Source organism: Phocoena sinus, chromosome 11 (assembly GCF_008692025.1).
Source record: "Phocoena sinus isolate mPhoSin1 chromosome 11, mPhoSin1.pri, whole genome shotgun sequence".
Classification (NCBI taxonomy): domain Eukaryota; kingdom Metazoa; phylum Chordata; class Mammalia; order Artiodactyla; family Phocoenidae; genus Phocoena; species Phocoena sinus.
The window spans coordinates 64,074,894-64,196,789 of NC_045773.1; the positions used below are offsets into that span (position 1 = coordinate 64,074,894).

At 56.0% G+C, this 121,896-nt stretch overlaps 1 protein-coding gene across 3 annotated transcripts; it reads right to left on the reverse strand.

Annotated features, from left to right (window-relative positions):
* Positions 1-22,133: 22,133 nt before the first annotated feature.
* Positions 22,134-120,089, reverse strand: GRM4 (glutamate metabotropic receptor 4). 3 transcript variants are annotated; one of them, XM_032648868.1, is made up of 10 exons: positions 119,571-120,089; positions 84,678-84,894; positions 59,425-59,560; positions 56,370-56,524; positions 53,880-54,020; positions 39,132-39,332; positions 38,853-38,989; positions 36,406-37,341; positions 29,159-29,405; positions 22,134-23,053 (listed from the first exon to the last, which is right to left on the reverse strand). In XM_032648868.1, exons 1-10 carry the CDS (start codon positions 120,087-120,089, stop codon positions 23,004-23,006), a joined length of 2,739 nt encoding a protein of 912 aa, XP_032504759.1. In that variant the 3' UTR covers positions 22,134-23,003. The 3 variants fall into 3 exon arrangements, with proteins under 3 accessions (XP_032504759.1, XP_032504762.1, XP_032504761.1); XM_032648871.1 differs by lacking the exon at positions 119,571-120,089 and adding an exon at positions 94,781-94,866 and having other exon boundaries at positions 84,678-84,913; XM_032648870.1 differs by lacking the exon at positions 53,880-54,020.
* Positions 120,090-121,896: the final 1,807 nt, after the last annotated feature.

Below are 121,896 nucleotides of genomic sequence, written 5' to 3' on the forward strand. Positions count from 1 at the left end.
AAGCCAGAGGATAGAGGCCTGGGGAGTGTGTGCTATTTTAAATGGGGTGGTCGGGGGCTCCTCTCTGAGGAGATGACATTTAAGCAGAGACTAGAAGGAGGTGAAAGGTGAACCATGTGGGTATCTGGGGAAAGAGTGGTCCAGGCAGAAGTGACAGTAAGTGCAAAGGTCCTGAGGTAGGAGTCTGCTTAGCACCTGGTGTGCATCCTGAATCCCTGAGTGTGTCCTCGGTCTCCCTCGCTCTCTCCAGCAGCTAGGGAGAAGGACAATGTTGGACGAGGTTCAAAGGGAGTGAATCAGGCAGGCTGCCCTGGGACTTCCTCCCTTTGAGTCCCCCCAACCCACAGCCCTGGACCCCCTCTGCCAGCCCTGCCTGCCATCCCTAATTAATAGGTATCCACATAAGCTGTTTTGTGCCAGGAATCCAGAGCATTGCCTTCTTTGCCTGCCAAGTCCCCTGATTTTTTACTCAAAGCCAAATGCCATAATGCCTAACTGCCTCTTATGGGACTCCCCAGCATGGATCTTGTGGGCCAGGAACCAGACTGCGGCAAGTCCTGTTCCTGAAGAGGGCCTGGAGCTTGGAGCTAAAGGCCCAGTAGAGGGTTACAGGAGGGGAAGCCCCCAAGTGCTCCACTCTGAGGCCAGCTGGCCAAGGGCAATGTTTCCAAGGAGGCCACCAGGGCTAGAGTTGAACCACAAGGCTGTGGAGCCAGGTGGCCTGGGCTTGAATCCCAGCTCTGTCCCCCGCTAGCTGCCCACCATGGGCAGGTTGATTACCCTGTGGGTGCCTCTCACCTAAAAAATGGGGGTGATAATAACAGGGTGAGTGTGAGGCCTAAATGAGATCATATCCGTAAGGTTCTTAGCCCATGACAAGTGCTATAAAAGTGTTTTTTAAGTAAAAAGGAAAGTGCTTAGTGAAGTGTATTTTAAAATCACTCTCTTCCATGTAATTGTATTGAAAATGTTAGGTAGGAAAAGGGTTCACCCCCTTTAAGAATAATCTGGAAGAAACTGCTTCTGTCAGCACAAAGTCAGTGACTAGGAAACAAAGCAAGAGTTGCCAACGGTTTAATTAGTTCCTTTTAGCACTTAAGGCCAAACCCAGAGGCCTGTAGAGGTGGGAGCAGTGACCAGCCTGGGAGGGGTCAGCACACCCTGGTTTAGGGGCACCAGCTGGCAGGAACCCCCCACCCCAGCCTCGGTGAACACGCTGAGTTGAATGGGCAGAGCCGGGGGGCTCAGCCTGTAGGCATCTGACCCTCAACAGCCAAGGAGGCCCAAGGCGAGGGGGACTGTGGGTGCCGGGGCCTGGATGGATGGACGGAACACAATGCAAGTGTATTGAGAGAATGAAAAGTCCAGTAGTAACAAGAGGAATAGAAAGTCAGCTAGCCACTTGGACCAGGCCTCCACTGTCTATTCAAACTTTCTGCCCAGATACCATCTTTCTTTTTCCATCTCTTTGATTACTAAGGCACACTCTCAGTTTGTCCTTAAAAGGGGGGAAAAAGCACGACTGGAGGGTGCTAGTCATGAGCCTGGTGCTTTCTAGTTCAATATCCACGTTGGTGGCATCGGTCTTCCCTTGAGGGCAGAAACAAACACCAATATGATTTATCAAGCACAGATAAGAAAACTGAGGATAAGAGTTCTGCGAAATTGCTGATCTCAGAGACCTCCCACAGAGTAGACTTTCCACAAGAGGGTTGTTCAGTGGTCAGGACTGAGGCTGGGGTCCCGGGTGTCCCCTTTCCTCTTAGATCTCTCCACCTGCCCCTCTCCCTCTCCCAGGACCTCGTCCCTGGTGTCTCCCTGAAGAGCTGCAACCGGACAACAAACTCCCTTCAAGCAACAGTAGTCACAGGGATGCAAGTTAATTTCCACCAAGTGCCAGAATGCGGTGGGGTTTGAAAGAGAGAGCAGGATGCCGGGAGAAATTAAGGAAGACGTTCATAAATAGAGAGCTACACCATGTTCCTGGACGAGATGACTCAATATCTATGGTGTCAATTCTCCCCAAAATGATCTGTAGATTCAGCAAAACTCCAGTCAAAGTTCCAGCAAGATTCTGGTGGAAATTGACAAGCCTATTCTAAAACATACATGAAAATGCAAAATACCTAAAATAGGCAAGAGGATCATGAAGAACAAAGATGAATGACTTAAACTACCTGATTTTAAAACTTTCTGTAAAACTACAGCCATTAAGACACTGTGATATTGGTGTAAGGGTAAATAAATAGACCAGTATAAGAGAAAAGAGAGAACCCAAAAATAGACCCACCCATGTATGGTCAATTGATTTACGACAAAGACACCACTGCAGTTCAGTGGAGAAAGGATTTTCTTTGTCCCTCCAACCAGCCTGGTCCCATCATGGGTACCAGAGGGAGGGAGGGGGCTGAGAAAGGAGATGATGGGGGAAGGAGACTCACCCAGCTTTTGGTGAGAGGAGCTGGTCCTCGTGTGTGTGTGTGTGTGTGTGTGTGTGTGTGTGTGTGTGTGTGTGTGTGTGTGTGTGTGTGTGAACAGCTTCCTGAGGCATCAAAGGCAGTTTTTTTTTCCCCAGAGGGACACGGGGCTGTTGCATTGTTGGGCTGAGCCACACAGAATCAAAGGTGCTTGCTAATGAGGAGCCGCTGCCAGTGGGGGTGTGACCTGGGCAGCCCAGGTCCCTCCAGCTCCAGAATCTGCTTCATCCAAAACCCAGGCCAGGCCAATCATTCCCCACTCCCAGCCCCACCTGTCCACTAAGGATCTCTCTCTGGAGACCAGAGCAAAGGCAAGGGGCTTCAGGGGCAGCCAGAGGGCTTGAGGGCAAAACTAAGGGAGCACAGGGGCGAGAGGATGACAGTCAGAGAGGCCAGAGACCAGAGAGGGGTGGTGAAATAGTGACGAGAGGTGACCTCTCTCCCCACACAGGTGTCCTATTTCACAAAGATTGGAACACAGATGGAAAGCACTAGAGATTTTTGCCCTCCGTGTGCTTCTGGCCAAGGACATCTGGAGAGAGAAGTTGCAGGAGGCCCACGAGCTCCTGGGCTGGGGCTGCTCTGAGAGAACAGAAGGAAAAGGAGAGACAGACCTGCACACAGGGACTTCCCCCTCCATAAAAACTGCGGCATGAGGTTTGAGTAATAAGAGCTTACACTTCTTGGAGACTCACTGTGTACCACCCCTGTTCTAAGTACTGTATACTTGAGTCATTTAATCCCCATGACAGCGCTATGAGGTCAGTACAATCACTATCTCCACTTTGCAGATGAGATAACTGAGGCACAGAGATGTAAACTAACATGCCCAAACCACACAGCAGTTAAGTGGCAGAGACAGGTTTCTGACCCAAGTAGCTAAGCTGACCGCGACTGCGGGGATGGGGAGTGGAGGAAGGCGCTGGAAGGATGCTGGGGAGCAGAGGGGCCCCCCCCCCCGCAGATCCGGGGAGTCGAGTAGGGCGCGGCGGGCTTCCGCGGTCTCCATGGCAACGCGAGGGGTTGCGGGGGAAGAGGGGAGACGCAGGGGGAGGAGAGAGGGCCTCTGCGCATTGATCTCGCTCCAGACAGATTCAATCCCGAGTGAAAATAGATTTTTTAATGCGTCTATAAGCTGCTTTGAAAACACAAATTGAGTTCAGGAGAGACAGAGGCCGCCATCAGAAAACAATTTGGCGTCTAAGACCCTGGGGGGCAGGGGGCACCCTAGAACGAGGTGCCCATTCCCCAAGCCTGAGCTTAGCCTTGGGGAGGGGGGAGGGGAGGGAGGAGGTACCCTGGAACCTTTCCCCCTCCCCAGTCCCCAGGGCAAGGGGATCTAGCCGTGGGGCAGCTCTTCCACAGAAAAGCGCAGATTACTGCCCCAGAGGGAAGCCAGTTCTCCTGAAGGGCACAATACTGGAAGTCTTCCTGGACGAGGCCGAATTCTTAGGGGCCTTTGAAAACTCACATTCAGCAAATACCGGGTTCAGGCAAAAATAATGCTCAGTAAGCTTTGGCCCAGCGCTTTACAATTTATAAAAGGCTCCCTCGCTAGCTCTCACTTGAGTCCTCCTGAGGGCTACAGAGAGCGGGTGTGTGAATTCGTTTTACAGTTAAGGAACTCAGCGCGGAGGAGGTGTATTGCCAAGATCACTCAGGCAGGGCCCAGGCTAGAATTCCCAACCTCTGTTTTGTGAGACCCACATCTCTGGGAGGGAAAGGAGCTGCAGGAGCCGGCCTGGGCCAGAGGGCTTGGTAAGCAGGGAGTCAGATTGGCCTGGCTGAGGGCAGGGAGCAGGGCTGGCCTCTCCACCAGCTTTCAAGAGAGGCTGGGGGTGGGGGGGGTGGCTGGAGGAGGCAGGAAGTAGAAGGGAGGGATGGAGGGGTTCGGGCCAGATACACAATTACTTCTCTTCATTGTCATTCGCTGTGTGTGGAGCCTTCTTTGCATATGCAGATGAATTCATCCTCCCGCAATTACACAGTAATCAGGAGGAAATTACCTTCTTGCTGTTTACTTTCAGCGTCCTTAATTAATCTGGTTATTAGATGATTAATGAAGCTTATTTGATGAGAAATTCATAGCAAAACTGGAGAAAGGGATGTGTGTGTATGAGGTGTGTGTGTGTGTGTGACGGGGGTGGGAGATGATGCACTTATCCAGAAATAGAGGCAATCCCTGGGCTTCCCCTCAGCCTTCTCAGCCTCTTTCCTGCCCTCCACAGTTTCCAGCACACACCCAGACCCACCTCTCCTTTCCCCCAACCCACTGTTCCCAGCTTCCTCTTGCAGCCCATCACCTCCTCCAGGAAGCCTTTGGGGATTGGAAAAGTGGCCCCTGGTGTCCTCCAGAGTCTCTTGAAGGCAGTGGCCACAAACAGGGCTGGAGGTCGTGGGTTAGTTTCCTGGCCGTCTCTGTTGCCCCCAGGGCCCACTCCAGGCACCCTAATTCTCACACTGCCTCATGTTCACTGCCCACCCTCCAGCTGCGTCCAGGCAGTGTTCCAAAAGTGGCCCTCTGCCCTCTACAGGCAAAAGTAACCTCCCACAGCTTGTGGACCAGAGAGGTTACCGAGTGTGCCCACCCTGCACACTCACACACACTGACTGGGCTGTGAAACCACCAGACTCAGCTTGAGAGAACACTGAGATCATATTTCTTTTAATAATTTACCAGTAATAGTCTGAGGCCCAACCTGCTCATGCTGGCAGTAGTCAGGATTTCTCCTGAGGTACACTTCCCTAGACAGTTTCTGGGCCTCCCAAGGACAAGTGTTCATGTCTCCAGTTTTATCCTGGAGTCATTTGTAATCTGACTTTTTTCTATCCAGCTGCTCTTAGGATCTCTTTGGATTTCTGCAGTTTCACTACAGTGTTTCTAGGTCTGGGTTTCTCTTTATTTATTCTGCTTCAATTCTTCATGCTTCCTTCCCAGGATTTGTCTTTTTTATCATTTCTGGAAAATTCCTAATCGATATCATTAAGTGTTGCCTCCCCCAATTCCCTCAATTATCTCCTATGGAATTCCTAGATGACATTTGTTAAATTCCTTATTCTATATCCCATGTCTTTTTTTCCTCTTGTTCATATTTTTCTCTCTGTGCTGTGTTATGGCTAATGATTTCTTCAAATCTGTTTTCCGGTTAAGTAACTATCTCTTCAACTGTATTTAATCTGGTGTTTAACCTGTGCATTGGGTTTTACATTTCAACATTATCATTTTCATTTCTGAGTCCATGTGTTCACTTTCATATTTGCCTGGTTTTCCTGGTAGCATCTTTATTTCTCTAAACACTTTTAACAAGTTTTTGTTGGTTTGTTTTTGTTTTTATAATCTTCTGGATCTGATCATTCCAGTATCTTAAGTCTTGAAGGTCTAATTTGGCCATTTGTTGTTTTTACTGACTCACTCATGAGCAGTTGCTTCCTCCTGTGCTTTGTAATTTTGTATTGCAAACTCAAGCTTGGCTGGGTTCTACACATGGGATTCCTGCACAGCAGGAGCTGAGGGTGTGTCCCTCCCAAGAGAATTTGCTTTTGCTTCAACCAGGTGCCCCAGGGGCTACCAATACACTTGGAGTTAATTTCACTACTTGAAGTTTCCTTGAACACAGGTAATGCATACCTTTACCCTAAACCCCTGTGTGGGCAGGCCTGTGGTTACAAACAAAAAGGCTTTTGTTTCTATCTAGAGCACAAGCTGAAATAGACAAATATTTTAATCATTTCTCTTTGCCACTGGAGACTTTTTTCTCTGTCCTTTCACAAAAGGTGTAGCTTTGAGAGTCCTATTTTTGTTTTTTGTTTTTTTTGTGTGTGTGTAGAGGTCTCAATTTCAGCTCCCCACCATGAGTGCCCACAACCTGTCTCCTTCTTCCTTGTGGAGCCTTTAACAAGCCTCTAGGCCTTTGTTCCTGGGCCTGGACAATCTTGTCCCCCAGAAGACATTTCTGGTTGTCACACTGGAGGAGGGAGTTGCTTTGGCGTCTAGTGGGTAGAGGCCAAAGTTGCTGCCAAACAACCTACAATGCACAGGACAGCCACCCTCAACCAAAAATAATCCGGCCCAAAATGTCAATAGTGCTACTGTTGAGAAACTCTGATCTAGGTCACGGAAATATATGTGCAAAGGACCTGAGGCCTCCCTGCAGCTTCAGGGCTCCCTAACACTCAGGCTTCCAGCACCCTCTTTATGTTTGACATCCTAAAGATATTCCTTGCATTCATTCATTCATTCATTCTACAAACACAAACATGCATTTTGAAAAATACTTGTCTATTTTATGGAGCACCTTTGGCTGTTCTGTGGTGGGAGCTGGCTCAGGATGTCCACTTGTCACTCCTGCCTGCATCCACCTCTCTAATGTTTGCTGCTTAGGTTCACCTCTCACTGTCTGGTGACCATCTTGTCTATTTCACGCCCTCTCCCTGCAGCAGTGCACAGCAGTGCACAGGAAGCCCTGAGAATGTTACTGAAGGTTTGGGAGACAATCAAAAGGGTCCTGAGAGAGTGTGATGTGCCCACGGGCAGCAGTTACTCTTCTACAACCTCCCTCCTCCCCTGAACTCCAGGTCTCTTCAACCCCCTCGCTCACAACCTCAGAGAGAATGTCCTTACCTCCCCGCAGCCCGAGGCCCCAGTAATTCCTGCAGTAAGAATATGTATCCCATCCCTCAGAGTCTGTGTCAGGCTTGTCCACTCTGGAATCCAGAGCCTGGCCCACAAGAGATGCTCAGTATTGACTTGTAGAATGAATGAATGAGGCCCTGCTTCCGGGCCCAGCAAGGCCATTATAATAAGCAAACGTACGTTTCCTGGCTTCTGGGTTATTCAACTTCAAAGTGACGCTGTGTTGGGACAGCCACGGTGCACATTTAGGCAAAACATTTCTCTAATGCCTCAAAGGCACAGCCAGCAGGGCTAGAGGAGCTCCTGATTTCCATAACTAAACAGCGCACTTAACCTCGAAAACTGCCGCATCTGTGCTCCAATTTGTGGTGACTTTACAGTTTCCTCCGAGAACAAATAGGGCGGACTCTTGCTTGTTTGTAACTACAGGGCCCAGCCTGGGATGAAGACAAAGCAAAGGGAGCCCATTCCAAAGACTTAATTCCCCACCTCCAAAAACTCAAACTGCCGCAACCCCCAACACTCTCCCTGGAAAGAGCAAAAGAAGGTCTTCGTGGTCAGAGCAGTCCCTGGAATTCCAAGGTCATTCACTCCATTCATTCAATAAATATTTGTAGAGTATCTCCGTGTGCACCGGTTCAAGCATTTGAAGGTTAGTAGAAAATAAAGTCCCCTCCCACTCAGAGCTTTTGTTCTCCTGGGAGAGACACAATCAGTATACGGTGGGATGCCAGGTGGGTGATAAGATCTATGGCTGGAGTAATGCGGGGGTGGGAATGCCGTTTGAGGGGCATCAGAAAATGCCTCTCTGTGAAGACAACTTCGTTCAGTGAAAGTAAGTGTGCCAGAATTGGTGGAGGGGAGGGACGTCCGGGAAGAGAAAGGGGAAGAAAGGAAGGAAAGGAGGCTGGGAAAACACTAGGGCCCCACCCCATTGAGCCTCATGGGCCTTGGCTAGAGATCTGAGGTTTGTTTTCACCGTGGTGGGAAACCTGGAGGGTTTAAAGCAGGGGCATGAAAGAATCCGATTTACATTTTCACAAGGTCCCCCTGGCTGCTGCATAGGACCTGTGTGAGGAAGAAAGAGCTGAAGCAGGGGGCCTAAATAACCCAGGCTAAGTGAAAGACGAGGGGAGGGGGCAGGGCACAACCCTTTAAGAATGACATAGCCACAGAGCTGTTGTGGATGTGACATAAACTGGTTAGGACTGACTAGGTCCAAGATGCTGGAAGATTCGACTTCCAGTAGACCTTGAGCCTCATTATATGCTCACTGTAATGCATTAGCTAAATGACACACCCACAGGTACCAGGACAGTTCCAAGGCCAACCATAAAAGTGGGCAGTGGCCCAATTCCTGGAAATCCCCGCCCCTTCACCAAAGTAGTTGGAATAATCTTCCCACTCATGAGCCTATGAAATTACCCAGCCCATAAAAACTAACCACCCCATATTTGGGGGCCCCTCACCTTCTGAGATGGTCCACACTCTGTGGAGTGTGTTTCTCCCAGAGCTGTTCTTGGCCTTTTGAGACAGACCACATGCTGTCTATGGAATGTGTATCTCTCTAAATACATCCACTTACCTTTCAGTTTGCCTCTCGCTGAATTTCTTCTGCACTGAGACATAAAGAACCTGAGCTTCATTAAGTCCTGAGACTAGGTACGCAATCTTAATTAAAAGACGGTGGGTTCCAGTCCCAGCCAGTGAGTTCAAGTCCCAATCTGAGTATTGGCTGAGTCCCATCAGAACTGTGCAATTTCATAAGGATAGTGGTGGTTTGCACCAGATGGGAAGGAGCAGTTAGATTTTGAGACTCCTCCTAAAGGCAAGCCACCAGGACTCGCTGACATACTGGATGAGGGGTGGGGATTAGGGGGTCAAGGTTGATCCTATAGTTTCTGACTATGAGGCTGGTGGGGCCTTTTACTGAGAGGAGAGAAGAGGGAGGAGCAGGTTGAGGGGTAGTCGAAAGTCTGGATCTGCACATGCTAAGGTGGCGGTGCCTGGTGATGGGGTTCAGAACAGGTCATCCCAAAATATGGCACCTTGGCATACTGAATATTTTAAGCTGAGTGTGTTTAAAAACGGCAGAAGCAGGAAGGTCACCCTGACCTACCTCCCACCTTTCTTCCCTGAAACAGGTCATAAAACCTTCATGTGACAGGTGCTCTCCCCCATGAAAGGAGATTCCTCACTCATCTCTGAAGACATAGTGGTGACAAGAAGGAACCTAACAAAGAGGCCCTGCTGAGTTCCCCTAAGTTTATTACACTTACCTCTTACTCTCTAACCTGTCATATTTCTTTTTGTTTTTTTTAAAGCTGAGGCTAAAGTGATTTTTAAAAATTAATTAATTTCTATTTTTGGCTGCGTTGGCTCTTCATCACTGGACATGGGCTTTCTTTAGTTGCGGTGAGCGGGGGCTACTCTTTGTTTCGGTGCGCGGGCTTCTCTTGTTGCAGAGCACGGGCTCTAGGCACACCGGCTTCAGTAGTTGTGGCTCGCGGGCTCTAGAGCGCAGGCTCAGTAGTTGTGGCGGACGGGCTTAGTTGCTCCGTGGCATGTGGGATCTTCCCGGACCAGGGCTCGAACCGGTGTCCCCTGCATTGGCAGGTGGATTCTTAACCACTGTGCCATGAGGGAAGTCCCTCTAACCTGTCATATTTCTATGCAGCTGGCTTCTCTTCATCAAATATAGCATAAAAACACTCGGTTCTGTTTCTTCGGCTCTTCTTTCCTTATGAAGGCTCCCATGTCATGTAAAGCTTACATTAAATAAATGTGTATGCTTTTCTCCTGGGAATCTGTCTTTGTCCGTTTAATTTTCAGACCCAGCCAGGGGTCCTAAGAGGCTCAAGGAAAACTTTCCCTCCCCTATGCTGGCAGAACTGGGGAATGGGGAAGGAGCCACACAAGTCAAGTTCAAGTGCAAGAACAGACAGCTGGAGATGCAAGTCTGGGAGTCAAAGCCACAGGACTAGCCCCTAGGGAGAGGGTACAGCTGGAGAAGGAAAGGAGTCTGTGGCCTGAGCCCTGGACACACAAGCATCCAGAGGTCATTAAAAGTGCATGTCACGCCCCATCCTGCTTAAAGCTTTCCAGTGGCTTTCTGGCTGCATGGTGCCGGGTCCTGGGTGATCTCCCCTTGGGGTCTTTGACTAAATGCTGCTGCGGTCCCATCTAATAAGACTTTAAAGCAAGACTTGAAAGGATTGAACCATTTCCAAGTAACCACATTCTGGACAAACCTCAAGAATATTTGTATGTACACAAAAATAACCAGCCCCCTAGGAGGTAAAATTTACAGTATCTGGAATCCAGTAAGAAATTACCAGGTATACAAAGACAGAGGAAAATGCAGGCCACAATGAGAAAAGAAATCAATCAATTGAAACCAACCCAGAAATGACACGATGACAGAATTAGTAGACAAGGATATTCAAAAAGTTATTATAACTGTATTCCATGTGTTCTGGAAGTAGAGGGAAAATTGAACATTTAACTAGAGATATGAAAAATATAAAAAAAAGACCCAATCAAGGGGACTTCCCTGGTGGTCCAGTGGTTAAGAATCCACCTTCCAATGCAGGGGACACAGGTTCGATCCCTGGTCAGGGAACTAAGATTCCCACATGCTGCAGGGCAACTAAGCCTGCATGCTGCAACTAATGAGCCAGCGCACCACAACTAGAGAGAAGCCAGTGCACTGCAACAAAGAGTCTGCACACTGCAGCGAGAGATCCTGCATGCTACAACGAAGATCCCGCGTGCTGCAACTAAGACCCGAGGCAGTCACATTAATTAATTAATTAAAGACCCAATCAAGTTTCTAGAGTAAAAGAAAGCTACAACGCTGAGATTAAAAATGTACTGGACACAAACAACAGCAGATTGGATATTGCAGAGGAAAATGTCAGTGGACTTGAAGACACAGCTATAGAAGCTATACAATGGAGAGTGTGGTCAAGACAGCAGAGTAGGAAGACCCTGACCTCACCTCCTCCCACAGGCACATCAAAATTACAACTATTTGCAGAGCAACTGTCTATGAGAACAATCTGAAGACCAGCAGAAAGGATTTTCCACAATTAACGACGGAAAGAGAGAACCACAATGAGATGGTAGGAGGGTTGGAGACATGGTATAGTCAAGATGCCCACACTTGGGTAGGTGACACATAAACAGGAGTGTAATTACAACTGCACAGGTTGTCCCCAAGGAGTGAGGGGGCAGAGCCCCACACTGGGCTCCTCAGTCTGGGGTTTCTGCATCCAGAAGACGAGCCTCCAGAATGTCTGGCTTTGAAGGCCAGCGGGGCTTGCTTACCGGAGAGGTGGAGGGCTGTAAGAAATAGAGACTCTGCTCTTAAAGGTCACACGCAAAATCTCACCTGCTCCGAGTCCCAGCACAGAGGGACTGTCAGACCCACTTGCTGACCTTGGAGAGCCTCCTGGAGAGGCAGGAGGCAACTGGGACTCTCCCTGGGGACACGGATGCTGACGGCAGCCATTTGGGAGGCTTGTCCTACCACAAGGACACTAGTGCTGGCACGTACCATTTTGGGGTCCTCCACCCCCTCTGTTAGTGCCTGGGGCTTGCCCGCCAACCAGCAGGCCAAGGACCCCCTGGACCAAGCAGGCAGCCACACCAGACCCGGCCTCGCACACCAATGGGCTGGCCCCAGCCCTAGGACCTGGCCCCACCCACCAGCAGGGGGCAGCCAACCAGGCCAGGGATTGGCCCTGCCACCAGTGCGCCCACAGTAGCCAGCCCTGCCACAACAGAGGGGCCCGTGCAGCCCACATGGGGGGCACCCTAGACTATATAGCTCTGGTGACCGGATGGGAGCATGCTGGTGGGCTCCATTGGACATCTCCTGCCTAAGGCCACTTTTCCAAGATTAGGAGATGTAACCAACCTACCTAATACCTAATACATAAAATAAACACAGAGAATTAGGCAAAATGAGGAGACAGAGGAATATGTTACAAATGAAGAAACAAGACAAAATCCTAGAGGAATTAAGCTAAGTGGAGATTAGCAATCTACCCAATAAAGAGTTCAAGGTGCTCTCACCTTCTGAGATGGCCACGTCTGTGGAGTGTGTTTCTCCCAGGGCTATTCGCACATTTTGAGATGAACCACATTCTGTCTATGGAATGTGTATCTCTAAATAAATCCACTTTTTACCTACCAAAAAAAAAAAAAAAAGAGTTCAAGGTAATGATCATGAAGACGTTTAAAGAACTCAGGAGAAGAATGGATGAATCCAGGGGGAAACTTAACAAAGACTTGAAAAATATGAAGAAGAACCAAACAGAGGTGAAGAATACAATAACGGAAATAAAAAATATATTAGAAGGAATCAACAGCAGATTAGATGATACAGAGGAATGGATCAGTGAACTGAAAGACGGAGAAGCGGAAATCACCCAAGCTGAACAAAAAAAATTTTTTTAATGAGGATAGTTTAAGAGACCTCTGGGACAATATCAAGCATACTAACATTTGAATTATAGGGGTCCCAGAGGAGAAGAGAGAGAGAAAGGGGCAGAGAATGTATTTGAAGAAATAAGAGCTGAAAACATCCAGGTCCAGGAATCACAGAGAGTCACAAACTAGATTAGCCTTCAGAAGTCCACACCAAGACACATGGTCATTAAAATGGCAAAAATTAAAGAATAAGAGAGAAAAGCAGCAAGAGAAAAGGGAACCTTCGTGCACTATTGGCGAGTATGTAAATTGGTGCAGCACTGGGAAAACAGTATGGAGGTTCCTCAAAAAATTAAAAATAGAACTACCATTCAATCTAGTAATTCCACTTCTGGGCATTTTTCCAAAGAAAACAAAAACTTTGATTCAAAAATAGAGGGGCTTCCCTGGTGGTGCAGTGGTTAAGAATCCGCCTGCCAATGCAGGGGACACCAGTTCGAGCCCTGGTCCGGGAAGATTCCACATGCGGCCAATCCACTAACCCCGTACGCCACAGCTGCTGAGCCTGCGCTCTGGAGCCCGCGAGCCACAACTACTGAAGCCCGTGCATGTAGAGCCTGTGCTCCGCAACAGGAGAAGCCACTGCAATGAGAAACCTGCACACCAGAACGAAGAGTAGACCCCACTCGCTGCAACTAGAGAAAGGCCATGCACAGCAACGAAGACCCAATGCAGCCAAAAATAATAAAATAAATAAATTTTTAAAAACCCCAAAATATATATGCACCTCTATATCACTGCAGCATTGTTTACTAAATTCAAGACATGGAAGCAACCTAAGTGCCTATCCATAGATGAATGGATAAAGAAGATGTGGTATACATATACAGTGGAATATTACTTAGTCATAAAAAGGAATGAAATCTTGCCACTTGAGACAACGTGGATGGACCTAGAGCACATTAAACTAAAATAGATAAGTCAGACAGAGAAAGACAAATACTGTATGATTTCACTTGTATGTGGAATCTAAAAAACAAAACAAACAAATGCACAGAACAAAACAGAAACACACTCATAGATACAGAGAACCAACTGGTGGTTGCCAGAGGGGAGAGGAGTTGGGGGGTGAGTGAAATAGGTGAGGAAGATTAAGAGGTACAAACGTCCAGTTGTAAAATAACTAAGCCACAGGGATATAATGTGCAGCATGGGGAGTATAGTCAATAAGATTGTAATAACTTTGTTTGGTAACAGATGGTAACTAGACATATCATGGTGGTCATTCTGTAATGTATAAAAATATCGAATCACTATGTTGTATGCCTGAAACTAATATAATATTGTAAATAAATTTTACTTAAATAAATAATTTTTAAGTTAAAAAATAGAAACTATACAAAATGAAACACAACGAGAAAAAAGATTGAAGAAAAAAAAAGAACAGAGCATCCCTGAGTTATTGGAACAAGGTCTAATATACATGTAATAGAAGTCCCCCAAGGAGAGAAGATAGAGGGAGGACAGAAACAGTTCTGAAGTAATAATGACCAAAACTTTTCCAAATATAACAAAGACTATTAACCCCTACAGATCCAAGAAGCTCAGCAAAATGCAAGTACAAGAAATGTGAAGAAAACTACACCAAGGCACGTCACAATCAAACTGCTTAAAACCAGTGATAAAGAGAAAAACGTAAAAGCAGCCAGAGGAAAGTGACATTATATACAAAGGGACAAAGATAAGGATGATGGCACATTTCTCCTTGGAAACAAACTGGAAGACAGGGAGCAACATCTTTAAAGAACCGAGATAAAGGCTAGAAGCTGGGAGAGGCACTGGGAGACCGTGCCCACCACCCAGGGGCAAGAGGTGGTGGGAGCCTGAGGTGCAGAGGTGGCAGTGGGCATGGAGGAGAGGACAGAGAAGATGGTGGGGACTTGGCCACACATGAGAGGTGGGAAGGGGAGGTCTAGAGGAAGCTTCAGGTTTCTGGTTTTCATGGCTGTTGATCACCAAAATGAGAAGCAAGGAAGCGGGCCACATTTAGGGGAAGAAAGAGTTCCACCGTCGGCCATTCACAGAGAGAGAACCCTGGAGAATTGTAGCTAGTGGGGTGCTCAGAAGGAGGTTTGGAAGCTGGAAGAGAGATAAATTTGGCATTTATTTGATGATCTATTAGCCAGGATAGGAAAAACTGTAACTTAGAAACCAATCCTGAAATCTCAGCATCCTAGCAAAAAAAGAGATTTATTTCCTGTGCATACAAAGTTCATCATGGGTTGGCAGAAGCTCTCCTCCAATCAGTGACTCAGGGAGCCAGGTGACCTCCATCTTACGTGCCACCATCTCAACACGTGACTTCCAAGGTTGCCGCAGCAAGAGAAGAAAAGCCTGGAGGAAGTACACCTGTGCACTTCTGGAAGTGATGGAGATTGTCGCTGCCCACAGCTCATTGGCCAGAACTGGTCACACGGCCTCAACCCAACTGCAAGGGAGGCTGGGACATGCAGCGGGAGGACATGGAATATTGGGAAAGTACTGAGGTGGAAGAAGAAAAGAGCAAATGGACACTGGCCTGGAGCCCCAGAGGGAGCCCTAGCATTTGAGGAGTGGTTGGAAGAAAAGAAGCCCCAAACCACAGAGGAGGGTGGGTGGGTGGGCAGAGAAGGAGAGGAGGGCACATTGTCCTGGAGGGTAAGGCAGCCAGGGCTCCAGGGTGGGCTCGTGTCCCCTCCCGACCTCCTGTGTTTTCACGATGCTTTTGTAATCATCTTCAGTAGCTATTTATCTCCATTTCGCAGATGGAGAAACTAAAGTGGGGAGAACTGTGTGACTTTGGCGCCCAAGTAACAGAGACCAAAGCCTGGGTTCTAGCCCCAGACCCGTCAGTGGCTCTGTGTCCCCTTCCCCGCCTATGCACAGCCAGGACCAGGCACAGCTGTCCACCTCCCTGGTCAGCGTGCACAGGTGGCTCCTGCCCTCCAAGCTTGGCCCCCTGCTTTCCCAAGTACAAGCTCAGAAAGGACAGTGTTTACCAGGAAGATGGTTTGCAGGGCTCCCTGAAAAGCACTCCTCCCCTAACTTCCTAGGTTGACCAGGATGGTGGTGGGGAGGGTCATTCTGGGGCCTCTCAGATCTTGACAAACCCCTTGACTCTCTGGGCTCAATTTCCTCCTTGGCTACTGTACATGTGAGGGGGTAGAGTGCACGGTCATTGGGGTCCTGCCCAGCTTAGACATCTAGTTCTATACCTACTTGGCGAGCGAGTCCATCTCCCACACTGTGGTGGAGGGCAGGGCTGGCAGGCCCACCCTAGACTGGTCCCCAGCTCCCCAACAACCCCCATCATTTCTCCATCCTCTTCCACTGCCCACAACGTTAATAAAGGCTCTTCCTCCAATCACACAGACCACCAGGGCTAGGGAAGCCAAACGAAGGGCCTGATTTGCAGGCCTTAGTGTGTGCGCAGTTGCCGTAGCAACTGACCCCAAAAGACTCTTCTTTGCAGTTGCCTCACCTTTCTGTACCACTGGAACACTGGCTGCTTACCCAGCCTCTGACGGCTCAGAGCTCAGTACCTCATTTAATGGATGAAGAAACTGGGGCCCAGAAAGGGAAAGCAAGTTGCCCAACGGCACACGTTGAGTTAGCCGCCGAGCCTTACTCAGAATCCAGGTCTCCTGATTCCAACTCCAGGCTGCCTGTCATCCTGGGGTGGGGGCGAGGGGGCAGATGGGGGCCAGTTCCCTATCCAGCGACCAGAGTGGTACAACCATGCTCCCCTCAGGCCTCTGGGGAAAACCTGGGGAAGCTACAAGGAAGAAATGAACCATTGGACTTTGGGCAGGAACTCAGTGATAGAGCTGAGTGCTGGGGGATGGGGGTGGGGGCAGTGGAGGTGGGGATACAGCTGAATAGGTTCCTCTGGGTCTCCAGTCCCACCCCGTCCCCCCAATCCATTCATTCAACAATATTCATTATATGCCTGCTGTGTGCCAGGGACTGTTCTAGATTCAGCTGTGATCAAATTGACATTTGTGATTTATGATCAAACTGACAAAAAGTCCCTGCCCTGGCGGGGCTGACCTTCTGGTGGGAGGATGAAGATAAGAAACAAACCACATGAACGTAAGATGATGTCTGGGGTGAAGTGGTATCCAGAAAGTGGTGGAGGGAAAGCTTGCTACTTGAGTTAAGGTGATCTGGGAAGTTCTTTCAAAATCAAGTCTTTCCTAGTGGGAAGCAGCTGCATAGCACAGGGAGATCAGCTCGGTGCTTTGTGACCGCCTGGAGGGGTGGGATAGGGAAGGTGGGAGGGAGGGAGACGCAAGAGGGAAGAGATATCAGAACATATGTATAACTGATTCACTTTGTTATAGAGCAGAAACTAACACACCATTGTAGGGCAATTGTACTCCAATAAAGATGTAAAAAAATATATATATATGCTAAAATAGTAGCAAATGAAAAAAAAAAAAACTTACCTGTCGTCCCCACCACCACCACCCCGTTCCACGCCTTCAGAGCAGCTGGTGTCTTGAAACCTATATGCCTATATGGTTGCCAACCATTGCCGTATTTTAGGAGAACATGCCTCGACCCAGAAGCCTAAGGCTTTAGCGGTAGAATTTGAGGTGGCAGAGATGGCAGGTGGGAAGATGTTTGGGGGCAGTGGCCTCCCTGAAACGACATGGGTAGCTGCCCTGTTTGTTCCCAGCATGGCCTACAGGCTCCAAGAGGATCGCCCACCACCAGTCACCGGCACCAAAATAATGACTGAAATGCAGTTCCTGGTGCGTAAAGAGCTCAGAGTTAGAGAGAACACCAAGTCACAAGTGCTCCTGAGAGCAGATGCCAGGCGCCAGCCTTGGTTAGCAGACCCCTTCCCGGTGAAGGGATTTTATTTATTTATTAAGGAAAATTTCAAACCTCTGTAGCAGGAGAGTAGTATCAAGAATTCGCAGATCCCCAAGCGCAGCTCAAGAATCATCAACTCAGGGCTACTCTGGTTTCAACTCCACACCCTTTCTGACCACTGGAATCCTCTGTTTTTCTGGAATACCGGAATACTGGGGCTGGTTTTATAAGGAAAGAACTGGAAGAACAGGAAGCTCGTCTCCCCCAAACCTAACCTGGAAGAGGAAGACTCCAGAAGTGCAAGCAAGGGCAGCCAACAAGGGGGGAGTCTTGGGCAGGAAGTCCCTGGGGCAGCCCCTGAGGTTAGGGAGGTCCCAGGAGTACATGCTCCCAGAATGGGGCTCCTGGTCCTGCCGATGGAGCAGAGGATCCTGGCTGGGGTAGCCAAGCCCCATTTCCTGCCCCAACTCAATCTCTCTTTGTTTTCTTTCCCTCCTCTTCTTGGCGTTTTTCCCTCTAATTATGGGCTTTATAAAAAAAAAAAAAAAAAGGCAAATTACGGTGACATGCTTTAATTATCTGCCGAGCAATGGCGGGCTGAATTACACAGGCAGGGCCTTGGAGGTTACCTAAAAATAAAGCAAGAAGCCTCATTAGATGCTAATTGATGCTTTTGCCAACTGAAGTGAGATTTTGGCACCATGTACCGCTTGGTGCTGGGGTGTCTGCAGGGAAGTCGAAGCCCTGGGAAGCTCAGAGTGCCAGGGCCAAGGCCTGTGGGGCAGTGGGGCAGGGCAGGGCAGGCACAGGGGTAGAGAGGGGCTCTCGTGCCAGGGAGAGCCCCTCAGTCTCCCCTCAGTGTTCAGGGACTGGATGGAAACCCCAGGCTTGGGGGGAGGGAGCAGCATCAAAAAAAAGTGAGAGCATCCAAAAAAAAGGGTCCATGGTCTGACCTCTGGCCAGGGAGGGTCACAGCCTCCTAAAAGCGCAGCCTCCTCTTGCGGACTCCCAAGGACCCCTCCCTGGGCCTGGAGGCTGAAGTGGTGCAGGGGACCTGGCGTGGTGCTAACAGGCCACTCCCTGGCCACCTTGCCTCTGCCTCTAGGGCCCAAGAAGACAGGATGGGAGAAACTGACCATAGGACACTGGAACTCAGAACCAGCCCATCTGAGCTGGAAGGTATCCAAGCTTGGATACTGCTTCCGAAGCTGAGTCCCCAGGATCCTGGGAGTTCCACAGAGGTGTCCCGTGTGCCCAGCCAGCAGCCTGGGAGCTCAGTGGGCTCCTGCTCAGGGCAGGTAGCAGCCTGGTCTTGGTTTTGAGCCTCAAAAAGCTCTCGAGTGGCATTCTTCTCTACTGGCTGCAGAAACCCCAAGGTCTGGTACCACACCTGGCTCATTCACCACTGCACACCCGGGGCCTGGCTCATAGTAGGTACTTGATATCTGTTGAATGAATAAGGAAAGGGGTCTTATCAGATTTGTCTAGATTTTTCCAGGACTCTCTTGGTTTTAGCACTGAAAGTCCTGCATCCCAGGAACTCCCCAGGCCCCAGGAACCCTAGGCCTGAACTCCACCCTCCCCCTGCCCTGCCACATATTTCAATCTCACACATTGGCCTTTTAACACAGTTAGTCTTAGGCAGTGGTTCTCAAGCTTGGTTTTGCACAGAAGTGACCTGCAGGGCCTATAAAATGGATTTAAGGACCCACCCCCAGAGCTTCCAGTTCGGCCCACCTGGGGTGGGGGGTGGGGAGGAAGCCCATAATTTAATTTTCCAACAAGTTCCCAGGGATGCAGATGCTGATTTAAGGTTCTGTTGTTGGGATGTTCATTCACCTGGCCCACTAGACTGCCCCCGTTCTCCTGGGGAGCTTGTAAAGCACACTTGTGCCAAGCCATCCACAGGGCCTCAGATCCAGTCCTTCTGGGGAGGGCCCAGCATCTGCATAGTCTAAAAGTTCTGGTGGGGGTAAAATCTCCACTAGCCTAATCCTTTCATCCTGCCCTGAGGAGAGCAGCCATGCGGTCTGCCCCTGATCTCACCCCTGGGCCTCTCACTTGGAGAATGAGGCCCCAGGGGAGGGGTAAGAGCAGAGCCTGTGGAGACCCCATCACCCCTCTTGCAGAGCAAAGTTTTCTGGGGGCCGCCGGCTTGGTCCAGGGAGCCAGGGACACTGCAAACCCCCCATCTCAGTGAAATAGAAAATCCTGAAGATACAAATATCTGTCCACCTTTCTCAGGTGTCCCATGAGCCTGGTGAATTAAGAATATGGGATGGGGCTTCCCTGGTGGCGCAGTGGTTGAGAGTCCGCCTGCCGATGCAGGGGACACGGGTTCGTGCCCCAGTCCGGGAAGATCCCACAGGCCGCGGAGCGGCTGGGCCCGTGAGCCATGGCCGCTGAGCCTGCGCGTCCGGAGCCTGTGCTCCGCAACGGGAGAGGCCACAACAGCGAGAGGCCTGCGTGCCACAACAGCGAGAGGCCTGCGTACCACAAAAAAAAAAAAAAAAAAAAAAAAAAAGAATATGGGATGGAGAACAAAGATGGGCAGCCAACTAGCCCGGGAAGGTCTTCCCCACCATGTGCATCAGGGCAGGCCCCACCTGGGCCCACCTGTGGAATCCCAGCCCTGGCCTCACGGGCCTGGATGTCTTCCGTCCCACACTGCTGCTGCAGGCCTGACTTCCACAAGTCCTGCTGGGGACTGGTCCCTCCTCTCCAGCTCTGGACCACGGAGCCTGCACACCTCCCCTCTGTGCCAGACCCAGCCTTCCCCACTTAACCCACTCATTCCCATAATTATGTTTCTTTGGGACCATCAGCATTTCTGGGCTGTTTGGCTCCCTGAGGGCTGTCTCCCCCATCCAACTGGTGGCCTCCGGAGGGCAGGGCCCAGATGCGCCCCCTCCCACCTGCCCCTTCTCAGAGCCCCAGGCAGGCTGGACTAGGCCAAGCCTCAGGGATGCCCGATGGGCCTAAGCCCCACCGAGAGCCCACCCTGGCCTGACCCTCGGCCTCCTCCTCCCCCTAGGAGGCCTTGAAGGGAGGGGAGCAGAGGGGGCAGCACTGCCTTGGAAGGAAGGTGATTCTCCCTGGAACCTAGAAGGGGGCTCCACAGATGTGGAGGACATGGGGAAAGTCCTGGGCTGAGCGTCAAACCCTTGAGTTCCATGCCAGACCCTCAGTCTAGGCCAGACCCTCAGTCTAGACTTGGGCCCCAGCACGGCGATCACTGTAGAGGGACATGGACCAGAGAGGGAACAAGGTGCCCAGGCCTGGGGTGCTATCAGAGGCCCCACTCCACTTCTACATCCAGCTTCTCCCCACCCCACCCCCACATATACTGCCCTGGAAGCTTCTGGAGGACGCTATTGGACTGACACCCTAGTTTTGCCTGATTACCCTGGGGCACTGGGTAGAATCTATGCCGGGTGGCAGTCTCAGGGACCATTCTTCGAAAGCAAGATGATCAGTGTGGGACCTCCTTCCCCGCCCCTTCCCTTACACACACGTTTACTGAGCATACAATAGGCGCTGCACACGCACACAGTGTGTGTCACACAGACCCTCGGGAAGAACGGACCCCCAAGTGCAGCCCCCCCCCAGGAGTAGATGGGCTGACAGAGGGGCACTAACACGTGGCATGATTGAATGCCCCAGCCTCACCTCTCACACACGCCCACACCTAGTCCCCTCCTGCCCCCACCGGGTCCCTCCAAGCCCCGCCCCCCTGTCAGTTAGCGGAGGAGGTGGAAGGGGGTACAGGCCTGGGGGTGCGGCAGGAAGGAACAGCACAGGCAGCCCGGGCTCTAGCTGCTGCCTGTAGTCTCGTGTTACTGGCTCTGTAATTCACCCCTGGCAGGGCCCAGCCCCTGAGCGGCTCTCGCTCCCTATCTCCCAATCTGCCACGGAAGCCAGCTGCTGTGAATGCACTCACACTTGCCCAGGACAGGCATCCTCACGACATGGGTGTGATGTGGACTCACATCCACGTGCGCCTAAACAGACAGTCCCACAAGACAAACAAGCTTGAATATGGAGGTGCAGGAGCACACACACACACACACACACACACAGAACAGACACGCAAAGGGCTGGGGGAATGGGGGAAGACACACACACACACACACACACCTGTGCAGTGCACCTGGCCCACCTGGCCACGCACCACACACTCATCACCGAGACAGTCACACATCATCCCAGCACCTGTGACCTGAAGACAGGACAGGCAGGAGGGGAGGGCTGTGGATGCTGGGAGCCCCGGAAGGCGATTTCTCAAGAGGTGAGTTTCCTGGCTGGAAGGGGAGGAGCGGCTCAGGTTATGGGATGGGGGGGTGGGGCTCAGGCATGAGGGATGTGAGCCAGAGGAGAGGCAGGGCAGAAATGGTACCCTCCTTAGGGGCTGCAGGACAGAGGACAGGGACAGAACATCCCCCTTACTTAGGGGAGTACCGGGGCTGATTTCTGGAACCTCCCACAGTGTCCTGGCCCCTCCCTGCCCAAGGACTCTCCAAGATCCCACCCGATGCCAGCCCAGGGAGCAGCCTCCACTGCCCCCAAGCCCTATGTCCCTATCAGCCATTTCCTCCTTCCCGCTAACTCCAGGCTCTCCAGCTTTAGGCTGAGCTGGGGGTCCCACCGCAGGACCCTCAGTGGATGTGGAGCCAGGGTGCAAAACCATGTGTTGACTTTTATTAGAAATGTTCTTGGTATAAAAAAATCATGCGCTACACATTGTCATCAATAACCATCAACAAACACCCAGGCACTGAACTCCGTGTCATCGGCAGGAGGGGCAGGCGGGTAGGACACATGGCAGACGGGCGGGGGTAGGTGGGCAAGCTGCGGGCCATGGGGACACACACAGAGGCCACCAGGAGGACGCAGCACTTTGCAAGACACTCGAGATTTGTTTTAGTTTTGGCTTTTTTGTGTTTTGATTTTTTTTTTTTCTTTTTTCTCTTTTGTGACATGTGAGATTTGGTGAATTAGGAAAAGATGGCAGGGAGAGAGAACAAAGGTTGGATGTAAATGAAGGTGAGGAGGGGGCTGAGGACAGGAAACAAAAATGCACAAGAGGAGAGACCCGGGTGGAGCACAAGAGAAAAGACAGGAGAAAGCTGGAGACGGCAGAGAAAAGGCAGAGACAGAAAGAAAGAAGATACAGAAAAAGCAGACAGACACAGAGATACAGGTGATACAAAAGAGAGAAGAGAAAATAAAGACAGGGATGGAGACAGACTGAGAAGGTCACCAATAGGATGGAGAGAGACGAGGGAGAGAGAAAACCAGCGCGGGAGGCCTCCTGTGGTTTGGGGCTGGGAGGGGCTTTGGTCCAGGACACAGGGTCTTGGGGTGGCCTGAAGCTTCCCCGGCCCCTCATCCTCCTCCTGTCACCAGCCCGGCTTGCCCAGGCAACCCAGCAGTGACCGCTGGGGGCTGTGCTATCTTCAGCACCAAGCCACGTCCGTGGGTGCCCACGGGCAGTTAGGACATCAGCTGGGCCCCCCTGCAGCGGTGGGGGGGCCCTGACCCGATGCACCATCCACAAGGGTCTGTTCTACTCCTCCTGTGCGGCTCCGGTGGCCTAGCTAGATTGCATGGTTGGTGTAGGCGACGTAGGTCTGTTTGGTGGCCAGCGCTGGAAGGAGAGAGACGGGGGGAGAAGGAGTCAGGAACTGTCTTCTTCCAACACCCCTTCCACAGGGGTGTGGCCCTGCCCACGCATCAAGTTCGGACCCCTGAACTGTGTGTGTCCCCATGGCCTGCAGCTTGCCCACCTACCCATCGCCAGACCGGAGCAGGGTCCCGCCCCGCCCCTCGCATCGCTTCCCCCAGACTCATCCCACCCACACCCACACCTGGGCTGCTGACCGGGAGGGCCCTTCCCTCTTCACTTTGTCCCTCTAGGAGCACTGCCTCCCGACCCCAACCCTCTGTGAGTGTCACACCCCACGGAGTCCCTGCCACCTCCTGACTCCACCACACTTTAAGAGAATCGTTTTTATTTGTGATATACGGTCTTCAAGTATAATCAAGGGGGAGTTTTTCAGAAGTTCAACACACACTCTGGAAGAGCACGTGTGAAGAATATACGTAGATGGCAGCCTAGCGGAAGTGAGTGGAAAATAGGGACAGAGGAGATAAATAATGGAACCAGAGAGGGGTCTTGCGAGGCTAGAAACTGAGGCGTATGACTGATTCGGCCCTCTCCCCATGCCCAAGGGAAACGGAAGTCCTCCTGGGCCCCTCAGGCCTCCATGCAGCCATGTTTCCCATTGCTGGGTGTCCTGACTCGCCTCAGTCTTGAGCCTCTCTTATCTGCACCCAACACCCTGGCCCCTGCTCGTCCCCACTGGGACCAGGGTTGCCTCTCTGGGTGTCTCCCTTCCCCACCACAGCCAGGTGACAACGTCAGCTCCCCTGGGCAGCACGAGTGCCCCCACCTCCACCCCGCCGGGGTTCGCGCCTCACGGCAGCCTCGCAAGAAGGCCAGATAAGCAGCACCCCCATTTAACAATTGAGGAGCTGAGGCCAGAGGGGTGAGGAGTCCAGCCAGGTCCTGGTTTTTGTCCTGTCCTGCCAGGGTTCAGGGTCTCCCTCTGTGGCCTGGGGACAGCTCAGTGAGAGTAATTGAGGCTGGTCTGCTGGTGCTGGGAGAGAAGACTAGACGGGGGAAAGCCCTGGTGCCCTTGGCCATAAAACTGCCTTGACTCCATCAGGATCCTGACGGCTCAGAAAAGAGGGTACATCTGCCAGGTGCAGCCAGGGGTGTCTGCCTGGAGAAGGTGACATGGAGGGGAGCAGTGTGGTGGGCTGCGTGCTGACCACCCCCAACCCTCTTTCCCCATTTTTCACTGCCAAGTTAAGGACCGCATTTCCCAGACTCCCTTGCAGCCCCACGTGCCCCTGTGTGACTACATTCCTGTTAATGACAAGTGTCAAGGGCTGTGTGCAGCTTCCATGTCATCTGATTAAAATAGACTGTTTCCCCTGTCCTTCCTCTCTTTTCCCTTCCAGGGCCAGAACAGACATATGAGGTCAACCAGCCTTGGCCATGATGATGAGGACAACCCTCTCGGAGCTGATGAAATGACAAAATGGAAGGAACCCGGGTCCCTCCCTGCACCTGCCCATCCCCCATGCACTACGATATCAGAAAGAAACAAACATCTGTCTGATTTGAGCCACTCTGTCCTGGGGCCTCTCTGTCACACCAGCGTAACTAGAAGCCCATTCATACAGGTAGGACTGCTGTGTCACCCTCTCAGAGGGTCCCCCGATTGTGGGAAGAAGCAAAGTTGCCGGGGTGGGGTGAGCAGAGCGGACACCACGGGACCAGTGCGGAGGCATGAGGGTCAGAGTGCAGCTCAGCTAAAGGAAGAACTCTCTCCTGGCCTGAGCTGAGAGTGGAGTGGGTCGCTTCGTGCGGTAGGTGAGCTGAAATGTTCCCTGTCAGCAGAAATATTCAAGCGGAAGAGGAACAATCACTGGGCAGGGAAGTCTCACGCTTTAGGTGCCATCTGGACAGGTGCTACTGGAAGAAAATGGTGCCCATGACACACAAGACAGCATTAAGAACACAGCACAGCGCCTTACAGTTTGTGAAGAATGCCCATCTTCATTTCTAAAATGGCCCAGGTCCCTCCAGGATGCTGGAGGACCAAGAGGGGAGAAGGAGCACAGACCGGGCACCGTTAAGGAGGGGCCTGGGCTGGGGGGCACCAGGGGAAGAGAGCTGAGCAACAGGAGGCTGGGACCTGGGGGTGGCAGAAGGTGCTGAAAAGGAGGCGGAAGGTGGGAGGCCAGCGCAGATCAGCCTCTGGAGACCAGGGCCTCAGCCTCCCTCTGTGACTTCAAGCAGCTCCTCCCCTGCCCTGCGAGGCTGTGGTCTCCCTGCCAGTAGCAGGAGGGGAGTAGCCCTTTGTGCCTAGACTTCTTTTCCTGTGGGGCTTTGGCCACCCCCACCTCTCCACCCCACTCTCTCCCGCACCACCAGAAAAAGAGCCGGCAGCTGGCTCTGTGAATCAGGAGCCCGCAGGCCAGGCTGGTGAGAATCAATTCCCCAGGGCTCCATCACCCCTTGGGTGAACTGATAATTATTGAGTTTCTAAACCTGTAAACCTGTCAGCAGCTCCCGGCTCAGAGGTGAAGGAAAACCTCAGCAACAACAGCGGCAAAATCTCCACTGACTGCAGGGAAACGGGAGCCTGAGGGTGGCCATAGCGGCACCGAGAACGGTAGGGACGAGAGAAAGTGGCGGGGAGGTGAGGGACAGCTGGGCCCCTCTTCTCCCTGAAACACCAGAGGTGCCTCCTCTAGAAAACCCAATCTGTAGGTTTCAGAACCTAGAAGCACACTGGGCCCTCAGCTATAAGCTAGGAGCCCGAGTCCTTCAGCAGAGCCTCAGTCTGACCGTCCGGAAAATGGGAGCAATGATTCTGCCCGGGGCCCCCAGGAGCCGGGAGGCTCAAAAGGAAGAGTTCTGGCCAAGAGTCAGGACACTTGAGGTCCAGCCCTGCCCTCACCGGTGTAGGGGATCTCAGCACCTGCCACGCAGCCTTTCTAACAAATTGAACCTCTCGGAGCCTCAACTCGCTCATGTAAGATGGGGTGATCATAAACCCTTAGCTGCTCTCAGCCACGGCATGGATAGAAATACTCTCTAAACCCTGCAAAATGGTAGGCGAAGGGGCAGGGCTGAATAACCATAGTGATGAGGACAGGATGGGGACAGCGACACTCCAGGGGCAGCCTCAGCATGGGGGGAGGGGGGAGGGTGTGGGCAGAGGGCCCCAATCCATCCCTCACCGATGACAGGCCCTGGCTGCTGGCTTTCAGTCCCCACCGCCTCAGATTACAATTAGCTGGGCAGCGGCAGGCACGAGCTGTCAGCCCCCATTTGTCGGCCCCATGTTTCCTTGCCTAATCTGCCTGCAATCGCGTCCCTGAATTATTTATTCTGTTGTTTGTTTAAAGATACGTGGCCTGCCAGGGACAGAGTGAAAAATGTCCCTGCTCCACGGGAGTGACACCTCCCCGCACCTCCCGCTCACACCCCCTCCATCTGGCTGTTCCCAGAGTTAATCACCCAGCTCCTGCCCAGCGCCTCCACGGCCCCTGTTGTCACCGAGCTGAGACGGTGGGGGCAAGGGGCACTGGCCTCTGGTCCTCAGTGCAGGGGGCCATGGGGAGGGGCAGCTCTCACCCTTCCCTCACAGGAAGCAGGGGCTGGGAAGGCTGGGTCTCCCCTCGCCATGCCTGCACACCCCTCCTTGTCCCCTGTCCCCAGGTGACCAGTCTGAGCAGAGGCAGAGGCAACAGTGTCAGTGAGGCGACATCAGCGCTCTCTGTGACAGCCCTGTCCCTGTGGTACCCTCTGGCCTGTCACAGCACCATGAGGGCCACCCTCTGGGGTCAGGGTGCTATCTCCTGTTAGATACCCATGGTCTCCAGAGGGCTGATGTCCCACTCAGTCTCATGAGCCCTGGAGCAGAGTAGGGCCTGGAGGGATGGGACCCAGCAAGGGCGAGTCTCCGTGGGAAGGAGGAAATCTAAGTCAGGAGCTTGGGGCAGGGAGTGGCGAGGGGTCCGTGCCTAGGATAGAAGGGCCTGGTCAGGGGCGGCAGTGGGGGTTTCTGCACATCTGCGTGGACGAGAAAGGCCAGAGATGGGGAGGCCCACAAAGACACTGCCCCTTCCCGTCGCAAGTAGAGGGCCCACCTGGCATCTGAAGGGAGCCCCAGGCTGTAGGTACAGGGAAGCTGGTGCTCTGGGAGGAAGAGCAGGACTGGAGAGAACCAGATGTCATCTGGTGGAGGGTGTGGCCAACAGAGTCATCAGGGGTGTCCATCAAAGGGGGGGTGGTGGTGCTGGAAGCCAGGTGCACTGCTCAGCACAGAGAGAGAGGGAGGCCATATGAAGTCAGGGTCAAGGGAAAGACACTGGGTGGGGCCAGCCAGTCACCACCTTGCTATGTGACTTCAGGAGAGTCACTCACCCTCTCTGGGCCTCAGCTGGGGATCCAGCCCAATCCGGGCCTCACAGGACTGCTGTGAAGATCACTCACAGGGGGAGAGAGCTCTGGGAAGTGAAAAATCCTGTTTGGATGTGGGAAGCTACTTTCCTCCTTTCCACGGCTGATATTCCTTCTACTCGTGGGAATGATGTTGAGAATGGAAGATGCTTCACCCAGAGCCCCAGCGCGGGGAGCCTGTAAGAGGGGCTGTCCCAGTCCAAACACACCTGCGAGGGGAGGTCTCCTGTTTCTCCCGATCTCTTGGTGGGTGACAAAGGGGCTCCTCTCTGGAGCCTATGTTCACCAATGTCCCTCCTGCTGCCACCAACAATGTCCACTTCTGGCCTTTCCCCCAGTACTAGAGGGAGAAAGCAGAGTGCTAACCCCAGGTGCCACCAGGATCTGAAACTCTCCTGGGGAGAGGGGCTCTTCTCCTCCTCCCCCACCAACGGAAGCCCCCCAAGACTATCAGAGAGCAGGGAGGCAGCAGGAGCTGCCATGTTAACCATTTGGACACTTACAGGGTGTCCAGGGAGGGAGTCAGGTGTGCAGTGGGGCAGGGTGACCATAGCAACCCCTCAACCCTGTCTACCTGGGAGCAACCAGAGGCCAGGCCCATGGAGGCCCAGCCCACAGTCTGGAGGCCTCGGTCTCTGCTCAGAGGCAGCGGGGATACCACCTGCTGCTGTGTGGCCTGGGTGAGTCCCTCACCTTTCTGAGCCTCCCTTTCCTCACCTGTAGCAGCAAATAATTAAAAATCACTGCTTTCAAGGTTGCTGTGAAAATGAAAACTGGTTCCCGGCAGGTGTGGCCCACAGTTGGGGTTCAAGAAATGGTCACCACTGTTACTGGTCCCCCAAGGCCTAACCTGCCCCTCACATGCCCTGCCCCTCTCTCCTCTCTGTCCCTTCTCGTCACACTGTGGGCTGGCTCCAGGGGGCACAGGAAAGTGAGCAAAGATGGTGGCCCTGCTCCCTCCTGTACACATCCCTCAACCACTGAGGGACCAAGTCCTGCACAGGCTTTGGGTCTGCCCCTCAGATGCTAAGAGTCCCACATCCTCCCCCAACCCTGTCAAAGCACAGCCCTCTACAGCTGAGGTCTCCTTGGACACCCCCCTGAGAACCACAGCTCTGCGGGCCCTCCTCCCGGCCCCAGCCCTTACTTACCCATCCCAGGGCCCGTATCCCGAGTCCCTATCTCTCAGGGCCCTGCCAGGGGGCGGCTGGGCAAAGCCAAGCCGAGGGGTTTCAACTGCTCTGGCACCAGGGCCACAGCTCCCAGGTTACCAAAGGGCCCCAGAGCAGTGGCCCTCCAGTCAATCCCTTCCCCAGGGAGACTGAAAGGGCACAGGCCCAGATGTGGACTCCAGGGCAGAGAAATCCCGACGTCTCAGGTCACTCTGCCTGAACCGAGGCCCCCCCAACACCCCCCCACCCCCCGCCTCTCCCTAGGTAGACAGGGATCCCTGGAAAGGAGAGGCTAGAGTGGAGCAGGGGGTGTGTGGAGCGGGACCTGGAGAGACCCCATTACCCGGACAGAGTGGGGCAGAGGGGGCTAAGCTAGAGCCTCAAGCCTCTCCTCTGGGTGGGGACGGCTCACCTGCGGCCTCAGGGCTCTCCCAGTGCCCTCATTGGTCCAGACTTGGTGGGGGGGCGCTGACCTTCTCCAGGAAGGGGACGGGGCCTGGGCGGGCCCAGGGGGAGAGGGGCGGAGCCAGGCACTCACCTGGAGCTTCCAGGTTCTCGCAGAGCTCGGACTTGGCCTCGCCGTTGGGCCGGAAGCTGCCCTTCTGCGTGAACTTGTTGGACATGGTGGCGGCGGTGACGACGGCTTTGAGGCTGCGCTTGCGCTTGGGCACGTTCTGCTCCGGGTGGAAGAGGATGATGTAGACCTTGGGCATGTAGAGCATCCCCAGGGACACCGAGGCGCTCAGACTCACCGAGACCGTCAGCGTCGTCGTCTGGATGTACAGCTGGGGGCGGGCCGGGGGCGGTGTCAGGGCGGGCTCCGCCCCGGCCTCTCGGGGGCCCTGTCTGAAGCCCACGCCCTAGACAGACACAGTGGGGTACAAACCCGGGGACCGCCCTGTGTCCCGCTGGCCTCGGGCAGAAGGGAGTTGTGGTATAGAGCTGGGACTTTAGACCAGAATCCCTGGATTCAGCCGGGCTCACCACTGTCACTGTGTGGTCTGGGACAAGTCACATCCTTGGGCCTCAGTTTCCTCGGGTATAATATGGGCGTGATAATTCTAGCCCTTTCCTCATAGGGCTGTTGTGAGTTTGAAATGACTTGATAAATGGCAAAAACATGTAAAATAATATTTGGCACATGGTCAGTGCACAGACGTGTTCACCACTGTTATGTGCTATTGGGTAGAGGCCCCTGGGGAGGGGCCCTCAGGGGACAGCTGACCCTCCTTGGGGGCAGCGCCCCCTGCACAGGGCTGGGAGTGAGATGAACATCTGTCGGTGCCTTGTAGTAATTCCCAGTGGCCATGGCACAGCCCCTCGACCAGGCCCCCCATTCAGTGACTGCCCCCCCACATGCCACCCTGTGCAGAGCAGGCCGCTGGCACAGGAGCTGTGGCCTGATGGTGATCCACCGACGGCAGCCCAGTCAAAGCTCATTTCACGCTCACTCACCAGCACTAACGTTGACAGATGTTTAGCAAAATGAAAGTCCATTAATCTGGGTGTCGGGTAATCCATTCTTCAATAGTGGGGCCTTCCAGGCAGGGCCCGACAATTCCCACCACCCTCGCCTGGGATGCCCTCCCCACCTCCTCCCTCCCTCCGGGTCCTCCAGGCCTCAGCTGCCCCTCTGGCCCCCTCAGCCAGGGTGGGGCCAGGGGAAGCCCAGGCTGTGGCCCCCAGGTCTGGGTATGGGAAAGCAGGAAATGCTCTGCCCCCAGATTTGCCGTTTCCGGGCCTGGGCCCCTCCCCTGGGGCCTGGCTAATGTACCACCTCCTCCAGGAAGCTCTCTCTGACTCTCAGCTCTAGCCAATCCCCCATGATAGCCTTCACTCCTTGCACCCAGCCCAGAAGTGGGGGACCGAGGTCTGGACTTGCCTCCTGAGGTCACAGGAGCCCTGAGCTCATCTGGAAGTCTCCCGAAAGGAGGGGCCGGGTCCTCCCATTCTCACATTCCTCCCCATCTCTCGCTCCTCTCATAAATACCTCATGACCTGGATCTGAAGGCCTTCATCCCAGCCACCCTTCCCCGGGTCTCCTTCGGGAGAGGGGCTGGAGAAGCTCTAGGGTCTGAGAGGAGAGAGGTGTGTGACACTGAGGAAGTCTCATCCCCTCTCTGGCCCTCAGTTTTCTCAACAGCACAATGGGATAATAGCACCTACCTCACCCAAACCATGAGGCTACCCAAGTGCAGACTGTGAGGCCACATGAAACTTACAGGGCACCAGAGCGGGGTGTGGGGGGAAGGAGGCTGGGAGTGTAGAGAGGCCGTTTCATTTGCCACCATTCAGAAAATGTCACAGGCCTGGGGAAATGAGAGCTTGTTTCCTAGTGAGCACACACCCCTCTGTCCTCACACGCAACCCATACTCTCACCAACAGGCACAGTGCTGCCGCCTGGCATGTGGACCGGGAGAGGTCATGACAAGCCAGTAGGAGGGTGCTGGCCACCTCTCCCACCCCCTGGATGGCACTGGGGGCCAGGGCGGAAGGAGTGAAGGGGGACAGTCTCCAGAATATCATAACAGACCCTTGGAGAAGACAGTGGAAATCTGGGCTAAGCAAGAATGGGCTTGTTATCTGGGTCTTCACTATTGACTGGGGGTCCCGTGGGGACAAATGTGTCTCCCTCATTAGACTGGGGGTTTCCTGAGGGCAGGGGTGTCTCTCCTTTTGCACTGGGGGTTCTTGAGTATAAGGGTGTATTTCCAGGGCAGATATCCATGTTAGGTCTTTTGCCCCCAACTTGTTGATGGGAAGGAGGTATGGTTGGGCCAATATGGGGATGGTGGGACAGGGGTCAAGTACCCTCTCTGGGCAGAGTGAGGCCTGCAGTGGACACAGCCCTATATGGGGGTCAGGGGGCTGGGTTCCAGATTTCACTCTGCCCTGACTCACTGAGGGATGCTGAGCCCCCTCCACTAACATAGGCAGAGTTCGCTCCACGGGCACGCACACTCGGTTTAACACCTTGCGGCCGCCAGCTTGAATACTGAATAATTTTTGAACAAGGGGCCTTCGTTTTCATTTGGCTCCTGTCCCTGAAAACTATGGAGCCAGCCCCGAGCACAGGCCTCGGTGTTCTGTTCTAATCTGCTTTTCAGCCTAGGAGCCTTTCTGCACACAAAATACAAGGAGGGGTGTAAAGAGATCAAACTTGGACAAAGCTGCCCCCGCCCCCCCGCTGGGGCCCCTCCCCGCCAGCATGGGCCCTGGGGGCTCCTCTAGCCATGCCCAGGCTGGGGGCGGCTGGCCCTGTGCACAGAAGTGGGGCTGCGCACCCCCAGCCCCTCTCCTTGCCCCAGGGTCTGGAGTTCTCACCCCACGACTGGCTCCAGCATTGTTCTGGGGCCACCCGGGGTGAAGGTGCATGTCATCACCAGGAGGTGGTAGTGTATTAACCCTGTCAGAGAAGCAGCGGTCCTCTGGAACCTCTAGCCTACAGGAATGGGGCCCAGCCGCGGATGCAGGTCTCGCACGGATGCAGAGTAAGAGGCGGCTTCCAGGATGTGATTTTACCTTCTCTCTTCTTCCAGGATGTGATTTCACCTTCTCTCCCATCCACCCATCCTCCAGCCTGAACTGCCACCCTTCCTGCTCCCCTCTTTGACTTTGGTCAGGCCCTTGCTACACTCCGTCCTCTGCAAGGAATCCTGCCTTAGCCTCATGAGTCACCGCTCCCCAGAGCGAAGCAGGTTGTCAGAGCTGGGTTTGATGGAAGAGGACAGAGGTCACCTGGGGTGGGGCAAAAGGCAAAGAAAGGAGCTGCTGTGGAGGTGGACAATGAAGTTCCTGTTTTGTGCTCGGTCTGGTGGGGGGCACGGAGGAGTCCGCCTGCTTCGTGTTTCTGCCCAGGCTGACCCTGGTGGGTCCTGAGATCCTCAGTCTAACAAACCAGACACATGACCTTCCCCACAACCTGGCCGGCCTCTGAGGCCACGGCCCGCCCCAGCCTGGCTGAGCAGTTACCCCAACCAGTGGAGAGACGATGCCCCAGTCAGCTCAGGGTAATGGCACGCGGCTACGCAGGGGAGCCCTGGAAACCCAGGCCCACGTGGGAGATCCGGCCACCTGCTCACCAGAGCAACATGGACAGCTTCACTCGGCGCTACCTGCAGCCTGAGGGACAGGCGGGGTTGCAAGTACGCGTGCGCACACACCAGGGCATGCATAGATGCTCACAAATCCACACTTACGTACCCATGCGACTCTGCATTCACACACACACCCCTGAACTCACAGCCGCACACTCCTACCTGACTCAGATACACCTGGGCTCTCACACACACACACCCCTTCATGTACCTGGGTACACACACGTGTGCACACACACACATGCACTCAACACACCTGCACACATACCTGAACACACACATACACCTGTGCACGCACACACCTACACTCAAACATCTGCACATACACTGCTGAGCACGCCCACTTAATCTGCACACCCAAATACATCCTAGCAGCCATGAGCCCTCAGTGCACACCTGTCCATCCCCACTCAATCTGCACACACACACACACACACACACACACACACACTGCCCATCCACTGCTCAGTGTGCACAGAAAGGCACACACACATTCTGTACGCACACACTTCTGTACCCATAACACAACTCCCCATAGTAGCCCCACTCCACTCCGTCCACACACACACACACACACACGCACACACACACTAGCACCCAGGACCCGGCAGTCACTGGGGCTGTTTGTAGCTCAGACATGACACAGCACAGATAGAGCCCCAGGGTTGCCTGAGCCTCTAAGAAGCCTGGTGGTCTGAACTGGAGGGACTTCAGAGCTCCCCTCCCCACCCTCGCCTCATTCAGAAGCCCAGAGAAGGAGGGGGCGTATCCCATGTTGACGCCATCAGGGGCAGAGCTGGGTCTCAGGACCATACGCTGGTGTGGGCCAGCCTGCTTTGCGACCCTGGGCAGGTCCCTCGCCCTCTCTGGGCCTCAGAGGAGATCATCTCAGAGGCTCCTTTTCATAACCTGTACTGAGAGGAGCCTCCAAAAAGGGAGAAATCAGAGGCAGGTGGGGTGGCCTGGAGAGATGGGGGGAGGGTGCCGAGATGGGGGCTGGGCCCCAGCACCTGGAGGTGGGAGGGTCTGGTACCAGGATGACAGGGACCGTACTGGGAGCAGCGTGCTGGCAGACAGCCAGGGGAAGTTATGGGAAGGCAGAGCAAGGGCCTGAACCACCATGCTGTCGGCCACCTGGCTGTGCACCTTTACACCCTGAGGAGGCGAGGGAAGGGGCCTCCTCGGATTGTTGAGGGTAATGTCTCAAGCTGCCAGCTTCCTGGGGCGTGGGCGGCCTCCCCTGATGGCTCCATGGGCCCCCTGGGCGCAGTGGGGCGTGCGGGCCTCTGCCTGCACCTGCCCTCAGTGGGGAAGGCCTCTCGCTGGCCTGCTGGGGGTGGAGACCCAGCCCACCGTGCGAGCTGTTCCTCAGTGGCGGTGGCTTTGGCTCAAGTGTGCAGGGTGGCCTGGAGCCAGGTATGGTCTCAGACCTCGGGGCGCTCACTGCCAGCCTCAAGGTCTGCTTCTCAGAACCCCCAGTCTGCTGGGTCACCACTGGAAGACAGGCCACAGGCCTCTCTGGACCAGACCCAAAGGATTTGGGGTGGAGGGCGGCAGCTCCTGCACTTGAGGAGCTGCTGGAGAAGGGGTGGGCACCTACCAAGGAAGGCCCAGCGGGAGAGGTGCCCCAGAGCTGCAGGGAGTGGTGTGGGCTTGGGAGGGGCTCCTGAGTCACACAGAGTAGGTTCAAGTGGTCCAGCCATGCCTCCTACTGGCTGTGTGACCTTAGACAAGTCACTTCACCTCTCTGTGCCTCCACGTGCTCATCTGTAAACAGGGATGGTGAATCGACCCTAGCCCACTGTTGTGGTGTCTGCTGACCGCCAGGTGAAGTGCCTAACACAGGACAAGCAGCCCTCCGTGGTTGCTATGACTGCTGCCTCACTGAGGCCAAGCATCTCTACTGGAGCTCACACCCAGGTTCACTCTTTAAGTGCTGCCCACAGGATGGCGACTCCCCCAGGTACAGATCTAACCCAGCCCTCGGCACTGAACCCCAGACTCACACAGTCAACCACTGACTCAACAGCTGCACCTGGACGTCTCACAGGCGTCCCAAACTCAGCACCTCCAGAGGACTTCCGGATCTCCGCCCCCTATAGGCTCTGCTGCCATCTCTACCCCGGCCCCGCTCCCCACCCCCACCCCAGTGCAGACACTCTTCCCTTCCCATCGCTCACACCAACGACTGTGGAGTCATCCTGACTCCCCCCTGCGCCTCTCATCCCACACGCACTCCATCAGAAACCCAGCCAGCCCCACCCCCTGACACAGCAGGAATCCCCCGCACCTCACCACTCCTGCTGCCAGCAGCTCCCTTCGGGATCATTACAACCACCTCCAGCAGGGCTCCACCCAGCAGCCAGAGGGATCCTTTTAAACCTATGTCCCAACGCATCACTCCCTGCTCAGAACCCCTCCGTGGCTCACTTCTCACTCCCGGTAAAAGCCCACATCCTTCCCACAGCCTCTGGGTCCTACACCATCTGCTCTGTCTGCCCCTTGACCTCGTCCCCTCCACCCTCCTTCCCAGCCCCAGCCTCCTTACGGTGGGTAAACGGCTTTTACACCCCTCATGTTGTGTGACTGTTACAACACCTGTAAGGACTGCAGAGGAAGGGTCATGGCCCCAATCTGTTGATGAAGAGACTGAAGCAGGGAGGCCAGCTGGCTTGCCCAGGATCCCACAGTTAGACACAGAGCTGGGGTCCTCAGTCCCTCTGATTCTCCCTATCTCTGGCCTCTGACTTCAGTGACTCCCAATCCTTCAAGATAAAACCCCCCAGCACCCAGGCAGCACGGGGGCAGTGATGTGGGCAGAGTCCACGGGGCCCTTGGGGTGTATCTAGACCCTCAGGCCAGGCTGGCAGGATAGCCTGACAGAGCCCCCAAGAGGCAGCTCATCGGCAGCTCCAGCCAGTGGAGGGTGGACCCTCAGCTGATGCTGCCACGTATCCCCACCTGGCCTTCGGGGTGGCTTGGGGCCAGGGAGAGAGGGAGCGAGTGCCCAATACATCACCCACCTCGGGGACCCATGGGGATCCTGCAAGGGCAGAGAAGAGGGTGGAGAGAGGAGGAAGAAAAGAGGAGTGGACAGAAAGGAAGATGGGCTGAGTAGGGAGAGAGGTAAGGGAGAGTATAGAGAAGAATGGGGAATTCCCTGGCGGTCCAGTGGTTAGGACTCCACGCTCTCACTGCCGAGGGCCCGGGGTTTGATCCCTGGTCAGGGAACTAAGATACCGCAAGCCACGTGGCGCAGCTAAAAACAAGAATGAAAGCGGGGGCAGCATCCCAGGCTGGCAGAGAGGAGAGAGGAAGGTGGGAAGGAGATGGGGAGGGGAAAAAGGTGGGGCGGGAGAGGCAGGGATGGAGAGATAGGGAAAGAGAGAGGAGAGGGAGAGAGGAGAGGCAGAGGGTAGAGAGAGGGTGGGAAGCAGCAGGAAGGAGAGAGATGAGGCAGCGGAAGGTGGTGGGGGGCGGAGAGAAACGCGAGAGGAGGCAGGAGAAGAGAAAGGGAGAGAGAGAGGAGAGAAACCCAGAACCTGGAGAGAAAACTGAGACAGAGAGAAGACAGAATGAGGCAGGAATGAAGGCACTTCCAGAGCAAGGTGAGAGGCCAGCTAGCCCCAGGAGGCTGCCCCCTGCTTGCCTCCCTCACCCACCCCACCCCCAGCCCCTGCCACTCACCTTGTCAGCCGACTGCGAGGTACCAAAGAAGATGGGGATAAAGGCGAGCCAGACGATGCAGGTGGTGTACATGGTGAAGCCGATGGGCTTGGCCTCATTGAAGGTCTCAGGCACTCCGCGCGTCTTGATGGCGTACACGGTGCACGTGACCATGAGCAGCATGCTGTAGCCCAGCAGGCAGATGAGCGACAGGTCCGAGATGTCACACTTGAGCACGCCCCTGGCGAAGCGGGGGTCGAGCGTCCGCTGGTCCTGGAAGTCCACCACCGAATGAGAGGGGTCCACTACAAACCACACGCAGATGCCCAGCAGCTGCAGGGAGATGAGGCTGAAGGTTATGGCCAGCTGCGAGGCGGGGCTGATGAAGCGCGGGGCGCTGACCGACCGCTTGCCCTGCTCGAAGATGCGATAGATGCGGTTGGTCTTGGTGAGCAGGGCCGCATAGCTGATGCTCATGCCGAGCCCCAGGAAGATCCGGCGCAGAGAGCAGGTACCCAGGTCAGGCTCGGCGATCATGAGGAAGGTGGTGGCGTAGCACAGGAAGATGCCCGCCAGCAGCACGTAGCTCAGCTCGCGGCCCGAGGCCTTGACGATGGGCGTGTCGTTGTAGCGCACGAAGGTGACCACCACGAAGAGCGTGGCAGCGATGCCCACCACAGCCAGGAAGAGGGGCAGCACGGCCCAGGGTGAGTCCCACTCAAGCTTGATGATGGGGATGGGCTGGCAGCCCGTGCGGTTCTCTGTGGGCCGCATGTCGTAGGGACATGTCTTGCAGGTGTAGCGGTCCACCTGGTACTGGTACCCCGTGCAGGGCTCGCAGTGCCAGCAGCAGGGCATGCCCTTCACCGTCTTCTTCCGCTCACCTGGCTGACAGGGCAGGCTGCAGATGGAGCGGGGCAGCTGCTGCCCGCTCCCTGGCCAGTGCATCCGCTCTATCTGGCAACAACAGTGCAGAGGAGAGGGCCTCAGGACATGCCGCCAAGTGCCCTGGACCGCCCCACTGGTGGCACCAATCTGAATCACTTAGTTAGTGATTTTAGTTAGATGGGTAAAATTCAGCTGCCCTAGGCCCTGCCAGGATCAGCTGAATCCAACAGCTGCATTTAAATAAGCTCCCTGGGGCAGGATCCAGACCCAGCTGACCACGGGGGATCCTGCTCGAATACAAAACTCCCAAGGGTCGTATGGAGAAACGCCCAGAGACCGGCAGTGACAACCTAGGGTCACATGGCAGAGTGGAGAGGACCCAGCAGTACCGACTCCCAGCCCCATGAGGCCTTGCTATGCAAAGTGGTCCCCAGACCGGCCACATCAGCATCACCCAGGAGCTTGTTGGAAATGGAAATTTTTGGTCCACCCCAGACCCACTGACACAGAATCTGAGTTTCAACAAGACCCCGCAGGTGACTCCTGTGCACCCTCAAGAAGAAACGTGCTACGGCTCAGCCCACCGGGCCTCCTCCAGGCGGCACAGGGACTTGGGTTCAGAAGAGAACAACGAATAAAGATTCGATCACAGGACCACTAATGTGTGCCCACAGGTTAGCGTTCCTTTGCATCTTGCTCTAAATGAGTGCTAGTCAGTTACATGTCTCTGAAGACACAACTGCTGCAAGCTAAGAGGCGATAGAAGCTGGCACGCCCTACTGAATGTGTCACAAAGTTCTGGAAAGTAAGCGAGAGCCCCATAGAGCTCCAGGCACGGGGCAAAGGGAACCTGACTACACTTGGGAGCCGTATTCAAAGCATCAGTTCTAAATAAGTGGCTCTGGGCTCCCCTGGTGGCGCAGTGGCTGGGGGTCCACCCGCCGATGCAGGGGACACGGGTTTGTGCCCCGGTCCGGGAGGATCCCACATGCCGCGGAGCGGCTAGACCCGTGAGCCATGGCCGCTGAGCCTGCGCGTCCGGAGCCCGTGCTCCACAGCAGGAGAGGCCACAATAGTGAGAGGCCCGCGTAACGCAAAAAAAAAAAAAAACGTGGCTCTTAGGAGAGTTCATGCTTAGAGAACAGCAGGCCGTGCTCTTTGCCTTAAGACGTCGTCCTCCTCTGTCCAGACACAGCCCTCCCCTTCCTCACCTCTCTCCCCCCCGAACCCCCGCAAAACTTTGAGCCCCTGAACTCCAGCGTGACTTCATCTATCCAGAGTTCTTGCCCTGCCTTGCCTTGCAGCAGGCAAGAAGACCCCAGGCCAAGGGAAAGGGCAGGGGCAGGAATGGCAGCAGAAGCCCAGCCACCCTGTTCTTCTGTTTCAGGGTTGGGGAGCTCAGGGCCCTCTGAGGTCTAGGGTGGGGCATGGAAGGAAGCCCCAACTTGGCAGCAGCAAACCCGGGGGGCAGGGCTAGTCGGCGGCTGCCTCCCCTTGGCCTCCCCTCCCTGGGTTGGGGTGGCCTCTCTCTGCCGCCTAGCCTCCCGGGACCCCTTGCTGCCCTCCCGCCAGGTGCTTACTCTGAGGTGCAGGTGGTCAGTCCAGGAGCCGATGACCTTGTACTCGGCAGAGCCGTTGCGCAACTGGTACTGGTAGATGTCATAGCGCCCAGGTGCGTCTCCGTTCTCATTGAAGGTCACAGGGTTCCCCGCGATGCCTGCGGGGGCCCGTGGGGGTCACACGCTCAGGGCAGAGACACCTCTGTATGGAACCCCTTGGAAGCATCTGAAGAGACCCCCACGCACTCCCACCCCATGGAGCCCCAGGACCCTTTCCCCAGGGTTGGGTGGTGCCCCCACCTGAGAAATTGACGCTGCGGATGTACTTGAGCAACTGGGTGCCGTCCACAGGGTCCATGCGCGGGCAGAGCCCCACGCGGCCCGGACACAGGTCTCGGTGCATGGCGTGCAGCGCGTGGCCCATGGCGTACACGGCGTCGATCACAAACTGCACCTTCCCCTCCTGCTCGTACGCCGAGTCCTGCCCAATGCGCTCACGGCCTGCAACGAAATATTCAAAGTGGGGGCGCCCATGAGGCCCACCATCCTCACAGGTGTATGGTGGGAACCACAGCATACCTAGGTGTGCCCTGGGGCCCAGAGAGCCCACCTGGGCACACCTAGGTCTCCGGGTCCCTGGCCCAGTGCTCGCTCCATCACCCCAGGAGATGGTCTTGTGGAGGGCCCGGGGAATGGTCCTGAGGTCTGCTGCCCTCACTACTGTACCGCTGGACCCTGTGCCCTGAGGCCCCAGAACAGCCAGGGCAGGCTCCCTTGTCCCCATCGCCCTTGGAGGGCAGTGAGCCTGCGGGTCTCCCTGTGGCCGTGGTGCTTGCCTGCCCTCCCCCAGCCTGGCTTGGACCAAACACGGGAGCAGCTGGCCCTCACACAGGCAGGAGCTGTGACTGTCCATGAGGGCAGTGGTGCCCTACAGCAGCTCACCCATGGGTAGCCCCAGCACAGGGTATGGGTGGGGAAACTGAGGCCCAGAGAGGGTGAGAGATCTGCCACAGGTCCCTCAAGATTCAGGACACCAGATGCCCTCAATGACTTCCAGATGCCCCAGACACCAGAAGGCACCATCATCCCCATCCACTCCTCCCCCATGTCAGGGGCATCCCCCCATTAGCCACGGTGAGTGAGCTTTGCAAAATGGGGAACCCACCCCACTCACCCCCTTCTCACTGCAAACAGCAGTGGCTCCCTAGGGCACTGTGACCTCCCATCCTCACCCCCTGGGCTCTGGCCACACCCAACCCCTCTGCTCTGGGCCCTGGGCAAACTCTTTGGCTGCCGGAGGAGGTCTCGATGTCCTCTGGGTAAAAAGATCATCCTCCTGCCTCACAGAAGTGCTGTGAGGCTTAAATGAGATGAGATAACAGAAAACACGCGGCACAGAGTAGCTGACTAAGCCACACTGTTATTATGTTTAAGTGGTCAGAATAGAGGGTTTCTAAGGTGGGCTACAGAGGTCCCGGGGTCAGAGCAGGCCAGGAAGGCTTTCTGGAGGAGGAGGAGCTCCTGGCCTGGGCCCTGGGTAATAATGATGATGAAGAATAAGGACTGCTAACTTCTTCTTTTTTCTTTTTTGTAACTTGCTCCTGTTTACTTTTTTTTAATTTAAAATTTATTTTTGGCTGCATTGGGTCTTCGTGGCTACACATGGGCTTTCTCTAGTTGTGGCAAGCAGGGGCTACTCTTCGTTGCGGTGCACAGGCTTCTCACTGTGGTGGCTTCGCTTGCTGCAGAGCACGGGCTCTAGGCACGTGGGCTTTGGTAGTTGCAGCACGTGGGCTCAGTAGTTGCAGCATGCGGGCTAGAGCGCGTGGGCTTCAATAGTTGCAGCATGTGGGCTCAGCAGTTGTGGCGCATGGGCTCTAGGGTACATGGGCTTCAGTAGTTGTGGTACGCGGGCTCAGTAGTTGTGGCTCACAGGCTTAGTAGTTGTGGCACACGGGCTTAGTTGCTCCACAGCATGTGGGATCTTCCCAGACCAGGGATCAAACACATGTCCCCTGCATTGGCAGGTGGATTCTTTTTTTTTTTTTTTTTGCGGTACGCGGGCCTCTCACTATTGTGGCCTCTCCCGTTGCAGAGCACAGGCTCCGGACGCGCAGGCTCAGCGGTCATGGCTCACGGGCCCAGCCGCTCCGCGGCATGTGGGATCTTCCCGGACTGGCGCACGAACCCGTGTACCCTGCATCGGCAGGCAGACTCTCGACCACTGCGCCACCAGGGAAGCCCCAAGGCAGATGGATTCTTAACCACTGCACCACCAGGGAAGTCCCAAGGCAGATGGATTCTTAACCACTGCGCCACCAGGGAAGTCCCAAGGCAGATGGATTCTTAACCACTGCGCCACCAGGGAAGTCCCAAGGACTGCTAACTTCTATGGAGCATCCACTCTGTGTCGGGCACTCTTCTAAGCTCTTTATGTATATATTAAGTCATTGAATACTCAGAACAGTGCTACGAGGTGAGTAATTATTCCCATTATAGAGATGGAAAAACTGAGGCACAGAAAAGCTCACTGGCATTCCAGGACCACAAAGAGCTGGGTTTGACCAGGTGCTCCAGCTCCCAGCCTGTGTACCACACTACACCTGAGAGATTGTAAGAGCCTGACTGCAGGGGGACGGCAGGAAAGTGGGGGGCGGGATGGGGCAGGGGCTCTGAGGTGAGGAAACAGGGGCCAGAGGATGGCAGAGGAGAGGAAGGGAGAGTGCTAGGGAACCCCAGCTTCCCCTCCCACAGCCCCTGCATACAGCATGGCCTGCAGCCTCCTCCCTCAAGGCCAGGACAATGAAATTTACCCTCACACATACACACACACACACATACACACACACACACACCCATGCCTCCCTGCTAGAGGGCCAGTGCTGCACCTTACAGAAGTAATTCCCCAGCGGCCAGCGGGGTGAATGGCTGCACCTGTGTCCCACCCCATGGGCCATAGGCCTGGGTGTCCCATGTCTGTCATGTGGGGGGTCAGGTTGAGGCCCCAGGGATCCACAGATCACCCCCTAGATTCCTTTATTTTCAGCCAATGTATGGTCACTGTGCCCTGCTGCCCAGGGCTCCCACGGAGCTGATGGCACATCTCATATCCTTGTCTTGGCCACCAAGACTCTGTGACCAAGGTCAGAAACTGACTCCAGTACCCCAACCTCAGGGTCAGAGATCAAAGGTCCCCAGTACACAGACTGGACAGTTTAGGGGCAGATGCCCAGTTGGCTCTGGGGGCACTGCTGGGTCCAGAGAGAGCCCCCAGCTTTTACGGCGTGGCCTTGGGGCTGGAGACAGGGTAGTCTTCAAGGCGGCTCACCTGGCTCTCCCAGGGGTCAGCTAAGCCCCTGGCTACCCACTACACTTCATTCACACAAGACTGTCTGGGCTGAAACCCCAGCTCTATCCTGTACTCTAGCTGTGACCTTGGACCTGCCACCTCATCTATCGGGCTTCAGTTTCCTCATCTGCAAAATGAGGATAATGATGGTACTTACCTCATAGGTCGGGACAGGGTCCCTATGAGGATAAATGGGTTTATATTCACAGCGGGTCATAAAGAGGGGCCTGGTGCTTGCCAGGTGCTACAGAAGTTTGTTAAACACAAGGGTACAAAGAGTTCTAAGCCCTGCCTGCCTCGGAGCTCCTGGGACAGCAGAGCTTTGCTAACAGGCAAAGCTCTCTCTAGGCCACGGCACAAACAGAGATGGATGGACAGGAGAGGCAAGTTCTCCAGCCTCAGCAGCCTGCCCCCTTACTCAAGGCTACTGATCCCAGCTTCTGAGAGCCAGGAGAGAAGCGCAAGGGACGATCCTGTCCCCGAAGGGTGACAGAGGGGCCTGGGGCAGGGTTACATGCAAGGCCCCAGCCCCAGACCCCACCATCACCCCCGGCTCCCAGGTCCTGCCCTCTGTATCCCGCTGCTCCATGCTCCCAAAGCTCCCATCACACCCTCATTTCATATGGATGAGAGACTGAATTATTAACCAGGACAGATGGGGAGGCTGCAGCCACTGCAGAGAAGCAGCAGCTCTATCCCAAGGCCAAGGACACACCAGGCCAAGGGACCCTGGCTGAGCTGCCCTCAGCCCCCTCCTCTCCCTATCTTCCCAGGGGTGCCTCCTCAGTGGTCCAGCTGAAGCATCCATCCCTGGGCCACTCAGGTCCAGGACCACGTGCTCTCACTGGGGTCACGAAGCCACCTGCACTGGCACTGGGATACAGATGGCCCCACAGGAGGTCCTCACCAGGGGAGCCCACCTCTGCCTGGGGAGGCTCCCACGGGAAGGGCTTTGGGGTCCTGTGGGCTGTGGGCTGTCAGCGGCCCTTGAGCATTGCCCCTTTGGGATCTCCACCCCAGAGTTGTCATGGTGCCAGCCATGGACTTCTAGAGATTTCCCAACACACTTTCACGTCCTTGACTTTTGTCTCAAGTCTGCCCCCAATTACAAATGAGATAACAGGCCAGTGAGGTGCCTTGCAAAGGGCCTTAATTTGAAAGGGAGCGGCGGGCCTTGAGTGTGACCTCCTACACACACACACACACACGCCCCTCAAACTCCAAGGGCACTTCCCCTGAGCCCCACAGGAAGCAACAGTGACAAAGCCTAAGTGTGCTCCCTTTGGGGGAGGGGGAAGGGATCACAAACACAAGTCAAACAAGGTCAAGACATGCTGTGCTGAACGTCGGAAGCTGTGCCCATAACCAGTGCAGCTCTCCCACACCCTTGACTCTTCAGCAAATAACCCTGCAGCATGGCTGGTGCTTCCTCTTCCCCGAGCCTCTGGGACGTAGGCCAGACTGGCCCCCGTCACAGAGGAGGTAACTGAGATTTGCAGGTGGTCGAGTAAGGTACCCAGAGTCTTGAGGGAATCCTGGGCCCCAGCTGGTGTTCCTACCCACCTGGGGATTGGCCTGGCTGGTGAGTGGCTGGGATTTGAACCTGGATCTCTCTGGGTCCCAAAGAATTTCCGCCACCCTGAACTGTCTGCCTCCTTCTTCTCCCGCCATCCAGCCCCGACCTGCCTTCCCCCTTCTCTGGGGCTCAGGCCTTGCCCCAATTGTCTGGCCAGGCCTAACCAGGAGCTAAGGATCCCTGTCTCCAGGGCTGGAGGAGGCAGATGGCCATGGAGGGAAGCGGGGGTTCAGAGAATCCCCTTTCATGGGTGGTTGGGACCCCCAGGCCCAGACAGGGGAACCACAGTTCTGGCAGGAAACAAGACACACATTTCCGAGAGCTCCTAGAGGAGATAAATTCCAGACACATGGCAACAATGACAGCAGCAACAGTTTGAAGATGTCCTAATTGTGTCCCAAGGCACAGTGAGCCGGAGATGTGTTTGGCTCGGCCACGGATGACAGCCAGCCCCGGAACCATCCGGGAGAGGACTTTCTCCATCAATCCCCCGCCCCGCCCCCCCCCCCCGTGGTTACTACGGCGACTGCAGCCTTTGTCTGCAGGTTGTAAATTGTAATTGAAATGAGTTTTCAAAGTTGAAATAATCAGAGTTCCTCCCTGTCTCCCTGCTCACCTCTCCACAACTACTCACCCCACCCAGCCACAATCCTCCTGCGTTCTAGGCTCATGTGTACACACACACACACTCCCTCACATAAAGGTACACAAAATCAGCCACATATACACTCCCATATTTTCACATCTACACATATAAAGTAGCAACACACAAACCTGCATGCATTTATATACATCCCTATACACGCATCTACGTTCAAACATCTAGAAACATAAGTGTCCATATAAACACATACTCTACATATTGGGTTGACCAAAAGTTCGTTTGGGCTTTTCTTAAAAGATTTTTTTGACGTGGACCATTTTTAAAGTCTTTATCGAATTTGTTACAATATTGCTTCTGTTTTTATGTTTTGGTTTTTTGGCGCGAGGCACGTGGGGTCTTAGCTCCCCGACCAGGGATCGAACCTACACCCCCTGCACTGGAAGGCGAAGTCTTAACCACTGGCCCATCAGGGAAGCCCCTCGTTTGGGTTCTCGTAACATCTTACGAAAACCCGAACAAACTTTTTGGCCAACCCAATACATAGCTACACAAGAGCATGACACTCCTACAAGCACGTGGTCATTCAGATTCACCGTCGGCTGAGAAGCCCCACGAGCAGGTCCTGACAAGGATATGAGTGCAAGTGTTTCATCTGGGAGGTGATGGCCGGAAGCACAAATTGGGGGTGAGGAAGTGAGGCAGAGACGGGAAGGGATGGGAAGACACTAACGCCAGGTGTGAGGCTCAACCCCGTGGGGGGCTCTAGAAAACTGTGTGGCCTATGCCTCAGGGCTGCCCCATCTGAGGGGATAAATAGCCCCACTCCCACCAGTCTCAGGCTGCAGACTGCTCCCGGGGACATTAACTCCATTGGCAAAGCAGGGCTGGGGAGCGCCGAGGGGACCTGGGGCACCACACCCACAGGTTCAAGTCCACACGTGTAATCGGCGTAGGTGTGTGGACATGGCACACACATCTACACACATATAAACTTCCACCTACATACAAATGCACAAACATACACACTGGTTTTCATCCCTTGTGCAAATTTCCAGGGAGCAGGATAAGAGGGTCCTGGGATGCCCCACCCCCAGGGAGAGCTGTAGTGTGTGGTTCTGCCCTGGACCAGCCATATGACCCTGGTCAAGTAAAATTTACATCCCCCAGATGTAAATCCAGGGTAATAACACTTACCTTGAGGGGCCACTGAGAGGATTCAAGGAGGTGCAGACGTAAAACACGTAGCATCATGCCTTATACGTAGTGCTCTCTAAGCCTCCGTTTTCCTCTCCTCCCTAACACTTCCCCGCGGAAAACTCCCCACCCCTGGAGGCCTCCACCCCAGCCCTGGGCCGCCCCTCCATCCTGTCTACAGCCCAGCACGTGCTGGGTCTTCCCAGACCTCCAAAAGATGAGCGTGGGGTGTCCACCCCATGGACAGGGGCCCAGGTCAGCTCACCCACTGACACTCAGATGGGGGAGGAAGCTGCCACCTGTGTTCCCGGCCAGTCCCCCTCTTTCCTGACTCTGCCTGTGGTCGAGCCATTCTCCTCGTCACCTCCCTGGAACACGCAGGTCTTTCTGAGGGTCCCCGAGTCCTGCTCCGGAGGCCAGGCTCCACCACCCCGGCATCCCCAGAAGTCACAGAGCAGGCTCCCCCTCCTTGTCTGGAGTCACATCCTTGTTCTTCAGCCCCATTCATACCATGGTGTCTGCCAGTCCCTCCCCTTGAACTTTCAACCTCCATCAAGCCACCTGCTTTCCATGTAGGGCACCTCTAAACAACTCAGCCTGGTGCCCCCACCCCTAGATCTGTTCCGCCAAACTCCACCACAGCTCTCTGCCAACTCCTGTCCTGGGGAACCCTGAGCCAGCCCGTGTCTTGGGGGGTTAGGGGTGGGGGCCCATAACGGTCACCCCCTCGGGGGCGGGGAGGTGAAGGGTCTTGCCCAGCAGTGGGGGCAGGGAGTGGTGGCTCCTGACTCTCTTCCAGGTGCTCTCTTTCTGGCCCTCAGTGGTGGTACAGCCCAGGGCTCCCCGAACTTGAGCCAGCCTCAGGCCCCTTTTGAAGGAAAACAATTCTGTCCCAGGATGATCCTAGGATGAATGCGGGGATGAAAATACTGACATCAGAGGCTGAAGCCCTGGCAGTGACAGCTACTTCCAACTGCAAATGATCACGGGAGCAGAGAAGTTGTCTTTGCAATCTGTAAAGACTGCTTTCAGAAGGCCATCGAATGAAAATGCCAAGTTCAAGAATCGTCATGGAACTCCTAGGGCGCTGAGAGTCTGACCTCAAGAACATATCCCCAGGTGTCCACAGACCCTAACTCAAGAAACAGGACGTGGACGTCCAGCCAGATGGGAGCAGCTTGACACCCCACCCTCCATTCAGCCTCTCACTGGCCTGCCGAGTTGCGTAGCATCTCTGAGCTTCGATCCCCTTGTCTGTAATGAGGTCGGCTCCCGGGACCATTAGAGAAGAGTGATACCTGCAGCAGAAGCCACACTCGGCACCTGCACAGGCCAGCTCCCAGGGAAGGCCGTTCTCTACTCCTCACTGGTTCTGCCCAGCCCAGGGGCCTGGGCTTAGCTCTCCCAGACAAGGTCAGACTGGGGCCAGGGGTGAAGGGGAGGCAGCTCGCGGGGCCGAAGTCACAGCCAACCCCCCACGTGGATGCCCCTTCTCCCCCATCACCCAGCCATGCTCCTTTTCCTTCCAGTAGCATCCAGTTTTTCCTCTACTGGATCTTTGCTGTCAACATGTTTTAATTTCTTCCATTTAAACAGAAACCCTTTCTTGACCCCACTTTTCCCCCAGCTAGCATCCCTCTCTCCCCGTTTACAACAAAACTTCTCAGAAGGGTTGTTCTTACTCACTGTCGTCAATTTCTCTCCTCCATTTTTCTCCTGACCAACCCCAGTCTGGGTCTTGCACCCACCTCTCCCAGGAATCTCCGCGTGGCTAAGCCTGGCCCTCCACCCCCAATCTCAGTGCACCACCAAGAACCTCAGAGTCATCCTTGATTTTCTGCCATCTTTCTCTCATCTCAAATCCTTTAGCAAACTCTGAGACCACACTGCAAAACTGATAAAGAATCAGACTCCTTCTCTCCATCTCCATGGCTACCACCTGCTCCAAGTTCTCACCACCTCCCACTTGGACTAGAGCCCCGGCCCCTAACTGACCTCCAGCTCTGCCCTCACCCCCATCTCTGCTCCAGGAGGCAGCCAGAGTGAGCCCATTATAACATAAATCTGATCACGTTAATCCTTTTTCAAACCCTGCCATGGCCTTGTCTCATTTGACATTAAAAGACTAAATCCTTACAGATTGCCGACAAGGCCCACAGACCCGTGCCACCCCGCCCCACCTCTAGGACCCCATCTCCTACCTGTTGATCTCTCTGCTCCAACCACATGGGTCTCCTCACCGCTCCCCAGACCTGCCAGGCCTGAGCCTACCTCGGGGCCTTTGCACATGCTGTGCCCTCTGCCCGGCATGCTCTTTCCCAGTCATCTTCCCAGTGAGGACTTCTGACCTCCTGATTTAAAGGTGCAACATCCCTAGTCTCCCAGAACTCTCCAGGAGGCCTCCTGGATCTGTCCTCTCTGGTCTCATGATTAAGCTCTCTGGAGGCCCTCAGCTCTGACTACTGGGACCACACCATCATGTACCACCTTGTCTCCAAGGCCATATCATCTCCCACCTGCAGGGGGAGCCCCCCAGGGCAGGTCTGTCCCCTTCACAGAGCCCAGCACAGGGCTGGGGACACAGTCAGCCTCTGAGTAAACGCCAGCTGAACAAGTAAGAAACAGCACTGAGGGGAAGGGCTCAGGACCCCTCTGCCCACCAGGTGGCTGACGGCTTGGGCAAATGTGAGTTCCTCTAATGAGTGGCACAACCTGGCGCATACTAGGTAATCCCAAATATGGGTCTTCCTTCCTTTCCCCAGGTTCCTTTAGGAATGTGGAGGTGAAAAGAGCCACAAAGCCAGGCTGGAATAGCCAGAGGGCCCTGGGGCTGGGACATCAGCTGGCCTGAGGCAGGACATCCCTGGAGCCAGATGGCCAGAGTTCAAATCCCAGCTCTGCCATTTACTACCTGTATGACCTTGGGAAAGTCTTTAACTTCTCTGTGCCTCAGTTTTCTCATCTGTAAAATGGGTTGCTGTGAAAAGCAAATGCAAAACACTAAAACAGAGCTTGACATGTAATAAATGCTATATAAATATCAGCTGTTATTATTGTTATTGCTGCTGGCACAGGCTGGGTGATCAGCATCTCCCCACACATCCCCAGCTGCCATGCGGCCACCCTCCCTCTCAGAACTCCCAGCCCCTGGGAGCAGCAGGCAGTAAATTTCTCCTATGTCCTCGTAAACCAGGCCTTCCTCCACTCAGCCATCACCTGGCTGGCAGTCCTGTCAAAAAGACGGATACCACATCTGCCTTGTTTTCAGCTTTAATTCCCAAGCCCTGCTCTGCGGGCTCCTGGGGAGGGGGCCAGGAGAGGAGGCGGGAGGTGGGCACTGCCCTCCCGCAGGCCTTGACAGCTGCAGAGACGCCCTGCTCTGTGACCCCTATCTCGCTGAGGTGTGGAGCAGCCCGCAGGCCATCTTCTAGTGCTTCCGGCAGTGCTTCCTCCAATCCTTCTCTGGGAAACCATGAGAGAGGCAGCTCTGCTAGGGACAGGGCTCTGGGGGATGGAAGTGGGTAGTATGATCCCCATTTTACAGATGAGGAAACTGAGGCCTCAAGAAGTGACCTGCCCCAGATCGCACGGCTAGGAAGTGGCAGCACTAGGACTCACACCCAGTTCAGGGGGACTCTCACGGTTGTGTATTTGAGAAAGAATGGGTGCCCAAGGCCACTTGCTGCTCTGAGACACACCAGCCCAGTCTCCAACTGCCAGTATCTGCCACTCTTCTGAGACTCTCTGGCCACAGAAGCCCTCTTTGCCAGCCATTTGGCGTGTGGAGGCACTGAGGAATTAACACCCTCTGGGAACAGCCAGCAATGATTGATGGGAGTTGGTGTACACACACCCCAGCTCCCTCACACCTCCAGTGGGATGACTGCCAGGCGTGCTCCTTTCTGTCTCCAGAGCCCCCGGGGGAGTAAAGCTTCAGCGCTCACAGTGGTAACCTGCTTGGTATCACACCCTTTATGTCTGCCTTCCCTCCCCTACCAATGTTTCCTGGGATTCTCTCCCAAAGAAACGACTGGCTCTCAATTCCTTGTCTTGAGGAGAATTCAACGTTTTTTTTCTTGGCCGCGCTGCACGACTTGTGGGATCCTAGCTCCCCAACCAGGGATCGAACCCGAGCTCTTGGCAGTGAAAGTGTGGAGTCCTAACCACCAGACCACCAGGGAATTCCTGAGGGGAATTCAACTTAACACAGCCTTGAAGGATGGATCGGATCTTCCCAAGCGTAAGACCCCAGCAAGAGAAGGTCCTTCCCACCCTCTGAGAAGGTCATCGGGCCCGTCTGTTGCCCTGAGGAGGGACGGCATGGACCTGGCAGAGCAAAGGGCAGGGGAACACAGGAGTGGCACGCGCTCATGCTGAGATCGTGGGCAGGGCCTGAGGGACTGAGACAGGCAGAGGCTGGCTATTGAAACTGTTAGCAATGAGGGGACCGGAGTGGGCCCACCCGGTGTGGATGGGCAGGCAGCCTGGAAGAAGTGAGCATGGAGCTTGGCTCGGGAGACAGAGTGAGGCAGGTGGAGAATACAGGGCTAGCTGAGGGCAAGCGAGACGGTGGCTGGGGGCGTGGGAGGAAAGGAAGTGGGAGAGGCAGGTGGGGCACCAGCTGGAGAGCCAGGCTGCCTGGGTATGAATCCAGCTCTGCCAATTCTCTAGCACTGCGATGTTCACCAATCACCTCAGCGTCCTCTTCTGTAAAATGGATGCAACACTTGTGACAGCCTACACCACCCACCCTCAGGATGCTGTCCTCCCCATCGGGGATCCTACAACGGACAGAAGCCTTACAGCAGACTTGAGCTGTTAAATTACCCAGTTGCAGGTAAATCCCACCTCTCCCCCTCCCCCTCTATCAACAACAACCACCATTTTATCAGCGCTGATCATACACATCCTTTTTCAGCCAGCTTCTTCATACTCTTCAAACACATCACCAATCCTTCCAACAACCCATTGAGACGGGTGGTGACTTCCCTGCCCTCTCTGAGACTCAGAGAGGTTAAGTAACATGTCCAAGGTCACACAGCAGGGAGGAGGCAGAGTCGGACCCAGACCCTGACACGTTGACAGGTGCCCGGTCCAGAGCCCGTACTCCATGGGTGTCACCCCAGCCCTCCTGGCCTAAGGGACTGGCTCAGCTCAAACCTGGGCGGGGCCATGAGAAGCCAGAGCTGCCTCCCCCTCACCCAGGGTGGGTCTCCGATCCCACAAACGTTCCCAGCAGCTCCCCCACCCCTCACCTCACCCAGAGATGGACGGGCTCACTGTGCCTGATGTGGGGCCGCCCAAGGACCCTTACCAGCCTCTGCTGGGGCTTCAGATGCAGCGAGAAGGATCCAGGTCAGCTGGAATATGCTGTCCTTCCACCCCTCCCTGTGATACACACCCCAAGCTCATTCTGGGCTCTGGTGCTTTGCTCACGCCTTCCCCACTGCCTGGGGTGCACGCCGTCACCCCTTCTATCACCCACCTCTCCTTCTGAGGCAGTGGTTTCCATACATGGCTGCACATTAAACCACAGGGGTACCTTTTAAAAATCCTGATGGGGCTTCCCTGGTGGCGCAGTGGTTGAGAGTCCGCCTGCCGATGCAGGGGACACGGGTTCGTACCCTGGTCCGGGAGGATCCCACACGCCACGGAGCGGCTGGGCCCGCGCGTCCGGAGCCTGTGCTCCGCAACGGGAGAGGCCACAACAGTGAGAGGCCCGCGTGCCACAAAAAAAAAAAAAAAAAAATCCTGATGCCCAGGTGGTACCTAGGGCCAATTACATCAGAATGTCTGGGGCTGGGAGCCAGGCCTCGGTCGGCATTTGAAAAGATCCCCAGGTGATTCGATGTGAGGTTCCCAGCCCTAGATACACATAAAATCCACTGGGAGAGCTTGAAAAACAACCCACCCATGAGGTTCTGTTTAGTGGGTCTGGGGGGGGCCCTAGTAGAGCGCTAAAAGTTCCAGGTGATTCTGATGCACAGCCAGGCTTGAGCACCACCCTCTCACAGTTCACCAAGTGCCTCCAATCAGCTGTCTCACCTGCACCCCCAGACACCCTCTGGGCTGGCCCACCACCAATCCCATTTCTCGGATGAGAAAGCTAAGGTCCTGACAGGGTACAGCTGGCCTCAGGTTCCCAGTGAGAGTCTACACCCTCCTGAATCCTGATCAAGCCCTCTTCCCCACCTGCTCTGACAGCGCACACACCTCCCTGAGGGCACCTAGAGAGGTGCGCCCCCCCACACCAGTTCACCAGCAGCCGGGGAGTCCTGAAGAGGACTGGGAGTCTGGAAAGAGCTTACAGGGACTGACCAAGGCCTTCTCCCTGCCTGCGCCTCCCAGACCAACAGCAGACTCCAGAAAGCCCCTCTCCCTTGGTGAGCCAGACACAGGGGCCGAGACGCCCCCTTATCAGTGTTGCCCCCACTTTCGGTCCCACCCATCGCCATCTCCAAGCCAGGTCTCGTTACCTATAATCAGGGTGAAGATACAATCTTCTATCCCCACTTGGGCACTTTTGAGAATAAAAGGGGATGCTCTCAATAATTATGCCAGGAAGAGAGAAGTAAACAGGATGCTCCTACCCATGAGGGCCCAGCCTCCCGTGCCCAGGCATGTTTGTACTTCTTACACCTTTGTTGTGGTTACTGCCTCATAAAGACCTTTGCTGTGCAGCCTCGGGCAAGTTGCTTGACCTCTCTGACTCTCCATAGCCTCCATAATAAGGGGGTCAAAGGAACCCCTAGAGTTGTTTTGAGGGTGAAATGAGATGATGTTGTTAAAATATCTGGAACATAGTAAATGCATAGTAAAGAGTGGTGTGTATGGTTATTAGCTCACCCAAGAACGTCACCCCTACGTAAGACAGACATGCACATATATACCTTCTCTTTTAGACACTCATGTACATACACAGTCACATACAGTCACACACACAAGGGTGTACACACACTGCTGCCTACACCCACAGGCGTTTGCCTCTGTCCCCAGGGGACACCCAGAGTCTTAAGGAGCCACGATTGCCCTGGCCACCAGAGGTCAGCATGCTCCCCACCGGCCCACCCACCTCACCATGCTCCCTCCTCCCCTGGCCCTAGTGGACCAACCCCCCCCCCCACCCCCAACTGCCAGTGATTCCATGCAGCATGTCCCTGCAGCTGATCCAGTGGCCCTTGCTCATCTGGCCCTCTGCCCAAGCTGCACCCATCAGTCCAGGAGACTATAAGAGGGAGTTCATCATCCTTGCATGGCCACCACTCACGGTTGAGGGGTACACAGAGCCCTCCCAACGTCCCTGACGCCAGGTCCTGCTGCAGAGCTACCCAGACAAAGAGAGCACAAGGACCCACATCCAACTGTATCAAAGGTGAATGCACCAAGACGGCTACCATAGGGGTCTGAGGGCCTAGAACTCAGACCTGGGTCCATATCCTGCTCCACCACCTCTCATCTGCGGGAACTCAGGTCCCTTTACTTACCTGCTCTGAGCCTCTGTTTTCCATTCTGTAAAATAGACCCATCGTCCCATCCTCCCGTGGCTCATTCCCTGTCCTTTTCAGGACTCTGCTGAAGTGTTACCTTGCAGGGAGGCCATCCTCTTTCTTATCTATTTTGTTTCTACTGCACTTTTTCCTTCTGACATAGTCTATAGTTTACTTACATATCTCGTTTATTGTCTGTCTCCCCATTAAAATAAAAACTCCAAGAGCTTTTCGGCTCTTTCATTCACTGCTATATCCATGGTGCTTAGAAAAGGACCAGGGAGTGGGAGTCAAACTGGGGTCTGTTGAGTGACTGTGGGAACCTGGAGGGGTTACAGATGGTTTCTGTAAAGTGCTCAGACCGGTGAGCGTTAGGATTCACAGGGCACCTGGGGTCAGTCAGGTCTGTGGGCTTGCCATAGGGGCGTCCAGATGAAGCCCAAGGTGAGCAGCCAGACGGCACCTCTGCCCAGACCCAGGAGCCCCTTCCCCTACTCAGCAGCGTCCTACGGCTGATGGTCTGAGAGATCACCGAGGTTTCAGCTACCCTAAGCCCACCCACCGACAAGGCCCTGGTGTCAGACCTAGAGTCAGTCCTGGCCCCGCCCCTTCTGCCCCCCCACCTTAGGGCTCCGCCCCTTCTGGCCCCCAACTCCACCCCCAGGCAGCACCGCCTGGGCCCCTGGACACCGCTACCCCTGCGGCACTGTCCCGTAGCCACCACTCACCCCACTTGACACTCTCAGCCTTCTCCCCCATAGCCCCACCCACTCAGGGCCCACCCTGGCCCCGCCCCCTGAGGCTCAGTCCCACGCCCCCCCACCACGCGCGTGCTCACTGGTGCACTTCTTGACATGGCTGCCTTTCTTGAGCGCGTGGCGGCTCAACTTGCAATGGAAGTTGTCCTCCCAGAACTCAGCAAACCAGATGTTGCGCCGGTTGTTGTCCAGCGTGCGGCTGGAGAAGTAGCGGTCGAAGCCTGACAGGGAACCAGGATGTCAGGACCTCACGCCTCCCTTCCCCACCCGCCCCCTCCCCTTCCCGCTTCCCGCAGCTTTCATGTGACCCAGGCAGAGGGAGGCGGAAGGGAAGAGCACATCCTCTGATCCAGGGCCCAGCCGGAAAAAACAAAATGTGGACCATTTCATTTTCTTCACAATGAAAAGAGCGGTATTAAGTTCCAGGGAGAGCCTGTGTAATCTTACAACTGCTTCCTTTATGGAAGAAGTACAGGATGAGGGTGTTTCTGCTGTTTCTTAGCCACCAAAATGGTAATATGGGGCCTCTTTGAGAAGGAGTCACTTGGGGGCCCAGAGATTAGAGCAGAGAGGCTGGTGGGGGGCAGGCACTCAATCCTGGGAGTACCTGAGCATTCTAGTTCTGAAGAGGAGACCGGACCAGAGAGTGTAGGGAATGACCCAGGTCACACAGATAAGATGGGGGGCTGGATCTTCCTCCTTCAAGTCCAGAACTTCCCCATCACTGACAGAGGCAGCCTCCTTCTCCAAATGCCCCTAAGGGCTTACCCACTCTGCTCTAAGCCTAGAAAACCCCATCCCAGGGTAGGCAGGCTGGTGAGTGAATATCGCCTTCTCTCTCCTACCAGTGCCCCCTCTCTATATATCATGATCATTCCGTGTCATGGGCACAGCTGTCTGACTGTCGGAGCTGTCAGGGAGGTGCTGGCGCTGGTGGGGGACTGGCCTTAGAGCAGAGTTTCTCAACCTTGACCCACTGACACTAGGCCCGATCATTCTTTGCTGGGGTGGGGGGCTGGAGCGGCAGGGGGCTGTCCTGTACATTTCAGGATATTGAGCAACATCCCCGGCCTCTACCCACTAGATGCTGGAAGCATCACTCCCTAATCGTGACAACCGAAAATATCTCCAAACATTGCCAAACGGCCCTTGGGGATCAAAATCACCCCCAGGTGAGAACCACTGCTCTAAAGGCTCCTCTAATGTCCCAGAGAAAAAAGGGGGGCTTCCCTGGTGGCGCAGTGGTTGAGAGTCCGCCTGCCGATGCAGGGGACGCGGGTTCGTGCCCTGGTCCGGGAAGATCCCACGTGCCGCAGAGCGGCTGGGCCCGTGAGCCATGGCCGCTGAGCCTGCGCGTCCGGAGCCTGTGCTCGCAATGGGAGAGGCCACAACAGTGAGAGGCCCGCGTACCACAAAAAAGAAAGAAAAAAGGGATTTCTCTGGCAAGTCCAGGGTTCAGATCCCAGTTCTGCCACTTAATAGCAAGTATGTGTCACTTACTGACACTACATGTCACTAAATCTCTCTGATCCTTAAATGTATTCACCCACTAAATGTGGATAAAAGTTTCTTTTGAGGTTGCAGGGAAGATTGAATGAGATGTCTGTAAGGGGCCTGGTGTTTGCAGGTATCAAGAGCCATAGTTATTGTTATTTTGTGTTTATTATGGCTTGAGGCTGACAGGGGAGGTGTGGAAACTTCTGCGGCCTATGCTCCCTCTGCCTCAGGGTGAGTAGAGGACACGGCGGTGTGACCCACATCCCTCCCCTGTTAAGGCCTTGGTCTCTTGGAAAGTTTGGTGGAAGCAGATGTCTGCAGGCCTTTCCACCTCCATCAATGCTGGATTCTATTGACCAGACCAAGAGCAGGGGAGAAGGCCCTGGGAGCCTGCCTCCCCCATGGGGAGGACAGTGAGGTCCCTGCCAAACTGAGCCATTTATAGGAACTTCACGCCTCATGCACAGCAAGGTTCTGGCCAGAGCAATCTGTTCCTGCCCAGGGTGACTGGGTTCTGCCCCAAGAGGAAGGGATGCCGGGCAGGGCAGGCGCAACGCCTGCCCCCACACCCAGGGCCCGCCAGACCCAGGCGGGCTCTGCAGGGAGGCCCCTGCCCCCTGGCATGGCACGCTCTTCTTGTAGCTTGCTGGCAGTGCCCAGCCGGCTCTGGCAGAGGATGCGCTCCAGGCAGGGCAGGGATCTCACCTCTTCTACCCCAGATGTGAGAAGGGATGAGAGTATATAGGGATGAAGGAGAGTCCTTGACAAATGAGCCTCCTATACTTGCCACCATCTCCCACACCCACAAACATCTGAGACGGGAGGAAGAAAGGTCCTGAATCTGGATTTGAATCCTGCTGGGTAAGTGTGGCCAGAAAGGCTTCCTATCCCAGAACCCGAGCACAAAGAAGCTGTGAGCCAAGGAAGAGGAAAGACAGGATGGAGGGAGACGAGGAGTGGGAGAGGAAGGGCATGGGGCGCCAATAAGAAGGAGCCATCGGGGTGACACTGACAGCAGTGGTGATGGTGCCGGGTGAGGGCGGCGGGCGTGCCGTCCGGGCTGCCGGGCCTACCTCGCACGGACATCCTCTTGGGGAGGATAGTGACGGCACCCTCGGCCACCTCCTCCAGGTGCAGCACAGGGGCGATCTTGGAGCCCCAGCTGTCTGAGCCCATCCAGAAGAAGTGGCCGGTCTGGTTGGCCTTCCGGGCCGCCTCCAGCACACGCCTGTGGGAACACGCACCAGCCCAGCCCAACCCGGCCGTGTCTGCCCGCGCGGCTGCCGCCACCCTGGCCACACCTGCCCTTGCCTGACCCCCTTCCCCGAGGCCCACACCTGTCCCCCTCCCAGCCTGTGCCTGGATCCCCCATCCCGAGCCACATGAGCCCAGGGCCCATAGCCACCCCAGCACCCGTGTCATACCCGCAGGTTCACAGTTCCCTGCTGCCCTGGCCCACGCCTGCCTGTAGGCCCACGGCTTCCCCTCTCACTGATACGGCAGCCCTAGCCCCTGTCTGTTTCCCAGACCCACTCCTGTCCCCTGGGGCTACCTCAGTCCCTGCAAAGACCACAGCTGTTTCCCTCAGTTTGGACCTGTCTGATTCAGGTCCCCAGAACCACATCTGCCCAGGCTCTGTCCTCTCAGGTACATGCCACCCTGGTCCTAAGCCCAGACCCACATCCCTTGGCCCTTTCTCACATTTATATCCACTGTCTCTCTCACACACACCCGCCACTACACCCTTCCCCCTCTGCATGCCACCTCCTTCTGTGCCAAAAGTCCAGGTGCTTCAAAGAGCTGCTCCCCACACCCTCCTGGATGGATGAAAGGGTGCGGGCAGCCAGGGCCTCACCCCTCCGCAGGCCCACAGTGACAGTGGTCCTAGTCGAGTCAGGGGCCCTGGAGCCCAGCACAGGGCCCAGCCCACAGGAGGCTTTCAGTCAGTGCTTAATGGATGCTTGCACTAAGTGGCCCCTCAGAGACACCTAGGAGGAGAAAAATAGGAGGGACTGGGCAGAATTCTCGCAACGCACCTCCTTCCACGGGGAGAGACTGGAGCAAGCAACTTGCTCAAGATCACACAGCGAGAGGCCAGGACACTAGAAACCGTCCAGGCCCTTCCCATGGACAAGCCAGGACAGACTCCGGGGCTTGGGGTGGCTGCTGCGCCTGTGCAGGAGGTGGCCAGCTGGGGCAGGACCGCCTGGGGCTGCCAGGGAGAGACATGTTTCCCAGCCCCGGGGCCCACACCTGCCCTCCTCCATCGTCTCCTGTTGGACATTTCCAGACCCCCAAAGCTACCGCAGCCCAGGCAGGGCCCAGTAACTGTAGGTGAGGCTATTAATACCTATTAATACCCGCCTGCATCCGGCCGGCCAGACATGACCAGAGCTGCCAACACTCCATCTCTGTAAAGTCACCTGGGTTTATTTTGACTTCTGTTTGCTTCTGAAATGCCTGTGGATTTCCAGAAATGCGCCCCCCTCCATCACACACCCCCACCCCCCGCAGCTGCTCAGGGAGTCAGTCTCAGGCCCTTCCCTCTCTCTCCCAGGGGCCTCTTCTCTGGGACACGTGGCACCTTCATCCTCCCCTCCCCGCGTGTGGGTCCATCAGAGCCGCAAGGGAGGCCTGGAGTGGGGTGCGTCCCGGGGCGCAGTGGGACCCAAGTAGTGCTGGGCTCTGGGGTGGGAGTGGGGGCAGGGGGGCAGCGACTGGTGACTGCAGGGAGGGAAAGAGCTCAGAAGGAGCCCCTCCTGCCCCTGTTGCCAGCGGACCTGTGGCAATAGGAATTTAGGGGACCTGAAAGCTTTGAGGGGGTCAGGAGCAGCCTCTGTTTTCAGCTTGGAGGTGCCAGATGGATCCTGAGGACTCCCACGCCCTGGTCCTTCGAGGCCTGAGAAACACCTATTAGAGCTGGTCCTTGTGGCTTTTGAGGCCTTAATGACCTTCCCAAACTCCCCCCTCCACCCCTCCAGGGACCCGACAATGTCTCCTGGGGGGATATCTGTTTTGCTGAAACTCAGGAGTCCAGGATGGGGTCTTCACAAGTGGGGAAGACTGCTGGAAAGAATGCGACCCAGAGAAGACGCTGGTTAGCAACGGGGAGAGGGATGCACGGGGGGCAGACCGGGCAGGCTGGGCTAGGCAGGTGGGCAGGTCGACCGGAGGGCACAGCGGGCTCTGAAAGCTCAGGCCAACTATCTGAGGGAGGAAACCTGGGGAGAACCACATCTCCTCTGCCAGTCAGACTCTGAGCAGGGGCTGTGTCTCCCACTGAGACTAGGGAATCAGGGAGGCCGGCCCCTCTTGGCCCTAACATACAGTCTCGGAGGGGTAGTAGCGAGAGAAAAGGCAGGAAGAAGGGAAGTGGGTTAGGAGGGGTGCTCAGGGGTCATCTTCTAAGGGCACCTGAGTTTCTGACCTGCGACTCGGGACCCAGGGGCAGATGTGCAGAGAGGTGGGGTGGTCCAGGGTTTCTGCACTGCATGGTTCTGGCACCCAGAGTCCACCTGCCCCCAATCTGCAGATGTGGAGACTGAGGACCAGGGAGGGGACAATACTGCCCACAGTGAGTGTGTGCCCAAATCAGGACTAAAACCTCAGCCCAGGCCTCCTCCCACTACTCTGAGCTCACGGAAGGAAGGAGGGAGGCGCTGAGAGGTGGCCAACCTTGCCAGCCTCTGCTCTAAGCCCCTTATGCACGTTCCTGCATTCAATACTCAAGCAACACCATCAAGCAAGCATAATTAGCTTCTCTCTTTTTTTTTTTTTAAAGCAGAACAGAAGCCCTGAGAGGTTGAGAAACTTGCCTGAGGTCACACAGCTAGTAGGAAGGAAAGCAGGCGAGGAACCTAGGTGCTCTGACCCCAAGCCCATGGCCTTAGCCCCTCTGTAAAGGTACCTGCTTACCATCCCCAGTTGGTAGAATGGATGCAGGAAACAGCGAGGGGAAGGGGAGCCCATTAGCAGTAGCCTGTGCCCCAGCCAGAAGGGTCTCCCCACCACCCACTCACTGGCCCACCCCATCTCTCTGGACCCCAGGGTGGGTCAGGCTTGCCTAGGAAGGTCACCAGCAGGGATCCCCAGCTCCCAAGCCCCGCCCCAAGCCCCACCTGCCCTCACCTGATATCATCCTCATTGGCAAAGATGATGACTGCCCTGGCGTTCGAGGTCTCCAGGAGGCGCCGGATGATCTTGTCGAACTCCCCAGGCTTGGGTTCCCGTGGTATCTTGACCGACTGGGCAATGCACACACCCCCTGCAAGAAGGGCACCAGTCAGCCTGGGGCGGACAGAGTCTCTCCCCCAACCCACACTCCTGGGGGCTGCTCACGGCCCTGTAGCCTGACTCTTAGCTCCCAGGTCCCCATCTCTGGGCACGGGCTATGCAGTCAGAATAGCCACAGGGGGAATTTTGGCTCCACAACTCACAAGCTTGGTGACCCTGGACATGTCACTTAGGTTCCCTGTGCCTCAGTTTTCATAAATAAAATAGGTTGTTAGCAAGAGGCAATGCAGCATTGTGCTTAAAGCTAGACTGCCTGGGTTCAAATCTCAGCTCTGCTACTTACCGCTGTGTGATCTCGGGCTGGTTACTGAACCTCTCTGTGCCTCAAATACATCATCTATAAAGTGAAGATAATGATACTACCTATTTCATAGAGTTGTTATAAAGCTAAGTGCGTTCATGCATATAAATACAATAATATCTGGCACATAGTAAGTGCTCGGTAAACATTGGTTCTTTCCAATGTAACCAACTCATAAGGTTTTTTGGAGGAGTAAATCTGAGAACGAGAGCAAACTGCCCACCCTGGGCCATTAGTGCCTCTGGCACCCACATCCACACACACCAACCAGGGCTCTTGTCCCCGGGCCCCATGCTCATCAACAGGCCCCTTGGTAAGAGCAGTGCGCACGGCTGCTGACTCGCGCCCACACATCCTGGGCAGCAGTGCTGCAAACCCAGCTACAGTCCTCATCCAGGTCTTCCCAGGTTCCCTTCCACGAACCCACAGGCCACTCAGTGTGTAAGTCTCTCCAGCTCCCACCCTGGCCTGGCAGGGTGCCTTGATACTCGAGGCCCCGCCCATCTTATTTGTGATCAGATTCCTAGCAGGGAGCTCAGGAGAGCCCCGGAAGGTCATTCTAACCGGAGTGCTTGGGGTGGAAGGACTGGAAGAGCTCTGATTGGGGTCAGAAGGTCTTTAGGGGCCCTCCTGTCACTCCTTCTTCTCTGGGCCACCACCCACCTGGCTGGGTCCTGGGGAAGGCGACCCAGGGCCTACCTGCCTCTCAAGCTCATGCCTCTGCGAGAAGGCCAGCCCCCAAGTCTGCAGGAGCCAGGATTCAGTCAACACACACCCCGGAATTCACAGCCAGGCCATGTGGCTTACAGAAACCCTGGGAGCACTTTCCACTTCACCCAGCCAGTCCCCAGCCTCAGACATGTCTCTCCAGTGCTGGCGGGGGACAGGTATCAGGTGTGTATTTCAATCTCCCCTCATCTCCTGCTACAAAAGCACTGTGGACCACTGTTTCTATCAACTGCATTTGACAGGTGAGGAAACTGAGGCTCAGAAAAGAGGAGTGGTTTACCCAAAGCCACACAATTCCCTGCCCTACTGAGGTACAGAATGGGGGGCCTCCAGGGAGTAAGACCCCCCCAGGACCCCAGGTGGCAGAGTCAGGGCTCAGCTGATGGAAAAACATGAGGGATTACTCTTGATGAAAGCAGATCCTTTATCTGAGACCATTACCTTCCTCTGGGTCCCGCTCAAGGGTCTCAGCCCAGCTCCACCTCACACAGGAGCTCTTTAGGGCCCAGCCAAACTATGCACCTTGGCTGGGCACCTGGCTGTCACCTCTGGGCACCCCCGAGCCTTTGAATGGCTTCTCAGTCCAGGCCGGGGTCACCTGAGCCTTCTGCACAGACTCCACGCACCTCTGCGTGGAGGACTGACTGCAAGGGGCTCCCAGCACAGGGAGAGGTAACACACCCACCTGCCCCCCGGGGAAAGGTGCCAGCACCCAGCTCCACCCAAGGAGGGCCCTCTACTCCTGGGCGTAGGTAGCAACCAGGGAAGGCTGCCCAAGGGCGGTGACCCTGAGCTGAGTCTTAGCAGGAGGAGGCGCAAGCAGCCGGGGCATGGGGCATTCTGGGAGAACAACGTACTCACACTAGAATGGGGGCTGCTCTGTGCCAGGCACCTGCAAGGCCTGGAGCCACACGACACAGACACATTCTCACATTGCCAGGAAAGTAGACCCCCTGGTTCTCTGCACCAGGCAAGGCAACCATGGCCCTCTGCCCCCTGCCCTGACCAGCACCCACTTCCCTTACTTTCTGCCACTTCCGTGCAGACCAAGCTCCTCAAGACCTCCTAAGACACCCAAAGAAGCCCCAAGCACAGGAGAAAAGCAGGTCTACCAGGGGCTCATGGGGGAGGGAGAGAAGGAGAGAAGGAGGGTGGGTCTGGGGGCAGGACGGGGCCCCTCCAGTCCCGGCTCACAGAAAGAGCCCGGGGAGCCAGTCTGCTGCCCACAGCGCTGGCTCTGCCCTAACAGCAGCCGGGCAGACACTCAGCTCCCAGGTAAACCCTCCATATGGCTCCTTTCCAGTTAGAAATTGGGCCAATTGCTACATTTCCGCACCCCCCCCCCATCTGGGGAGACAGATGGACAAGAGGAGGAGGCTGGCTGAGGGGTTAGGATGTGCCACCTGGCTCCAGGAGGGAGGAGGGGGCCAAGGGGCAGAGGGGAGGCAGGCATAGAATAGGAGTTAATTGTTCTCAAGGAGGGAGAAACTTTTAGATTAAGTCATATTTCTGGGCAATGCTCCCCTAAGAAGTTCCATAGGATGGCCCCACCTGACACGCCAGGGTATATCTTGCAGGCTTCGTTTTGCTGGTGAAAGAAGAATTAGGTGACCACAGCTCAGGCTAATGGCCCCATCTTACATATGTGGAAACTGAGGCTCGGAGGTGCTAAATAGACTGACGGAGGTCACATGGCCGGTCAGTGGGCCTGTAATCCAGGTGTGTGTCCAGAGCCTCCCTCCGGCAGAGAAAGGGAAGGCCCCAGTCGCTGGGTCTCTGTTAACCCCCATCTCCTGCAGCCCCTCCCCACCCCTGGGAAGATCCCAAGTCTCATGCTAAGCCCGCCAGCCCTCCCATGTCCAGCCCCTGCCTCTGCAGCACCATGACTAGCACTCCCCTGGGACGCCCTCTTCAAACCTCTCCACCAGGGCGAGGGCACTTCTCTGCACCCCTCCTCCTTTACCACACGGACTCTCTCTTTGGATAAAAAAAAAAAAATCCATGAGTCCATACTGAGAGCAAATATAATCAAATTAAACCCGAGGAATGAGCCCATGCCCTATCTCTGCACAGAAGCTGGAACACTCCACCTGTCCCAGGCTCCAGGAACAGGATTATAAGAAGGGGGGCATGAAGGAGTCTGGCGTTCCCCGTGGCTCCCCTAGGCCTTCCTGGGTCACTCTTGGCAAGCCCCTCACCCCACACACAGCCCCAGCCCAGTTGCCACATGCCAGCTGCAAGCTCCACCATCCGCCCAGCCAGTGCCTCCGTGCAGGGCCGGGGGGCGGGGGGGGGGGGGGGGGGGGGCGGGCGGTGCAGGAAGCCACAAGCACTTGCCAGAAGCCTCTGAGTGCCTGGGGGCAGTAGGGACCTTGGAGAGCTCCTGGCCCAAGTGCTCTGGGAACAAGGAGACTGAGGGCAGACTGCACCAGGGGGTCTAGAATCCTACAGGCCAGTGTGTCCCCCTCCACATCCTTCCCAGAGAAAGTCACACACGGGTGCAAGGGAACGTGCCCAAAGACGGTCACTGTGGCGCTGTTCGAAACAGCAACAAAATGGAAACCACTTAAATATTTTACAACAGAAGAATGGCTAATCCGTGGTGTGTTTGCACAATGGAATATTATGTAGCTAAGATTCATAAAACAGCTCTCATGTATCATCACGACAAAACCCTGAAAACATAAAGTTGGCTGATAAAGCAAAGTGCAGCACAATCCGTCCCATTTATGTAGAAATTAAAAGCCACATATAAGATTTATTCTATATGGACACACACAGACATACGAGCAAAAGCTGCATGAAGGCAGATCTGTTCTACTGTATGCACTGTGATCTCCCAGTGCCTGGCACACATTAGGTGCTCCATAAATGCTTGTTGAATGACTAAACGGGGACAAGAAGGGAACTCATCCCCTTCAGAGTCGTGGGTAGAGGGTACCTCAAGGGAGGCAGGGATAGAACAAGACTGAGGGCTCCGTGAAAGGGCTTCCAGGCAATCCCCATTTTATTTCTTGAAAAAAAAAATCAGAAGCAAATACAAGATGTAAAGATGTAAATGCTTGGTAAATGTGGACCCCAGAACCCAGGCCAGACCAAACTTTCAGACACGAGTGACAGTGAAGGCATTCAGTCCCTGTGTGCGCTGCCCTGAGCCTCTTTGTGCATCTGTGACACGGCGTCACTCGGCCACTCCCGGCTTGGTAGAATCCACAGGACACTGGAGAGGAAGCACATGGGGAGCCCACCTGGGGCTGCCCTCCTCCTGCCAGCCATCTGGCTCCCGAAATCCTACCTCCCCCCGAGGACAGGCTCTTTCCTGGCCAGCCCTCCCTGGCACTGGAACCCTGCGCCTCCCCCAGGCTCCAGGCACCTGCACTGACTTGAACGTGACATGGAGACTCCACTAGTGAAACTTGATATGGGTTTCCTCTTGCATTTTGTGGTCTCTGCGCCCTTTCCATTTGCAGTCTGGTGACCTTTCCCGATGTTCTCTGGGTCCAGCCAATATATCTGGGTCAGTGTCTGCCTCCAGCTGCACTCCCCAAGGGCAGGGCCGGCTCTGCGTGTTTGTTCATTCGTTCATTCATTCATTCATTCATTCAAGAAGTGTCCTGCTCAGTTCCTGGCACATTTGGTCCTTAAGAAACAATAGGAAGTAGGGACTGCCCTAGCGGCACAGTGGTTAAGAATCCGCCTGCCAATGCAGGGGACACGGGTTTGAGCCCTGGTCCAGGAAGATCCCACGTGCCGCAGAGCAACTAAGCCTGTGCGCCACAACTACTGAGCCTGCGCTCTAGAGCCCACGAGCCACAACTACTGAGCCTGCGTGCCACAGCTACTGAAGCCCGCGCACCTAGAGCTCGTGCTCCGCAACAAGAGAAGCCACTGCAATGAGAAGCCCGCGCACCGCAACGAAGAGTAGCCCCCACTCGCCGCAACTAGAGAAAGCCCGCGTGCAGCAACAAAGACCCAACACAGCCAAAAATAAGTAAATAGATAGATAGATAAATAAATAAAATTTAAAAGAAAAGAAAAACAATAGCAAGTAAAACCCCTTCCTTGGGAGCTCAGTCTAGTTGGGAAGCAAGACAGGAAGAGAGAGCGACCAGCCCCAGGAGGGACTCAGGAGACAGCATTGCTGGCCACACTGGTGGTGGGGAAGGCCCCCTGGGTGCCAGGCCCACCGCATGCTTCCCCAGACACCAGCCATCCAACAACACACCCTGTCCTGTGTGCTACCGCTGCTTTTCCTTCACTGAGTCAACAAGTGTTTACTGAGCACCGTTTAGATGCTGGGATGCAGCCATGAGGAGGACAGAGCCCCTCCTCCCATAGAGCTCTCATTGCAGGGCAGAGGAGGAAACAAGTGGAGTGAAGTGATGGAGGGAGGCTGGGGGCTGCATCCTAGGGGGCAGGGAGGCCGGGCCACGCAGTGGCAGCAGCAGGTGTGGACTCTACTCAGACTTTTTTCTAGGAGCTACTGCCTGGCCTGAGAGCCAGGAATTGAAGACACTTTGGACTTGTAAATTCCACCTGCAGGTGAGAGATCGCTGCTGAAATGCCCTCATTTTTCTACGCTTCGCTGCGTGGGATTGTCCGCACTTGGCTCCCTCCATCAGCACAGATGACCCAGGGGCTTATTTGAGGGCAGGGCCACGGAGACCTGCAGGCACTAAGGACTCAGCAGGGGGGCGGGGAGGGCAGGGGAGCAGCGGGGGGTTGGTCATCAGCCCAGTTTCCCGCCTGAGGTGTCTCCCTAATGTCCTGGTGGACTCGGGTTACACCAAGTAGGATCACTGCACCTGTGCTCAGCTTCCTTCTTCTCTTGGCACCTCCCTGTCCCCCACGGGACGGCTCTCTCCACTCCACCCATCTAAATAAGTCCTCCCCACTCGCTCCAAGCAGCCCCCAGACCCCCTGCCTTCATGACACGCCAACTTGTGGGCTGAGCCTAGCCCGGTGGCCCAGAGCAGGCAAAAAGAAAAAGCCTCCTCCTGGAGCAACCCGCTTCTGCCCAAGCTCACCCCAGGTAGGGGGCAGTCGGGGACCTGGGCTCCCCTGTGCCTTCCCAGAGCCCTCAGCCACATCCTCCAGGCTTGGGAATCCTCTTGTTCCCCCATTCTTCATTCTCTCACTCACCAAGAGACCTACCCTCGCCAGGAAGCAGCTAAGCAGCCAGCCCGCAGGCAGTGGGCAGCAAGGTGACCCAGACAGGGCACTGTGTCCATAGCTCCAAAGCCCTCTTGCTCTAACACCCAGGGCCCTGGGACCACATTCTGCAACCCAGGCTGTTCCCTCGTCCCAAGCAGCAGCCCGGGCTCTGGTCTCCAGACCAGGGGGGAGAAAATCCTCCTCCAGAGCGTCGAGCAATTTCCCTGCAGACAAACAGTGCAGGAGACCAGCAAGACTGGGCTCTTCTCCTCTCTTTCCCTTTTCTTTTTCTTTCTTTCTTTCTTTTTTTTTTTTTTTTGTCTTTTTAAATTTAAAATGGGAGAAAAACAATGAAAGACAAATCCTAGGAAATCAAGTGGAAAAATCTACATTATGGCAAAATGTGAAGGCAGCAAATTGCAACATGGAGAGAAAGTGGGGATTGTTAACAACCCAAGGGGGTCCCCCAGGCTCCGCTACGTTCCTGCCAGAGAGGGAGTTGGGAGGAAGGCATGACGGAAGCTGGGAGTTACCCTGGACTGTATGGCCTCACACACACACACACACACACACACACACACACACTCACACACAGAGGTCTTTCTCCCTGGTCCTCCCTTCTTTCCCTCCCACTCCAAACCTTCTCTCAGGAAAGGGAGTTACTCAGAGGGCTCAGTGACTAACATGGTGTTACTTTTGTTTTCAACCAGGAAGGAAGTCCTTGTCTAAGTAAATGGAGCCATATGGCAGATTCCAGGCAGTAGAGCTGTGGTTAAAAGGGCGTCTGAGGTCAGGAAGGCACCCAGGCCCGAGTGAATGCCCCCTAACCTGTGGCTGTCCGGGGTGAGCGGGGCTGAGGGGCACAGCGAGGAGTGGACCCGCACTCTGGCTGGCTCTGGCTCCACAGAGGGCTTGAGGGCTCTCCGGGAGGCAGCTCAAGCCTGGTTCACGGCCACCATCCCTCTGTCTGCTCCACTCACGGCCCGACTCTCCACCCTCCGGTGTCCACTCCATCCTCTTTCTAAAGCACAAATCCCTCTGACACATGGCTCCCTGCCTGCAGCCCTTGGTGGTTCCCCACCTGTGTGTGTGTGTGTGTGTGTGTGTGTGTGTGTGTGTGTGTGTGTGTGTGACATTCAAGGCCACATCTCCTCCTCAGGTCTGCTCCCTACAAAAATCCACCATCCAACCACATCTGCTGCCCCAACAGGCCTTAGCAGAGGCTGTTCCCTCGGCCAGCCCTTCCCTTGCTGGGCCCCAGTTTCTCCTCTGTGTCTGTCTCTCCACCCCATCCCTCATGGGGCCCAGCACACATGCTGTGCCTGCTCGGGTCAGGCAGTGACCCACGCTTGCCGGTCGAATGAGTCACTGAGTGCCCGACTGACAGGGATGGGAGGGCTGGCGGGGCAGGAGCCACTGGCATGGGCAGAGGGGCAGAGGCTCCGTAGGAATCTGAGGTAGCCACCTGCTCAAACCTTCCCACGTCCTTCAGGAACCTCCCTGACCCCCAAAGCCCACTATGACCTCCCCTCTGAGCCACCACCTGGTCACACGGAGTGCCCGAATGTCTGCATGCACAGGCTCTGGGCACCCACTTTGTGCCAGGCTCTGGGCTGCAACGGTTATCCATGCACAGCGCCTGCAGGACACACTGGTGAGCTCCAAGCACACATGGTGCTGGGCGTCATGCACACCAGGACCCCTCTCTCTCAGTCCTGCCTTCTGTTGGGAATTTACTTCTCCACCTAGATGCAAATTCCTTGCTATAAGCGCTCGAGAAATGCACATGCAAAAGAACAAGTGGAGAAGTATAAGATAGCCATGCAAACTGGCCGGGCCCCAAGGGCCCAGAGCCGAAGATAGCTGGGCCAGTAGAGAAGGGCATGAGGGCAAGGCGACTCCAGCCCTGTGGACACGGTGGGCCCACTGTGAGAGACCTGGCTGGAGCCAGGAAGACCCAGGTACCAAGGGACAATGAGGGGGAAACAGTCACTCCGGTTTCCCACCTGCAGGTGTCTCCCTGCAGGTGATATACCCCATCAAAGGTTTGTGCAAAGCGTGGATACTGCACCTGCTGGCTTTCCCCTCCCCTCCAGTCTGAGACAGAGGGGAAGATGCCTGCTCCACTGCTTCCTGGCTGTGTGACTTTGGACAAGTTACTTAGCCTCTCTGAGCATCAGTAAAATGGGAAAAAAGCCCAGTGGGGCTGGAGTGAGGGTCAAACGCGATGGTGTTTGTGAAGGCCTGGGTTGGCCTCCTGGAGCCAAAGCCGCTGGGGAGCAAGTCCTAGTGGGGGCGAGAGCTGCTGAGGCAGGGGGACAGGGACCTCATCACCCAGCTTGGGTCAGGACCCAGGGCTGGTGAGAGATGCTCTGGGGACCAGAAACACCAGCTGAAACTGAGAGATGTCCCCAGGGACAGGGTGCTGAGCAGAACCTGGGGCCTTAGCCTAGAGGCCCAGGGTCTATCCAAGGCAGGACACACATCCTTTCTTTCCTGAACACACTCAGCTCATCTCCCCACCCCTGCATCACTCCCAGCCCCGCCCCACCACACACACATGGTGACACACACCCTCACACAATCACATACCACACATCACTACAACCTCACACAATCTCACAGCCACACAGGCTCACACATTAACCACACCGCCCCACACAGCCACACTCACCACGCCCAGCCTCCCAAAGTCACACCCTCCACACAGCCACACAGCCGCAGACCCAGGCACACAAGTCAGCTGTCCACATCTCCACCAGCCAGCCTGGCCACACCTTAGTACCATCAACACCTCTCCTTTGCTACTGGTGCAGGGGAGCCCGGCTGGGGGGTGCTAACGGGGATGGGGTGGTGACTGGGTGGAGGGGTACAACTGTTTACTGAGGAGCCTCGGTGCCGCCATCAGGGCAAAGTCCTCAACTTTCCTCTGAAACCAGGCCGTCCACTCACACCCTCCTGCCCCCATAGAGAATCGGGCTGGGCCTGCAGGTACGGGGGGCACAGGCATCAGAGAGCTGGCCTGCTGTGACACAGGAGGCCGAGGCTGGGCACAGATGGGGCCCTCATCCCACCTCAATCCCTTACTTGATAAGAGCCAAGTCACCCAACCTCTCTGAACCTCCACATCTGCATCTGAAAAATGGGAGAGCATTCTCGCCACTCCCCAGACGTGGCAGGGGTGTTGTGAGGATTAAAGGGATCACCTGTGGACAGGCCTGGCCCCTGGGGGGATATTTTGGGGAGGGGGAGGAGGCAGGCTGTGGGGGACCAGCCAGGGCAGCTGTGGGGCTCAGAGCCCCTGAGCTGAGCGCTGCTGTCCCCTCGCTGGGAAGCCGCTAAGCTGCTCCGAGCTGCATTATTCATGGTGCTCAGCTCTGAGCAGAGGGAAATTTGCTGAGTGATCGACCTAATATCTTAACACAAACCCGTTTAGGTAAAACACCTTTGAAGCAAGAAAAGCAGAAAAAAGGAGAGAGAGAGAGAAGGAAGCAGAGGTGTTTGGAGGCAGGTGGTGGCAGGAGGGGACTGAGCGGGGAGGGGCCCTGAGACTGATTTCTGGCCCACCTCCACCCCGAGGGCCCCCAGGAGACCCCTTCCCCCCAGGCCCACCTCCCCCCACTCTCAGTGGCCATACCGGGCATTCTTCTACTGAGGGAATCCCGCCCATTCCTCAGATTTTGTTCAGAGAGGGAAAGGAGTCTGCCCAAGGCTCACACAACAAGTCAGGCCAGCCAGCAGCCAGAAACAGGACTGCTGAGTGTCAGCTCAGAGTCCTCAGCTGAAAAACCCCTTTCAGGACAAGACAGCCCAGCTCCAGTGACACACCTAGGGGCTGAGATCACACAGTGGCTTTTCAGCCCCTTCCTCAGCCTCACTCCACACTCTACAGCAAGACCACTTTCTCCAGCGCAACTCAAATTTTCCCACCCTGGAGCTTTTGCTGGTCCCTCTGCCAGAAATACCCCTCCTGCTTCCCCACCTGCCCAACCCCAACTCGGGGCTCAGTTTCTGCACCTCCTCCCCCACAAAACATCCCAGAGTGGGGACTCATCACTGCCCAGCCCGGCTCTCACCTCACCCCTCTCCGCTGGCACCCGCCATCCTCTGCCTAGACTGTCGGTTTGTGACTCTCATGCTTCAGGGCATGAAGGCTGGAGCCAGGTTGCCTGAGTTCAGATCCTGGCTCTGCCACTTCTTAGCTGTGTGACTCTGGACAAGTTACTCACCTCTCTGGGCCTTGTCTCCTCATAACAAAGCATGAAGAATAAGTGAGTTAATACATGTAACAGTGCCTGGCACATAAGTACTCAATAAGTGTTTGCTGTTATAACACTGTTGTCCCTTTCCTCCATTAGCCCATAAGCCCCTTCAAGGGGCTTTCTTTCTTGACTCTATCTTTCTCTTTCCTAACTCCCTGGTTTCCATGAGAGTCTCAGGCATACAGGAGGTGCTCAATCAATGTTGGTTGAACTGAGCCTAATTTCTGGCAATGTTGTCTGTCTGGACTCTTCACCCCAGATCCCTTGGGAAGAGAAGACAGCGCTACGCTGGTGGTAGAGACCTCCGTGTGGGGTAGGGGCATGGAGAAGATGACCTCTGGCCAGCTCCAGCCCAGAACAGGAAGCGAGGCTCAGTTGGGCAGGGAGGGGCCAGGGCTCGGGGTCAGCAGCCGGGCCTGCGGTTTGGCCAGAAAGGAACAGGCAGCTGCAGGCTGGGATGAAATATTTAGGAGCCCACATCCCCAGGAAGTAGAAACTGACAAGCAAAATGAAATGTTGAGATGTAATTACCCAGGCAGGCCAAGCATGTCTCCCCACCGGCAGCGGGCTCAGGCCCCCCCAACGTGCCACAAGCAGGCACTGGCTAATGAAGTCCTCCTGGACCCTCTCCCACACCAGCCGTCCTCTTCAGGCCAGGGCAGGGGGAGGGACGGTGAGCAGCCCGGCTCTGGCTCCTCCAGGCCGACCCTTTTGATGGCAGAACAGCAGGAAATGCAAGGAATGGGGGGTCTGGGCCCAGCCCTGGCTCTGGATGTACCTGGGGTGAGGCCTCAGCTTCCTCAGCCAGAAAATGGGGCCGCTGATGCCCCCGGCTGGGAACGAGGATGAGACGGTGGGCGTGAGCGTGCTCCATAAACTGGCTGTGGTGGAGGAGGGCAGTGAGGACAGCGCAGACACCAGCCCGACCCTGTGGACCGTCGGAGGCTTTCTTGAGGTGCTGGGCTGCCTGGGACTCGGGTTAGTTAAGAGTTGGTAGACAAAGGTCAGGGACAGAGGCCCAGATGTGGCCCTGAGCTGGAGAAGCACTCACCCCACCCCCCCAAAACCTGCCCCAGGCTTTCCCGATGCTGTTGGGGAAAAGCTTGGGGCCCCACAGCCTGGGGGCCTGCTTGGCCAGATCTGGGAGTGGAGAGACAGGGACCAGGGAGGGCTGGCCAGGGGGACTGCCCAGAGTTGAGAGGTTTTTTTTTTGTTTGTTTGTTTGTTTTGCGTTACGCAGGCCTCTCACTGTTGTGGCCTCTCCCATTGCGGAGGACAGGCTCCGGACGCACAGGCTCAGCGGCCATGGCTCACGGGCCCAGCCGCTCCACGGCATGTGGGATCTTCCCGGACCGAGACACAAACCCGTGTCCTCTGCATTGGCAGGCGGACTCTCAACCACTGCGCCACCAGGGAAGCCCAAGAGGTCTTTTAATTAATCTAAACCAGAGCCCTGGCCCCTCTCCAGGCTGGCTCCATGCCCCGGGGGCGGGTCCAGCCTCACCTGGCAGCAGCCAGCTGACCCCTCAGGCCCGAATCCCCTGTGCCCCCTGACTCCTGTCGGCACTGCCTGACCAGACCAGAGCCCCACACCTGCATGCAAACCTCAGCCTGCCCAGCCTGGCCACCCCACCTCTCCACCAAAACTGATCCCACCCCAGCACACCCCTCCTTCCCACCTTCGCTGGCTCTCACCTCCCCTCAGGGCTCAGGGCAAAATCCAAACCCCTCAGCCCAGTCCTCAGGCCCTGTGGCCTCAGCTCCCATCACTCCCCACCTCCAAGAGCACCTGCAGTTCCGAACACTAGACTGTTCCCTCTGCCTTTATGACCAGTTCCCCTTCCCAGATTCCTTCAAGTCAGCTTCTGTCAGTTCTCGAAGATTCATCTCAGGCCCCCTCCTCCAGGAAGCCTTCGTAGTTGTCCCCAGGCTCCCTCTCCCCTGGGTGCCAATAACGATCGCAATGTCTCAACCACTGCACTTAGCACAGGGAAGGGAAATTACTGGACTAGATGCCGCTGAGCTCCAGGGAGATGGCCACTGCTGGGCCCACTGCCGGGCACAGAACAGCCATTGATTCAGCAACAATTTAAGCTCCTCCTGGTGCCAGATGCTGCCCTCAACACTACGGGGACAGCCACGGATAGGACAGACAAGAATCCTGCCCTCTGGGAGCCGACTTCCCTCTATGAAGTAGACTACAGATGCTGAGGAATGAATGAATGAACAAATGACTGAATGGACTAATTAATTAAGAGCTGGCCTATTGTCCAGAAGGCCTCTTACCCCCGTCTCCAGCTCCCGTCCCTCCACCCTCGTCTTCCTGTCTCCCCGACTCGGTCCCCTGCCCCATCCTCTCCCTCTCCCCCACACACACATTACTCCACGGCCCCTTCATATTCAGGCAACACTCTTCAGTCGAATAATGTGTGCACATGTTCTCTCATTAGTTCCTCCCAATCGGCCCACGTCTTAGGTGCTATGACCATCATACAGATAAGGAAACCGAGTCCCAGAGCCTAGTCCCAGCTGCCTCCACCTTCCCTTTCTCCAGCCCGTCTGCTCCCTCTCCTCAGCCTTTCTCTCTCTCCCTCCCAGCTTCTGGGGTATCTGGCACGTTTCCACCTCTCTCTGAGCCTGTTTCCCCATCTTAAAATGGGGCAGGCAGAGAGGTTCTGAGAGACGGTAAACAGAGCCCGTGCTTCCCCTCCACCGCTCTGCAGCCCCTACTGCGTCCACCCCAACCCCGCTCCATTTCCTCTCCCCTTCCTCCCTCCTCTCTCCTCTTGTTTGTCACTTTGTCCCCTGCTTCCTCCCCCAACCCAAGGCCTCCCTCGGGCCCCAATACATCTGCAAGATGGTCGTTAGCTTTCCTTCTGGCTCGTTAAAAATAAGAATTTGCATAGAATATCCATATGATCATTCTGTCTACGGCAAAATGGGGCACAGATATAACCTGCCACATGAGTCAGGGAGAACAAGAAGGACGGTCACAAAGGGACTGGGAACAACCAACCAGGAAGAGGCCAAGTGCTCACCCTTGGGGTCTGAGGCCTCAGAGGCAGCCCCTCACCCCTCCAGCCCTTTCTTGGCCTTTCTGATGGTTAATTCACCCATTTTTGTCATTCTTACAATAACCAGCACAGTAGGGACTACAATTAGCCCATTTTACAGTTGGAGAAACTGAGAGCCAAAGGACAGACACACAGCAAGTCCGTGGAAGCCCTGAGGGTCAGCACTGTCTGCCATGGGCTGACGTACCCCGCTCAGTGCCAGGAATGCTGCCCCCTCCTCACTCTCAGAAGGAAGGCATCATGAATAACCACATTCAGTCACTCAGTTCCCCTACCCAGGGCACCCTGCTGCTCCTCTGAGACAGGCCCACCGTTCTTCAAGGCTCTCTTCCCATCACCCCCTCCTCAAGGAAGCTCCCCTTCCCCCAGTTCCCATCCTAGCACCCCACTCCATACAACACAATTTAGCCAGATGCAGAGATTTTTGGATACAACTGCTTCCAAACCTCTCATCCCAGCTATATAATTGCATTCAAACCTGCCTCATCCCAAAATGGATTCGCAGCAGTGCCCAGAAATAAACATATTTGGCTAAAAGAGAAATGGATAACAAAATCGAGGGGAAGGGACCAGCACTTTACAGATGAGGCTCCGGTCAGCATCCAGGGACTGGCCGCTTATTTGTTGGGGACCTGAGCCAACCAGGGCTTCCCCCGTGTCTGGTGCTGGCGCTGTCCGTGGTGCTGAAGCCAGGAACGCCTGGGCGACGCCCCTGCCCTCTGCCCACGTGCAACCCGGGAGCAAGTCCTGTGGGCTCGAGCTTCAAAACATACCCCAGATCTGTCTCTTCTCACCACTCCCAGCCCCTTGGTCCCAGTCATCATCCCTTCTACCCTGGAGGACAGCAGTAGCCTCCTCACTGGCCTTCCTGCCTCAGGCCCACAGTCTCTGCCCCACACAGTGGCCAGAGGGATCCTAGTAAACCCAAGTCCATTCACGTCCCTCTTCTGCTCACAACGCTCCCACGGCTCCCATCTCACTCAAAGCAAAAGCCAAAGTCCTCACAGTGGCCCAGAAGGTCCCCTGTGATAGGCTCCTCCCCTTCTGCTTCTCTCCCCCTCATTCACTCTGCTCCTTCTTCTTGGCTATAGTCCCCAAATGCCAGGCAGGCTGCTACCTCAGGGCCTTTGCACGTGCTGATTCTCCTGCCTGGGGCACTCTTCTCACAGATCTCTGCATGGCTCACTCCCTCACTGTACTTAGGGCTCTGCCCGAATGTCACCTCTGCAGAAAAGCCTTCCTTGACCACCTGTGTTATAGTCTCCCCTACCTGCACCTTCTGTATACTTATGCTGCTTTGTTCTTCTTCATAGAAATGCCCATCAGTTCCTATCTGAAATTCTATTATACAGTGATGTATTTACTTGTTTACTATAAGCTGCCTCTATCTCTCTCCCCAAACATGAGCTCACAAGGTCAGGGATCTTCATCTGTTTAGTTCACTGCTGTATCCCCCATGTCCTGGTTCAATGTCTGGTACATAATAGGTGCTCAGTAAATATCTAAAGAGCAAATGAATTAATTACTGTATAGAAGTGAGGGGCGAAAGGGCTGAAGAAATGCCCCCACTGCCCTCCTTACCAGCCACATCCCCGCAGAGCAGGCTCTGTGATCTGGAGGCCTGGACTCTCTCCTTCTGAGTCCCTAAATACCCCAGGAGCACGAGGGAAGCCATCACTGAAAAGGTGACCATCAGGGGATGCATTCCTCCTGATCTCCAGGCCCCGTTACACCCACTTTTAGACAGAGCCCCTCACAGGCTCATCCAAGGCCACACGTGACTTGGTGACTCCTGTCACACAAACATTGTCCATCACAGGAGCCACTCCCCTTCCTCCTTCCCTGGCCCTGAGAGAACCTCTGGCCTCTGTATGCGGCGGTGTGGGGAGGGAGGGGGAAGGGGGGGTCCTCCAAGGTCCAGCCATCTGACTGACCCACCAACGTTTCCCTGGAGAAGCCAGGTGAAAGGCATCAGACAGCTCATTGAAAGGAGGGCTCCACCCACCTTCCTTCCCTCCAGCTGAGCTCTGGGAGTCACACAGACCAGAATGCAAATCCCAGCTCTGCATCCGACAAGCTGTGAGGGACTGCAGCAGCCCTTGGGCAGCCTGAGCCACGGTCACCTCCTCTGTAAAACAGGGACAATCCTCAGGGCAGCTGTGTAGGAGCTGGGGCCAGGGTCTGGTAGCTTCGATGAGGATGGGTAATGAAATGTTCCCTAGAAAATTGTATATTAAAACAAAAGGAGGTCCAGGGGTCTTCACACAGACCAGGCCAGGCTGCCTGAGGGGCTGGTGCAGGAGGCAGAGCCTGGGGCTCAAAGGCTCTGGGAAGAGGGCTGGGTGGGTGACACAGGATAATAAGGCAAAAATGGCTGCAGGCATCCCTCCGTGTGTCCACGACATGCATGAGCCCTTTGAAAAAGGCGCACAGCCCCTTCCTGGTCTTACGATGAAGAACTGGAGGCTTGGGGAGGGGCAGTGACTTGCCTAAGGTCACAGAGGAGTAGAGGATGAGGCTGAAACCAGAACCCACCCAGGACACTCAGCAGCCCCATACTGGCCTGAAGTAGGAGCCTCAGGGTAGGGCGGGAAGGAAGCCACAGTGCAGGGAAAGGGGAGATGGGGCTTGCTTTGGTGACACCTCCAAGAAGCTGGAACCCTGCCTCAGATAGGAAAACAGGCTCAAACCCAGTAGTCAACAAACAGGTGAAGAGGGCTTCCTGGGGGTCGAGGCCCAGACCGGAGCTGGGGGTGGTGGGGGGCAGGGAAAGGTCAACGGCCTTTGCCACCTGCTCTTTAACAAAGGGGAAGAAATCGGAAGGGATCCCTAAATGTGGGAGCCTCGGAGGATAGATCCCAACATGCTCCAGTGCAGAGGCTCAAGGAAGGGGAGGAAAAATAAACAAGGGCAGGAAAATGAACTTGAAGACAATGGAGTTCAGACCAGGTTTAGAGATGTGTTTGTCAAAAGGCTCAGAGGTAAAAAATAAATAAATAAACCAAAGAGGCCAAAGGAGCTGAGGAAACAGATGCTGCGGATGTGGCTACTCTGTGGGCTCAGGTCTGGGCTCAAGAACATAGACACAGCAGAAGCCAGAGGCCCACCCCATGGTACCTGGACCTCCATGTGGTGAGCACAGAAAAGCCAAGAGAGGTGGGTGAGAGATGCAAAGACCCACATCACGGGGGACCTCAGAGGTCCCCTGACCCATCGCCTTTCACATTGGTGATGAAGCTGAGGCTCAGAGAGGGAAAGTGACCAGCCCAGTGTTACACAGCCACCCAGAGACAGAGCCAGGACTAGAACTGGGTCCCGATCCCCACTTCCCACTCTGATGAATAATGATGAAACTTACACCTCCAGAAGCTTAGTGCTTAGTGCAGGGCCCAGACTGTGCTAGTTAGTGCTTTACATGTATTAACTCATTTAATGCTCATGGCAACCTAGAAGGGAAGTGCTTCTTTTTTTTCCTGCAGCACTGCACAGCTTGCAGGATCTTAGTTCCCTGACCAGGGATCGAACCCGGGCCGCCTGCAATGGAAGCACGGAGTCCTAACCCCCGGACTGCCAGGGAAGTCCAGGGAAGTGCTATAAATATTCCCATTTCATGAGGTGGAAACTGAGGCCCAGCGCCCCCAAGTGACTGCTCAAGATTGCACAGTTCATGGTGGCCAAGCCAGCATCTGGGCTCTTAAACCCTCCACTCCACTGCATCATCCAGGGAGGACAGGATTCACAAAGGGGCTGCAACCAGCAAAGGAAAACTTTTTTAGACCTGGAAGAAATCTTCAAACATGTTCCACAAAGAAGCCTGGTGAAAGAAAATGTTGCTTCCTGTCCAAGAGGGAAGGGATGCAAACTCAGAGCAAAAAGGGCTCAGTGTCCATTCTGTCTCCTTCCTCCTGTCAATCCCGTCAAGCTTAGAGGCGAACTCGGATGGGAGCATGTCCCCATTGTGATAGGCCAGGGCGAACACATCAGAGATGAGTCAGAGAGAGAGGAAAAGTGGCCTGATGACACCCAACCCACGGGACTCACAAAATCAAGAGGTACCAGCACCGCACTGAAGGCCAGGGGGGCGGAGCAATTAGAGCGGACAGGCGAAGTCCTCACGGCAGGCCAGACAGCGCAGGGCTCACCTTCAAAGCGGGACAGAGACTGACTGGGTAATCACTGAGCAGTCACACTGATGCCAGCACCTTGCCAATCTTGCAGAGCATCCCGGAGACCCAGCCGGCACGTGGTGGGCCTCACAGCTTGGCAGGGGATGCCCATACCAAGTCCACTGAATTTCCACCCACAGAGCAGTGACGGGCAGCAGAGCAAGGGAGAGGAAGATGCAATTTGTCTCAAGTTGGGGGCAGCCTGGGTGATAAGCTAGAATGGTGGGGACTGGCTCCGGGGTGAGGTCCACTCCCTTCCCACATTCTTGGAAAATGCATTGGTCAGTGGGCAGGGATGAAGGTCCCTGGGCTGTGAGGCCCAGAGGTCTCCCCTCAAGAAGATGCTACAAGCCACCCTGCTCTCTTATACACCAACCCAAAGCCAGTGGCAGGACGCCTCCCTGTCTCCAGCGCCCTGCCCCATCGGCTAATCTCAACCACATTTCACCTGACTGAGGGCGAGACGGTCGCATGCTCCAGGCTCTGTCCCCATACAGTTGGACCCACTCATCCCTGAACCAAAAGACCAAGCCTGGAGTGCCCCCATGATGAGGCTTTGCTTACGAGAAGGATGCCTGGAGTCAGGGGCCTCGGGCTAGGAGGACCCAGCCTGCCAGATGTCAGAGCTGGACCCTGCAGATGAGCTGATGTGCCCACTCCTGTCACAGATGAGAGACGGGGGCCCCAGAAGGGCGATGACGTGCCCAAGGGCACAGGGCTGGTCATCTGTTCATCCTACAGACATCTATTGAGACCCCACTGTGGGCGAGGGACGGCGAAGGACACAGAGCCAAGGGGGTCCTTCCTTCCACGGCCTCAAGGGGCCCAGTCAAGTGGAAGAGGAAGAGGGGGAATTCAACAAGCACTGGGGCAGGTATGATTGGGGTTCCCAGGAGGCCAGCCTAGGGGAAGATCATATGCCTCCCTGGGTAAGCAAGTCTGCAGGGAGGAGGGGCCTTGGCACTGAGCCGTGATGGGCAGAGAAGACTCCCCAGGGCCCTATGTAACTTGGACATGGCAGGTGGACACAACAACCCCAAGTGCCAAAAAACTGTTAAACGCAGGGTTGACCTGAAAGAAACCACTCCGCTCCATCTCACACGGGTCCCCATCCCACGGCTACTAGGACCAGGCCAGGCCCCTCACTGGGGTCCCATCTGCCTGCTCACTCCTTCCTCCAGGCTGTGCTCACGCTGTTCCCCCACCCGGCACGCCCCTTCCTTCCTCTCCACTTGTCCAAGTATCCCTCCTCCAAGCCCTGCTGGACTGCCCATCTTGATGCGCTGGGCCTCTTGCAACCCTGGAGTTTATCTCTTCACCTCAACACATGCGTCATCACATCCCTTCATTCAATTATTAAGGCAAATTCTCCTGGGCACCTCCTGCAGGAGGGCAGCGTGCCAGGTCTGGGTGGGCACTGTTCTTCCCACGCCCGCTGAGAGCTGGCAGAGCCCACTCCCTCTCTCCTCTCCTCGCGCAGGGGCTGGGTACCCAGTGGATGTGAAATAAATCCATGAAGTCCAGGCCAGTGGGAGACTCGAGCGGGGTCTGGAAGGCTGAGCCTCTTCCTGCTCCTGCCCTCTGGGGCAGGCAGCACCTCAGAACAAAGCATCCCGAGGCAGGCGCTGCGGTGGAAAGGATATCTGTCCTCGATGACTCAGGATAGGGTTGGGGGCAGCCAGGAGCTCAGAGGGGAGGGCAGGGTCCCAGGGCAGCCTGACCCCAGAAGCCCGTGCTCTGTCAGCCTCAGTCTGCCCTTCTATAGACTGGGAGAGCAACCTTTCAGGCCTAGGATGGGAAGAAGGGCTAAAGAAGTGAGTAGGCGGCTGGATTTCATGATCACCCATCCCACAAACATTTACTGAGCACCTACTGTGTGCCAGGGACTGTGCTAGAGGCTGGGGAGGTACCAGAGAACAAAACAGGCAAAAAATCTCTGCTGTCATGGACCATAAACAAATAAAAATGTACTTGTCAATTGCTATAAAGAAAAACAGAGCAGGGAGCATGGAATGGAGAGTAGTGGACTGGGGACTCAGTGGTCAGAGAGGCCCCTCTGAAGAGGGGACCCCTGGGAAGGCAGCTGAATGCACTGAGAATGCAGCCACATGGACAACCAGGGACAGAGCTTTCTGGGCAGAGGGAGCAGCCAGTGCAAAGGCCCTGAGGTGGGCTTGTGCCTGGAGTGTTAGAAGAGCCGTGAGGAGGCCGGTGTGACTGGAGAAGAGCCTGAGAGGGGAGTGGAAGGAGACAAGGTCCGGGAGGGGAGGCAGCAGAAAGGGGAGCTGCTGGATCCTGGGGGTGCCCTGGGGCAAACCTCTCTCCTCTCTAGTCTCCCAGAAGGATGAGCAGTGCCATCCCCTCCGGGTGGCACGGCTCTTTCCAGCTGGCCAGCTCCTCCCCACTCCCCTTGGAGCCTCTGTTTACAGCTGGAGAAGTTGAGTCTAGAGATGTCACAGAGCCAGAGGGATGAGGTGCCCCAGCCTTGGGCCTCCAGCTGCCAGCCCTGCCACTCCGCCGCGTGGATGGGCCCATCTAAATGCAAGTCTGACGCTCAGCCCTGGGAGTTGGACCTGGAGGTCAGACCAGCAACAGCTTGACTCACCAACATCTCCGGAATACCAATGGGGGATGCGGGGACACAGCAGGGAGATGAGACTTTAAATTTTCCACCGTGCGAGGGACAGGACATCCTTCAAGGAGCAGGCCTGAGGCTCCCACGTCCCTTCCCGCCACACCCAGAAAGGCCCTCCCATTCTCACCCTAGGAGTACAGGCCTAGATGTGCCCAGGGTGCTGGAATCACTCATTAGAGAACCAAACTCCCAAGGTGGCCCCATGGTGATGCCCCTGCCCAGAGCTGACCTGTGTGTCCTTCCTATGACGTGCACCAGAGATCAGGAGGCCACGCTGGATTCAAATCCCACTCCTGCTACTTTCCAGCTGTGTGGCCTCAGGGGAGTTACTTAACCTCTCTGAGCCTCAGTATTGCCATCTGTATAATGGAGTTGTCTTGAAAGACAAATGAGTTAACATGTATGAAGCACATAAAATGGGGTCTGGTCCACAGGAGGGCTCCATAAATGTTACCTACTAATATTATCCATTGTCCTCTCACCCACACAGGAGCCCTGGGCTCTGACACTCAACACTTCCTTGTGATCTTAGGCCCCTTGACTTCCCTGAGCCTTGGTTGTCCTCATCTGTGAAATGGAGCACTAGTGCAAGTAAACTGAGGCTCACACAAGGCCCCACTGATACGGAAAGGCTGTGGGGGCATACAAGTTCATACTCCAGACCCCAACCCCTGAGAGCGCCCAGGACAGTGGTGGGAGGCACCGAGGGCGGGGCCCCACCTGTGCCACCCCCTCTAGCCTTCATCTCCCTCCAAGGGTGACTCACTCACATTATCTCCAGAGCCTAGGCAGGGCCTGCTCTACGTACCTAATCCCAGGCCTGGTTGTGTCCCTAGCCTTTCCCTTGGGCAGCCTCTGCCCAGCAGGGAGAGGGAGAGCCCTGCAGCCAGAAGGAGCGCACACCACACAGATGGGGGATGCGCCCGACACCTCACAAAAGCACACACACGCCCACGACCTGCTGCAGACACCAGGGCAAGCAGGCTGGCCTGGGCTCCTGTGATTTTGTCCCTCATCCTGTCCTTGGACACTGCCTGTGGCCCCACGCAGGGCCCAGCACCACCCCCTCGGGCCTTCCATCACTCCCCGGGCCTCCCCAAGAGCGGCTGGCACCAGGGAGGGCTGGGGCCCAAGCAGCCAGACCCTCCAATGTGCGTTCCTGAGCGCCGACCTCCATGGGCCAGGAGCACGTTTCATTCTGATAACAACCAGTTTCATCCCCACTTCGCAGATGAGGAAACCAAAACCGAGAGAGGCTGAGTGACTTTCCCAGAATCACGTGGCCAGCAAGTGGCTGAGTCGGAGCCCAGGTCTGTCTGTCGAGGCCTGTTCCTTAACCATGCACTGCCATCTCTGTGATATAAGCTGGGGGAGACGGATAGCGTGGGGTAAAGGGCCTAGGGCTGACAGCCTGGCTCCAAGTCCTGCTCCAACACCTCAGTGTGTGAGCCTGGGCCAGCCACTTCACCCCTCTGAGCCTCAGTTTCCTCATCTGTAAAAGGGGGACAAAACACTGTCATCAGGATTCATGAAAGTGCAGTGAGGCTGCCTGGCACAGTGCAGGGTCCAGTCAAGGGCCATAGGCTGGCTCAGGGCGTAATCCACATGACCAAGTGATTGGGGTGGGAGGGCACTGCTGATGGGGACTGGAAAGTGCAGCGCCAGAGCTTTCTCTAAGCCCTGTGCCAACGGCCCAATAGTGCTGGGTGCTACCCAGGAGCTCCCCACCCAGAGGATGGAGCTGGGCTCCAATCCCAGCTCCTCTACGTTCTGGCTGTGTAGCCTTGGGAAAGTGACCTACCCTCTCTGGCCTCAGTTTCCTCATCTATAAAAAGGCCATCGGCTTCCCTGGTGGCGCAGTGGTTGAGAGTCCGCCTGCCGATGCAGAGGACACGGGTTCGTGCCCTGGTCCGGGAAGATCCCACATGCTGCAGAGCAGCTAGGCCCGTGAGCCATGGCCACTGAGCCTGCGTGTCCGGAGCCTGTGCTCCGCAACGGGAGAGGCCCGTTGCTCTGCAACAGTGAGAGGCCCGCATACAGCAAAAAAAAAAAAAAGGCCATAATTATGCTCCCTGAAGGACCCACCAGAGCCCAGCACACAGGAGGCACCCAGGACTTGCTGGCTGAGCTCTCACCAGGGCTCTGATGTACACCCTCAGCCTGGCGAGCGCACCCTCCCGTCCTCCCCGCTCCCTGGCACTCCTCTGAGCAACGCGAAGATGATTTATACTTCAGAGGATGAATCAATACGATATACAGCCAAAGACATCTTTAATCTTTCACAGGAATTAGGCAAAAGGTACAGCGGCCCCTTTCTACTGGCCGCTCAATTCTGATTTCAATTTGGGCAGCTGGAGCGTGGCTTTCTCTCTCCTTTTCTTTTCATTTGCCTAAAGATGGTTCTCCAAATCAAATTTCATTTAGCAGGCCGGGCAGGAAGACCTAGCTGCCCAGCCAGGGCCCTGGGGCTGCACACCCGGCCAGGTGGGAGGCCAGACCCTCAGCAATGGGAAGGAGTGCAGGCGGCAGGGGCACAGCTGTGCCCCTGTGCTGGGTCCGGGCAGAGTAGCTAGTTCTCTTATTTTTCTAGGGTTCCTTTTAAAAATCTTGAGTAGACTTTCTATTTTCTAACTACTCAATGCCTGATTAGATGCTTGCAGAAAATTCAAACAGTAGCCTCAGCTTCAGCCGAAATGCAATGCCCTGACCTCACCCGAATCCCATGCCTCTCCCACGCTTAACACACCAGCATGTGTCCCTCCAGGCCAAGTGTGTGTGTGTGTGTGTGTGTGTGTGTGTGTGTGTGCGCGCGCACGCGCGTGCGCACGCGTGACTGTCATACCCCCATCCCTTGCACAGGACTGGTCCACATGGGTCTCAGTTACTGCAGTGGGAAATGGGCAGAAGACAGAGTGACAAAAATACAAAGCAGTTAAGACCTCTAGTCCTGGAGCCAGCTCGCCTGGATTCAAATCCCTTCTCCACCTCTAACTTGCTCTGTGACCTGGTGCCAATTATTTGGTGTCTCTGAGCCTCAGCTTCCTTCCCTGGAAAACGGGGGTACCTGCTTCATCTGGTGGGGCAGATTACCCAGAACACCCGGTATAAACAGGGGCTCGGCATGTGCCAGCAGCATAGGGAAGGCTATGTTGAGTACACGGGATGGCTTCCAGGTCCCTATGGCAGGGACCAAACACAACCGAACACTAAGATTCTGGACCTCTGTCCCTGCCCCCATCCAGCACTTTTGTCCCCAAATCCAACAGAGGTTGCACCTGAATCAGAAAGGCAGTGGGCTCGTTTGGGGAAGGACTCAAGCCATCAGGGAGAAGAGGAGCCTGCAGGATGGGTGGAGCCAGTGCAGAGAGGTACCCAAGTCTGAGCAAAGAAAGAAAGGATTTGTGGGCAGTCAGAGGGAGGGGCGGGGGGTGGGGGGCTGGAGTCTGACACTGCCCAGCCTGCCTGCAGGTGGGAATGGGGTCTGTCCACCCCCTGCTTCCTTCCGTGGGGGCCCAGCTGCTGGAGCCGCAGCCATCAGTCAGCACTACCCCATTTCCACCACCCCGCCGCCCTCGCCGCCAGGTTACAAGCACCCGAGCTGCTTCGGCTGTACAATTAAAGGGGCTTGTCTGAGATTTATAGCAGGATTATGCCTGCAGGGTGTTACCAACGCCAGCCTCTGGACACTCTGTGGTCCTTAGGAAAAACAATTAGAGTTCCGGGGTTCTCCGGGTATAAATATAGAGATGCCATCCTCCAAGGTCGAGGGCGCCACAGTGAGCTATTTAGAGACGGGGCCTTGGGAGAGGCCAGGAGAGGAGGCAGAGGGGCCCCGTCTGCGGGGAGGAGGGTCCGCCAGGAGCGGAAGGGCCTCCCTGCTTCCCTGCATGCCCCACGCAGCACGGGAGCCGTCCCTTGGCCCCCACAGCTCTGAATCAGCTTGGCAGGGCTCACCAGCCCAGGCGGAGCCCCCAACCCAGGGGCCTGTCTGCTGCCCTGGATGCCCACACACACAGTCCCACACAGGCTGTCCTGCCTCAGTGTGACCATCGGAAAGGACCGGCCAGAGGCCCAGGTCTGGGCCTGCCGTGGAGGTAACCCCTGCTTGCTTAGCTTCTCCTTGCTTGCTGATAACTAGAAGCTTTATCACTCTGAGGATGGCAATTCAGGAACGCAGTGAGCTCGGCGGGGCAAGGGGGCCTGTGGTAAGTGCGGAGGATCCGAGGAGAGCACGTCACTTTCCCACCCTTCCCCGAATCCCACCCACAGGGCACCTACCTCCCTGAGGCCGGCACAGCCCCACCGCAGCCCCTGCCCCTCACCACACGGCCCAAGTTTAAGGATTCTGAATTCCCAGTCCCTCAAACAAATCCTTGCTCCAAGAAGCTGCTGGTTGGCCTCTGGCTCCTGGGTCCCTGAGACTCCACTGAACAAGCCCACCTCCATCCCCACCTCCTTCTCCTCCTCTCTGCCTGAGAACAGGGGCTGTTCCATCAGCTCCCATGCTGGGGATATTGACAGTCCCTCCGTCTGCCCAGCCATGTCCACAAAAGTCACTCACATCCACCCCCAGCCCCCAGCAGTCACCCAGCCACCCGCCCACAAGGCCACAGGCTCAGAGGAGAAACTCAGGCCCATGAGGGGGTGGCCCAGGGCAGGAGAGCCCAAGGCAGAACCCAGGGAGCAGCTCCCGAGCAGTGCTCGGCCACCACGCTGTGACATCCCCCTGTCCCCAAGCACGACCCTGAGGGCGGGCGCTGGACTCACCGTCCTCACGGGACTTCTGGACGAAGGCCTCCACGCCACTCTCACCGTAGCTGCCCTCCGAGGCTAGCGTGGACACGTAGTTCCACTTGAGGGCACGGACGATATCCACCATGGCCTGGGCCTGGTACGTGTCCGAGGGCACCACGCGGGAGAAGAAGTCGTAGCGGCTGTTGTCACTCAGGTCGGGGGCTGTGGAGGCGTAGCTGATCTGGGGGATCTGGGGGCGAGAGGGGCCACTGATGGGGGCGGCTGGCACCTCACCCTGCCCGGCCAGCACCAGCCCCTACACCCCAACCTGCCTCCCATCCCATGGCCTTGGGACCACCGCCCCCCCCAGCCCTTCCCATGGGCACTGCCTCCTCTCGTCCTGGGGGAGACCCCTTGACATGGGCTGAATAGGTCCCAGCCCCACTTGACAGAGGAGGAAACTGAGGCCCAGAGAGGGTGGGCAAATGGTTGGTCAGCCCCGCCCCTGGCTCTACCCAGGGTCCCAATGCCTCCCACCCCCACTCAGCTCCCCTGCTCCCGTCTCTCCCCAGGCCTCTCCCCTTTCCCAGCAGGAGTGAGGCTGGCATCAGGGTGAGAAGTGAGAGGCATGTCAGCATCAAGCCCTCCTCTAGAAAGTCTCCCAGCCCACCTCACCTGGGTCTTGTGGCCGGTGGTCCCTCAATAACACACACGTACACACCCCAGAGTCCTAGGAGATAACGCACATGCCTGTACACACATACACGCACGAGCTCACACACACACACACACACACACACACACACACACACCACGGGATCCTCTGGGTGGGAACCAGCTGGAGAGAATCCCCAGATGGTTGGCCAGGGATGGAGTGGAAATGGGGATGGGGTGGGGATGAGGGTGGTGAGAGGGGCCTGAGGGTTTATCTGGTCCACTCCCTGCCCCCAGGCAGCCTTTCTTGTCACCACCCAGCAGACCCCATCCCCACAGCTCTCTCTGGGCCCAGGCTCCTTCCTCCTGCCCAGCTCAGAGGGGACAGAGCCCAGGTTCCAATTCCCGCAGCCCTCGCCCCACCCCACAGATTGAATCCCAGAAGGCCAGAGAGACTGGGGCCTCCGAGAAACCCTCTCTCTGCAGCCTGGGACAAAGGGCCCACCCGGTGCCACAGCCTCTCAACGGCAGACTCCGGGCCTCCTGGCCCCAGCCCGGCTGCCCCAGTCACAGGGCACCTTCCTGCCTTCACACCTCCCACCTGGCCCCCCAGGCAAAGGTGGGACACGGAGCTCTCAAGGTGCCATTCCTCCTGTGGTTGACATCCAACATTCCCAAGGGAAAGGGGTGAAAGGGGTTGTGGACCCTCCTGAGCCTCCCCCACCTTCCCCCCGCCCACATCCCGGGTGCCCTCCTCACAGGGCTCTCATCTGCCCTGGCTCCCCAGGACCGGCCAGTGGCCCGTGCTCTCCACCCCCTGCCTTGGTCCACACCAACATGTAGCCTTCCTGTGTACCCTTTACCCTGCCCTCAGTCATCCACGGTGACAGGGTGAAGGGCTGGGCATACTGATCTGGGCTGATGTCAAATCGAAGATTGATTCCCCCTAAGGAATAATTAAGATTCAATCCTGACAGAAAAAAATTAATGGCGAGAATTTTAGTCCACATGGCAACTGAGGGTGGGAAAATATTCCGGAGCCAGAGGACACCGGGAGCCCCCTGCACATGGGTTTGCCCACCTGGCCTCTGCCTAGGGTGTGCCTACCCCCCAGGGACAGTGCGGGGGTCCACCTTCCACTGGGGTATATACTCAACCTGCTCTGAAACTAAACAGGGGCAAAGCTGCCTCCCGGAAGACAGCCAGGGGCTAGAGGTGGGGTTGGGCAGGATCTCCCACCTTAGACTCTCTGTATGTTTTCCACGTAGAACTACGCAAATACAGCACGTGTTTAGAAAGCAGACCTCACTGGAATGTCCCAGAGCACCTGCGTCCCTCTGCCTGCCTGAGTCAGCAGTGTCTGAACACTAGCCCAGTCCTCTCAGCCCTGGAGGGCACTCAGCATGAAAGCAGCACCCCCTACAATGCGGACTCTGGTTGGACATTTGATGATTCATTCAAAAAGTATCGTTATTTTTAAGGTCTGATGATGGTATTATAGCTGCGGTTGGCTGGCTGGTTTTTGAGTCCCTAGCTCTTAGAGAGCGGTTTCCCCACCTCAGCGCTGTTAACGCTTATGGAGAGGAGTGGGGTGTGATTCTTTGTTGGCGGGCTGTCCTGTGCCTTGTAGGATGTTTAGCTGCACCCTTGTCCCCTACCCACTAGATGCCAGTAGCACACCCCTCCCCCGGTTGTGACAACCAAAAATGTCTCTAGACATTGCCAAATGTCCCCCGGGAGACAAAGCTGTCCCCAGTTGAGACCCACCGTTTCAGAGATATGTACTAAAATATTTAGGCGTGAAGTGATATGATGAGGTCTGGGATTTGCTTCAAAAGAATCGCTGTGGGAACGCGTGGAAGAAGAAATAGCACTGGCCAAGCGCTGACAACTGTTGACCGGTGTGGACGCGAAGGTACACTGCCCTGTTTGTTGCACTTTTGTGCGTGTCTGAAATGCCTACATTTAAAATTTTTGACAGTAAAACAACAGAACAAAATAAATGTCACCCTTGGGGTCATCCCTCTGAAGAGAAGCGCCCTGAATCTGGAGCTGGCAACGGAGATGAGGGCCACCACAGCAGGTCCCTGAGAGCAGATGGCCGTGTTTGTTTGCCAGCTCACCTCTGCCGGCCCTAATCACACACCCAGAAACCCACTCGCCTCCTGATTAGAAGCGGCTTCTCTCCTACTTCTGATGTGTTCTCCCAACACAGGGCCTTAGGGCCGGAGTCAAAAGTGCCTGCTCGGACGAGGGGCAGCAGGTCCAGGGAGGTCTTGGGGCTGGTGGCAGAACAGGCCAGAGCAGCTCACACGAGGCAACTTCTCACCCCTCGGGCCTCCTTCCAAGCCACCTCCCCCCTCCCCTCCCATCCGGGCACTCAGCCTGGGCAGGGACAGCAGATGGACAGGTGGCTGTCCAGGTGCCGGGACTCAGAGCCTCCCCCAGTGAGCTCAGCCTGCGTCAGCCGGCTTCAGACCCAGGCACCACCCCTGCCCCTGCACACCCTCATTCCCATAGAGGGTGGGAGGGCCAAGCATGGGGTTCCTGCAGGTGTGTGTGTGTGTCAGCCTGCAGGAGTGCTCAGGGCCTCTGATTTCTGAAGCCCAGGAGGGGCCCCTGCGCCGCCCCCAACCATTCCTGAGATCCTGGAACAGGGACCCTGCCCTGAGATGATGAGGGTTGCGGAAGGGTAGAGCCAGCTTCCTGAACAGGGTCCAGGAGATAAGCCAGCATCCTCGTAAACATCGCCTCTGCCAGCTCCTCCTACCCCGCCCCCTGCAGGCTCCCTCCTCAACTCCAGGCCCTCCTGAGGTGCCCAGGAGGATGGCCTGAAGCAGTGATTTGGGAGTTAAACCGCTCAGATTCAAATCCCAGGTCTGCCATGCACCGGCTGGGAAACCTGGGGCAGGTTACTTCACCTCTCTGGGCCTCAGTTTCCTCCTCTGCAAAATGGGAATAATTCCAATCCCTTTCTCATAAGGTTGTGAGGGTCACGTGTGGGAACTCACAGGAGGTGCTAGGGGCAGCGCCTGGCGGGCAGTCAGCACTCAAGGGTTAGCTCTGATATGAGTTATTATCCCTCCCCCTGCACTTCCTCCTGGCAGCTTTCTCTCTGTTTTTACCCTCTAGCACTGCCCCTAGTGCCTCCCCCTCCCACCCCCAGCTCTCTCACTGTAGTCACAGAGTTACTGCTTAGTGAGGACATCTCCTGGGGCTGGCAGGTCCCCCCAAGCTCCCCTCTCTCCCGTCCCCACCCCAGCCTGGAGTGGAGGGGCAGAGGCAAGGACCGCCCTGGGGACCCCATGGGCAGGGGGATTGTGACAACCTGGCCCGAGTGGGGCTCTGGCATCTCCGCAGCTCTCACTGTCCCCGCAGCCCAGCCGAGAGGGAGGGAGGCGCTGGATTAACATTCTCCTCAGAAAACATTCCTCTCCTTCACAACAGCCATGCCCATCCTGTCCCCCCCGCCAGCTCCTCCCTCTCTGCCTCCCTCTTGCTGTCGCCCAACACTTAGAGCACCAACTGTGTGTTGGGCACTATTCCAGGTGCTGGGGATGCTACACCTTCCTATTGCGCCCTCATGGGACAAGAGTCAGCAAGAAGTCAGACTCCAGCAGCCCTGACCAACGATGGCTGTCCTACTCTGGAGCCATCTGTTCGCCTGTTTCTCTTTCCTCTCTGCCGGCCTTCCTCTGCCCACAAAGCCCAAGACCTCATCTCCCCACATCCAAATCTTCCTGGTGCATCAAGGCCCAGCTCAAGTGCCACCTCCTCCACGCAGCCCCCCCGGGAGCCTTCATCCTCCAGAGAGCCTGCTCAGACCTCCCTCAGCACCAAGTCGGGCTGCTCCAGGGGCACCGAGCACATCCTCCCTGTCCTCCCACGTGTTAGGTATTTGGCCAACTTATCAATTCAACAAGCGTTCTGAGGCGCTCCACGTTGTGCTGGGCAAGGCCACTGGGGAGACACCGAGGGGAACTGCGCTCATCCCACCCCCAAACCCAACACTCACTGCATCTGGGGGACACCCTGGGGAGGAGGCAGGTGGGATGCCCATGAGTGGCACACCGTGTGTCTGCAGCTGGCACCCCGCAGGGCCTCATGCTTACAAAAGTACGAAAAGGGTGAGTGACTGAAGGGGGAAATACATGAGTAAACACTCTCTCTCCCTCCCTCCCTCTCTCTCTCTCTCTCTCTCTCTCTCTCTCTGGCTTCTGGAGCGACAAGGAGGTCCCTGCCACATGGGAAAGACAAAAGCTGCTTCCGGGCTTGAGCAACAATGAAGATGAATGTCAAGCACATGTGTGTTTGTGTGACACGCGCACGTGCGAGCACATGCTGGAGCATACGCCCTGAGCACACAGCACACTCGTTGATTTATTCCTCTTACCAATAGTCACCGAGCGCCAACGACCTGCCAGGCACAGCTCTGAGAGCAGGGGTAGGCGGTGGACACTGCCCCGTGGGGCACCCCATGTCGACAGGGGCAGGCGATGGAAAGGCGATGCAGGGCTGGTAGATGGGGATGGGGCCCAGGAGAAAAAAGAAATCAGGAAAGTTCAGGGGACTGTTAGGGAGAAGGCCTAGGGAAGCCCCTCTGGCAGGGTGACATTTGAGTCAAGACCCCAAGGAGGTGAAGGAGGCAGCCCGTAGGTATTTGAAGGAGGGCTTTTTAGGCAGAGGGAACACGTGGATGTACGTGTATGCACATGTGTGTAAGCACGTACATGTATGTGTATCTGTGTGTTCCAACCTGAATCTGTTCTGAACCTGCCCCAGGCCTGGCCAGCAGCCCCAAACACCCCCCGGGGCACAGAGACGCTGGCTGGGATGCAGGTGGCGCCCCAAGTGCCAACAGCTCAGGCTCTGGGCCACTGGCTCCCCAACCAGCAGAATCTGAGGAGCCCCTGAGAGTGGCTGGTCCCCATCCCACCCCATCCAGAGGAGTGTCGGGGGATAAGGAAGCTGCCCAACATCTCAGAGTGCCGCAAGGGCCCAGTCCCCACGGCCTCTGGAGGCCAGGGCTCTGTCAAGGCCAGGGTTTTGCTCACAGCAGTCAGGGGTGAACCCCCCACCCTGACCTGTGCAAGGCCTGGGGAACCCCGAGTCAAGCAGCTGGATGTCCGGGGCCATCACCACGGACACCTAGGGCCACCTGACAGGAATCCCAACCCTCTTCCTGTGAGCGTGAGTGTTTAAAAGCCCCTCCTCCTCCCTCCTCTTCCCTAACCCTCGCCTCAGCACTCTCTAGAGCCAACCTGCCCAGGGGTGTGCCACCCAGCTTTGCCATCCAGCTGTGCCACCTTAGGCAAGCAGGCAGTCTCTCTGGGCCTCAGTTCCCACCCTTATAAAGAAGTCACAGAAACAACAGAGAGGACTGCATTAGTGAGAACACATACAGGGCTGAAAACTGTGCCCATGGGCTTCCCTGGTGGCACAGTGGTTGAGAGTCCGCCTGCTGATGCAGGGGACACGGGTTCGTGCCCCGGTCCGGGAGGATCCCACATGCCGCGGAGCGGCTGGGCCTGTGAGCTGTGGCCGCTGAGCCTGCGCGTCCGGAGCCTGTGCTCCACAGCGGGAGAGGCCACAGCAGTGAGAGGCCCACGTACCGCAAAAAAACCAAAACAAACAAACAAAAAAAACTGTGCCCAGCACATGGGGGCCCTCAGCAAATACCAGATATTATTAGAGAGGGAGGCAAGACTGGGACCATTGTGCCCATTTTTCAGATGAGGAAACTGAGGCTCGTACAGATGAAAGTGCCCTCTGAGTATCAGAGCCAGGAGAAATCAGAAACAAGGCACAGACCCGGCTCCCCTGCCTCCCTGTTCACCGTCCCCCAGTCCTGGCCTCAGACCCTGCACACCCTCCCAGCCGACTCTGCTCTTTCTGTTCCACCCACAAGCCAGGCCGGGCAGCCACAGATTGAGGCCGGGATCCTGAAGCCCCCTCTGGCCACCAGCCCGACCCAGGCCAGGACCCAGGCAGACCCCAGGACCCCCACCTGCCTGGCGCAGCCCCTCTCACTCAGGGAGCAGAGGACCCTGCATGGGGCAGGTCAGACCCCGGGGTGGCTGCCTGCTCCTTGCCCTTCTGATCCTGGCTGCATGAGGCCTCGACTGCCCAGCTCTCAGCATCGGCTGTTTTCTTTGCAGATAAAAGGCAGCCAGCCAGGTTTTAGGTACATGAAAGCTGCTCGGGCAGGAATGTATGGTTCAGAGAGCCGGCGAGAGGGCAGAAGCCCAGCTTCCAAAGGCCTGGGGCGCCGTCGTCTCCCACCCGACCCCTCTCACGGCCTGAACCACGCGCCCTCTGCTGCAGAGACGGTGCCCGGGAGGAGCAGAGGTGCTGCCAGCCCACCTCTCCCTCCCCGGGGCCTTCGGGACAGGAGGGCATCTCACTGAGAGCCAGGCACACAGTAGGCGCCCCCCATACCCTTGTGGATCAGCGACCACCTCCTCTCAGCCAGGCGCTAAAGACATGGATTTAAATAACCCACCTTCCAGGCTTCCCTGGTGGCACAGTGGTTAAGAATCCGCCTGCCAACACAGAGGACACAGGTTCGAGCCCTGGTCCGGGAAGATCCCACATGCCGCGGAGAAACTAAGCCCGTGCGCCACAACTACTGAAGCCTGAATGCCTAGAGCACGTGCTCCGCAACAAGAGAAGCCACCGCAATGAGAAGCCTGTGCACCGCAGAGAAGAGTAGCACCCCGCTCTCCGTAACTTGAGAAAGCCCGCGTGCAGCAACAAAGACCCAACGCAGCCAAAAATAAGTAAATAAATTTATTTTTAAAAAATAAATAAATAACCCACCTTCAGAGAACCAGCCTGCTGGGGGGGGTTGGGGGAGGAGGTCCTCAGAGTGAAATGCCTCCAGGCTGAAGTGCCGGGTTGGGGGCAAGAGGGATTCACTGCAGGGAGAGTCAGACTGTGGGTCCTGAGAAGAGAGCAGAGGCTGGCAGGGTGGGTGGAGGGTGTAGACAGATTGAAGAGGAGAAATGGGGCGGTGCAGAGAGGGGAGTCAGGGGGAGTTCAAGGCAGCTGGGAAGGGAAATCAGGTGAAGGAACTGGGGTACGGCAGAGGGGGGTGCAGTGGGGGGACCCAGCACGCAGAGGGGCACCTGCCCTCAGTCCTGACACAGCCCGACTCTTGAGAGGGACCCCAGGGTTCAAGAGCAGAGAAGCGGGCTTCCAAAGCCTGGAAAGTGGGGGATGCCCTGGGCAGGGGGCTGGGCTGGCGTCTGGGTGGTCTGTGGTCAGCGTGGTCTGTGGAAGGGCTGGGATGGGCCCCAGGTGGAAGGACGGTCTGCCAGCTGCCCAGTGCCTCATCCCAGCCACACGATGGGGTCTTTCCCCTCAACAACCACCTTCCCCCCAACCCACTGGGCCATTTGGGGGCCACCGGCCACTGTCCCACAGACCCTGTGGGAATTCAGGCCAGGCCGGCCCGGGGTGACTCACTTCAGGATGCCGTCATCAATCAGATCCCATTACCCTGCGGACACAGCCCAGCCGCCAGCTCCGGACCCCGAGCACCGGGTCACCGGGGGCCAGGCCATGTGTCCCGGCCTGGCCTGGGCCCGCCGACCTCTGCCCCAGCACAGTCCATCAGCCTGCCCAGCCCACCCTGGGCGCCCTGACTAGGCCTTCTGCCCCTCTTGCTGCCCAGGGCACTCGGCCTCCCCAGCTCTGCCCCTCCCCAGGCTCGGAGATGGGGTGTCCTCCTCTGCCCGAGTCACACAGGCCCCTCAGGCCAGCAGTCTTTCCCCTCCTTGACCGAGACATGGACATCAGTCTCCAAGGCTGCAAGTACTATCTTAAAAGACAGCGAAATCTGCCCACAAAGCCACATGGTCCCTTCGCCTGGGCCGCCCTGTGGCCACCAGCCTCCCCTCCCCCCACAGGCTCCCAGCCCACCCACACCCCTCAGAAACTCTGTTGATTCCATCATGAACTCACTCACTCAGTGCTTCCCTGAGCACCCACTAAGCACCTTGCACAATCTTTGGCACTGGGGCAAACCCACAGAGACCAATCCCTGCTTTCATGGAGCTGACACTCCAGCAGGAGAGATGACACTAAATGAGCCCGCACGTGACTAACATGGGTGCTGGTCCTTAGAGACACTTCCAGCTCCCTGACTTCCTGGCACCTGGCAAAATCCAACCACCTGCTCCTCGTGCTTGGCCGGGGCCACCTGCCATGCTCTGGCCACTGAGCTGGGAGCAGAAAATGCTACCATTTCGAGGCCAGAGCATCTCATTGCCATTGTGAGACCCTACAGGGTACATGTTCCCCCTGCTACCGTGACCAGCAATGTTCCAGGCCAGCCTGGTCCCTGAGGAGGTGGGCAGAGCACTCAGCCAAATCATGTGGACATGTAACATAGCAAGTATTCAGTTTACGTATTTTAAGCCACAGAGATGCGGGGGCTGTTTGTTCTTACAGCACCTCCTCCTGATGCTGACAGACACAGGGGGCGTAAGCTCTCACTCCAGGAGAGCAAGGAATGGGTCTTATTTACCTCCACTTCAAGAGCCTGGATGTGTCTGGTTCACACCCATCACAGGCTGGCTTGGGCTGAACTGAATTAAATTCACACACACACACACAGATGTAATCATCGTCATCCTGAGAATGAGCATTTATTGAGTGCCTACTGTGTGCCAAGAACTGTGCAAAGTGGTTTTATATGACTAACACCTTTAAACTTACAATATATGTGAAGTGGGCCCTCTTATTCTCCCCATTTTCCCAAAACTTAGGTACAGAGACGTTAAGTAACTTGTGCAAGGGCACACAGCTAGTGATTGAGCTATGATTTGAACCCAGAGGGATGAGCTCCAGAGCCCATTTTACTGTCAGGTAAAACCTCAGCCTCCCCCCTTCACAAGTGGGCCTACACATACATGTACACGTACACACACACACACACACACACACACAAACATGCACAGAATCTAAGGGTGACGGCAGTAGCCTCCAGTGACAAGGAGGGCCGCCCACATCGACTGTGGCCGCAGCGGGGAGAGCCAGCCCTACTAGCCCTCTGTGCTCAGCCACCACCTCCACTCCTGGCTACCACACTATGGGCTGAAGTGGTCCATCTGTCCCCGTCACAAAGGATCGGGCAGGGGTGGGGGGGCAGGGGCCCCAGAGGGTTGTGTAAATGGCTCTGCTTTGAGCAACAGCTAATTTCTGGACATAATTATTAATTTCATGCTTATCATATGCAAACCTCTGTCTCCCAGACGAGATGAAATTGATATAATTAGAAATTCCATCATCAAGCCTTTTGGATCCAAGCTTTTAATTAGGGTCACCAACCCCACCCTTGGCTGCCAGAGAGTGGGTTCATGGCCCCCGACTGCCCCCGAGGGCCCAGGCACAGCCAACATGCGTAGGTCCCTCCACTGCCACCAGGGCCCCACTGCCCAGGTCAGGGCCCCTCACCAGGACCCTCACCCACCTCCCACCCACAGCACGGCCCCACAGTCACAAGGGGCATCTTTTTCCTGCTGGCCTCGTAATGGGGAAATAGTATGGGAAGAGTTCGTATCATCTTGCAGCTGGAAGGACTGAAATGTTTAAGGTGGCAGAAGACAGGAGAGATAACAGGTCTCCCCTCTTCCTGAGAAACTCACACACCAGCCTTCTTCTGGGAGCCCCTGCTGGGTGCTAATAAAATGCCCTTTACTGCTCAGCTTAGGGCCATCTGTCAAAATGATCAACAACACTTGGCATTTTAACAAAGCATTTTCAACACATTACCTCTGACTTCATCTCCAGCTACCATCCTGGCCTCACTCACGTGGCTCCAGCCACACTGACCTCCTTGCTGTTCCCTTGAACATGCCAGGCACACTCGGCCTCAGGGCCTTTGCACTGGCTGTTCCCTCTGCCTGACTGCTCTTCCCCCAGGTCTCCCCAGAGACCCATGTGGCTCGCGCTCTCACATCCTTCCCTTCAAGACTACTCAAACATCACCTTCTCAGACCACCCTATTTAATACCAATCCAGCGTCCCTCTCCTGCACCCCATCTCCACCTCCCTTGCTTTGATTCTCCCCATAACAATGATCACTTTCTAACATGCTCTAGATTTACTTGCTTATTTCATTTATTATCCGCCTCCCCCTAAAACATCAGCTCCATGAATCCAGGGGCCTTTTTTTATGCCCCACTGTGTCCTCGGATGCCTGGCACAGAACTTGGCTCAATAAATGCAGGGGCCACTTCATTCCCTCCACACAGCCAGCCTGAGGACAAGCTCAGCAGGGCCCCAAGCACCTTAGACAGGTGAGGAAACCGAGGCTCAGAGCCTTGGGGCCTTGCCAAGGCGACAGAGACGACCGAGTTCTGATTCTCACATGGTCTGACACTTCACCTGGGTAAGTGGAGGGCATTGCTCTGCGGAAGGGGGCCGCTCCACAGCAGCGCCCTGCTCACGGAAGATGCTCTGAGGTATCCCTCCTCCCACCCCAGGGCTCAGCTCACGCACCTCCTGGGGCCCTATTCCCCTGATTTCACAGTGATATCCTAGAAGGCGCTCGTTGGGGGCGCCATCCCCCACCCACCTATGTCTCCCCCTCCCGGGAAACCACCCACTCTCTTATCAGGAAAGCAAGGGGACACTTGGATTAATTTCCAGGCCTGCTCTGAATTATGTTTTCCAGGAGAGAACCAGACAGATGCAGGCAACACGCCTTTGAACAAATATTTCCCCAGAAAGTGCTTTATTCAGTACCTTGTCTCACCCTTTTAAACATTATATGTTTTCTTAGGAGCCCAGGAAAAAAGGGGGGCGGGCGCCAATAAGGCACGGAGCCTGGAAAAGAATAGAGGGCGCAGAGTGGAGGGCTGACAAAGGAGCGGGTTCTGGTGCAGGCTCGGGGGAATTAAAGCAGATAAGAGCGGGCGGGGGAGCAGGCGGCATAAGGGCGAGAGGAAACAAGATCCTCAAATCAGCACTTGTCCTATTTCATAAGCAAAATTTAGATCAATAAATTACACTCACTTCTGCAGGTTTTACATGCTGACTCGGTAACCTTGTCAAGAGTGACATGTGGGGGGAGGCCGAGGGACGGAGGAGCCCAGGGTCTGGGGAGGAAGGGTGGGGGCCAGGGGAGCCCCATGGGGCTGCCGTGCCTGCACCCCCTTCTCCTTGAAGGGCCCAAAGCCCAGGTTTCCGGAGGTGAGAAGCAGGCCACCACACCCTCTGCCCACTGCCTGGCTGCAAGACTGCAGGCAAGTCACTGCCCCTGCGAGCCTCAGTCTCCTCATCTGCCCAGTGGGCACAGTGGTGAGAACCGGCCTCTGTCAACAGACGTGAAAGCTTGGAAAGAGACACAAACATCCAAGCTGCCAGGAGCCATTACTTTGTGGCTGATACACACCAGGTGCGGCAGCTACTGATACAGACTCTCCTGTTGATTCTCACCACACCCTGAGGGAGTGCGAAGGTTTCCTTCGCCCCGATTGACAGGAGAGGCTGCAGCTCAGAGCTGAGGCCCGTGCCTGGGGTCACCTAGCGTCGGGGCCGGGAGCCACACCCAGGCCCACCTAATGGCCAAGCTGGGCTTTCTCCATGCCATGAGGCTGCCTGTGGGCCAGGGAACCGGGCAGGACCGGGCACCAGGCCACACCCAAGTGTCCAAGGGGCAGGGGCTCGGGACCAGCCCAGGGGGCTGCCGTACCCCAGGGCGCCGAGGTGAGCGTGCGGCTGAGCAGGGACCAGGCACTCAGAACCGGCCGGGCCGGGGCTGGGCATCCTGAGAGCCGGGTGGGGCAGCAGTAGGCAGGAGGCTAAGCAGGTATTAGCGGAATCCAAGCAGGTCCAGGAGCTACCCCTTCAGAAGCTCCTACACCACGCCCAGCACTCCACAGGGATTCTCTCATTTAATCTGCACACAATAACCCCACGAAGTGAATGCTATTATTACCGTCATTTTGCAGATAAGACAACTGAGGCCCAAGAAAATATGGAAACAAAATCACACAGCAAGTGGCAAGGCAGGATTTGAACCCAGGTCTCTCTGACTCCGGCACCTGGGCCCTCTCACTCCTACGCCCTGCCTGGCACATAGTCCGTTTACGTTGCCAGCCTCCTGCCCTGTGCCCACACCATCCCTGCCCCTGGGAAGCAGCCAGGATGGGGAGCCAAGAGTCCTTGCTCCTGGCCTTTCCTCACTACATCTCTTGGACACACACTTCCAGTGTCCGAGCCTCAGTTTCCACATCTGTTCAATGGAGATTTAATGAGCCCTGGACTCACAAGGTAAGGACAGAGGACGGGGCCTCCACGATGTGGGGTTGCCATCCAGAAGCCTCTTCCACAGAACCCGCTGAGCCCACCCCCAAGCTGTGGGCGTCGGGGGCGGGGCCGGGATGACCTCAGTGAACAGGGTGCCCCTGGAGCATCTGTAATGGCACTGTCCTGCTGGCCAGCGATGGGGGCGTGGCCAGGCGGGGAGAGATGAACCACGGCATCTGCCCAGTGTTCTCCCAAGTCAGGTAAATGTGCTGCGCTGCGTGGAATATATGGCTCTGTATTAATATAATATGATATAACGGGATGTACAAACATTATCGAACACGCAAGTCGATAAAAGTCACATCACCATCACTCCAGGTAATTTATATCACAGCTCAGCCACAGCCAGGCTGGCAGGGAGGAGGCCCCACTGGAGCGAGAGAGCCTGAGCCCTGGGCTGGACACGGGAATGGGTAGGCCAAGTGCAGCAATTTAGCCAAGACCACTGGGCAGGCTGACAACTAGCCACCTGCAGAGCTCATCTCTCCCCTGCCCACCCCGCTTTGACCCAGCACTGCCTCCCGGGGCCCTGGGATGGAGCCAGCTGCTGAGAACCCAGCCTGCAGGGGGCACCACCAACCTCCAGGGGCTTCTCTGATTCCTGGCTGCGCCCACCGCTGTCCTCAGGCACTGGCAGCCCCTGGCTCTGACCCATCTCTCACCAGCACCCTCAAGAAGGGCATCCCATGCAGGTGTACCCGGGGTGCTGTTCTAACCCAGAGTTCCCTCTTGGGGGATGTTTGCTGCGGAAGCCCCATCTCCATCTGCAAAACAAGGGTTTCTGGGCCCTCGCAAGGGTGGAGGTGATATGGGCCTCCCATCTCATCATGCATTCATTTAAAATACATTTGCAGGATTTCTCTGGTGGTGCAGTGGTTAAGAATCTGCTTGCCAATGCAGAGGACATGGGTTCAATCCCTGTCTGGGAAGATCCCACATGGAGCAACTAAGCCCGTGTGCCTAGAGCCCGTGCTCCACAACAAGAGAAGCCACCGCAATGAGAAGCCCGCGCACTGCAATGAAGCCCCCACTCGCCACAACTAGAGAAAGCCCGTGCGCAGCAATGAAGACCCAGTGCAGCCAAAAATGAACAAATAAACTTACTAAACAAAAATAAAATATATTTACTGAGCACTCATTCTGTGCCCAGCACCATGGTAGGCACCGGGGAGACCACAGTGTGCAAAAGCAGACAAACCGCTGTCCCCGTGGAGCTGAGTCCTGTGGGAGACATGGTCTCTAACCAGATACGCACACCAACACATACATAATCACAGCCTCTGCTGGGAACAGGTCGGGGGGTGGTGCGGGGGCACCTGTGAGAGCCTGGAATAAGGGCCTGAATCTGGTCAGGGCACCCAAGGAGGGCTCCCTGAGGAGGGGCAGTGAGCTGACACCTGAAGGATGGGTAGGCAATACCCAGGTAAAGAGGGAAGAACAACCCAGATGGAAGGTGAAACAGGTGCAAAGGCCCTGTGGCTGGTTCAAGGAAAGGCAAAAACACAGAGAGGATGGGAGGATATAGCATGAGCCATGGTCGTACTGGAAACAGATCCGGGGCAAGATGGGAACCACCAAGTGCATTGGGAAGGCTACTGCACTAGTCCAGGTAAGAGGTGAGGGTGGCCTGGCCCAGGGGTGTGTGTGGAGATAGAAGTATCTATCTCCCCCCAAAAGCCCTCCAGCTCCAAGTGTCTCCCTCCATGACAAAACTCTCAGTGAGCCCTCCCCTGAACTCTGAGCGCACCCGAGACCAAAAGAAGAGTCTCAAGCCAGGAGCCGGGCAAACAAGTTCTCTGGGGTCAGCTGCCCGCTTCTCCTCTGGGCCAAGCCCATTCCTTCAAGATAACTGGGCTCCTGGGGATTCTCCAGCTGCCCCAGTGACATAGCAGGTTGAGGAGGGGCCAGGGACTCAGCCCAGAGCGGAGGGGAAGCTACCCCGCCTCTCACCCCCATTGCCGGCACCTTCTGTGGCTCTGAGATCTGGCCAGGGTGGAAAGAGCCTGAATTCTAGTCTGTCACTAACTCACCGTGTGACCTCAAACTAGACCCTCTTCCATCCTGTGCCCCAGGCTTCGCATCTAATAATCATAAAATAACAATCACAGTAATAACTGACATTTACTGAATGCTTACTATGTGCCAGGCTCTGTTCTCAGCACTCATTTATTTCGTCCTCACCAGACACCTGTCATCAAGGTACTAGCATTCCGCCTACTTTACAGGTGAGGAAACCGAGGCCCAGAGAAGTTGAATTACTTGCCCAAAGCCATGCATGCATCTGAACTGTCGCCGCTGGGCTCCACCTGCCATCAGCCTCTGCCCCCTCCCCGTGGAAGTAAGGATTGACCTGAACCACCTCTGAGACACCCGAGCTCTGTTGTGCTGCCTCTGTGCTTCTTAGCCCAGAAATTCGGCCTCCAGCCTGGAAGGGCCCAGCTCCTCCCAAAGGATGGCAGGTATGATTTGGGGGGGAACCTCTCCCCAGACCCTTCTGCTTCCTTCCGTCTACTGCAGAAACCTGCAGATGTCTGATTCCGTTCAGCGACCACAGTGTGCCTGGTACTGTGATGGGATGGGGACAGCACGGTCCAGCCCAGTACTGAGGACCTGCTCTACACTGTCCCCCCAGAAGCCCAGGTGGGATGAGTCCTGGGCACCCAACGAGGCAGCAGCTCATGAAGGCAGTGGCGCTGGAACTTCCCTTCTTACTTCTCCTCCATCCTGAGGGCACCTCCCAGGAAAGCTGCCCGTCATGCTCATCTCCGGTCTGCTCTGGGGTCTGACCTGTGACTGGGCCTTCTAACCTCACTAATTTAATTCTGACAACACCCCTTCCAGGTGGACATTGCTCTCTGCACTTCATGGGCAAGGACCTGGAGACAGGAGAGAAGTCGTTGGCCCTCAATCCCTCAGCTACTGATGGAAACCCAGGCCCACCAATGCCAGAGCAGGAATCCTTCCATCCTGCTGCCTGGCCTCCCTCCAAGCCCACAGCGAGAGCCACCAGCACATCTGGGGCCTGTCCAGACAATGAGCGGACAGGCAGGACATGCCCAGTTTCCAGCAACTGGTGATCTGAGCTGACACTCTTCTCTGAGAGGAAAGCCCGGAGCGGATCTTGGCCCCTCCCACCTGGTCCCCCCGACTCAGGCCCCTGCCCCAGAATCTCCATAAAGCCAGAGAGTTGACAAAGGTCTGCCCATGAGCCCGGGCCTCAGCAGGTCCCACTGGGAGCAGCCGCTGGGAGCAGAGCCCGGAGAGGGGTCCCGTCCCCCAGCACAGCCAGGCCCAGCAGACAGCGGGCACCTGCAGGTACAATTCAGAAGGGCCCAAAGCCTCCCAAGCATCTCCCCAACGCCTGCTGCCTGGCCGACTTCAGCTCTTACCAACCCTCCCCCCACTCACTTCCCTCTGGCCACACTGGCCTCCTTAAACAGCGCCTGAGCCCCAAGCATGGTCCAGCCTCACAGCCTTTGCACGTGCTGTGCCCTCTGCCCGGCTGGCTTTCCCCCCGCAGAGCCACAGAGTACACCCTTTCACTTATTCACATCTCTGATCAAACATCACCTTCTCAGAGAGGCTGTCACTGAACAGCTCATCTCAAGCAGCCCCACACCCCTCCCTGTCCCCTGACCCGTGGCCCTTCTCACTCAACTTGATATAACACGCCTCTCCTGGAGGAAGTGTCTGGAGTGAGCTGTGCCTCACAGGATTGGCAGCCTCAACAGCCTGTGAGTCACAGGGGTTGAGGTGTCCCGCACCCACTGCCCAGCCTCAGGAGTTAGAAGTCAAGCTGGTGTCCCCCGCCAGCCCAGGCTTCAGGGCCGTCTATCCTGTCTGGCAGCTCTCCTTCACCCACCCCTTCCTCCAGCTCAGGCCTGGAGATGAAGACAGCAAGAAGGTCCTTTAGGGCAGGCTGCGGGAGTGGAGGGTCAGGAGGCCACAGGGAACAGCCTCTCTCCAGGGGACCCCTGTGTCCCCCAAGCAACGCGGAGCCAAGCAGAGACAGGTCTCCCCATGGTCACCCTCAGGGCAGCCAAGGCCTGCCCAGGTGGACACTCCAGGTAATCCAGTCTCATGCTCCAGAGCATCAGCCGATGGGGGCAGGGACCAGGGAGGAGGAAACATGCACACACGGACACAGACGTGGACACACCTGGCAGCCCTGCCAGGAGCCAGCAGATCCAGTCCACCAAAACCAAAGGACCCGCTCACGTGTATGTGCCGAGGGCGTCACACACACACACACACGCACACAGGCACACACACACACACATACGCAAAGTGCTCACCCCTGCCCACTCCACATACAGCCAGGTACACAGACACGAGAGCATACATTACACACACAGAATTACCTGAATCACACCCAGATACACCTAGAGACACATGGTACGCCCTGAGCCAGGCATGCCCACTAGGTCTACCTGAGTGTACCTGACACACCCACCCCCATATTCAGGAGCACAAGCTCACACAAGCACGCCCTGAGTCCCACACACACATCCTGGACACACAAGCACAAGTGCTGACAGTGGCTCATGGTGCTAAATATACCTGAACGAGTGTGTGTGTGCCCGTGCACACACACTCCTGTACAATCAGGATGGGCAGGGGCAGCATTTACTGTGCATTTTGGGGAGCACAAAAGAATGTTCATAACACCCCCTGAACTGTCACCGCCCTGCCCAGCTGCCCATCAAGCAGCTGGAACTCTCAACTGCCCACAGCGAGCAGGGAAGTGCTGACCACTCTCCCCCATCACCACCCGTCAAGGGGCGGTTTTTCTGCAGGTTGATCCAACCAATAGGAGATCCAGCCTGGCAGGGGCAGAGCTCAAGGTGGGCGAGGGCTGATGAGCCTAGACAGGGTCAGTGGGGGTTGAGGAGGACCGAAGGTACTGGGCACCAGGGGGAGGGGCAGCCCAGAGACTATGAGCCCGCCTGCCATGCTCGTCCGCCTGTCCCGCTCCCTTGGATACCATGGGTTGGGGAGAGGGCTGGAGTTGGCAGGCCTGTCCCTCACTCCAGGTCCCAGCCCACCCAGGTAACTGGCACTGCTGGAGGGAGAGCGCCCTGGCTGGCTAGCACCTCCCACCGTTCCCTGGGTGCCCAGCACTTCCATGAGGCTGCAGGGACGTGAAGATCCGCAACAAGAAATGGGGGCCTTGCCCAGAGACCCCGAGACAGGGGAGGCCTCATCACTTGCCCCAAGTCGTACCTAAATAACTGTAGTGGAAAAGGGAGGCAGGATCACTCCTGTGAACCAAGCCCCGCTCCAGCCCAGGGAGGAGAGAACAGTGTCGGTAATTTGTTTTAATAATCCTGCTGAACTGGGAGAAAATTAACAAATGAGAAACCAGCTCGAAATTAATCAAAGTTCCCTGTCCATCCCCCCAACCTTCCATCTCAATGAAGGTTATTTATCCAACGAGCAATAAAACATAGAATTAAATTAAACAGGCCCTTTCTTTGAGTCCTCTCCCCTAGCCCCAGGGAGGCAGTGTCTCCCGCTCACAGCTCTATAAGCAGCTCCTGGAGGGCCTCAGCAGATCCACGGCTGCCGACAGCAATCAGAGGGGTTCCCCCAGAAGGAGCCCCACATTGAACGCACTCCCAGTCTGGGTCTCACCACCAGCTCTCTGCCAAACATATGAGCGGCAGATAACTCAACCACCCTCCCGAGGAGGGACGGAGGGAGGTTCCTGAGGTTGGGCCTGAGCTGATTGGAGGCTGGGGAGTCCCCAGGTTCTCCGTGGGGGAGAGAAAGGCTTGGTATGGAAGGCGGGGAGCGTGAGCAACTCCCCAGATGAGGACACTCTGGGGCCCACAGCAGTTTCCAGCTGGAAACACCCTCCTGGCCCCAACCTCTTGGTGGGAAGGGGCCAGAGGGGGCACAGGGTACAGCGGAAGCCGAAGAAGGACCTCCTGTGAGGACAGGACTCAACCCAGGGCTCAGACATCAGGGGGTCACTGCAGCACCCTCAGGGCAAGGGTGCACCCCACACCCACCACTTCCTTGGGCAGTCTGTCCGGCATGTGCTTCCCTAAATATCTCTTCCCTGCAGCTTTTTAATCCAGGCATATTTCAGCCAGGACCGCCACCTGGAGCCACAGGTTCCTAAATAACTACTCTCAGGGCCCCCTACAACGATTCCCTTCTGTCTGCCCTCTAGCTGTGAAATCTGTAATAATAATGGCCTTCCCTCTACAGCTTTCACAGACATTCTCCCATTTAAACCTCACATCAACTCAGTGAGGGAGACATCTGCCACGATGCTTACCTCATGGTGACTGAGGCCCAGAGAGGGCCCTGAACAAGGCACATCCAGCAGTGGCTGAGGGTCCCAGCCGCAGTGCGTCAGGGATTGGGGACCAGGAGCGTGGGGCAGGGGGGCGGGAAGAACAGGGCTCTGCAGAATTGCCGGGCCTCCTGGAAGCCTCCTCAGGGGCTTTCTGCGGAGGAGGGCTGGGGGCTGACTGCCCCCTGGGAGGAGTGGGGAGGGAGGGAGGGTTATTACACATGAACTCCTCCATGCCTGCCTCTGACACGGCTACACCTTCGGCCCACACAGGGCAGCCAGGGGGCCTCTGACACCATAAATCTGATCCCATCACTTTCTGCTTAAAACCCTCCACAGGCCACTCGTGCGTCTGGAGTGAACAGCCACTCTCTGTCCTGGGACCCGGAGCTCCTGCTGACCCAGCCCTGCCGCCTCTTCTCCTCCTCTCTGAACAGCCTCCCTGTTCTTCAGATGCACCAAGAATGTTCCTGCTTCGGGGCCTTGGCACTGGCTGTGCCCTTCACCCACAATACCATCCAGGCAGCTGGTTCCCTTCCTCACTTGCCTGGGCCTATATTCAAATGGCCCTTCCCTGACCACCTGGTTTAAAAGAGCTCTTCACCTCCTCCATCACTCTCGAAACACCTGGCCCTCTGCAGTTTTCCTCCACAGCACCTGTCACCTCTTGAATTACTGCTTGCTTACTGTCTTTCTCCCCCTTTAGAAGGTCAGCTCCATGTGGGCAAGGATTGCGTGTGTTTTTGTTCCCTGCTCTATTCCTAACCTAGACTAACATATGACTCACTAATTATCTGATTGCTGAATGAATGAATGAATGAATGAATGACAGTATGCTTAAGGCCATCATTCAGGCCACCATAACCTCCGGTCTGAACTGTTCCATCAGTCTCCTAACCATTCTCTCAGCCTCAGGCCTCAGCCTGCAACCAAACCTCCACTCCACACCCAAAGGAATACTTTAACCCCCAAATCGGACCAAGGCACCATCCTGCAGCATCGAGCCCACACTCTTGGCCTCAGCCCCTAATCCATCCCAACTCCCTCACCCTCTCCCATGCCAGGAGCCCTGCTGCATCCATGCCAGACATACCTGAAGTCCCAACCATACCTGTCCTTTCCACTGGAGCACTGTCACGGTTCCCTCTCTGCCTGCAGGACACCTCGTCCAGGCAGCCACCCCATGTATGCCCTGTCAGAACCGACCTCTCCCTACTCTGAGCCCCCACACACCCTCGCCTGTACCTCCACCACAGCCCTCCCACACCCCCAACTTGAGCTGTGACAAATCATATGCATGTCATACCTCCGCATCCAGGAAGGACCCAGATTTATTCACTGGCAATCTCTCCCATCCCCACCACCTGCTCCGGTATCCTGCACAAACTTGGAGCTCCATACATATTTGCTGAATCCAATGGAACCAGTTCAAACACAGCCCAGGGAGAGTGCCCATTAAGAGGGGCCTTTCCTCCAGGCTGCTGCCATTTCAGGCTGCTCTGAGGACACATGGACCTTTAAGTGCCACTTAATTGCAGCACACAGGAGCAGCTGGCCCCGCATTCCACTCACCTCTCCTTGGGGGTTGCCTGGGAGGAAACGGATTCGCGGCGGTGGAGAGGTGACCAGGGCCCTGTTAAAACGGCAACGCACCGCCTCTGGTCCAGCCACCAGCCCATAATAGCAGCTCCTGGCCCACCCAGCAGCTTGCATGTTGAGCACACGTGTGGCCACCCCCATGGCTGAGAACAGCAGGCACAACACAGCCACCAATGAATTATTTATTCCGTACATTGTTAGCACAGCAGAGAGAGTAACCGTGTCTCCAGGCTTCAATTAAAATATCAAGGTGCCTGCACCGTCTGCCCGGCCACATGCCCACCAGCTCCCATCAAAACTGGCAGGATAGCACCTCCTGGGAAGCTATAGCGCCCCCAAGCCCGGCTCTACTGCCCCCTCCTCTGCTTCCCAACAGCCGTCCTGTTTCAGCACCATGGACAGTAGCCTCCAGGCTCCTCTGGGGATCTGCCCCTGAGACACCCCAGCACACTTTTCAGGGCTCTAAAAGACCATTTAGTAAATCGATGACCTGAAAGAGCCTTTCCAGCTCCCCAAAGCGGCCCTGGGACAAGCCTTGGTGGGTTCTTAGCCTAACTCCCATTCTCCATCCACTCCCAGCACACCCCTACAATCCTACAGCACATGGCTGGAAGGCAGGAGTTCAAGGCCCTCACCTCAGCTCCTCCCCAGGCTCCTTGACAACTCTAGGCAGGTCACCCCACCTCCCTGGGCTCCAATTTTTTCACTCGGAAAATGCAAATGACGGTGGCCAGGCTGTGACCTCAGGAATTGTCACAACCAATGGAAAGGGATTTTGACAAGGTACAAACGTTGGCCATGCCAGAAGAGGGCTTTAATTTCATACGGGTGGGTTTCTTCAGCCTTCCCACCCCATCCCAACCTGGAAAACCCTGATTCTAAGGCACAGGCTCAGGATGAAGAAAAAGCTGACAGATCCTTCAGGAGCTGGCTGGGTCACAAGCTAACTAGGTCACCCACGAGATTTAATTCAACAACCCCCGGACTAGAATATGAGGCCGAGTGAAATCAAAGTGGGCGAGCTGAAAAAGAGCAAGAAATTCCAAACACATGCCGCTGAGAACTGTGGAATGAGCAGAGGCTTCAGGGACAGGCAGTGCTGCAGGCCTCCACTGCTTTCTGGACAAGCCTCAGTTTCCTCCCCTGTAGAATAGGGCCAGTGCGACGGACTTCCTAGCCAGTGACTTGCATTAGATAACCTATGTGAAACCCCTGACACAGGGCCAGGCACATAAATCCAACTATTCATTTTACGAAGCACCTGTCAGGTTCCAGGCCCTAGAGATAGAGCAGACAAGAAAAGGGACACAACCGTGCCCTGAAGAGCTGACATCCAAGTGACCAGTGCTGTTATCCATCAGGGTGTCAGGAGAGGTGGCATTCAAGATGGGCCTCTGAAGCACAGGTGGAATTTCCAAAGCAAAAAAAAAAATGTGGCGGGAATATAATCCCTTTAGGGAAATGTTTGGCAGCTTCTCCTAAATCTAATCATTCATGCAACCAAAGAGCCGGCAATCGTATCTACTCATATTTATATGTATAACACAAATGAGCACTAATGTCCACTAAAAGACATGTACGCAAATGTTCAGAACAGCTTTATTCCTAATAGCCAAACCCTGAACTCAGCCCAGATGTCCAGCAGCAGCAGAATGGGTAAATGAATGCTGAACTACACAAACAATGACACAGTGGAATAGTGCAGAGCGATGAAAAAGAGCAAATCATCAAAATACCCAACCACATGGGGGAATCTCACAGGTAATGGGAGGGAAAGAAGCCACACACAAAAGACTGACTCTGGTTGTATGAAGCTCAAAACCAGACAAAACTAATCTATGGGGGCTTCCCTGGCGGCGCAGTGGTTGAGAGCCCACCTGCCGATGCAGGGAACACGGGTTCGTGTCCCGGTCCGGGAAGATCCCACAAGCCACGGAGTGGCTGGGCCCGTGAGCCATGGCTGCTGAGCCTGCGCATCCGGAGCCTGTGCTCCACAACGGGAGAGGCCACAACAGTGAGAGGCCCGAGTACCGCAAAACAAACAAACATACCAAAAAAACCAATCTATGCTTTTAGAACTCAGGCTACCAATTCGCCTTGGGGAGGGAGGGATGTGGACTGGGAGGGGCTCAAGAGAATGTTCTAGGGAACTGAAAATGTTCTGTATCTTAATTTATAAAAGCTCATCAAGTAATGCCCTCGAAATTTGTGTACTTTACCGTGTATAAGTTATACTTCAACTACTTTTTATGTAAAGAAAAGGTAGACAGAGCGCTCTTCAGGGGCTGAGGGGACATCAGAAGCAGAGGTTAGCAGATTGGACATTGCAAGAGGTGTGGTCAGGGAATTGACCCCGGGGAACTGGACTGGAGCTGGCAGGGGCTGGAGGGAGGGCTGGAGTTGAGGTGCACGAGATGGGTACCAAGGCAAGGCCACCCTGGGAGCCCTGGGGCTCCTGCCTCCTTCTCCCAGACCCCTCCTGCCATGCATCCCTCCTGCCCACAGCAAATGGTGCGAGTGAGGGCATCTCCCCTCCCTGCTGCACTGGCCCCCTGTCCACACCCTCCCTCAGCCACCATGCTGGATTGCAATCCTGGAGCTGAATTTCCTGGGCTTTGGGGGCTTTCCTCCTGAGGAGGAATCAAGTGAAGCCACAGTCCCCCGGCCTCAGGCCGGCAGAGTCCAGCTGGGCACCTCTCCCCACCCCCGTGCTCTATGCCCATGGCATCATGGAGGACACCTGGTTCTGCCTCCTACGCTGCACCTGCCACATCCACCTTTCCACCCACCCCCAAAGGGAGCACCTGAACACCTGTCACTCCCAGGATAACCTATCCAATTAGGTAGGGGCCTGCCACCTCCTGCTTCCCAGCACCCAGCACCCCAGCCTTCAATGCCACGACTCCCTGTGGAGGGAGAGCCCCCTGGACGTGCACAGACACGGCCGAGGAAGCGGCTCAGAAACCTCACACCCCACCAGCCACCAGTGAGACATGACACGAGCCCACTCGCTCCTCTGGGCAGCTCCTGAGCTGAGGCCCAGAGGCCAGCTCGGCCCTACCTCCCACGATCCACTACACGAGGCTGCACGGGGGCCAAGTCAGGATCAGCCACAGGACCTCCTCTGGGGCCACGGTCCCGGCCACGGGGCGCCACCGAGTCCAGCCGTCACCCCTTGCTGGCAAGAGTACAAGAAATTATAAACACGCTTGCCCTTTGCCCCAACACGTGTCTGCAGGAATTCACCCTACAGAGACCTGCGGAGTGGCCAATCACAAAATTACCCATCGCGGCTCTTTGTAAACGCACAAGATCAGGAACTACTAAGTGTCCGTCCTGAGGAGACAGGAAGCAGGCAGTCCTGGGGGCCACACAAAGCCCTTTCGCGCTGACAGAGGCGAACCCCAAGAGCAGTGCGAGCTCACCCAGCAGGGGCTGTGGATGTGTGAAAATGGAGGGCGAGAACACACGTGTGCAGCCCCCCCCACGTGCTGGTGAATGTTGCCTGGAGTGTGTGACACGGCAGCCACGCCCAGGCTGAGAGCTCTCTGGAAGGCACGCAGGGAGCGGTGGCTGCCTCCAGGCTGTACTCCAGGGGCTGGGGTACGTCCTCTGGCTCCTTTGAACACCCAGGGGAAGGTCTGAGGCACTCACACAGTAATGCTGTCACTGAAAAGGAGGCCGTGCCTACGGTGCTCCAGGTCCCCCAGCGGCCAGACAAAAGGCTCATTCCGGAGACAGAAGCATCTTTAAAGGAGACCCTGTCAAGTCCCCAAACACACACACCCTCTCTCCCCCACCACCAACTGAAATGCTTGAGAGAGGGGTCAGGACTCAAGGCCGGGAGAGCCCAGCACAGGCGGTGGGGGAGCCCCAGTCTGATGTTGGGAGGTGAGAGGAGGGGGTCCTGGTCCAGGCTGAGCGGCCAGGCCCAGGTGGGAATGGGGGCAGGGAAGGCAGGTGAGGGGGCTACTCTCCTCTTACTGAGTTTGTTGTACTTTCCTAATTGATTTTGTCACCAGGATACTTAGGACCATCTTAGAAACCACTTAAGCAATTTAGAATAATCAAAGTACTTAGAAGGCACTTAACGTTTCCTCACACTTCAGGCTTCCCATAAACCCCTTCCAGCTTCGACCCAAGGCCATCCTGCTGTCTAGAGCGACCCCTGTGGGGAAGGCGGCCGCCTGGTCAGGCCCAGCTCCTGCAGCCTCAGGCAGGTGGGAGAGCCAGGCCCCCACAAGCACCACCAGGCTCCCTCTGTCTCTCCCTCCCTCTCTCTCTCTCTCTCTCTCTCTCTCTCTCACACACACACACACACACACACACACACACACACACATACACACACACACACACACACACCAGGACTCTCCATAGCAGCCCCAGCCCCAGCCCCAGGAGGCGAGGCCTGGGCCTGCATCTCATCACCTCGCCCCAGCCCAGGCCCCCTGAACAGGTGGCAAGTGGAAAGGTCAATTGGAATATAAAGCAGAATTTTCCTTCTTTTCATTGCCAACATGTCTTGGTCATAAAAATGCTAGTTTAGTAATTCAGGGGAAACCGAAAAGTACACAGTTCAAACCGGGCTTGGCAGGGGGAAGTAAAGTGGGCTTAGCCCTGCGGCCTGTGAGCCCCACCCATGCGGCAGGCACAGCTCCCTCGTCCAACTCCTGGTCCCAAGGATGGCAGGCTCCCTGATTTGTCTTTCTGTCTATATCCAGGCCGGGCACCAAGAATGCCACACGAGAAACCCCATGTACCCCAGGATTTCAGACCTTGGAGGGTCAGGAAAGTCTTGGATGTTGAGTCAGGGCTTGGGGGAGGAGCCCGATTCTGCCCGTCAGGCATCAAGGAGGACATTCCAGGAGGAGGGCATGGCCCAGGCAAAGGCGGGGAGGCAGGCTTTGGAAAGCACGGCCCACGATCAGGGAAGGCCACGGGTGGTCAGCCTGAACCTGAGGAGTAAGCTCGTCGCTCCTTCTGCAGGAAAGGCTCCAGTAAAGGACCGGGGTCAGAGCCCACCTAATCCAACGCCCTCGGCTCATAGAGAGGGCAGCCCACCCACCCAAGGCCACACAGTGAGTCAGCAGCAGAGCCAGGCCCAGAGCGCAGGTCCCTAAGCTATAGGAGACTTCTGGTAAGGGGACCCTCAGCCCTCCCCAAGGGGGGAGCCGGAGATCACCCTACCATCCCCCGCACCTAACTGGGAGGGTCGGGAGGACCCCAGGACCGTCACACAGGGGGACTCGGGTACACTCACCAGAGTCATTCCTCTGCCCAAAGCCAGCAACCTGCCCCTCCGCCCCACAGAGCCCCCCACTCTTCATGGCCCAGACCACACGCCTCCTCGAAGGCCCCTTGGATACTCTGTCAGCAAGAGATGAGGACAAATATTATTGACCCTACTGTGCGCCCAGCCTGCCACCCGCTTCCCATTCTTATCATTCTGCATCCACACCCTAAAAGGTGCATGTGATTCTGCCCATTTTATAGATGAGATGGTGAGGTCCAGACAGGCCCAGTGATCTGGGGCCAGGATCTGAGTGACCTACTGTGTGGCTGCCTCTAAGGCCACTGCTCTGGGCTGCCCCCCCATGGCCAGGCACTCAGCCAATATCGAGTCCCATGCCAGGCACTGCCCTGAGCTCTTTCTGTGTAATCCTCGTGTAATCCTCACAAGGCCCTATGAGGTGGGGGTTGCAAGGGTCCCCAATTTTACAGACAAGGAAACTGAGGCACAGAGAGGGGCCTCCCAGGTAATAAATGGCAGAGCAGGGGTATGAACCAGGCCATCTGGCCCAGGGCCCATGCTTTGACCACTGAAAGCTACTGCCCCTCAGGGTCCCCGTCTGCCTCCCTCCTGTCTCCAGCTCTGTTCATCCTCAGGTCAGGGAGCGGGGAGCAGGGAAACGAAGGGGGAGGAGTTAGAAGAGGTACAGGGGGCTTGGGAGGGGGAGGCCAGAGGCCAGCACGGGGAGAGCCAGGAGAAAGAACTAGCCTCTCACATGGGCTCTACCCTTACATCTCCTCCCCATCACCTCTGTGGCTTCACAAGGACTGGTCAAGAACCACCTACCTATTTTACAGGTGAGGAAACTGAAGGCCTGAGAGGCCCAGTGACTTGCCCAAGGTCACCAGAATCCTGGTAACCCTCCTCCCCCAATACCCTTTGCAGCTAGAAGGAGCAGATGTGGGTTTTGGAGCCCCCTTGGTCCTCCTCCCCCTGGCCCCAGCGCTGTCTGGGTCCTCCCTCTTGAGCTCCTGGGTCAAGTCAGCAACCAAGCACAGTCCTGCCCCAGGGCCTTTGCACTTGCTGTTCCCTTTACCTGGAAAACTCTTCCTCCAGATATTCGTAGGGCGACCTCCTTCACTCGACTCAAGTTTATGCACAAATGTCCCCCTTCAAAAAGTCCACCTCCAACCATCCTGTCTAAGTTGGCACCCCCACCCCCCATGGCTTTCTAGCCACCTCCTTGCTTTGTCCTACAAGGAAGTGCTCTCCCGTGACAATTATACCTTTATGTGTTTTACCTGTTCACTGCCTGCCTTTCCTTCAAACGTGGAAGCCCACGAGGGCCAGGCCTCCATCTGCTTTGTTGCCTGCTTTGTAAAGTTGCTTAGCGTGGCGGTTCTCCACCTGGGGTTGCACGTGAGTATCACCTGGGGCGCCCAGGCCCCATCTCACATCAATTAAATCCAAAATCCTGGGGTGGGGCTCGGATACCCAGGAATTTTAAACTCCCCAGCTGATTCCAATGTGTAGCCAGTTGGAGGCCACAGCTCTAGCAGGGCGAGGCCCGGATACACACTTGGTGAGTGAATGAATGAATGGATTCTTACAGATGGGCCAACCAAGGTCCAGGTAGGGGACAGCGAGCCAGAAACCAGCAGTCATGACCTTGAGCTTCCCCAGGCTCAGCCCCACCTCGGCCCCTCCACAATGTCACACACCTCGCCCAGGGGCCCTGTCAGCCCTACCCAGGCTCCAGGAGCCCACCAGGCCTCCCTCCAGGGCATCTCCAGGAGGTCTACCCAGAGGTCCCCCAAAGGCCTCCACTCTCTCCTTTTCATTCCCAGTAATGAGCCTGTTTGCCAGTCCAGTGATCAGAGCTGAAACCCTCTTGCTTCCACTCCCAAACTTCCCGCGTTCAGAGAGGTCCTGCAACCCGAAGGTACACATCAGAGGAAGCGGGCTTGAGAGGGCTGCGGGGTGGGCGGGGGCACTCACTGGAGAAGACAGATGGGACAGGAATACCGGGACACCAAGGAGGACTCAGAGCATCCATCCAGCGGCCAGCTGAGCCTCCCAGCAGGTGTGCAAATACAGCCCCAGCCCCAGGGCTCCTCACCACTGGAGGCCCAGGAATCCAATGCTCCCCAGGTGACTATGATGAGCTGCCAGGCTTGAGAACCACCAGGCGATGCAACCTGTACCCCAGTGCCCCACCCACAGGGAAGGACTTGCCGGGAGCACAGAGAGAATTGGCAACTCAGTGGTCAGGGCTGTTCCCCTCCCCTCACCTCCCTCCCCACTCTGTTTAGATGCTGGCCTGACCCTGGGTCTTGAGGCCCCCTCCCCAGACTCCCACCACAAAGGGACACCTAGGGTTTGGGGGAAAGAGAAATGCTGTAAAAGCAGAGGGAGGGCTGCGTGGTCCTCACCTCAGGAGAAAGGGCCCTGACAGTCACCCTCAGCAAGACCACTTCCTACACCTCCTCCGCTCCTCCCCGACCCCCTCTCACACCTTAATGTCTATCCAACCTGTTCTCGTAACACCAGCAACCCCTAAGCACCCGCTAAAGGCTTTGCATACTTTATCGCTGCTGCCTAATGAGTATCATCGCACTCCTTCTTACAGACACAGAAACTGAGACTCAGAAAGGCCACACAGTGAGTATCGGGCCAGATCTCACCCAAGACTATCTGATGACCAAGAGAAAGGAGAGCAGAGTGGTGAAAAGGGTAGATTCAGGGTCAAACCGCCTGGGTTCATATCCCAGCTCCACCACTTACTAGCTGTGTGACCTTGAGGAATTTGCTTAGCTTCTCTGAGCCTCAGTTCTCCGTCTGTAAAATGGGGATAACCACTGTACACCTACCCCTGGGGGTTGCTGTGAGGACTGGGGCAGACCCTGACACAGGATACATGCCATGTAAATGCTGGGATTATTTTACCCCAACGACCTCTTCAGGAGGGCCCCTCATTCACCCCCGAACATTCACTGAGTGAGCCTTCTTGGGACAAATCTCTAATAACAGCCAATAGTGGGACATGGGGATACCCTTTAACGGGGAACAAAGCATTAAGCGAAAAGAATTCCGTAAGTCAGCACGGGGCTGGAGGTATTTGGGAGGAGGAAACAGGTGGCCCAGGGGTCACCAAAGTGGTGGGCACTGGTGGCCAGTGGCTGGACCCCATGGTAAAGTGAGCTTACCCACACTTATCCCCACAGCCAGGAGCTCATGCAGGCTCTGCAGACAGGGGCCACCCTGCTGTCATCGCAGAGTTTGGGGAGACATGGGGGCGGCAAATGGCTCACTCTCCATGAGTCCCTTCAGCCATGATTTCCTGAGGGCCCCCCATGGACCTGGCATCTGTTGGGGTCCTATAGGCGCAACTTAGAGGCCAGCAGGGGTCAGCTGATGGTCTCTGTCTCATCTACTTAATTCCAAGGGCATAGCTCAAGAGCAGTGCTAGACAATATGTAAATGAACAGGCATGGCTGCGCTCCCATAAAACTTTACAGACACTGACATTTGAATTTCATATAATTTTCCTGTGTCATGACATATTGCTTTTAATTTTTTTTCAACCACTTAAAACACGGAGACCATTCTTAGCTCGTGGGCCGTACAAAAACAGGCAGCCGCCCAGAGGGGAAGCCAAGAGAAACATGAAAACAAACAAAGAAATACGGACATGACTACAAACTGTGGTGAGGGTCATGAAGGGGAAGATGGGAAAATAATATAGAATAACTGGGGGATGGAGGGTGTTTCTCTGAAGAGAGTCCACTTAAACTTTAGGTTGAATGAGAAGGATGCAGCCTCAAGGAGTAGGAGGAGAACATTCCAATAGAGACGGGACAGCAGGTACAAAGGCCCTGTGGTGGGCAAACAGCACAGTGTCTTCAAGGAACATAAAGAAAACAGTAGGACTGGTATGGAGTGCACCCAGGAGAGGCAAAACGATGTGGTCAGAGCACCAGGTAGCACAGGGCCTGTCAGACTGGCAAGCATTTTGGAAGTTTGCGTTTTAATCTAAGAGCAACGCAAAGTCAAGAACAAGTTTAAGCAGGGTGGGGAGCAGGTTGGATTTGGCTTTTAGCAAGATCGCTGTTAGCTGAGCAAAGGTTGGGCTGTGGAAAGGCCTGTCCGGAAGCAGGGAGAGGAGAGAGGTTTCTGCCGGATCCGGGTGAGAGCGCACAAGGTGGGGGTTGAGGAGACTCCAGCACGAGGACGTGTCCTAAAGGAGAGCCTGCAGGATTTGCAGATGGTAGAAAGGCAGAGGTCAAAAATGCCACCAAGTTTCTTGGCCTGGGCACTGCAAGCACAGAGCTGTCTTCAAGGAAGACAGGCAGGCTGTGTGAGAGTGGGTGGACCCTCTTGAAAGTTCCTCCTGGTTGTGCAGTGAAAACACTTTCAAGACAGGAAAGCCACATCCTCAACAGAACATGGGGTATCAGCTGAGCCACAGAGGTTCCCCAGGAGCCCTGGGCCTGGCACTGAGGGGCAGGCAAGCCAAGCACCTGGCAGGCAGCTTTCTCTAAAAGGCACCACAAACCCTTACCAGCACTCACAGCCCAGCGAGGGACAAGCCCTCACAGGCCAGGCTGACGTGGCACAGAGAGCCACTGTTGCCCACCAGTGTCCCTGGCCCGGCCTCTCCTAGGAAGCTGGGCACCTGCCCTCCACCTGCTGGCTGGCATCCCCTCTGCCACCTGCCCCTTCCTGCCCTCCCTCCACTCCACTCCACCCCAGTCTTAGTGCTCAAACCCCACTGTGGTGACAGCCAGAAAACCCTCATTACCTGCAAGTTAAGTTGGCCACTCAGTCTCCACACCACAGGGAGACACCTGAGGCCCAGCAGATGGTCGGTCCTCTCCAGGATCAGCCTCAAAGGTCACCATCTGTCCCTGCCCACCCGGTCCAGCCTCTTCCACATCAACGGAGCCTCTCATGCTGACTTAAGGCCCAGCTACAAGCTGTGCAATGACATTTTCTGCAGGCTGACTGTGTGCCAGGCACCAGGCTAGGCCTTTTCTGGACATTAACCCTTAATTCCCACACCAGGCCTAGGAGACCACTGTCATCCCCTTTTTACAAAGGAGGAAACCGACGCACCAACAGGCTGAACGATTTGCCAAGGCGGCGAAAGCTGTCTGGCTCCAGTCTCCAGATTCTTAACCACCATGCTAGGCCACATTCCCATCTTCAAGCCTCAGTTTTTGTTGTTGTTGTTGTTGTTTCTCCACTGCAACATTAATGAGGGACTCAATGCAATGATTTCTGGATCCTTCTGAGCTCTTACAGGTCAAGGATTGGAAAACTGTTTCCTTCCAGGGCACTTACTATGTTCTTTTTCCCCCCAACAATAACTGCTCTCAGGAAAAGATGTTACTGACTCATTCATACTATGGTGTAAGTGACTGGTATGGTGAGTAGATATGGTGGATATGGTGAGGTAACTCTGGTGGCACAGCGATTCAAACTCAGACCTGACTGGCTTCAGAACCTGGGCTGTTCCCACGACATAGCATTGTAGAGGTCACATCCTCTGCGTTAGGCTCTCCTCTGAAAAGTATTCTTTACCTCCGTCAATATTCCCTTAACTAGGAGAATGGAGCCAAAATGAAGATGAAGGAGTGGGTGGGAACAGGGGAGTAAAGGATGTAAGCTGTCAGACCCATAACTTCCCGAAGTCAGGGCTTCTGATCCCTAATGAAGGCCTGGGCTTGAGGCCCCACTTCCAACCCAGTTGCTTTGGGCAGGCAGTCTGGAAGGAGTCAGTTCCGGGAGCTGGGACCTGACTCCCAGCCCTGGCCCGTCCCTTGATCAGGGCTCAGTTTCCACAACTGTACGACAGGAAGTTGGCCCCTCGCAGCTCTGGCAGGTGTGAGTTTTGCTCATGCCCTGGCCTTGACGGAACCCCATCAGCATGCTCCAGGCAGGAAATTACCCCACGTGCCCCCAAACCCAGAGCTCCTCTCTAAGCTTTGCACAGGAAATCCACCTCACGGAGGAAAGAGAGCTGTAATCACAGCCTCTGGGGGAAGTTCCCAGCAGACCCCACTAATAGCCTTGGCAGGGAGCGGGGCTGGGGCGCAGCGATGCCCTTTGAAACAGACACCTGACACCGCAGCTCCCCTGGCCCCCAAGATGCCCCTCCCTCACCCTTCCCTGCCTGAAGCTCTGCACCTGACCTCCCTCCTCAAAGTTCAACCTTTTTGTCTCTGTAAATGGCTTTTCAGTTTCTGGCCCAGCCTCTCATTTCTACCAGTTTAATTACTGAGGAGCCCTCTTGTCGCCAGCCTGGAACATTAACGCTCTTAAAAGGGACCCAGGGACTTCGGACCATAGCCAGCTGTCTCCTTCTGCCTCTCTCCCCATCTCCCCCACCGCCCGTCCCCTTTCCTTTCCCAACAGGCCCCTTCCGTCCCCCTTCCTTCTCCCCTCCCTAGGCCTCTACCTCCCAGTCCCATCTTGCTCTCCGTGCAGGACAAAACCCAGGCCACGCCACATTCACATGTGACTAGATGGGCAGTGGAAGAGCCCTTGGCTGGTGAGGCCCTTTGGCCCCAGACCCCCTCACCCCACCAGCGACCTTCCCCATCCTAGGAGAGGTCAGCACAGCAGTCACAGCCCACTGCTGTGTGGGGCTTCCAAGAACCCGCTTCAAGGCCTCATGCTGACAGCGACCTTTCTTAGAGCCTTGGCCATGTGTCTGGTGACACCTCTCAGCTCCTTTGATCTTTTCCACCTCCCTATAAAGTGCGTACTGGTTCCCCTCTGGGACATGGTGGGGAAGGACCCTTACCAATGTCATAGCCCCAAGGGCCCAATCACGTTGTTTTATCATCTTTATAAAACACTTTTTAAAACACCCAGACTCACCAAGGTGTTTAATACAAAGCTCAGAAAAGGACACTGCAGCAGCCCCACCTGTAGTCTGGTCTTCTCAAAGGCTGGGGGGCTGTGCCCCACTCAGACAGGATGACAGCTGCTGACCCAGGTCGCCTCACCTCCCAAGCCCAGGGAAGGCAGGCTGAATTGGTGACACAGCTCACCGAAGCCATCACTAGGCCCTGGGACCACAGAGCCTTGCTCCCCCTCCCCTCTGGGTCTCTACTCCTCACTGCAGAATTGGGCAGGTGGAGGGACTGGACCAGTTTCCCATTCCCCAACCATCCCACCAACGAATGTCCACAAGCAACACTGCTCCCCAGGGGTTGTTCAAATTGCCCGCTACAAAGGCAAAGTCTCCTTCAAGTCTCCGGCTTCAGCGTCATTTTGCATCTTTCAGAATGCATCCATTTGTTTTTAAATTAAAATAATGTTTTCATCTGGATCATCAAGCAAAACCAACACTACAGGAAGAAGGCCCCAAGGCAAGGACTGCACAGCCCACGTGGCCCAGACCAGCCTATGGCAAAGTTCCAACCCCGCCCCTGCTGTGACAGGACAACTCAACCACCTTTCTTTCCCACCTACCCCCGCAGCCAACACAGAGACATTCGCACCGTTCATCCCCACTTCTACCCCGGCCCCCAGAAATGCCCCTCAAGTACTGATGCATCATGGGATTGGGCAAACGTGTTCCAGAAAGGGTCCAGGAGAGATGGCTCCAGCCTCAGCGCTTTCCATCCTGCATGAGGCCAAACAGCCCCTCTCTGTCCACTCCCTAACTCTGGAGCCTTTGAGGAGACAAGGGGCCAATTCCAGAGGCCAAGAATCTAACACCAGAGTGAAGAAGGGACCCAGAGGCTCCATTTGTGCCACCTTCCTCCTCCCTCACCCTCTTCTCTCTCCCTCTCTCTCTCTGTCTCTCTGTCTCTCTCTGTCTCTCTCTCTCTCTCTCTCTCTCTCTCTCTCACACACGCACACACACACACACACACACACACACACACACACGCACACGCACGCACACACAGCAAACGAGGAGGCTCCCAGAGAGAAGCAGGCACATAATTATTGGTAAAATGCTTGTAATGTTTTTCTCTCTACCCAGTAGCTTTCAGTAGTTTTAGCAGCTTAGCGAAGCACTTGGCTCCAATTGAATTGCAAATCAGCAGCTCCTGCCCCAGGAAGAGAGGAAGGGAGGCGGCAAGGAGGGGGCAGGGAGGGATTCCAGAAGGAAGGGGAGAAAGGTGTGTAAGGAGGAGGGGCAGAAGGAAGGTAATGAGCCAGGGAGGCTAAGCTCAGGGCCAAGGGCACCAGAAACAGGGACTGCCCGCTCCTCCAGGCCTTTTCCCGTCCTCATCTCCGTTCACTGCGGGCTCGGTAGCCAACACCTCATCCAAAAAATCAGGACACATCTTCTAACTATAATCCTGAGGTGGAGCGGGAGGGCCACGCGGGGCTTTCTCAGCTGCCCAGGAGAAAAACAGATCTTTCTTGGCAATTGCAATTATTGAAAAACAATGTCAAAACAAAAGTCTTGCTTTTTCTCCCTGGCAGTCTCCAACATTCACATTCCCATTCTATGTTTATCTTTTAATCTGTCTACCTTTCTATCTACCTAAATTTCTATTCGTCCATCTGTCTGGGCTTTTTATATTTCTGTCTGCCCATCTCCTCCTCCCTTCTGTTGTTCGCCAGTACTCCCTTTCCCCTCCCGGTTCAGAATTCCCCGCGGAGGAGCAGAGTCGATCAAGGAGCTGCCTGCAGCACGTGCTGTTTCAGCACCACGGTCAGCACCACGGAGCTGGGTCCCTCCTCGCCACAGGTCAGCCCCAAATTCTCAGATATTGCTCGGGGAGCTGGGAAACACACTCTCTCCCTCGGATTCAGGAGAAGAAGAGAAAGGAGCTGGGCAGGCACTAACCTTGAAGAGACGAAGGATGTTGGCCACCATGATGGAGACCGAACTCCCTGAAGCACCGATGACACCCACCACGCGCTCAGGTTTAGTGATGATGGGCGGGCCGCCGCTGCCACAGCGGACCTCCGTGCCATCCTTCTCAATGAGCGCCTGCACAAAGGTCAGCGACTGCTCCAGGGCATGGGTGTCCCTGGAGCAGGTGTCCAGTATGCGGGCGCCCAATGTGATGTTGGGCAGCAGGTCCGGGTCATTGTTAATGCGATCCAGGGCAAAGAGCATGGCCTCCAGCCGGTGGATGCCCTTTTCCTTCTTGAGTTCTCCGCAGGCCTTGCCCTCTGAGCCCCGGCCGTGCACCGGGAACAGGCCTCCCAGAGTGATGTCACCATCTATGCGGATGGAATTCATTTGAGGGTGGCCTTTGGGCTTCCCCAGGGAGGAAGGCACCCAGGGCCCAGACAGGCTGAGGAGCAGGCAAACGAGCAGCCGGGCCCACCACCAGCCCCAGCCCCTCTTCCCAGGCATCTCGGAAATCCCTAGAGACCCATGAATGGCAGGCCTCCCTCCTAGCCGTGTGGGCCCCTGGCCCACAGCCTGGGGGAGCAGGGGCAGAGCAGCCCCCACAAGTCTCTCCAGTGCAGCTTCAGCAGCAGGGCGGCTGATGGCAGCCAACAGGCTGAACCATGCTGGTGTTCCTCGCCCCGCAGGCAGCGCTCAGTTACGGGCACAGGCCATGCTCCCAGACGGCAGGGCGTGCCTCGGGTGCAGCAAAGCTCTGGGCTTGGTCCCCACGTCCTGCAGGCCTGTTCTTGGTGGATGACTGTGAAAGGAGGAGAGTGCTCCTAGCTTGGCAGATCTTGGCATCAAGGGGAAAACAGCTCCAATGCTCTCCTCTTACCAACCTTAAAGAGAGAGAGAGAGAGAGAGAGAATCAAAGAGAAGCCCAAAGAAGACATTAGCAATTCGGATCTCTCATCAGGAGCCTGAGAGCAGGAGATGCTGGAGGTTATAGCCAAAGACTCCACAAATCTCCTGAGCTTGGTTTCCTCCCAGCTGCTGCTCAACTTTGGTCCAAATGGGAGAATTTGAGGCAGAAATTGGGTGGTGTCTGAAGATTTCTTAAGGCCTGTGCCCACTACCGTCAGACCCGAGGCCTCAGAGAGCTCTCTCCTCAGGCAACAGCCTGGGAGGCTTGGGCAGAAGAGAGGCCCCTCTCAACACTCACCCACAGGAAGGAGCAGGCAGAAACCGGTCCCACAGGGCACAGCTCGTTTCAGAGATGAGGAAACCAAGGCCCAGAGCAGGAGAGCACCTGACCCGAGTCACACAGGGGGCAAGCAGCAGAACGCTGCCTGGAACCCAGCTTTCTGGCTCCCAGCTCTGGAACCAGACACACTTGGGCTCCTTGAGGACTCAGAGACAAGGAAAGCCAACAAGGCCCCAGGAGAAGTCGTCTGGCTGAGAGCTGCTCAGCCTGAAGGCCAGGGAGAAGCTGGGGCTGCCGGGGGGGTTTGGGGTTCTCCTGCTGAACTGGGGAGGGCTAGGTGGACCCTCCCATTTCCACCCCAGCTGCCCCGCCCCGGCCGGCGGGTGGGGGGGGAGGGGGGCGGGCGGTCAACCCAACTGAGGCTCATTTTCTCTTGCTGGGCCTCCCTCCCTCCCTCCCCCTCTCTAAGGGTCTTTCTCTCTCAGTTTCTCTTTGCTCCTTCTCTCTTCCCCACTTCCTCCCTCTGCGAGTGGGGCTTGGGCTCTGGCCTGAGCTAGCGCACATTATTATGACGGCCGTTACTATTGTTGCTGTGATTATTTATCTGCAAGGGTGGAGGAGGGAGAACCAGCTCTTCCTCATTCTCATGGCTAATTTGGGCTAATTTCCCCAGGACTTCCTTGTGTGGGCCCAGCCTTCCCTTACCACCAGCAACCTCCCTCCCCTCGACTCAGGAGGCCCCAGGGAGAAAGGCAGAAAGCTGAGCCAGGGCTTGGCTAGGGGGCGACCCCAAGGCCCCCTTCCCCATGGGTTTGTCAAATGAAGACCAGCAGCCACTCACCCGTTCTGTGCCTCAGTTTCCCTAGCCATTTGGAAGAAGAACTTGTGTTTGGGTTGGGAGGTGTCCCTGGAAACATGGTCCCTCTATCAAGACCAAGTGGTGGTCTCAGAACCACCCATCCCCCACCCCACAGAGGCCCTGACTGCTCCAGGTCTGCACAAGGGGTAGAGGAGGAGAGGGGGCACACCCCAGGATCCAGCCTCAGCTCCCGGGTTTCTTCTAAACCCTCACCTCACATCTTACTCCCCCATCAGAATGCTCCCTCCGCCGTTTAGCTCCTCAGA

Bases quoted from the DNA above. Each gene is read 5' to 3' on its own strand.
- GRM4 (XM_032648868.1), bottom strand. From the start codon at position 120,089: ATGCCTGGGAAGAGGGGCTGGGGCTGGTGGTGGGCCCGGCTGCTCGTT. The intron at 38,990-39,131 runs GTGGGGGCACCA...GGGCCCCCGCAG, and splicing joins CCGCAGCGTCAATTTCTCAG to GCATCGCGGGGAACCCTGTG. The intron at 37,342-38,852 runs GTAAGCACCTGG...TGTTGTTGCCAG, and splicing joins CTGACCACCTGCACCTCAGA to ATAGAGCGGATGCACTGGCC.